Here is a 104,568-nt window from a genome sequence, read left to right as displayed (position 1 = left end):
GAAGAGGATTTGCTGCAAAACATCTGCGAGAACGAGCGGAATTCATCTGTGTTACGACATGGTTGGTGCGTGAATGGGGGGGGGGGAGTACGTGTGTTTGTGTGTAGGGGGTTATGTGTCTGTGTGTGTAGGCATGTGTGTTTGTGTCTGCGTGCTGGCATAAGTGTGTGGGTAGTTGTGTGAATGAATGTGTGTGCGTGGGGGCAGGGTATGTGTATGTGTGTGTAGGCATATGTGTTTGTGTCTGTGTGCAGGCATGAATGTGTGGGTAGTTGTGTGTATGTATGCGTGTGTGTGTATGTGTTTGTGTGTGTAGGTGTATATGTGTGTAGGTGTATGTGTGTTTGTGTGTGTGTATGTGTGCGTGTGCGTGTAGTTGTGTATGTATGCGCGTGTGTGTAGGACATGGATGCAACCTGGAGACGGTTTTCGCTATAGGTGCAGCATCGTGAGGAGCCCGCCTCTCCACGGTGATGGTGCGGAGGGTGGCGGTGGGAAAATAAAATCAAAGGACATCAAAACAGTCAAATGAAAGCAATAAGCAATCGTGATTGCCCAAAAAAAAAAAAAAAAAAAACTAATTTCGTATCATGGCACTCCTTTTCCAAACCAGCGATATAGCTTCAGTCTAGTATTTAATCGTCACAGAAAGGAATATTGTATCTCAACTATTGTCGGTGATACCTACTTTATAATCTAACTTAAAATGAATCGATTATTTCAGAACAGGCATAAGTGCAATGAATTTCCGTAGGACTTACGCCCTTTCTGAAATAATCGATGAAAATGTCATTAGCATGAATTGATCTGTCTATGTCAATGATAAAACAGCCATGCTAATGCTACCCATGTCACAAATTGGTATGAACTTAGCATCTATTTTATGCAAAAAAATTACTTTCAGTTTAATCTTGATACATATCTAGACGTACTACCTCTGATATAAGCATTGTATTTGTAAGAAAATGCACGAAACAGCCTCTCATTGTTAATGTTAGACAATTGTTGATAAAATAAATCAGATTTTTAAAAGGGGGGATTGCAAATATATTTAGCTCTACTGACTGAAAGTAAAGCAAGCCTAAAGGACACTTGACAACAATTCCTTTTTTTTTTTTTTCAAAAACTTAACCAACAATAATGTTTTTAGATTTTTATTTATTTATTTTTTTTTTTTTTTAGAAAAATCTCCTATATTGAGAATTACCCATACAAGAAAGATAAAATATTGATTTTTTGAAATGTAACGTCCACTTGAAGGTGCACGTTTCGAAAAAACATCAACACGAGCACAAAGCACCAATAAATAGCAACTCATTATTTAAAAGATATTTTATTTGGTTTGACACGCATACATATTTTCAAAATCAGGGTTTACAATCATATGCAAGGTGCATAATACAACAACAAGAGTCAACAACATTAATTAAAATCCACAAAAAGTCAGTAACATTATATTTTCAGTCAGAGAAATTGGTATTCACAGAACTGAAAGCAAAAAGACTTAGGTAACAAGCAGTAAGTTACTGTCCTTAAGCCACGGCTGAGTCAGACGACAGCCGGTTATCCCATACGGAGACTGCAGTTTCATCCTTGTTATGGATTCATCAGCCTGGAATAGGCAGTAACCCAGTCGGAGAAAGATGTTCGCTCATAAAAGATGAGATTACCTTTAAACTGGTAGCTAAAAGGAATTTAGCACATCAGCGAGCGTCCACAAGTAACGGTGCAGTTCAGCTCCACATGAAGATGAAAGCTTAGGAAAAGCAGTCAGTTACCAGTGGCGTAGCCAGGATTCTGATTTGGGGGGGGGGGGGGGGGGTACATAGGAAAATAAATTTTGCTCTGATAGAGGGAGAGGGGTATATAACATAACAAGGGTTGTCCCCCAGGCATTTTTTCTGAAATTATTCCATTAAAACACAATTTTAAACTTTTTCACTGAAGTTAGGAGAAAGGAAGGCACAGGGGGCTCAGCAGAAATTTGTAGAAATTGAAGCCTTAAAAATGCAGTTATAGGTCTTACATTTATAGATGTTAGGGCAAGGGATGGAGCTCGGGGCCATCCCCGAGTGATTCTTTCAAAAAACAGATCAAAATCAATTCCTCCTCCCCCCTTTAATTAAAAATTGGGAGGAGGGAGGGCAGGACTCAGTGGGATGCAGAACTGCAGTCGCTGGATGTGATAACCGGGCTGTTGGTATATTACTTGTAGTTCTGTCTACACAAAGAAGTATTAGATTCAAAAATATGGCATTTTGATGATCACCGGGGAAGACTAGAAAGGCAATATCAGAAATTCAATATCTCCAGGCTGCGAGCGTGACCATACACCAGCAACACGAACTAATCAGCATTTCTGAAGTACAAAAATTTTCTTCAGAAAATTGATGCTTCATATTATGATTGTACTGGTTCCTTATGTTTCAATTTATCACAATTAAGGGATCTGAGGACCTTTAACCAGGGTTGGCAAGTTTTTGCCGGGGGTGGAAAAAACCATGGAAAAAACCACGGTTTTTACCGCCCGGCAAAAATAGGTTTTTGCCAGTTTTTGCCAAAGTGGCAAAAATAGATTTTGTGTTAACAACTTACGGACAGTTTTTTTCCTTTTATATAAAAGTAAAAGCATGAAAAGATTTTGATAAAATTTTAATTTAATTTTTATAGTGTAAAAAAATTTAAGGTTTAACTTGCTTTTAAAGTTATAGAGCATTTTTACTTTTAAATTTTTAAACTAACATTAAATTTCAGTTTGTAACATCTTAAACAAATACTTAACTTACAATGAAAATCTAATTAGCTTGTTTATTATAGCATTTTTTACAGAATACTAAATATCTATATAAATTATACTTAATCAAGATGCAACTATAAAATAAAGGAAATAAAAGTAATTAAAAAGCAAAATACACATTTCTTTAGATTGAAATATCATTAGATTGAATTTAATTTAGAATTTTAATTTAGATTGAATTAAATAGCTTAAAAATTTTAGTGAGATAAAAAAAAAGTGATTAATTCAATGTGTATATATATATAATTAGAATTCAAACTTTTTATTAATTTACTAAGCTTAAGTAAACATTCTTTGTTTTAGTATTGAAGGAACTGGCTCATTCTGAAAAAATTGTTTTAGCAAACATTTAAAATCTTAAGTTTTGCAATCCCAACATTTTTTATTTATTTTTCACATTATAAATTAGAAATAACATGGAGAGACATAACTAAAATATTAAAGTGCATTATTTATATTATATTGTCACTACTTCTTGATTAACAATATGATGCTACTTTATTTGCAATTAAGGTTTTTGCCGTTTTGTCCATATTTGCCGGTTTTTTTCATTTTTGCCATGATTTTTTCCACTGTCCCGGCAAAAATACCTTTTTGCCGGCAAAAAACCCAACCCTGCCTTTAACCCTCAAAATTTTCGACTTTCTGGAAAAAAAGTATGTTATGCATCATTTCATTCTGAACAATTTAATACCTTATTTTTTACCATACGCCAAAAACTTTTCAAGTTATCGTAAAAATGCGTAAACTTTCCCCATAGAGATTTATGTTAACAGCAGCTGTTTAAGCCTCTTTTTCCCAGGTGCCGGTTTCTTCGGTTTTCTCGTTTTGCGCGCATGATACCTCAGAAAGTTTCTTATATATTTCCGTAAAACTTTTAATGTATGTTTATCTGGTTTATATTTATGACCTAAACCTAAATTTATTTTATTTTTTTTTAAATTATTTATTTATTTTTTTGAAATTTGGTAAGTTAATATCGAAAATTCCAAAATTTTGGGTAAAAAAAATATTTATTTTTAAATATTAACTTTAATTTTTTAGTTGAAATTTAGGTTCAGATCGTTGAGATGTATCAGACAAACATGCATGAAAAGTTTTACGGAACTATATAAGAAACTTTCTGAGACATTATGCGCGCAAAACGAGAAAACCGAAGAAATCGGCACCTGAGAAAAAGAGGCTTAAACAGCTGCTGTTAAGGGGTCCAAGGACCATTAACCTTCAAAATTTTCGACTTTCTAGAAAAAAATATATGTTATGCATATTTTAATTCTGAACAATTTGATACCTTATTTATTACCATACGCCAAAAACTTTTCAAGTTATCGTAAAAATGCGTAAACTTTCCCCATAGAGATTTATGTTAACAGCAGCTGTTTAAGCCTCTTTTTCTCAGGTGCCGGTTTCTTCGGTTTTCTCGTTTTGCGCGCATGATACCTCAAAAAGTTTCTTATATATTTCCGTAAAACTTTTCATGCATGTTTGTCTGGTTTATTTTTTATGATTTAAACCTAAATTTATTAAATTTTTTTAAATATTTGTTTATTTTATTTTTTTGAAATTTTGTAAGTTAATATCCAAGTTTTCCAAAATTTTGGGCAAAAAAATATATTTTTTTTAATATTACCTTTCATTTTTAGTTAAAATTTAGGTTCAGATCATAAAAATAAACCAGACATATATATGCATGAAAAGATTTACGGAAATATATAAGAAACTTTTTAAGATATCACGCACACAAAACGAGAAATCAGCACCTGAGAAAAAGAGGCCTAACAGCTGCTGTTAACATAAATCTCTAAGGGGAAAGTTTACGCATTTTTACGATAATTTGAAAAGTTTTTTTGCGTATGGTAATAAATAAGGTATCAAATTGTTCAGAATTAAATTATGCATGACATATATTTTTTGTAGAAAATCGAAAATTTTGAAGGTTAAAGGTCCCAAGATCCCGTAAAAGTCAAAGAAAATGTAAAAATCATACTTGTGCAAATTGATTGAGAAATTTGCATTACAGTAAAAGCATATCCATCTGAAATTTTTTGATTCTCTTTCTTTAAGACTATATATTCACTCAAAGAAAGGGAAGAAAAAACAAGTTCACAGTTACAAATTGAACAGTTTTACAACATATAAACTATTATAACAGAATAAGGATGTACTTAAATATTTTAAACAGTTCAGCAGAATGACAGAACACATTGCTTTATCATTTGACGGCCATTCGTCATTCAGAAAAAGGAAGACTTACATTTTTTTTAAACATTTGGTACAAAATAAAGGTAAAACCTTTGCACACATTCATATTTTATTTTCAGATTCAATGTACATCTTCCACATATTTATAAATATATCCATCCAAAATGTGAGTTTCAATAAGAAACATTGAAATTGCAGTAAAAGTGAGATTTTATAGCGGTGTATCAAAATGCTGACTATTCACCAATCATAATTCAAATGTATAGCCGCAAAAAATCACAACACAGCATACCTGCCAACCTCCGAGAAAAAAAATCCGGAAGATTTTTTTATTTTTATCCACAAGATTTTAACGCAAAATAAAATCAAACAGGACCCCTATCCTCTTTTCATTTAACAATATGTTAGTTATGAATTTCATATCAATTGAACTTACTTTCGTTTAGTAAATATTACTTTTATTGCTTTCTTTAAAAGTTTGGAAATAACATTTGTTACTCATCTTAAAAAAAGAACGAAGCAAAAACAGCTCGAATTGAGAGAACGAGAAGATAATTGGCGCCGAAATTGTGCCCCTAGTTGCCAGGCGCGACGCTTGCTTTGATTGGATCCCGATGAAGTCATGCGCTGTATCACTCCGTGACGTCATAATCTTGCCTCACTTCTTCTCGTGCCATTCTCCTACGGCAACCCTTCCTCGGCTACTTGGCCTAAAACGTTCCACAAAAGAATCGTTAGCGCCAAAATTGGCGAGATACAATTTTTTTCCTACAAAACGTGAAAAATCCGGAAGATTTTGCTCATAACCGGAAAAACGGAGAAGGACATAAAAATCCGTAAAACTTCCAGGAAATCCGGAAGGCTTGGCAGGTATGACACAGGGAGTGCACAAGAGATGGGACCCGATAGAAACAAATCATATTTTCGAAACTACTACACATATTACAATAAGTGATAAATGAATGTAAATAAATGTATACAGAGTTATTTTTTCCAGTTGCAAGTGTTCAATGTATAACACAATTCGTCTAATTAGACTTATTGCAAAGTAAACAGAAGTTTCAAAAGCATCATGTTTTGAATTCGGGTTCGTCATTTGTGCCCACCCTGTGTACATCTTACAATATGATTGTCATATGCGATGACAGTCACATGCAGGGCATCACTTGGACCCTCGTCCACCCCGATGTGGTCATCTTCGGAACAAATATTTGAAACCACTTTCCCTACGAAGAACACTGAAGACTTTTTGAAACTTCAGGAATACAACAAAAGGTTTGGAGACCACGAAAAAAAAAAAAAAAAAAAAACATTTTTGGATGAAAAAGGGGAAATATTATAATATTAGAACATTTTAAAATAGAAATATCGGGAAAACTATTGTGTTGTCTCGCATCAATCAATCATCTCATTCATTGTGTCAAGGACACAATTATTTTAAAATAAACAAGAAGCAAGGAAAAATTAATGTGTTTCTTATTAATGTATTTCATTCATTATGCTTTTAGTTAAACATCAATACAAACTTAGAAACAATCATAGTAACTCTGATTAATTTAAAATGTCTTTTTGAAATTACTTTAAATTTCAATTAGAGAGGTAAGTTTATTTTTTGATTCCCTGATTGTATTCAACTCGGTGAGTAACTAAAATATATTTTTTAGGACTACAAATGTTTGATTTGTTTTATTTATTTTTTTCATAAAATTATTCGTAATCAATTACATTTTTAAGAATAACATTGTTGATTAATAAATAAAACGAACTGATGTGTCCATCACATGACTTCTTTTTACACTAATTTGATGTTATTTCCCCATTATTGGCAGTTTTAATGTGATTCAATTGTTAACTCTCTAAATATCACCAACAGTGGCCAAATTGAAACCAGATTTTAAAAAAAAAGCTCGCCAAATTTGTCGCCAAGTTGGCGACAAAACTTGGCGACCAAAAGACTGGCGATATATCGCCAAGTGTCCGATAAATTATAACACCACTTGAGTTTACATCGAAATTAACAATGATTTCCCCCCAAAAAGTTGCAAAAGACCCCTTTAAAAACACCCGAATGAAACAAAAAGGGGAGGTGCACAAGTAGATCCCACTAGGAGTCTACATACCAAATTTCAACTTTCTAGGACATACCATTCTTGAGCTATGCGAGATACACACATAAGTACATACATACGTACATACAGATGTCAAGAGAAAACTCGTTGTAATTAATTCGGGGATCGTCCAAATGGATATTTCGGGTGTCTATATGTTCTTAGGCATATATCCACATGTAGTAAGGTTGAAAAAAAAACTCGACATTCATTTGGGGGTGAGCAAAATGGAAATTAAGTCCTATTTTTTGGTCAAAATTTTCCCCGAATACAATACTTCTTTTACTATGTAAAAGGAAGTCAAATTAAATCATTTATTAATATTAATAATATAAAAAATAGAACTAGAATAGAAAAACAGAATTTTGAATATATGTTTATTGCATTAAACAAAATATATTTTTCTCACCTTATTTTTTTTGTGACATGCAAAAAAGGACCACAAGAGGGTCATTGAAAATCTGGCGAGTTCAAAATTGCAGGATATTTCTTCAGAAACTCGTTTGTAGAAATTTTGTGGGAAAAAGTGGAAAAACTCTCCTTGAAAAACATTTCTAACCTCGACATTGACTTATTCATTGAGATTGTCTCATCACAATTTCAGTCACAGAGGCATTTTGGCATTTCAAAAAAGTAGGAAATTACAAATAACATTAAGTTATTGCATAAAATAACACTATAAAGAGAGAAAACACAACAATATTTCAAACATCTCTTTTCACTAAGTTTCTTTTTAAAAAAAAGCAATCGCACGCAAACAAGAAAATATTAAACTATTTCACCGAGATTTTGTTTAAAAACAAAAGTAATAATAAATGCACAACACCGTCTACTATATAGAGATTAGTAAGACCAGCTTACACACATAAAACCTTGATACATTAAAATTTTAGAGTTGAAAACACGATCAGGGGCCAATCCAGGATTTTTTTCTCGCTACCTATTTTTGTGAAAGTATTGCATCATTCTATTTTTGTGAAAGTTTTTTTTTTCATCAGCATTGTTTTTATGAAGTTTTAGAGGCATCCTAATTTTTGTGAAAGAGAAGTAGAACAAGTGAAATTTTAGTTCGAAAAGTGTAAATGTCATCTAGTATTATTTTCAACAGATTTCGTTTTTTTGGGGAGGGGGAGCTAAAAACCTAAGGAGTACAAAAAATACCATCGTAATTTCAGCTTAATAGGCTAAGTACTGTGTACAATATAGGAAATAATGAGAAACACGGTTTCCCAAAACAGATGTTGAAAGATTGCGATACTATTGCATAAATACACTTTGGTGAGAAACAGCTAAAAATGAGTTAAAATACTACAAAAAGGTTTCTATTTAAGCGATTGTTCATATAAACCTGCTTAGAATTTTATTTTATGAGTAAATTTTGTTTTAAACAGATAAACAAATTTTATGTTTTAAAATGCTAATTTTTGTGAAATTTCCGATGCTTTTGTGAAGTTACCGATTTTATTACTTGATTTTTGTGAAAGTACGTATTTCAAAACAAGATTTTTGTGAAATTTTCGATGTTTTTGTGAAGTTACCGATTTTATTACTTGATTTTTGTGAAAGTACCTATTTCAAAACAAGATTTTTGTGAAGGTACCGAAAAACGGTAGCAAAAATCAGCCTGTATTGGGCCCTGACGATGCATTAAAATCAGGGTCTGATGACATAGTACATATATACACATCCAATATTTACCTTAAAAATATCATGATATATATCTGACATTTTCAATATTTATTTCAAGACTGATACAGTCGGACAATGTTAATGAGAAATTTATGGTACAATGACAACTATTTCACGTCCACCATATTTCATTTTAACGGATAAATTATTCAGTGATTGTTAGCTCACTAAACCAAACAACTATTTCCTGCAAAGCAATATTTCAGGTAAGGCAATTTCGCGTTAAAGTGGTTTGATTGAATTAGTAATATAAAAATTTATTTATTAATTATACAAATAGTCTTCTCCTACTTCTCTGTACAAAAGTATGTTTTTCTTTTTAAATGTATTTATAATGGGTTTAATAGAGCACATGCGTATTTTATTCTTAAAGCACTAAATTATCACATTTCAGAAATGATTGTAAATATCATTCATACATGAATACATTTTGAAATATGCATTTTGTTGCATCAGTTACATATACATCGTCCCCCAGAGTAACAGTAAGACATCAAAGCCTGAGAGTAAATGTAAGACATAATAAAGCTATTCTGAGGCGATAATATATATATATATATATATATATATATATGCAATAATAATAATAAAAGTGAAAAATATTGAAAAGACCACACCAAAAGCCCATAGATGCGCAGTGCAGCAAAACTAAAAAACCAAGTAAATATAAAATATTCTCTACTGTATATTGCATGTATTAAACTCTATATTGCATGTACTGGAGCTTAAACATTCTCTTTTAACATTCTCTTAACATTCTCTTTTAGTTCATAGTTAAAAAATTCTGGTCTTTTGCCCATATTTAATGAATCCTCCACGGCTGATGAGCTCTGGATTCATGCTTTTTCTCTTCCTATTTAATAGCTATTTGCAATTTTCCTTTTTATCATCATTATTTTTATATAATTTGTTTAATATTTGGAATTTGGCTTGTTTACTTTATATATATATATATATATATATATATATATATATATATATATATATATATATATATATATATATAAAATACAGATTAATTATACAGATACAATGAAATTAAGACCAATTTTGAGTCTGTAATATTAATAATAATAATATAGAAGAAAAGGTAGCACTCATTTGAACATGCATTTTTACTATTTTCAGAAATAAGCTAGAGCAGAATAAAAATTGTATATCAAAATATCCAACATATATCAAGGCATAGGATATTTTGTATAGTTTCAAAAATATCATGATATTTTCAAGCCCTGATTAAAGCTTCGTAGTGGCATTTCCAGACCCTTTCATGATGGAAAACACAAAATTCATACTTATCTATATCTATACACAATATATATACACGCACACACAAATAATATTGTATACACTTTTTGTAATATAATCTGTGTATGGCACTTGACTTGCATCTATCTAGCATTAGTATATAATTAGTGAAGCTAGACAAAAAAAAAAATACATTTATAGGCATAGCAAAAATTACATTAAAAAAGGCCTAAGGAGCAAACAAACAAAAAAGAAAAAGTACATGTAACAAAAAATGACTGCTTAACGTAAACTAGACATAAACTTGTTGCTCACATTACACTGAAAAGGAAAACAAACAAACAACTGCTATTTGAGACTGCGTTGAAACATAATAAGCTCATGGGCGCCCATATGCAAAATTTTAAGGGGGGGGGGGGCTCACAAATTTTGGCAATGGTTTAGCATAACATTTTCCCCATGGAAACAGATTTCAGTAGAAATTAGAGATAGTAAAATTTGAAATTTTTAATAACTTATTCATTGATGGATAGAAAAGAAATATTTTTACAATTTTGCAAAAAAAAAAGCAAGGAAGTTCTCATCTCAAAGGGGGGACTGGAGCCCCCCTTTCCCCCCTATATGGGCGCCCTTGAATAAGCTAGTGATCATTTTCATTGGAAAACTACAAAGTTTAAAAGCCAAAAAATAAGACAACAAAATATTGAATTCATATATAATACCATCATTAGCAAATGAACATTTAATGGCTGCCCAACTGTTGATATTTTGTACAATAGTCAGTTCATCCAGAACTAAGGAGCGAGCAAACATTTCAAACAAAGACATCACCACAATCCCTGAGGAATGCTTGGTCAGGATACAGTGCCATAGGGTTGACTTGCACAAAGTTAAAAAAAAAACCCAGATAAATGCAAATATTTACGTACACACCACTACATCAAAAAATGTATCACTTAATAAAAGATACATAACTTAAATACAAAACAAACGGCGTAATCGGTAAAAAATCAATCTACTTAACTTGAATGATTTTTACTGAAGCTGAAAAGATAAGGAATGATAATCATCAGACAAAAAGGATAACTTGAAACTGATTTTACAGTGTTACCGGTTACAACTCAGATTTGAAATAAACTTGAGGGAATTGAAGAACTCCAGAACGGAAACAACGACCTATCTACACACCCCTCAAACCCAGATTTCTTATGAGTTTCTTAGCAACCTTTAGTGAACATAATGATCTCCCCTAACCTTCATTTTCATGAGACAAACAGTCTAATGTGGAAAAAAAAAAATCTACGAATGTCTCGAAAAAATTTTCGATCTATAGAGATTTTTTCGATATATAGAAACAATTTTTCTCTGTAATGAACGTAGAAATTTGCTGGGATTTATATATATAGAAAATTTCGATATGTGGAAGTTCGATATATGGAGGTTCGACTGTACATGCATCATTTTAAACCATTTTAAAGATCAAAACTGATTTTCTACAAAGAAAGACTTTAAAACTAAAGATTCAACAATCTATTTGGATAAGGAATGATACATAATACATTTCTTCCCATCCTTTAAGCTTATCAAAGGAAGGGTAGGTCCTTCACATAAGTTTCTAACTGACTTCACCTTTGTGAAGCAGCTTGGCTTGGAAGAGTTGGATATGCTGATAATTATTACAAGAGAACCCCCTCATTATTTGTCTGTCTCCCAAGAAAGAAAATCTAGCGTGACTTTGTTTAAAATTTAAAATTGTTTAAGGCGATACAGGGGTTTCAGTTTTCTTAAAAGTAATTTTCAATGAATTTCTTTGAAATTTTCAGCATAGTTACATGACGCTAATACCAACTCAAATACAAAATTTCATTAAATTATTTTAAAATTTATTTTTTTTAATTTAAATTTATATTTTATAACACTTTTGTCATATTACTCCTTGCAAACGAAAATTCATCACATTTATAAAATACTAACTAAATATCATACGTAAAACCGAAAGTAGGATATTAGAATTACTTTCTCAAAATTTTGTGGTAATGATAAATAATGAGAAAAAAAAAAGCCAAAAACAAGATATTTTCGATAAAATATGCTCATATTTCAATAAAATATAGCAAATATACTCCACAAAACTAATCTAACAGAAAAATCTTTCACAACAAAATGTTAACAAACCACTTGAATACTTGACATAAAATTTTCAGCAAATTGAAATAATAATTCGTTTGCAAGGAGCAGTTTGAATTTTGTAATTATGTCAAAAATTAGGTTTTGAGGAAATCAACATTTTCTGTTTTACTATTGCAAATTTCGTTATTGAATAAACAATTTAGTTTTTAATAAAAATTCGCCACAAATAAGGTCTTAATGATTCATTAGAAATGGTATTAGTATTAAAAATTTAAATATTTTATGCTTTTTTTTCACTTATGCATTTTATATGCATTTTTTAGTTTAAAAAAAGGGGCGTGGCTCCCACAAAAAGTGTCATAACGTCATGAAAAAAACGTTTGTTTGACCAATTTTTTCTCATCTGAAAGCCCCTTATCGCCATAAATAGTAAAAACATCTCATTTCTCAGAAAAATTCTTCTTTTTAAGTCAAAAAAAAAAAAAAAAAAAAAAAAAAAAAAAAAAAAAAACAGGGACACATTCAATTTTTCAGAATTTGCTACTTTTTAAACTTCAATTCCTCAAATTCTAATTTAACCAAAAAATAGTTGAAATTTTGGCATTTTTTTTCTTAATACTAAGAAAAGAATAAATAAAATAAACACTTGGAAAGCAAACTCTCTTTAGTTGTTTGAATTCAGAATTTTTTCCTACTGAGCGTAAACTGAATCGTCACTTTTAATGACCTGGGCTATAGTCTCGCATTTTATTATATTGCTCAATTGGTTATATCAAACTTTCCATCTCTTACCCAAAAAGTAAATAATATATATATATATAATATAGTTTTACATCAGAGAAAAAAAAATGCATTTTATTTCTCAGAAAAAGCATTTTTCTTTTTTAATCCATGAACAAAACTGCCCTATTTTCCCATACACTTAATACATTGCAGTATAAGCTAAAACTTTAGATTCATATTCCACAATAAAACAATAAAAATATATCAAATTATTATTTTATTTATTTATTTATTTTTTGGTTTCAAACAAAAATTGGTAGACAACTTATCTTTTGTTTTTCATCAAGCAAATTGTCCTAGTTGAGATACATTCATTTTTATGTTAATTAAATCTTGGCTTTTTATGACTTCGGTTACAACGCATTTTCGAATTCATCACGCTTTTTTTGTTGTCGCCCCACAAGCCAGATATAACCAGGGGTTACTACGGTTACTAGGTTTGGCTAATGCTAGTCCATTTTGGCTATTTTTCATCACACTTGACTAGAAAAAGAATCCAAAAGTCCAACTGATCTACATTTCGCTTAACATTTATCATACATCCATGATTAATGCTGAGAAATGTAAAATTTACTGATCAGAAAACCTAAAAAGAATATTAAAATTATTTAAACAATAGATTTAGGAAAATATTAAACCATTTAAATATAGAATTAATATTTCCTGCACATGAAATACAGAAAATGTCTTATTAGATGGCCAGAATTTCCAATGTCTACAGGATGGCTATTTCTATGAAGGGGTTCGGCTATTTTCCCGAAATTATCACGAGGCAACCCCTCAAGGTTACTATACAGTTGAAGTCACTTAAAACGAGCAAGAAGGGACCACAATGTTTACTCGCTATAACCGAGTGCTCGTAAAAAACTGATTTTCGAAAAACATCATAAAAGCTCACACACATTTACTCTGATTGTTTTTTGTTTCAGGAAAAAGTTGATTAATTTGCTTTCAACTAGTCTTTGTGTCCCCTTCTTGCGTTATTGTTTTTTGAGGAAAATGCATAGCAAAAGAAACATCACTTACACTCCTGAGTTCGAAAACCATCGAATTTGTTGAAGGTGGATCAGCTTCAAATTTTATCTACTCGTTGTTATCATTGTCGGGGGTTTTTCTTTTTTTTTCTGCTTTGTCTGTTTTTCACCTGTATTTGCTTTAATTTGAGCATCAGTGTCCTCGAAAGTGATAACATTAGTGTCAAATATAGTCGACTATAGTCAATGTATAGTTCCCAAATGTTTTTGTACAACACAAATTTTGAAAAAATGGACTGTCATCACTCGTTCTCAGGATTTATAACCCATTACTAACTTTAGATTGACTCCAGAATGCTAAAGGACCGTTTTCAAAAATGGATAAGCTGAGCTGGAAGTGAACTGAAATTTTATGAATTGCAAAAATATTGCTCGCTTTAAGCGGGGTTTTCTCGTTAAAAGCGAGCTATGCTCCCACAGATGTAATATCATACCAACACCAACCAAATATTTCTGATTTCCTCGCTAAATCCGGGCTCTCTTTATATCAGGGCTCGTTATAAGCGGGTTTGACTGTATCATGTTGTTTGACGAATCGCACTGGTTTGGACAGGTTTGATGTAAAGAGGGGCTACCTTTTTGTAAAAAATCATTTCTTGTATTTGGGCAACATTCATCCATAAAAGTGGATTCCCACTGTGTTTTAAAAATTCGGTACCACATAAAAATCGAAACAGGCTAAAATCGAAAAACTGCTCAGGGACTGTGTAGGCGTGGTGCGATGGCAGTCCTACAGTACCTCTTGGTGCGAGCAGTGACCACCGCAGAGTGGAACTCTTGGAGGGGGAAGGGGGAACTGATGAGGGATTCGTAGGGGTACTTGTTGGCCGTCGAGGAAAGGAAGTCCATGGCCTTCTGGAGGTGTTCTGCCTTGTAGCTCTGGATGCCTGAAACAGGACAGAGACAGCTTTACTTTCAATGAGCAGGGTTTGAAAAAAAAATCATAATACAGTGAAACCTGTGCAAGTTGACCACTTGCAGTGCAGTACTTTGGTGGTCAACTTAGACAGGTGGTCAACTTATAGAGGGTAGTAATGAAAACATTTTTTTTTTGTCATTTCTTGCCCCATGCATTCATTTTTCCAACTAATTGGAATACTTTAAACTCACTTTCATTGTTTTACATTCCTTTAAAACAATAAGTAAAAATGTTTTCAAATATTTTCAGAGATTATTTACCAGAATGACGTATATCATACAAATTTAAAATTTCTGTAAATCGATCGAAGAAAAAAAAAATTATCATTGCTTATGGAAAACTACTTACTTGACATTAACAATTCCTAAAAATTCATAACAAGTCAAAAGTTACTTAAATTCTTCATTTGATTTTTTCTTGTACATTTGTAACAATGGTAATCTAGTTTTCAACAAAATAACTCCTTAATAAAGTTTGGCGCAATTTTCTAGGACTATCATAAGCCCAATGTTTTTCGATAGAAACATAAATATTCATTGTGTTTTTTATTTATTTTTATTTTTTTTAAATGTCTAGTTGCTTATTTGATGCATAACTGATTAAACTTTTAGTACAATCTAATGCTTTTGCCAAGTGGTCAACTTACAAAGGGTTTTTTACAATACACCAAACCAAAGCTGGTGTATATTAGTGGTCAATATAGACAGGTGGTCAAGATAGAGAGGTGGTCAAGTTACAGAGCTTTTCCTTCATTATATAAGATAGGACTAATTCCGTTCCTGACAAAAGCAGTCAACTTAGACAGGTGGTCAACTTACAAAGGTGGTCAACTTTACAGGTTTTACTGTAATTCCTTAATTAGTAACTGCATGTTTCAATCATTCTTCTTTGGTTTACTACTAGTGGTACCCCCCCCCCTTTTTGGTTTAGGATGAAGCAGGGTTGGCAAAAACCCGGGGTTTTTTTTAAAAAACCCATGGATCCAGTTTTTTTTGGGTTTTTTAAATAAAACCCCAAAAAAACCAACTAAAACTGGGTTTTTTAAAAGAAATTTAGGTGTTTTTGTCTTTTTTTTGAGGAAAAATATGGGGTACTTGTAGCATAGTGTAGCATAAGTATATGGACAAAGCAAATAAATTGTCTTGGGTAAAAAAAGCTGGAAAATTCAGAGTTTTCTGAAGAAAAGTAAAAAAGACGACGAAACCCAAGAATGGTGAAGTTTCAGATTTTTTAGTTTCCATGGTTATTAACAATTAAGGCAAAGTTACTTCTCGAGAGATAAAATCTATTGCTCGTTTGTAATTACTACTTTGTTTTTTTGCATTTTACTTTATTGTATTTCATTTTGTTATGCAAAACTACTGTAGAACCTCGAGTAGTTTAAATCCCTTTTTACTGAATTCCAGCTTAATCAAGACATTTCTTTGAATTTTATGTTGCCTGTTTTTCTATTTCTGTGTACAGATTAAGAAATATTAAACTTTTTCATAAGATAATGAAAATACTGTGCATCCTGTTCTGTTTTCTGTCCGACCATTTGTAAAACCTGTTAATTTCTAAAAAATATACCTTGTTTATTTGAGATTTGTGACGTGTTGGTTTACAGAAAATAATTCACATGAAAGCCTTTTAGCTAGAGTAGTTTCCTCTGTACAATCTACAAATATTGAGAAAATCAGGCTTAACAGGACTTAGTCAAGATAATTTGAGTTATTTATTGACCAGTTAAAGAAAATGTTAAATACATTTATTTAAAATCTCCTTGAAGTATTTTTTTAATGACGTTAAGAGTTAAGAAATACAATTAAAGTTAAAAATTCATTTTTTAAGTCCATTGGCTGTGGTGAAAAACAAATAAAAAAGAAGTGGAAATTGTGAAAGTATTTCAATTAATTATTTTTTTTTAAAATTTCTCGGAAAATTTGAAAAAGCCAAAAGTGGGATAAATAATGGGTTTTTTCAAAAAAACCCAAAAAAAAAAAACCATTGGGTCCAACCCAATTGGGTACAATCTGGCTAACCCTGGGATGAAGGCTTTTTTTTTTGTAGGGAAGAGTTAAAGGTTTTCTTGGCAGGGAAGTTTTTACAACAGGATTGTTTTTGACGAGATATCACATCGTTTTACATTGAAATTATTACTTTGTCTGTATTTTTAGAATTGAGAATTTTGAGTCATAAATATTCAATTGAAACAATGTTGTTTTGTGTTTTTAAGGAACAATAACAGCAAAATTAATTTTATGTCATGTTATTTTCTGACCAGTAAGATTCTATATTCGTTTGGTGAGAATTGGGCCGTTTAAATTTTATTGCAATCCTTGTATCCTCTCTGTTTCAAAGAAAACTGCTTGGATAATAAAATACTATTTTTAAATTATATTGTTTTCAAGTATTTTATAACTTCGCAATAAATTCTATTACAGTTTCTGTCGTGTCAGAAGATGTATGCAACTCTACTCTACGTCAAGTCGTGGATATCACAAATTTGCCACAGCGACTGCGTATGCACGTAAACTCAGCTCATTTCAAACATCATCTAACTATGTTTCTAAAGTACAATAAGGGGGCGAGAAGCCTCAATAGCCGTTTTAGAAAGTTAGACTGAAACATCTCAGCAGGGTTGAAAAAATCATATTATATTCCAAGATATCTCAACAACAATCAACAAAATAAACTCAAGAAAAATTTCAAATTTGTTTCGAGTTTCAAAGCAAAAATTTCCATTTTCCGAATTCCTATATCCAAAAATGAGAGCTGCTCACAAGTTCTACTTGTTCAAGACAGCTTCACTTTTCTTTTTCAGAAAAATAACTCAAAATTTAAATCAATAAAATAGCTTTGCCAAAAATACATTAAGCTTTTTTTTGCAATAGAAAGAGATCTGGATGCCCCCCTTTCCAAATTGATTAACTTCCTAAAACAAAAAGTAGAAAATACTTATGAAGAAGGTGTTATCTGTAGGAGTAAATAGGTCTGGCCATCACATGGTCAGAAATGTACTGAACCAAAACTTTAATATAAATTCACATGCTAAGCATTTATTAAGCACTGTTAAAGCAGAAATGAGGAATATTTTAAAAAGTGGAGTTAATCGATTCGGCAATTGAGGCGTCGATTTAATAGTCTGATATTTGACATGCAGAGCCATCTACTTTTTTTTGGGTCATTCCAAATTTACTCGCAGATTTGATATCAGAAAAAATAAAGAACTTTGATAATAATAAGTGTTTTGACTCAATGGCTTTATTAATTGTTAATAGAACTTATTAGCTCATAAAAAATATATTTTACCCAGATAAAGAATACAGTCGACTCCCGCTACAACGCGATCCGTCGAAACGAATTTTAGAGCTAAAGCGAATTCCTTGCCCTTAACACGAAACTTTTCGGAAACTATACGGCGTGTATGGAGTATGGCATACTTGCCAACCTTCGAAGAAAAAAAAACAGGAGATTCCACTACAGGTATATAGGTGATTCACCAGCGACATATCCTCACAACATAATTATTAAATTGTGCTTTTAAATAACATGAATACTAAATTTAAAGTGAAATGGGGATTTTTCGCAGATGTAAGCTAATTAGTAGCAGCAAGAAAAACCTAATAATAAGTAGTGAACTTGCTTAAAAAGTTCTATACATTCCCCAGTCTCTTCCAGCAAAGTAGCTACCAAAATTTAATTCCTAAAATCCGAAAAAAAGAAAAAGAAATCAATATGTAATGAAAATAATATATATAATAAGTAGGTGTAGGGTAGCACATGATAAAATCACTTCAAACTTTCAAAACAGTTGAAATATTTTCAAGATGCAAAAAGATTGAAATCTGCTGCCATTTTCGGCAGAGCACGTGCTTCGTTGAACATGCAATGTGGAAAGCTTCCAAAGAATTAATTTTTACTAACGGAGTTATTATTTGGAAAAATTCTTATCCCCATCACATTGGTAGACTAGAAAGAGGAGCCATCTACTGAGAAGAAAGCGAAACTTTTTGATGATTGACTGCAAAAACGGGAGAAAATCGTAAAAAACGGGAGATGGAAGCAAAAAACGGGAGTTTCTCATTAAAAACAGTAGAGTTGGCAAGTATGCCTACGGGAACACCACTGATCTAGAGATTTTTCCGTCTCCCCCCCCCCCTCAATGGGACCTTTACATAATTAATGAACGGCCCCTAAGAAGTTTCACTTCAAAAAAGAAAAATAAAAACAGTTGAACATACCTCTGATGGTGATGCACTTCCGGAGCAGAGTGCGTAGGTCCATGGTGGCCCTGGTGGAGTGTGTGCTCCCCACGATCAGGTACATGCCCCTGTGCCTCAGTGAGTGCAGGGCGTAGGACACCACATCCCACTTGCCACACACATCCATCACCACATCGGCCACCCCCTCCGCAACACCACAGCCCTCCTCTGTCCGAAGGGGAAAAGCAATCGTTTCACATCACGTTCAGACAAACACAACATCGTTAGATATAGATCAAAATTCACAGTACCAACACCAGAAAGGGAGGAAGATCACAATAGCATCCAAACAGTTCTCAGATTAAAAAAAAAAAAAATAAATAAATAAAATAAAGTCTTAGCATCCTAGACGGGGTTGGCAAAAACCAGGGTATTTTTAAAAAAGCCCGTGGACCAAGGGTTTTTTAAAATAAAACCCAAAAAAAACCCAACTAAAGTTGGGTTTTTTTCAGTTTAAAAAAAAATAAATACAGTTCTCAGACAATAATACAGTTCTCAGATTTAAAAAAAATAAATAAATAAATAAAATAAAGTCTTAGCATCCTAGACAGGGTTGGCAAAAACTTGGGTTTTTTTAAAAAAGCCCGTGGACCAAGGGTTTTTTAAAATAAAACCCAAAAAAACCCAACTAAAGTTGGGTTTTTTTTCAGTTTAAAAAAAAATAAATACAGTTCTCAGACAATAATACAGTTCTCAGATTTAAAAAAAATAAATAAATAAATAAAATAAAGTCTTAGCATCCTAGACAGGGTTGGCAAAAACCGGGTTTTTTTTAAAAAGCCTGTGGACCAAGGGTTTTTTAAAATAAAACCCAAAAAAACCCAACTAAAGTTGGGTTTTTTTCAGTTAAAAAAAAATAAATACAGTTCTCAGACAATAATACAGTTCTCAGATTTAAAAAAAATAAATAAATAAATAAAATAAAGCCTTAGCATCCTAGACAGGGTTGGCAAAAACCCAGGTTTTTTTAAAAAAGCCCGTGGACCAAGGGTTTTTTAAAATAAAACCCAAAAAAACCCAACTAAAGTTGGGTTTTGGGTTTTAAAAGAAATGTGGGTTTTTTTTGTCTTTTTTTAGGGAAAATGTAGGGTACTTGTAGCATATTGTAGCGAAGTATATGAACAAAGCACAAGAGTTGTGCTTTTGTTTATTAACAAAATATTTACAACTTAGAACAACAAATTTACAAATCGGACTCCATAAATATTCCGTGTTCCATCCATTCTATTTATTTTATTTCGCGCTGGCGTTGATCGTCCGCTACGATGAATGCCCGCTGTTGCTAGGATATCCACCAGTCACATGGTTTGGTTTATGAGCAGCAAAAGGGTTGCCATAGCTCGGTCTACTCTTATTATTAGTCTATGTTAAAAAACATTAATTTTCAATTTGAGTGAAAGATAAAAGCAATTTTGCATGCAAAACAGGATGTCGTGAATTAGCGCAACAACATGGGAGAACCACAGGACACTCACCTAGTACGCTCTCCACCAGGACAGGTCTCCCTCCGAACCTGGGCACCAGCCTGAGTCTCTCCCGACAGATGTCGTGGCAGTAGACTTCTCGAAAACCAGACTCCCTGAGCAGGGCGCAGGCATACAGGCCCATCAGGTTGGCCCCCTGCGGAAGGAACAACAGTCTCTTACTTCATGGCACAGAGGATCGAACATGGAATAGAATTCTCAACAAAAAAGAAAAAAAAAATGCTGTCCTTCACAGTCTACGTCTACTCTTATTACTTAACTAGTGGTACCAGCACGGCTTTGCCCGTAATAGAAAAATTAAAAGGTCTTTTGGTTCGCCTGTATATTTACAAATAATAAGTGGTGAATGTTCTCGCCAGTTGGCTTGTACCCATCTTACGGTTCCACGCTATGATAATTTCGTATCTCGCCCATTGGCTTGTGCCCATGTTAAGGTTCCACGCTATGATAATTTCGTATCTCGCCCATTGGCTTGTGCCCATGTTAAGGTTCCACGCTATGATCATTTCGTATCTCGCCCATTGGCTTGTGCCCATGTTAAGGTTCCACGCTATGATCATTTCGTATCTCGCCCATTGGCTTGTGCCCATGTTAAGGTTCCACGCTATGATAATTTCGTATCTCGCCCATTGGCTTGTGCCCATGTTACAGTTCCACGTTATGATAATTTCGTATCTCGCCCATTGGCTTGTGCCCATGTTAAGGTTCCACGCTATGATCATTTCGTATCTCGCCCATTGGCTTGTGCCCATGTTAAGGTTCCACGCTATGATAATTTCGTATCTCGCCCATTGGCTTGTGCCCATGTTACAGTTCCACGTTATGATAATTTCGTATCTCGCCCATTGGCTTGTGCCCATGTTAAGGTTCCACGCTATGATCATTTCGTATCTCGCCCATTGGCTTGTGCCCATGTTAAGGTTCCACGCTATGATAATTTCGTATCTCGCCCATTGGCTTGTGCCCATGTTACAGTTCCACGTTATGATAATTTCGTATCTCGCCCATTGGCTTGTGCCCATGTTAAGGTTCCACGCTATGATAATTTCGTATCTCGCCCATTGGCTTGTGCCCATGTTACAGTTCCACGTTATGATAATTTCGTATCTCGCCCATTGGCTTGTGCCCATGTTAAGGTTCCACGCTATGATCATTTCGTATCTCGCCCATTGGCTTGTGCCCATGTTAAGGTTCCACGCTATGATAATTTCGTATCTCGCCCATTGGCTTGTGCCCATGTTACAGTTCCACGTTATGATAATTTCGTATCTCGCCCATTGGCTTGTGCCCATGTTAAGGTTCCACGCTATGATCATTTCGTATCTCGCCCATTGGCTTGTGCCCATGTTAAGGTTCCACGCTATGATCATTTCGTATCTCGCCCATTGGCTTGTGCCCATGTTACAGTTCCACGTTATGATAATTTCGTATCTCGCCCATTGGCTTGTGCCCATGTTAAGGTTCCACGCTATGATCATTTCGTATCTCGCCCATTGGCTTGTGCCCATGTTAAGGTTCCACGCTATGATAATTTCGTATCTCGCCCATTGGCTTGTGCCCATGTTACAGTTCCACGTTATGATAATTTCGTATCTCGCCCATTGGCTTGTGCCCATGTTAAGGTTCCACGCTATGATCATTTCGTATCTCGCCCATTGGCTTGTGCCCATGTTAAGGTTCCACGCTATGATAATTTCGTATCTCGCCCATTGGCTTGTGCCCATGTTACAGTTCCACGTTATGATAATTTCGTATCTCGCCCATTGGCTTGTGCCCATGTTAAGGTTCCACGCTATGATAATTTCGTATCTCGCCCATTGGCTTGTGCCCATGTTAAGGTTCCACGCTATGATAATTTCGTATCTCGCCCATTGGCTTGTGCCCATGTTAAGGTTCCACGCTATGATCATTTCGTATCTCGCCCATTGGCTTGTGCCCATGTTAAGGTTCCACGCTATGATAATTTCGTATCTCGCCCATTGGCTTGTGCCCATGTTACAGTTCCACGTTATGATAATTTCGTATCTCGCCCATTGGCTTGTGCCCATGTTAAGGTTCCACGCTATGATCATTTCGTATCTCGCCCATTGGCTTGTGCCCATGTTAAGGTTCCACGCTATGATAATTTCGTATCTCGCCCATTGGCTTGTGCCCATGTTACAGTTCCACGTTATGATAATTTCGTATCTCGCCCATTGGCTTGTGCCCATGTTAAGGTTCCACGCTATGATCATTTCGTATCTCGCCCATTGGCTTGTGCCCATGTTAAGGTTCCACGCTATGATAATTTCGTATCTCGCCCATTGGCTTGTGCCCATGTTACAGTTCCACGTTATGATAATTTCGTATCTCGCCCATTGGCTTGTGCCCATGTTAAGGTTCCACGCTATGATCATTTCGTATCTCGCCCATTGGCTTGTGCCCATGTTAAGGTTCCACGCTATGATAATTTCGTATCTCGCCCATTGGCTTGTGCCCATGTTACAGTTCCACGTTATGATAATTTCGTATCTCGCCCATTGGCTTGTGCCCATGTTAAGGTTCCACGCTATGATAATTTCGTATCTCGCCCATTGGCTTGTGCCCATGTTACAGTTCCACGTTATGATAATTTCGTATCTCGCCCATTGGCTTGTGCCCATGTTAAGGTTCCACGCTATGATCATTTCGTATCTCGCCCATTGGCTTGTGCCCATGTTAAGGTTCCACGCTATGATAATTTCGTATCTCGCCCATTGGCTTGTGCCCATGTTACAGTTCCACGTTATGATAATTTCGTATCTCGCCCATTGGCTTGTGCCCATGTTACAGTTCCACGCTATGATAATTTCGTATCTCGCCCATTGGCTTGTGCCCATGTTAAGGTTCCACGCTATGATAATTTCGTATCTCGCCCATTGGCTTGTGCCCATGTTACAGTTCCACGTTATGATAATTTCGTATCTCGCCCATTGGCTTGTGCCCATGTTAAGGTTCCACGCTATGATCATTTCGTATCTCGCCCATTGGCTTGTGCCCATGTTAAGGTTCCACGCTATGATAATTTCGTATCTCGCCCATTGGCTTGTGCCCATGTTACAGTTCCACGTTATGATAATTTCGTATCTCGCCCATTGGCTTGTGCCCATGTTAAGGTTCCACGCTATGATAATTTCGTATCTCGCCCATTGGCTTGTGCCCATGTTACAGTTCCACGCTATGATAATTTCGTATCTCGCCCATTGGCTTGTGCCCATGTTACAGTTCCACGTTATGATAATTTCGTATCTCGCCCATTGGCTTGTGCCCATGTTAAGGTTCCACGCTATGATAATTTCGTATCTCGCCCATTGGCTTGTGCCCATGTTACAGTTCCACGCTATGATAATTTCGTATCTCGCCCATTGGCTTGTGCCCATGTTACAGTTCCACGTTATGATAATTTCGTATCTCGCCCATTGGCTTGTGCCCATGTTAAGGTTCCACGCTATGATCATTTCGTATCTCGCCCATTGGCTTGTGCCCATGTTAAGGTTCCATGCTATGATAATTTCGTATCTCGCCCATTGGCTTGTGCCCATGTTACAGTTCCACGTTATGATAATTTCGTATCTCGCCCATTGGCTTGTGCCCATGTTAAGGTTCCACGCTATGATAATTTCGTATCTCGCCCATTGGCTTGTGCCCATGTTACAGTTCCACGTTATGATAATTCCGTCATTTACTCGTCCATCTTATGATATTTTTGTTCTTAAAATTGGAATAGAAAAAGAACCACATGGAATTTTCGAAAAATCGCTTCGAGGTGCACACCCCCATGCTACAAACTAACTTTGTGCCAAATTTCATGAAAATCGGCCGAACGGTTTAGGCGCTATGCGCGTCACAGACATCCTACAGACATCCAGACATCCTCCGGACAGAGAGACTTTCAGCTTTATTATTAGTAAAGACAGCACAGAGGATCAAATGGAACAAATGCTATCCTATCACATTCAATGTCCACTCTGTTAATTGCCCAGAAGATTGAACCAGGGGCGCAAACAGAAAATATTTTTAGGGGGGGGGCACAATTTTTTTTCACAACACTCTATCAGCGTTCTCTCTCTCTCTCTCTCTCTCTCTCTCTTTGCATCAATACATATCTATTATTATTATTAATATTATTTAGTAAAAGTCCTTAAAATTGTATAAGTTTTGCAATTTACTCAAAAACTGTTGCAAAAACATTCATTGTTCTAATGCCAGAATTGAAATCACGTTAAGAATAAACTTTAAAGTACATGAAACAGGGAAGAAGATACGGTCTTGTAATCACTGACGTTTCAAATGAGTTCCTAACTACAGAAAAAATAAATGCCGAAAAGGAGAGGGGGGGGGGGAGTTTTAAATGACCTCTCGTCGTCCCTGCTTACTTTGGAACCACTTAGTTTTTTCAAAGCGCGTTCATCTTCCTTCAAATAAAAAAAAAGAGTATTTTTGAAAATTGTTCAAATTAGCGTTTTGGGGGGGGGGGGAGGGCACAGGCCCTGTGGGCCCCCCTCTGGTTGCGCACCTGGATTGAACAGCTTCATTAAAATGAAATAGAGGTTATTCTTTGTTCATTAATCACACAGATTAATCAAGAAAGTTGTATTTATTTAAATAATAAGTCAAGAAATGAACAACAACAAAGTTAACACGTACACACAATACTGCTGAAATTTTCCAAACACTATATAGTTGCCAACTTCATTAACACTAGAAAGACTGGCAGCGGTCACTTTGACCACCATACTTCAAAGATCGGAAATTTCCTCCTTTCGGGATTTTTACCATAGAAAGATTTGTTTCAACATGTCAGAGTTCAATTTAACAATTTAATCATAATATAGTCTGCAAATAAGTCTCAGATAGCTTTTTTTTAATTTTATGTTCGATCAAAAGAAATATACATGCTTTACACAATTGGAATTGAAAAAGAGGAAATTTTCTTAACATGTAATAACTAACAAGTACTATAATCAACCATGCATGTGTTTGGTTTAAAAAATATCTAAATATCGCAAGATACCGTACTATACTATCTTTTACAGTATTTCAAAATACTTATGTTATCATGTCACCTGTATATTATCCATTAACAGTTTTTTTTTTTTTTTTTGCAATCAGAACAAATGCTTGTAGATTTATTTCCGCATAGTTTAATTTCCCACTATTTTAATCTTTCTCTTGAGGTAGATACTTATTTAAACGCAGCAAAATCGATCAGGGGAGGTGACTTGGAGGAAATTGGAGAAATAGGAGTTCTGTTTTTGAAAATTTACCCCTTTTTTCGGCGTCGGACCCTTTTCCCTTTTTTTTTTTTCACTGCTTTTTATATTTTGAGCATCAGTTTTTATTAGCGAGGTTTCTTCTGATTCTAATTCAGAAGAACAATCCTTTTCTGCAAATCTAGGCTCCGAAAAATATTCGCAGCAATCTCATGAAAGCAAATCATTTTCATCTCTAGGAATATATTTCTCTTCAGATAAGAGTCAGAGTGTTAATTCGAACCATAATCTGTTTTAGATAAATCTGCAACAGTTTCATGAATTATTTTTCCTATAAGTTTTGCTTGTCAAGGGTTCTTCTCGACATCATGAAGATAATTATGTGACTGAGCACTTCATTATCACCGAGGAAAATAAACGTCAATGCATCAAGCAAAACACATGTTTTGGTGCGCAAAAGAATTCCAGCAAATATTTTTGAAACTTACCTGTTTATATTTACTTCTTTTTAGACCCAAAGTAATTTCACGTGTCCAGTTACATGCTTTTCAAATTTACCTTTCACCTTTCTCAACTTTGCCCCCTGTGAAACCATGCAACCAGCAGGTGTTTCGCATTCTCCTAACAGTTCAAAGAATTAAACCTGACCAGTAGGTACTACTCAAGCTCAAATCAAATACGATTGTTTCAACTAATAGTTTAACCAGAAATTCCCATTGCTCCACCAAGAAGTAAATTTCTTGTTACGCTACTAGTAGATAGAATTCGATCGACATGAACACGATCGTGCTGAATATTCCTCTGAGACAGAATACGAGAGCTAAACTACTCAATGGCAATGAATATTTTAACGATTAATAGTGCATTTATTCAAACATTCGGAAATTAGAAACTTACAAAATGTAAATACAGCCTCTGGCTATCGTAACCGAGCTGTTGGTAGTACTAAAAGGAATAAATACTGTACCTGTACGATGGCCACAGACTGTGGGAGCTTGGTGCTGGATGTGGCATAACTGACAGCGTGGACTATGGTGGAGAGGGCACAATTGGCAGGGCACGCCACAGCATTGGACACGCCGCTCGGCACCAGTGCCACAGTGGCACCCCTCTCGAGCACCATGTGGGTGGCAAAACAGCCGCTCAGTCCCGAGCCCTCCTTCAGCCCCATGGAACCACACTGGAAGAGAGAAGGGAGAGTTCAAAGAAACGTTACAAGAACAGCTTGCAGCATCAAGAAGGGGTGCCTATCCCCCCGCCCCCCAAGTTCAATGCCGCAAATTCCTCCCTCCCCCCCAAAAAAAGCTTTTCTCAACCCCTTTTTTATTTTATTATTTTTTCAAATATTTTTTATTTTATTATTTCTTTTAAAATATTTTTTATTTAATATTTTTAAATATTTTGTATTTTTTTAATTTTTTGTCATTTTTTAAAACTTATTTTTAATTATTATTGCCATTAATTTATTTTAAAAGTTATGCACATTAGTTTGTGTGTGTGTGTAAGTCCAATGACATACACACACACACAAACTAAATAAATAAATGAAATAAAATATAAACAGAATATAAAATAATTTAAATTAAAAAGAAATCAATAAATGAATTTAAATAAATAAAGTTCAAAAAATTTTTAAAAATCCCCCCCCCCTCCAAAATTTATGTCCCCCCCCCCCTTTGTGGGCACCCCTGGCATCAGGGTTTAACAGATTTTGGGATAAAGGAGTAGGTGTCGATAGCTTTGAAATTCTAACCAAGAAACCATACAACAGTGTCATTAAGAAAAATATAGTTTAAAAAACTAAAAAGACACGCTTTCGTAGCAAAATGAACTAAAAAGTGAAAAATAATCTTTGGGTGATAGTAGTTGACCAATCACTTAATTTTAATGCAATACAAAAAAGCGTGGGGGGGCTTCTTATCAGTTGTCTTGAATTTCTTCCATTTAATGTCCTAGCAAAAATGTAAATAGACAGCACCCCACGCTTTTTTGTATGACATTAAAATTAAGTGATTGGTCAACTACTATCATCCAAAGATTATTTTTCACTTTTTAGTTCATTTTGCTACGAAAGCGTGTTTTTTTAATTTTTTAAACTATTATTTCATTTTTCTGTCTTTTAGTCTTATGTTGGAGAATTATCAGGCAAAGTTTTTTTTTGTGCGATATGTGAAAATTTGAATCAGATTGGGACTTAATTGACGAAATTAATCAGATTTATATTACTTTGGAAATTTGAGATGCATTTGAATAAAAGCTTTCTTCAACAATGGTCTGATCAGCAATGAATTTCCAATTGAAGGCTCACCTAAATTTTGGCATGAAATTAGTTAAAAACAATTGTATTTCATGTTCTAATTACCTTGGAACATTGGAACACATTTTGTCTCATGCAGAGGTTTTTGCAGATATTTTTAAATAATTTTTGCGAGCATTTTTTAATATATATTTTTTAAATTTTCTTTTTTTCACATTGTTGGATTTATGCCAAAATATTGATTAAAATTGGAGGAAACTAACCATTAAAAGAGTTAATTAACTAATTGGATTATAGTATATTGCATTGTCATCGGGTCTGAGGTTGCGTGCCAAATTTCAAAAGAATCCGATCGCAGGAAGTGGGCGAAATTTGAGCTGCAAGATTCCGTTACAAGATACATACATACATACATACATACATACAGGTGAAGCTAATAAAAGCGTGTTAAAAATGATTAAATAACTAGCATTTGAAAGAGCAAAGCAAAGTTTTTGGATGCATAAGTTAATTGCTCTCGTGTTCCCGTTATTAAAATAGGAAGTCCTAAAGTATGCCAAAATGTTAAGAAATGTCGCCAAATGTAGCGAGTTTTGGTGAGTAATGGGAGACATTGTTCAGATGCTTTACAGATGGCTGTCCTGCCACATGTAGATTATGAAATCGTCAGCAAAAAAAATAGTGTCTCAAATTCTTGCCAAGTCTTTAAATTTGGTGCTTATCTTGAAATTTTGCTCGACTTTAAGGCCTTCCATGAGCAACATCTCTCGTAAGCCTTGAGGGGGCTATATGACCATTAATGATAAAAGAAATGCTTTGTATCTCTGATTTTTATTGTTCGTGACAATCACTTTCGAATAGAGACGTACCGAGAACTCGGTAACTACTCGATACTGGGCCGAATTTTGATCAGATACTCAGCTAATACCGAGTAGTTGCAAAAAATTGAATATTATCCAAGACAGGTATAAAAATTTATAAAAACGCTCAAGCATACATAATATTCTGCAATCATTTATTCAAATTTACAAGTCAAATTTAAATTTTGAGAATAATGAAGTTTGTAATGCTTCAATAGAATAAATCTTTATTTTAATGTCCCCAAAGTTAATAAAACTTATTTATTAAAAAGTGTGCAAAAAAGGTAAATATAGAAAATATGGAATTTTTATATTAAAAATGGATTTTTGCTAAAAACAAAAATTAGTTATAAGAAATATAAAAATACGGTTGCTCTTAAAAATAAAAGGAAATAAAACAATGTTAAAAGCACGGTGCAGGAACACTGCAGACACGTGTTTTGGCATTACAAGGAATTCCTTTTCAATGCACAAAATGTGAGCTTGTGAATTTCAAGGCATCTGACAAAAGTCTGATTTTTTTTACATTCATTAGCTCACATTTTATGCCCTGAAAAAGATGTTCCTTATAACGCAGATACACATGTCTGCAGTGTTCCTGCACATTTGTTTTATTTGCTTTTAAAAATTATTTATGTTTGGCGGACTAGAACTATAATAGATTGGTATAATTTGTTTTAATTCAACTTGATTAATCCTACCTTTTATTTATTTTTAATATTAAAAGCAATTTTTTTGTAACATTTTTTGACATAAACAAAGTTTTTAAAATAATGCGTACTTAAATTTCAGCTGTAATTTAGTTTTAAAAACTATTATATGGACAAGGAGGTCTATACCACTATTCCAATAGGTTCAAAATTCATCATATGTGTGTCGGTGGTTCTTCTTAAAACATAATTGGTACTCGGTAACTCGGCTGAGTACTCGGTAACTCGGTACTCGGCCTTTCACTACTTGGAATAGTGAAAGGCCGAGTTTTCGGTACTCGGCCAAAGTGCTACTCGGCACGTCTCTACTTTCGAACAAATCAAAATGATAGTTCAGTAGGAAAAAAATCTAAGCATGGAGGTTTTCATGAAAACTAATTCATGATAAATATGAAAAAAAATGTTTCATTTATGCTATAAACGCAAGGAAATTGAAACATTTTCACATAGGAAGGTTTTTCGATACGGGCAGGTTCGACAACTTTAAAGACAAAAATTCAAATTATTGATTGAAAAAGGCTGATCAAATTAAAAAAAAATAGATCTCAGACTCACCCTGGCACTCCGAGAGCAGCACTCCCCCACGTCAGCTCGGCACATCTGGCACCTCCCCCGCAGTCTCGAGACATCCCGAAGGTCACCCTGTCCCCCGGAACGAAAGGATCCCCGCTCCCTCTTCGAGTGGACCACTTCTCCGATGCCCTCGTGCCCCAGGACGCTGAGGCAAGAGCGAAAGGACACTCAAGACAACCATCACACAAGGTGGAATATAAATGAGACATCTTAAATACAGTACAACCTCGATATCTCGAATCTCTCGGGACGGGGAAAAATTTCGAGATATCGAGTTATCAAAGTTTTAAAAAAATTACACTAGTAACTCTCACATTTACACACACGTACGCTATATGCATTTATATATGTACTATGGGACGACTTCGAATTACGATCGATAAAGTAGTCCTTCAATATTTCACTAGATTTGAAATTTTCTAATTGTCGAAAGTGCACAGGACGAGATTTTGAAATGAACAACAATTTCAACTTGGTTTTTTCACCTAAAGAGTTTAAAAATTCTAATTTTATCTTTAAACCCATAGACTAATAATAAGAGTAGACCGAGCTATGGCAACCCTTTTGCTGCTCATAAACCAAACCATGTGACTGGTGGATATCCTAGCAACAGCGGATAAGCAGAAATAAAATAAATAGAATTTGATGGAACACGGAAGAATGATCTTTTATGGAGTCCGGTTTGAAAATTTGTTATTCTAAGCTGTAAATATTTTGTTAATATAGTGAGTTTTTCGTTTAGATTGTATTGGGCATTTTCTTTAGTCAATTTCAATAACTCTCTAAGCAATGAAAGATGCAAGCGCCCAAAAAGAATCGGCAAAACGGTAAGATTTTTACCTACAATTTCAATTTAAGATACCGATGAGTACATTTCTGCGTTAACGCAAACCGTTTACCGCCATTTCGTTCACAGCCAACGCTGACGTAGCAGTTCCAAATGAAATAAAAGTGACTGAAAACTGCGATCAAAAACTAATGACTAATGTCAAAATAATGCATTACTAAAAGAAAAACAGTTCAATCATCTCTGCACCTTGGGAAAAAATTATAATAAAAACACATTACGTCTTAAAATACATGCCGAGTGCCAAACTATAGATAATCCTGCCAGCTGGCAACCATGCCGCCAAAGTTTTCGCCAAGCCTTCCACCAGTCACATGATGTATCCATGAACCCATTTTTTCATCAGCAAGTCTGGGAAAGCTCGGTCTACTCTTATTATTAGTCTATGCTTTAACCAGTACTTTCACATTCAAAAAGTTTTCAGCAGCCATTTTGTGGAAGTTAAAAAAGCCGAATGATAAAAATGAGGAACGCATTTTCCGTTTTCGCTCGAAAACTGACGGAAGAAAAATCGAACCCCTTTCCTCAAAATGGACACCATGTTCGAGAGAAATGCACAAAGATTCTAAACTCTGGGGAAAACACTGCACCCCCTTCATACCAACACTCCCCTATTATCTTGTCCGAATCCCCTATTCACAAAATTTCCAAGAAAAGGGATGAAAAACGTTAAGCAATTGTCTCTGGAACTGGTTTTGCTGCAAAAATTGCCGAAGCAAAACGACAATTGAAACTTGCTTCTGTGCAAAAAATTTCGACAAATCAAGGGTTTCGAAAAATAACTTTCGAGATAACTATGGAAAAATACATAGGGGTTTTTATAGAAAATGCTGGGGAAAAATTTTTGTTTCGAGACATCAAGGGTTTCGAGATAAGGAGGTTCGAGATATCAAGGTTTGACTGTATACAATCAATATTAAATGCACAAAATAGGGTAAGAATGCCTACGTAGAGAGGTGTTTTCGGTGTTTAGTAAAAAGTCCGCAACAGGCAGTATTTACAAAAAGGTTAAAAATATGCACGAAACTCAAAATTTGAAAATAAAAAATTGCATGCAGAAATCCTTATTTTGGACAAAGGTCCACTTTTTAAGAATAAAATATACATGATTCTGACTAAAAGGGCTGTTTATTCCCCCCCCCCCCAAAAAAAAGGATGAGCTTTAGGTTTACAAGACTTCCATGCAAAAAACAACAAATTGAAAATCAACTAGCTGCCTACCCGCCATTGTACGGGCTACCTAAAAAATGAAAGAGATGTCCAGTTGCTTTTTTTGTAGTACTCTGACGTGAAACTAAAGCATCAAGACTTAACAAATACCCCTATGCATTAATTTAATACCAAATCATCAGATTCTAATTTCGCTTTAGTTAAAATCATTAAGAACAATATTTTTGTTCAACTCCGTTTCCTTTAAAGAAATTTAAACAGTCTTAAGGTACAGATGTGATACCCCCCCCCCCTATTTGTTGACATCTGATTTTTTGCACAAAATAGAAACATTTTTCTCGCCAATGAGGCGATAATTTTTTAAGCATGGCACCCCTGGCGAAACTAACCTGTGTTTGGCAACCTGAAGGCAATCTTAGATCTGTTCTATCTTGTTCACGGTTTCAAGCAGGAGAGATTCTTGTTTTTTCGTGCAATATACCTTACAAGAAAACTTATTTTGTGTCCTATCCTTTGGTACTGAATTTCTGAAAATAAGTTGACTCTAGCATTTTATAAAAATATGAAGGTGTTATTTTATGTAAAATATAATAGGTATTTTGAAAGCATGTCTGGATAGTAAATTAATGTATGGTATTTTTGTATTGTTTATGTTTGGATTGTTCTGGTGAGACATTTCTACTTTTCATACATCGAAATTTGAGTAACTAAGCGTTTTTTTGGCTGAAATAGTTATTGATTTTGGGGATTACCGCTATAAACATCGCAATTTGAATCGCTTTGCTCTTTTTTAGAAGAGTATGAGAAAAGTTTTTGTTGGATGAAATGCATGTTGGAAAATAGCTTTTATTTCTATTGGTACATATTTCATTGGTGAGCTGTTATAGTATTTTGTCAATTTAAGCATTTTAAATACTTTCTAGTCATTTTTCTTTGTGTAAAAAAACTTTCTAGTTTCTGGTATTTTTGAGGCATATAGTCGCGATGTTTTTTGTTGTGGTTTTATGTTGTATTTATATATATATTGTGTTCTGAAGTGCTTTGATCATGTTTTTTATCTGATTTTTTCCTGTTGGCGCTAAAAAAAGCATCGCTAAGAATGATGTATGACATATGTCGTCATACATCGTTTTCTTGGCGCCAACAGGAAAAAGTCGCCAACGGTGGGGTATACGACATTAGTTCCGGATTTATATATCAGAATATAAGAGAAAGTAAGCAGACTTAAAATAAAATTATTAATGGAAACGTTGTTTTAAAATCTGGAAAGCAGCCAAAAAAAATCCCTTTTTAAAACAATTATTAGAATTTTATTATTTGCTCACCCATATGCAAAATGGCAACAGGAAAGAAATAAAAATTCCTGAATAACGTTATGTTAATTAACGTTTTAATTAATATCTCCATTAATTAAAGCCATACAGTTACGAGATTGGTCCTATTGTTTTCCTTGGAAAATTTCAACTTGATCGGTATCTGGTTCGACTTTAATTCGCAGCGATTCTCGAGAAGATCTATCTTCAGACGGACGCGAACATATTTTAATAGTACGGATGCTGGGTTATACAGCCAGAACCAATAACCAAGCATTTTGGCTGCATGACCAGGGTTCTTTGGACTTAGAATTGGGACAAACCTCAACTGGCAACTTCATAATGTTGTGATTAGGATATGTATAAAATTTCACAATGCTGCCAGGTTAGATTTGCCTCAACTATAACTAATATTTTTTTCATTGCTTGTCTAAACATTGTGCAGAAAAAAGTTCTATATTTTAATATTTATGTATGAATGATATTTACAATCATAAGGCCATATCATACAAAATTGGGGTGCTTTTTTTTTTTTTTTTTTTGTATTTTTCAATGTGTCTTCTTTGACTTTTTGAAGCTTCAACAAAACTTCACTACAAAAACTTTTTTTTTTCTTTTTGAAAAATCAAGATTCTTTCATTTTTCATTTGATTGGAATATAAATTTGAGTTCTCCAAGGTTATAACACAATTTTTTAATCTAAACATTTGAAAGCTTTACTTTGCAAAAATAATTACAATAGCAAATAAGATAGATAAATACCTTTGTGCTGAACAGTAAAGTAAGAAAAACAACGTTAAAAAGCAAAAATTTGCCAATTACAGCAGACACGTTACAGGGAACGCCTTTTTCAACCATAAGCTCATTACTGTTTGCATCATAGACTAATAATAAGAGTAGACCGAGCTTTCCCAGACTTGCTGATGAAAAAATTGGTTCATGGATACATCATGTGACTGGTGGGAGGCTTGGCGAAAACTTTGGCAGCATGGTTGCTAGATGGCAACATTATCTATAGTTTGGCACTCGACGTATTTTAAGACGTAATGTGTTTTTGTTATAATTTTTTTCCAGATGCAGAGATTGAACTGTTTTTCTTTTAGCAGGGGCCAATCCAGGATTTTTTTCTCGCTACCTATTTTTGTGAAAGTATTGCATCATTCTATTTTTGTGAAAGTTTTTTTTTATCAGTATTTTTTTGTGAAATTTTAGAGGCATCCTCATTTTTGTAAAAGAGAAGTAGAACAAGTGAAATTTTAGTTCGAAAAGTGTAAATGTCATTTAGTATTATTTTTAACAGATTTCGTTTTTTGTGGAGGGGGGAGCTAAAAACCTAAGAAGTATGAAAAATACCATCGTCATTTCAGCTTAATGGGCTATGTTACTGTGTACAATATAGGAAATGATGAGAAAAAACGGTTTCCCGAAACAGATGTTAAAAGATTGCGATACTATTGCATAAATACACTTTGGTGAAAAACAGCTAAAAATTAGTTAAAATACTACAAAAAGGTTGCTATTTAAGCGATTGTTCATATAAACCTGCTTAGAATTTTATTTTATGAGTAAATTTTGTTTCAAACGGAGAAACAAATTTTATATTTTAAAATGCTAATCTTTGTGAAATTTTCGATGTTTTTGTGAAGCCACTGATTTTATTACTTGATTTTTGTGAAAATACCGATTTCAAAACAGGATTTTTGTGAAGGTTCCAAAAAACGGTAGCAAAATCAGCCTGTATTGGGCCTTGTTTAGTTATGCATTATTTTGACATTAGTAATTAGTTTTTGATCACAGTTTTCAGTCACTTTTATTTCATTCGGAACTACTACGTCAGCGTTGGCGTGAACGTAATGGCGTAAACGATTAGCGTTAACGCAAAAATGCTGTTGCTAGGATATCCACCAGTCACATGGTTTGGTTCATGAGCAGCAAAAGGGTTGCCATAGCTCGGTCCTATTCTTACTATTAGTCTATGGTTTGCATTGAAAAAGGCATTCCCTGTAACGCCGAAACACGTGTGCTGTAATTGGCAAATTTGTGCTTTTTTTTTAATGTTGTTTTTCTTACTTTACAATAGCAAATACTCTTAAAATTTGTGCTTTTTTTTAACGTTGTTCTTCTTATACTTTACAATAGCAAATACTCTTAAAATTTGTGCTTTTTTTAACGTTGTTCTTCTTATACTTTACAATAGCAAATATTCAATACTCTTTTGGGTTGGACCCAATGGGTTTTTTTGAAAAAAACCCATTTAAAAAAACCCATATTTTACCCACTTTTGGGTTTTTTAAATTTTTCTGAGAATTTTTTTAAAAAATTGATTAATTTAAATACTTTCACAATTTAAAACTTATTTTTTAGTTGTTCTTTACCACAGGCAATGTACATAAAAAATGAATTTTGAACTTTAATAGTATTTCTTATAACTCTTGATGGCATTAAAAAAATACTTCAAAGATTTTAAATAAATATATTAAACTTTTTTCTTTAACTGGTCAATAAATAACTCAAATTATCTTGACTTAGTCCTGTCCTGTCTGACTTTCTCAATATTTGTAGGTTGTACAGAGGAAACTACTCTAGCTAAAAGGCTTTCATGTGAATTATTTTCTGCAAACCAACACGTCACAAATCTCGAATAAACAAGGTATATATTTTAGAAATCAACAGGTTTCTCAAATGGTCAGACAGAAAACAGAATAGGATGTACAGTATTTTCATTATCTTACGAAAAAGTTTAATATTTCTTACTCTGTACACAGAAATAGAAAAATAGGCAACATAAAGTTCAAAGAAATGTCTTGATTAAGCTGGAATTCACTAAAAAGGGATTTTAAAACTACTTGAGGTTCTACAGTAGTTTTGCATGACAAAATGAAATAGAATAAAGTAAAATGCAAGAAAAAAAATCATAGTAATTAAAAACGAACAATAGATTTTATCACGCGAGAAGTAACTTTGCCTTAACTGTTGGTAATCATGGAAACTAAAAAATCTGAAACTTCACCATTTTTGGGTTTTGTAGTCTTTTACTTTTCTTAAAAAAACTCTGAATTTTGACTAGTTTTCCAGCTTTTTTACCCCAAGACAATTTTTGCACTTTACCCATATACTTATGCTACAATATGTTTAGAAGTACTCCACATTTTCCCTAAAAAAAGACAAAAAAAAAACCTCATTTCTTTTAAAAAACCCAGCTTTAGTTGGGTTTTTTTGGGTTTTATTTAAAAAAACCCAAAAAACCCTGGGTCCATGGGCTTTTTAAAAAAAACCCGGGTTTTTGCCAACCCTGATAGTAACTGTATCACAATTTTTAAGCCGAATTTTCTTAGGCCGAGAAAAGGCACAGAAATACCTAATTTATCGGCAATTAGGAGGAAAAGAATTTGAAAATATTTCACTGAAAAAAATTACATTGGGACAATAGAATACAGTTTGACTCCATCTCAGGGCAGGCAAAAACCCGTTTTTTTTTTTTTTAAAGCCCATGGACCCAGGGCTTTTTTAAATAAAACCCAACTAAAACTGGGTTTTTTTAAAAGAAATGTGGGTTGTCTTTTTTTAGGGAAAATGTGAAGTAATTGTAGCATATTGTAGCGTAAGTGTATGGACAAAGCGCAAAAATTGTCTTGGGGTAAAAAAAGCTGAAAAATTCAGCGTTTTCTGAAGAAAAGTATAAAAGACGATGAAACCCAAGAATGGTTAAGCTTCAGATTTTTTAGTTTCTTTGATTACCAACAGTTAAGGCAAAGTTACTTCTCAAGTGATAAAATCTTTTGTTCGTTTTTAATTACTCCATTTTTTTTTTTTTTTTTTTTGCATTTTACTTTACTGTATTTCATTTTGTTATGCAAAACTACTGTAGAATCTCAAGTAGTTTCAATTCCTTTTTACTGAATTCCAGCTTAATCAAGACATTTCTTTGAATTTTATGTTGTCTATTTTTCTATTTCTGTGTATAGAGTGAGAAATGTTAAATTTTTTCGTTGTAAGATAATGAAAATACTGTACATCCTATTCTGTAATTTCTAAAAAATATACCTTGTTTATTCGAGATGTGTGACGTGTTGGTTTGCAGAAAATAATTCACATGAAAGCCTTTTAGCTAAAGTAGTTTCCTCTCTACAATCTACAAATATTGAGAAAATCAACGTGACAGAACTTAGTCAAGATAATTTGAGTTATTTATTGAGCAGTTTGATAAAATTTAAAATCTTTGAAGTATTTTTTTTAATGCTGTTAAGAGTTACGAAATACTGTTAAAGTTCAAAATTAATTTTTTATGTCCATTGTCTGTGGTGAAGAACAAATAAAAAAGAAGTTTAAATTGTGAAAATATTTAAATTAATTAATTTTTTTAAAAACTTCTCAGAAAATTTAAAAAACTCAAAAGTGGGCTAAATAATGGGTTTTTTAAATAGGTTTTTCCAAAAAAAAAAACCCATTGCGTCCAATTTGGCCAACTCTGCTCCATCCAGCTGTAAAATGACACAACAATTGCCCGCAGCTCACACTGGAAAGAAACGACAAAACTAGGAAAAACTAAACAAGGAAATTCGCAACCAAAGCACATCGACGCAGCTCCATTGATCCCGTGATTATAGATTTAAAAAAAAACATCATAATTTTAACAAACATCGTACAGAAGGGAATACAAAATAAGGAATTATCGAAAAACACATCAAGTTTTTACCATGGCTTTTTAACGTCTCGTTTTCCATCGATGTCTTCTATGTCGATGGAACAAATGGTGGCGTATAAAATCTTGATTAAAATCTCTCCCTCCCGAAGTTCATCTTTGCTAGGAATGGAGCATGTTTCGACCACGTAACTGGGATGTTTGTGGGCTCCGAAAAATACAACTCGCACACCTGTTGCACCTGCCGCCATTGGAAAACTGCCGAAGTTCCGATTTTCCACTTATTTGTTTACATTCCCTCTTCTCCGTTGCCAATACGTTGGTTTAAATCTCTCTCTGAAGAGAGATGGTCGTGTTCGGGTATAGGGACCGGTGCACTCGTCGAGTGCATTTTTTAAAGAAAGATAAATTAAACTGATACGTTATCCCAGAAGAAATAATACCGTCTAGTTTCTTTGTATAACATTTTCTCCATTTTTTTAATATTTATGAAATCTTTCATTGGTTGTGTTCGACGAGCTCGACCGGTTAGTTCATCACGTAACTGCTATTGATCACGTGCTCCAATCAACCAATCAACTGCTTAGAATGGTAGATCATGGAACGCTTCAGTTTGGGTGCATTCGGAAACGCGGATCGGTCGCCTCGGTGCAACCGCAAGCGTTCGGAAACGCTTGCGGTGGAACCGGTGACGTCACTTAACCGCGTTCGGAAACACTGCGGTTGTTTTCTGGCGGTCGACTTGGTAGCAACCTGTGGCACCGCTGTCTGGAAGCGGTTAGCGAGATCACAAAGTCTGTGTTGGCCAATCCGGTCGTGTTTCATGTTTTGATCGTAACGCACGTGACTTGCCTACTATGAAAGTTACGCGTTGATTGGAGTGTCGTTTGCTGCTGAACTAGAACTACCGCGGTTTAACCACGAGCGTTCGGAAACACAGCTGTTCTACCGGAATTCCTAGAAAAATTCCAAATGCGTCATAACCACACCGGACTAACCACGCGGTGTAACCGGTGGATAGTTTCCGAACGCAGCCTTTATTTACCGGTAGACCGGTGAGTTTCGTCGAACGCAACCATTGAGGAGAGATGGTCGTGTTCGGACAAAGAAACCGGTGTGCATTTTTGAAGAAAGATAAATTAAACTGATACGTTATCCCATAAAGAAATAAAATTCATGACGAAATAATACCGTCCAGTTTCTTTGTATTACATTTTCTCCATTTTTTTAAAAATATTTATGAATGGCGTAAGAGAAGAAGATAACTTGAAATTGTTTATCTTTTCAAACGTCACCACGTGCAACGTGCTCAAAAGGGCGGGACGCCACAAGAGATTTAATCTGTCATCGTTGCAGGGACGGTCCCCTCCAGTCATCCTACAAGTACTCGTAGCTGTTTTTGAGATATGGGTGTCAATAATTTGTCGGTGGTTTTGAAGAAAAAGGACGAAATTGTCTTGGTAAGAACGATGTACGAAAGCACTCGTGTGAGAAAGTTGTCTGAGCCTGTATCTTTGCCGTGCATTCAATCCTTTTTTTTTCTCTAGTCCATTTTAATTTTTGGGTAAATATCTTAACGTGAAAGGTAATTTTTGACATATAAGAAACCCAAATTCGTCATCTTGGTGAATCGCAGAATTTGCTGTATACTTACTTCAATAATATCACAGGAAACTTGAATTTTCAGAAAAAAAATATTTCAATGTTCTCAAATTTAAAAAAATAAACTATTTTAGCTTGAAAATAATGTATGCTACTTGTAACATAAGTAAACTTTTTGGCATTTACACTATATGACCAGAATTATTGGGACAATTTTTAAAAATTCACATTTTTCACTAAAGAATTCATCAGTAAAGAAATATAAGACCAATTTCTTTAAAACTTTTGTCACATAAAAAGCATGCTCCAGCTGTCATTTTGCAATAAAAGTTGTCACCCTTGCGTTTCAAGGGGTCAGTAGCAAATTGAGGGAAGAAAAAATGTTTTTTGGTCATTGTTAATTGCTCAGAATATGCTGCAAATTTCAGAAATTAGTTAGCTTACTATGTACAATTATTTTTCATACTTTTAAGAAGGTATCACTGATATTCACCGAAAATATAAGAATTTCTTTAAAAACTACAAATTTTATTTGTAGGTTTTTGTCTCAACACACAAAGTTTTTCATCAAAGCTTACAAAACTTTCAGAAAACTCTACAGCATACAAGAGAAGCATAACACTAAAATTTGAAATTAAAATGTTGAAAATTTGATAAAATATTGACATTTAAAGCAATTAAATTTTCCATTGCTCATGTGCGAAAGAGCAATTTAAAACTTTCATAATCTGAAACCCAACTAACTTCTTCAACTCACAAAATAATTCCAGTTCAATATTTTAAAAATTCAGAAAGTTATCAGCGATCTAATGAGCCGAATTTCAATAATCCTTGGGTAAGCGAGGGATCGTTCACAAAGTTTCTAACATTTGCTTGCAATCGTTTAGTGTGATTCGTGATAAAAGCAGCTAATTTGTGAACGATCCCTCATGATTTGTAGCCTATCCAAGAGTTATTCAAATTAGGTTCTTTATTTTGCTGATAACTTTCTAAATTTTTGAGATATTGAACTAGAATTTTTGTATGAGTTAAGGAATTTAATTGGGTTTTAGATGATGAACGTTATAAATTGCTATATGTTGCAGATGCACAGTGATAAATTAATTTCTTTAAATGTCCCATATTTTATCAAATTTTAAACATTTTAATTTTTAAGATATTAGTATTATGCTTCTCTTGTATGCTGTCGAGTCTTCTGAAAGTTTCGTAAGCTTTGATGAAAAACCTTCGAATATATATTTTTCGTGAATATGAGGGATACCTTTTCAAAAGTATAAAAAATAATTACTGTACATAGTAAGATAACTAATTTCTGAAATTTACTGCTTATTCTGAGCTATGAATGTTGACCCAAAAAACATTTTTTGCTTTCCTCTATTTGTTACTGACCCACAAAATGCAAGGGTAATACAATTTTTGTTGCAAAATGACAGCTGGAGCATACTTTTTATGTGACAAAAGTTTCAAAGCAATTGGTCTTATATTTCCTGGGAAATCTTTAAAAATGTGAATTTTTGAAAGTGTCCCAATACTTTTGGTCATATAGTGTATATAAAATACCCATTTGAGACACCCGGTATATTCATGTAAAATCCAGGCATTCTATTTAGCAGTAACATAGAAAAAAAAATTCATTTGGGGAAAGGGGGGCAGGTGTCGTATGAAGTTTTTTCGAAACTGAAGGCTGAAAAGCTAGATTATAATCCCTAGCATTGTGTTTTTTTGTTGCTTCATGGGGGAGAGGGCGGGCTATGCCACGGCTATTGATAGCCTAGGAATTCGGCTGCATAGGATAGAACGATGTATTTGATGTTGTGGACCATTCAGAATAATCTTGTAATGTGAATTGCAAGAAAAAAATATGTTTTTATTTTTGGTTGATTGATGAGGACTAATTGCATTCAACAAAAAATTAAGCTAAAAAAATCTTTGTGCTAAAAATGATTTGATAAAAACAGTTGAAGTTATAATTGCATTTGTCGTATGGTTAAAAAAGAAACCTATTTCAATATCTCAGACAGGGTATGGTTTAAAATTGGTTAATCAAAAATGTACCTTGTGTTAATTTTTTGTACTAAAAAATGGTTTATAAAATACAATAAAAATGCCTATTTTCATGTAGGTCTTTAGCAAGGTAGTTTAGAACTAACTAATCTGAAAAACAACTTTAATACTTTATTAAAAGAGATCAGAGATTTTATCATAATACAAATACAATACAAATACAAATGTGACGACCAGCAACAGGCTCTGGGCCCAGCTAGGCTGGTCCTAGTCAATTAATTAGTCCCCAATGAAGATCAATGGCCCTCTTAAAGCTATCCACTCCCTTGCTCATTACCCGCCTCTTCCGGTAAGCTATTCCAAGTACCCACGACCCTGCTAAAGTAGTAGTTTTTCCTGATTTCCAAGTTAGCCTGAGATTTAAATAGCTTAAAACAATGACCCCTTGTCCTGCTTTCCCCCGCAAAAAATTTAATCCATTTACATCTTTCATTTTGATAAATTTAAAAAAAAATTTTGAAAAAAAAAATAGAACCGACTTCAAAATTGCTCTAAAAAGTGAAAAATAATTTTATTCTTTAAACACCATCGATAATGCTTTTAAACATAATTTTTGAAGTTGGCGCAAAAACAAAACTTAAAATCCAGTGTAACCATGCTTCGTTCATATTTTTTTTCAGAAAAAGCATCCTAAGTTACGAAGAAACATTTATATCGCTATTCAAATATGCTGTCATCAATGCATAATGTATGTGATAGTGAAGAAACTGGTCCTGGTTAAATTTATAGTTGTATTTGAGTTATGACTGTGAATGATTTTATCTATCGTTTTTGCGCCAACTTCAAAAATTATGTTTAAAAGCATTATCGATGGTGTTTAAAGAATAAAATTATTTTTCACTTTTTAGAGCAATTTTGAAGTCGGTTCTATTTTTTTTTTCAAAATTTTTTTATTTCATTCTTTTTAGTGTAAATGTAAGTATTTCAGAAATAATAAGAAGTTACCATCACGAAACTTCACATTTTTTTTCTTAAAAATGCTAAATACTAAAAAAAAAAAAAAAAAACTATTGACCACCGCGTTAAATTTTAAGCGATTGGCACTAAAAACTTATATTTATTCCTCTCTGGAAATCATGCGTAGTTAATTTAATTATAACCATTTAAGTATTACGTTTTTTCCTAACTAATTTACATTCCACAGCATCTAAGTTGCTCATGATGCAATCCTGTATTTTCTTACTTAGCCCCGATCATCTGTTATCGGCATAGATGATAACGATAAAAATACTACAGAGTAGTTGAGTCAAACCTAATGGTAGCATTGTGAAGGCTAAGCAGATCCTAATCACTGAATCACCTCGCTTCCAGGTTAGGTTTACCCCTACTATGGAGCAATAGCACTGAAGAAAGGAAGATTTTGATAATTCACATAGGGTTACTATAAATCAGCAGGGTTACTAAAATAAAATTATTTACGCCAAAAATGAGACGACAGCGCCAGATTCCCCATTATCGAAATATCCCTTGAAGAAATTTGATGCTTGCTTCAGAGAAGCCTTCATTAAAAACTATCATTACAATTACTATTAATGTTACTGTTATAGGGCACCAAAGTTTTATAACAATGAGTTTTCATATTGTCGCGTAGATGAAGATAGCGAAGACAATGTGAAAGCCAAATGTAGCGAATGCTCGTTAGTCTCAACTCGAGATCTTTATTCAGAACCACGAATGAACGTTACATCTACTTATATACAACTTGAGAAAGTGCTGGAACTTTCCAGACTTGGAAAGATACAGAAATTAATAGAAGATTCAAGAAAATACGGGAAACAGTAGAAACGAAATTTTAGTAAAATTCACTTTGTCCTAGTCAGGATTTGAACTGGGGTCGCTCGTGTGGGAAGCGAGAATTCTACCACTGAGCCACCGTTATTCACGGATGAAAAGTGTGAACTTCGCTACAAAATCATTTAATAGGGAAATTGCATAAAATTTACTGTTTTTTGCTCATAACTTTTTTTCTAAAGAACAAATATGGTCAAACAAAGTAATGGGACCTAAGTTGAGCCATCCCCTATCCATTAAAGAAAGAATCATCAAAATCGGTTCACTAGGTGAGACGCTATGAGTGGACAAACAAAAAAAAAAAAACATACATACGGTATGAATTGATAACCGCCTCCTTTTTGAAGTCGGTTAATAACTGAATCATGTCCCCTCTGACTCTCCTTTGCTCCAGGCTATACATGTTAAGCCTATTAAGTCTGGTATCATAATCTAAATCTGAGAGTCCCCTTACTAATTTAGTTACCCTTCTTTGAACCCTTTCCAATACAAAAATATCTTTCTTCAGATAAGGTGACCAAAACTGAACAGCATACTCCAAATGAGGTCTTACTAAACTCCTATATAAAGGCAGAAGAACTTTCTTAGATTTGTTTTGAAATAGATTCTATTGATGAACCCAAGCATTTTGTTGGCTTTGTTATTAGCAATACTGCACTGTTGACTAAACTTGAAGTCCTGATTTATAAAGACACCCAGATCCATAACATTTTCTGCCTGATTTATGACTGAACCCTGTAAACGATATCTCATACGCTTATTTCCATGACCTAAGTGTAGCACTTGACATTCCCTACATTAACTTCCATACCCCATTTATCTGCCCACTTAGTAATATGATCTAAATCCTCTTGCAGCTGTTTTACTTGTTCTTCATTTTCGACAATCCCCATAACTTTTACATCGTCAGCAAAACAATTCATGCTTCCAGAAATATTTTCATTGATGTCATTCATAAATATAATAAATAAAAGAGGCCCTAAAACTGATCCCTGAGGAACCCCACTTAAAACATCACTCCAATTAGAATGATTTCCTCTCACAACTACTCTTTGCTTCCTACCAGTAAGCCAATTTCTAACCCAAAGTAAAGTTTTTCCTCCTATTCCAATGTCAGCTAACTTGCTGAGAAGAGCAACATGCGGTACCTTGTCAAAAGCTTTTTGAAAATCAATATAAACAACATCCACACATTTTTTGTTATCTAAAGCTGAGGTAACCTTGTCGTAGAAATGCAATAAATTAGTAGTACAGGATTTACCTTTCCTGAAACCATACTGCACACTAGTCAACAGACTATTAGTCTCTAAGAACATCATGATCTTAATTTTGATCAAAGTTTCAAAAATCTTACAAATCACCGAAGTCAAACTTACAGGTCTATAATTCCCAGCAATACCTTTAGACCCCTTCTTGAAGAGTGGCGTTATGTTAGCCAGCTTCCAGTCCTCTGGCACCGTCCCCGAGTTATAAGAAGCATTGAAAATATTCAAAATAACATCCACTAATTCCTCTGCACATTCAACTAAAATTTTTGGATAAATATTATCTGGTCCCGGAGCTTTAGTTGCTTTAATCTTTTTCAAATGAAATAAAACCTCCTCCCTGGAAAATACAAAATCCTCAAGCTGTATAATAGCTTGTGTCTTGTTAGTGTCAACTGTTGAGATACAGTTATCGTTAAACACGCTGGAAAAAAAGTTATTTAGAACATTTGCAATATCCCTATCGTTTTGGATTAAATTTCCATATTCATCAACCAAAGGCCCAATTTGACTGTTTCGAGCTTTCCCAGAATTAGCGTAAGCAAAAAACCTCTTAGGGTTCCCATCAATGTCATCTGCCAGCCTTTGCTCCAATTCCCTTTTCTGAATCCGTACCAAATACTTAAAATTTCGCCTTGCCTTACCATACTGGAGCCTCTCCGCACTCTGACCAGTTTCTTTAAACTTACGAAAAGTGGCTTGCTTATAATTAAGAGCTTCTTTAGTCTCCCTGGAGAACCACATGGGCCAAATTTTGGTACTAACACCTTTTCTCCTAAATGGAACATAGTCCCCAACGGTTTTAGCAAGTTTATCCTTAAATTCCGTCCACTGCTGATCTACGTCGTTATTTTCCAACCCTGACAAAAAAACCTCTTTCAAGCTCTGCCTAAGTGCAACAAAATCGGTGTTTCTGAAATTGGGCACAAACCTAAAATTATCATCTTTGCACACTTCAAATTTAACCCGGAACCTAATACTGTTATGATCACTATCTCCAATATGCTCCCCTACACTCAACCCCTGAACAAAACTACCTATGTCACAAAAAACAAGATCCAAAATGGCCTCCTCTCGAGTTCCCTGAGTTACAACTTGATCTAAGAAACAGTCACCAATTACTTTTAAAAATTCCTCTTCTTTGCCGTTACCAGGATAAAAATTATTCCAATCAATACCCGGAAAATTGAAATCCCCCATTATGATAACAGATCCCTTACTGGACATGTCACTAATAATACAGTACATCTGTTCATCTTGTCCCTGGTTTGAATTAGGTGGCCTATAAATGTTTCCAAAGCGTAGCTTTTTGCCCTTACTGCTCGTCAACTCCAGCCAAACCATATCAATATCAGTAGGCTTATCATTTATGACCAATTTATTGCAAATAAAATTGTCTCTAACATAAAATTAAACCCCACCACCTCTTTTACCTACTCTATCCTGTCTGAACAAATTATACCCAGCAATATGTAATAACTCTGCATCAGATTCGGTAGCCCATGTCTCTGTAATTCCAATAACATCCAACTTCTCATCCATAACTATGCTTTTCAATTCATCCATCTTGTTCCTAATACTGCGAGCATTGGTATAGAAAACTTTAAGCATGCCTAAGTTGCTTTTATTTAACACCCTGAAATTTCCTAAATTACAATTGTTAACATTACTACTTTTGTTCGTCACTTTATTTCCATTTCTAGCAATACCCAAAAAAAATTCATTTTCTCGATACCTGATGCTTGAACCATGCCCCCCATTCCAACTTAGTTTTTTGACTCCGAAGCCCTTAAAATTAATCCACTAACCATTTTGACCCCTGTAGAGCTCAGATGCAGGCCATCCCTAGCAATCCAATCCCGTTTACAATGACTCCATACATCAATGAACCTGATACTGCGCTTTTCGCAAATTGACTTCAGTAGCAAGTTCATACACCTCGCACGTTGATTTAGCCAGCTCCTATGCACTCCATACCTGGGAAGCAAACCAACCACTTGGACATTCGTCGAAAAGCTGGTTGCTTTATCCAACAGGGATTCCCATTCCCTAGAAAACTCCTCATTTTTACTGTGGCCTACATCATTTGTTCCCACCCACAAAGTAACCATGTCCTCCTTATTCAATACTCCCTTCCTTTCAGCAACCATATTAACGTCTTTTACCCTAGCCCCTGGTAAACAACACCTAGCCACCTTACGCTTTACTCTCCCAACTGTGTTACCCACCTCCCTTACCATAGAGTCCCCCAAAATTACACCCTTAGTTTCCCAATCTAACTCCTCATTTGAAACTTCCCCCTGAATCTCTGAAACATTTATACCCTCTACAACTGGCCTACACCCTAATGCTGACTGGGCTTCCAAAACTAGCATCTTAAGTCTTAAGTCTGAGAGTTCAGCACATTTAGTGCAAATATAATCCTCCTCAAAAACAGACTCATTTTCCCCCTTATACAGGCAGAACATATGACATAAATCACAAGAGATCCACCTGTCCCCCTTCCCACTCTTTACCTCTTTCATAATGCATATAACACCCATTTCTACTCAGTGAATATGTTCCAAAAGGCAAAACAGAAAGATAAAAATGCAAAAAAACACAGAATAAATACTAAATACAGCAGTAAATAAACAGAGTTGCTACACCCAATACAGCACACAAAATAAAAAACCAGGAGATTACCACATGTTAGGCTTAGCTCCAAAAAATGCAAAAACACTTCAAGAATACAATAACAGCAAAAAATGAGCCCCCAAAACACAATAAAACTAAATTACATGATAAAGTGAAGTAAAAAAACCTAAAACTAGACAGTAATAATGAAAAATTATAGTAAAAAAACACTTATCAAATTAGTAGCAATAACACTCCCTGCATCACAGGCGCCCTCTAGTGGCCAAAAAAAAAAAAAAAAAAGATCTTCATCGCATTGTATATACAGTAGAAGACTGTTATAACGCACACCTTGGGACAAGAGCTTTTGCGTTATACAGGTTTTGGCATTATATGGGTCATTTCACAAATTTTGAAACTAATATTCAGAATATACATATATTAGCACTTCAGAATGAGTTCTATCTGCAATGAGTTTTAAAACACTAATTATTCAACTAATCATTCACAAATAAATATGCTTTACAATTAAAAGAAAGTGAATTATCCTGCACTTCTGCCAGCTTCATAGTTTGCATAACAGCTGCATTTTCAAGAGCCATTTGATATTTTCTCTTTACTGTGAATATTAATTTTCATTTAAAAGCTTTGAATTAAGCTGGAAAGATGAAAAGCTGTTTCAAAATTTAATTTTCCTAACAATTATTATGTTAGCCAGGCAAAACAAAGGGATTTTTTCAACTTCAAAACCTATTGTTTACTTCTGAAAAGCTGTGCGGTTTATAGAGAATTGCGTTATATAGGTCGCCGTTATAACGGTCTTCTACTGTAGTTGGTATTAACTAGTACAGTGTATCCAGTAAAATTGATCAAATATTTAATTGCAAAATAGCACCCTTATAAATATTTGAGCTGATATTTTATGTGTTGAGGAGCTAGTCTTTTTTTTCCCCCAAGAATCTCACAGGCTCTCCTAAATTTTGTTTATAATATTTATTGCATCACACTCTTATAAAGAAATTCAACATGTGTTTGGAATATCCAGTAGGCCTAAGAATGATTTTTTTTATGTGTTTTTTTTTTTTTTTCAAAAAAATGTACATTATCTTTCTTTTCTAAAAGCTTCAAATGCTTCCCTCCCCTTATGTAGGTAATGCAACGAAAACTCGATGCTACAGCAGCAATGCATGACAGGCCCGTGCCCAGATTTTCATAAAGGGAGGGGTTTAAATCTTACCTGGGGGGGGGGAGGGGAATTCAACCCCTCACAAACTTTAGTTTTACGACAAATTGTCGGTCCCAATACAACGTTTGTACACCTTGTAAGAACTGCTGTACCCCCCCCCCCCCTTCCTGGGAAGATAATTCTGGCTGCACAAGTGACGAAAGTATTCCTTTATTTTACAGGTTCACTTTGATAAAACCTTTGTTTCTTTTTAATTAAATACGTTTACTGTGCGGTATACTGCAAAAAGTATTAAACACTCTCTACAACTTATTTTAATAATTATAGTATTTTATAATGTAGAATGTATATCAGGTTTTATGCTCTGATATAGTGCTTACTTAACTAAACAAGAGCTTATTGCAGATGAATATTACATAACCTAACACAATCAACTAGTATCTTCATAGCTACAACATATGCTAAATTCATCATAACCTCTTTACAATACGCAATATTAATGCTATGCATTGGTAGATCATTCAGCGGTTCTTCCACCATAGTTCTTCCAAAATATTCAGTTGGTAAAGCTGTAACAGTTGTTAAATTGCAGAAAAACTTCAGATAAAGTAAAAAGAAGAAAAAAAAAAGTTCCACGCCAACTTTCACATTAAAGTTAATTTCAGTCAAATATAGATTTTGTTCATTTGACTTATTTTTTTCCCCAATCGGAGGGGTTTAACCCCTAAAACCCTCCCCTTGGACACTTCTCTGATGCATGTCATCAATGGCCAAAAATGTCATAAAGTAGAGAGTTGGCCTTTTTTTTTTTAATGTGCATTGTTGAGTGATAAGCAACGTTGTTTTAAAATTGAGAACATGTCTTTCAGTGTTAAATCTTAGTGTTACTGCTAACTGAATACTAAGGGAGAAAAAATGTTTTTTGTCGTGATAATGGTTGCTATAGGAATTATCTTAAAATTGTGATAATTATATCAATCTCTTTGTGGAAATTTTTTTATGAAGGTTATAACTCTCTTATCGCACTGGGGGGAAAAATTGATTCTCCATGTTACGTCAAAAGTCGTATTGATAACATTGAATTGCTCAGTTGTCCAAGGAGAATGTTCTTTTTTTTTTTTAAATTAAAATCTTGAGCATGACCAAAAATATTTTTATTTTATTTTAAAAGGAAAAGAATTCTTTTTGTAAAAGTCATCCTTATTATTTTTTATTCCTTTTGTAGGCTGCATACTAGCATGTCATTATTATTTGCAGTGTGAGATAATGTTCTTTTTAAATTTATTAAGTAGAAGCATTTACATTTTTAAAAGGTTTTTATCTAAAAAATGTAACTGAAGATTTTGAAAAGTAAAGAAAGCTCTTTACGGTACAGCAAAAAATAGTTAAATTGTATTTTTTGTTAAAGTGCTGTATTTTTGCAATCTTTTAAAATTGAAATAAATGTTCCAAAATTGCTCTGTAAGGGGATTCTCAGTCAATTTCCCCATTAGTTTCTCTAAATAATTCACTTTATATGTATTTGTAAGTCATACATTCCCAACCCCCCAATCAGGGGTACCCACCTAGAGAGGGTCATGGCCCAGACTTCAACATTGAAATTTTTATTGAATTGAAATTTAATTTATTTGATGAAATTTATTCATTGAAATTTAATTTATTTGATATTTAGGGGTTGTGCCCTTGCTCTTTCTTAGCGGCATTGGGCACCTTGTACCAATAGACAATGATTTTTATTATTATTTTAGGGAGAAAGTGATTCGAAAAACTGAAGGTTGCTATTTTATTTGAAAGGTTTTTTTATTACCTTTTTTTTAAATTTTTCAACTATAATGTGAAAAATAGTGTGAATTAAAGTATTTCAGGTATGAAATTTTCAAAAAAACATTCATGTCTGAATTAGTTAAAAACTTCTAGAATTGTTAACAAATTTTGACATTACAGCTTTTTCTCCTACCAATAACTATTCTAATGACGAAAAACAATTAACAGAAAATGGAATTGTTTAAATTGAAGCTAGTGGTTACAAGCCCAAAAATAGCTATACATTGTAGATACTGGCTGAGAAAATTAAAATTCTAATAATTAAATAACTTTACTTGAAATAAGTCAAAAAAGAAAAAAAACAGTTCAAAGCAACAAATTTAATTTTTTAGTGGCGAAAACTAGAGAATAAATGAGCCCCAGTGAGTCAGCTACCACTTTTTTAATTTATGTGTTATGAAATTTCAAGTTTTTTTTTTCTTATATGAATCTGCACTATTCATTTTCTTCTATACAACTCCCAAAAGGATAAGACGGGGGGGGGGGGGGGGGGGGGGGGATGGCTCAGACTGCGGCATTGAAATTTTTAAGGGGGTGATTTAAGGCATATATTCTTCTTTTTGGGGGGGAGGTCTTTGTGATTCTGGGGGGGGGGGCGCCCTTGCTCTTAGGGGGTGGGCACTCCTGGATAAGGAAAAAAACAAAAGTGGACTTTATACAGAAAATGGTGGAGAAGCTTATGGTTTTTGAAACGAAAATCCCCCCCTCCCATATTTAAAAAAAGTTGGAAGATTAGATTTATGCTGATTGAGTGGGTTGTTGCACTACATTTATTTAGATCTCTAAAAATTTGAAGTAGAGCCATAAAAAGTTTTTCCTTTTTTAAATTTAGCGACAGTTAATCTTTTTTTTTCTTAAATAATTTTATAGGCAGGAACTCTATGTACAGTTTTTGATTTTATGGGTTTCTAGAAATGAAGCATGCTTAAGTCTGATATTGACTTTGGCAAAAAATGGTTTCTCCCGATTCTCATTAAAATGTGTTTTTTTTTTTTTTATCCTGTGCAATTTTATATTATTTGAATTTTTCAGGAAAATCGACCCGTATCAGAACCAGGACCCCATGGTATGTTTTAGTTTTAATGTGTCTGTATATTTTTAAGTATTAAATAAAATCTTTTACGCGCAAAGTAAAAGGTGTATTTTCCGTTTTTTCTTTTGCATTTGTATTTATTTTTAGAAATGAACTTTGAAATTTACTTTTATCTTTCACATTTGCAAAGATTTTCAATGACCCTACGTGCATGTATATCTACACTATTCACTTAGACCGATAGTACATGTAATATATGTTTCAAACATATACAGTATAACTTCGATTTAACGATTTCCTCAATGTGATGACACTGTTAACGGAGTTAACTGCATTAAATATATATGCTCCTTGATTTAACAATAACTTTTTCCAGTCCCTTGACAATCGTTAAATCGAGGTTATACTGTAGTATATGTGTATAATCTTAAGCTGATGCGTCGACTTGTATATATAGGGGCCTTAGCGCAGGGAAAAGAGCCCTTACCCCCTATTTAGACATTACAAATACAGTAGAAACTCTCAATAAGGGACACTAAGGGGACCATACAATTTGTCCCTTAAATAGAGGTGTCCCTTATTCGGAGGTGGATGAATTGATGCATGCTGTGTACTAAGTAGTATAATTTCATAATAAACGTAAACTAATAACATTTAAGATGAATTATTGAAAATGTTTCTTGTATAGATACTAAATAAAATTGAGAATTATTTGAACTGAAAAAAAAAAAGACTTAAAATTGTATCAATAATTTTGTAGTATCGGTTTTGTAACTGATTTTCATTAATTACAGTTTTGAATTAATCTATTACATGGATTTGATTTATGTCAAGTAATTTACAATGCGAAAATTTTTTGATCATATTTCAAGTTATGTATACAAAGCTTCTCATGGGCCGCACATTATCTGTTAGGGTTTAGCCCATTAAAAAAAAATAATGAGAGGGAAAAGCATTAACGTTGGCCTTAGCAAGAATTTTAGAATACTTATTTGTTTATTTTCCTGTAAATGCTAAGACAAACTTTTACCACTTAATTTTTGGACAAAAAAGGCACCTTGAGTTCTAATAATTTCGATATTTCTAATGCATTTATACATATTTTTTTGTGTAATTTTTCTCTGACTGTCCCTTAAATAGTGTCCCTTAATGAGAGGCAAATACATGGAGATCCCTATTCAAAGGGACTGGGACCAGAAAAACTGTCCCTTAAATAGAGGTGTCCCTTATTCGGAGGTGTCCCTTACGGGAGGTTCTACTGTAATTTCATTTTGTTGAAAGTTTTTTTTAGTATATGGGCACTTCTCAAAAGGTGGGAACAAAAAAGTTAACTTTGAGCAATTTCAAAAATTTTCGAATTTGACATCAATTTTGATTTTATTCTATAGTATGCATACCTAGAACACAATATATGAACATGAAAAGACAGCAGGTATTTGTAAAAATTGTTAATTAGCAAATTAAATCAGCAATCTGTAGGTAACAGATTTTGGACATCATCATAATGTAAGTTTCACCATTTTGTTAATCTGATTTTTAACTTTTCCAATGAAAATTTTATTTACTACTTTTTGAATTTTGCAATTTAATGATAAAGAGGATATTAAGGAAGTACTTGAATGGCTATACATACTGCTCTTTACATATAATAAAGTTTTGGAATGATTTTGAAGAAGTTGATGAAAGGTAGAAAAAAACTTCATGGAAATACTTATACAAACTTGTAGTTTGATTTTTTGGGACAAATAAGGAATAAAAATAGAGACAAATAAATACGACATACAGTGGCTCCCAAAAGTGTTCGTACACCTTGAAATTTTGTAGTAAAACCAAAATAACGCAAAACTGAATTCGAATATGAAGTCCAATTTTTTTTCACACCATTCCTATGCCATTCTGAATAAAACCCAGTAGTTTTTTTCAAAATATTACCAGATTTTATTTTTGAAATTTGTCAAAAAACGAAGAGTTAGAGAAAAAATACGCCACAAAAGTCATCGTACACTGAAATATTTTCGAATAAATTCATGATTAAAGTTATCACATGTTGTTTTTTTATTATTTTTGCATTGTGTTGACCCTTTAAGGTTATTTGGCTTTAATTTTTTGTGTATTTATTCCTTAATATTGTGCTTATTACTTTAAAATGGCTGGTATTCGAAAAGAACCACAAACACCATTCGAAAGTTGAATTTTTTCCCCGCAGTAGTGGAAAATTGGTTTGAAATTTCTCTAAATTAGTTAATTTATTCCATTCTATAGTAAAGTGCTTGATAAAATGCTTTAAAGAAAGGAATCGGATCGAAAACAAGGTAAGAAAAGGTCAACTGGCAAAGTTAACAATGCGTGATCGGAAGTTTACGGTTAAAAAAATTATGAAAAATACACATTTGAGTGCTGAAAAAGTTTCTGCAGAATTGAATGTAACATTTTACATTTAATTTTCAACTAAAATTGTTCGCCAAGTTCTCTGATTAGCTAGATTAAATGGGACCTCTTCCCGCAGAAATTTTCATGTTCATCGCGAAAAACAGTAAGCTTACGCTTTCCGTCGTAATATCAATGATAAATAAGCTCAAAATGTTTTGGAACAACGTCTTACTTATAGATGAAAATAAATTCAACACTTTGGGTTAAATTGTTGTATAATTGTAAATAGAAGAAAAAATGAGGAATTTAATCTTAAGAACTTAGTTGGATCAGTTAATCAGGACGGTGAAGGTGTTCTAGTGTGAGGGTGCATTACAGCATCAGGACTTGGAAATTGGGATTTTTTTGATGAAATAATGAATCATTCTGTTTATTTAAATATTTAAAAAAAAAATTTTAAACTATTAGCCCAAAATTTGGTAATCGGAAACAACTTTTTTTTTATCAAGAAGACCAGATAAAGCACACGTTTGCGTTTTGTGCCTCAAAAATTGTCCTTAAGCTTAGAAATATCTCCTCGATCGCCAGATTTAAACTTAATGGAACATGTTTGGAGATATCTGGTAGCTGGATAACGAAAATACACCATTAAAACGAAAAGCGAACTAGAAACAATAGGACTCTAAGTGCGGCTGAACACTTACTCAGAAATTGCACAAAAAAAGAAAGAAAAAACAATGAAATCTATTCCCATACGTTTAAAAGCTGTTGTTGATACTGCATGATATCCTACTAAATAATAACTTTGTAAAATTTTAGATTATTTACTAATTTTTTGACATTTTTTTCAAAGTGTACGAAGACTTTTGTGAGATGAAATTTCCGGCAATTTTTGGTTTTTGATTTTTTAAAAATTATGTTTTAATGTTTTATTAAAAATTTTCATGTAGTTTTGTTAAGAATAGATCATAGATCTTATAATAAAATACCTATTCCGAAATATTAATTTTAACCAATGGATAATGACTTATTTCATTGAAAGTCGTAGGTGTACGAACACTTTTGGGAGCCACTGTATATATTTTTAAAGGAAAAATAAACAAAATATGCTTTAAGAAAGAATGTAAAAAGTGACATCAGTTTTAATAATGAATATTTTTTCTAATGTCATGAGAATTAAAACGATGTCTAAAAAAAATTATTGAAAAAAGAAATTCGTATTTCTATTTGGAGATCGTTAAATTAAGTTTCCAAAAGAAAGAAGAGAAAAAAAATTCTAAAATAATAAAAGCGGCGGGGGAAAAAAATTGCTAGTGGCAGGTGATAAAGTCGCCAAAACTGGTGCAGCTGACGATTAACTACATTTGTCAAACTGGAATCCCCCTCTGGTAACCTTTAGCTTATCGTATACTGTGTTGTCGCTAACGGAGGTTTGCTTGGCAATTTTCGCGCAAAATGGCTTTCGTTCGATCATAACGAGCCATGTTTCTACTGTAATTTATGTATTGTTCAATGTGTAACGTATTAATTATGCAAAATACCAATGGATTAAAGAAGATAACATCATAATAATCTTTTTTATTGATGTTAGAAGACAGTGAATTATAAAAAAATTATAAATAAATTGACGGAATTATCGGCGTCAAGATCGTAACGCGATTTGGACATCTCACATGTATGTTTAAGAAAAATTATTTTTCTTCTAAGATACTGCATAAAAGCTTATGAAAACACTTTTAAACAATTAAAAACTGATTCTGAGGATCGATAAATACCTTTAAAACGAAAAGATCGTAACTTTTGGACATGCATCAAATTTCAAACTTACTTTTTTCTAAAATCGTTTACAAAGTAAATAATCTGTCTTTACTTTTGTTATTTGTGTAAAATATTAACAAAAACTTCAGTGTAAGATTCATGCCTTTAATTTTTTTTTTTTTTGAAACGTATGGAAATAATTTTAAAAAAAAAAAATTTAATGGTACATTTGCTCAGCTAACGTTTTGGTATGTCCAAAATTGTGCCATTTAGCAAAGAAAATATTTTTTAAGGGCATTTATAGAGCTTTTTTTCCATAATTTATGTCAATTCTTGTCTATACAGCATTATAATTTACCTCAAAAATTTTAGAGTTAATTAAAATGAAAGTTATTTGGTGTTGAAGCTTCAAAGTTGAAGTCTGTGTTTGCTCCCACCTTTTGAGAACTACCCATATATTGCTTGTTTTGCTTTTTATTTTAACATCCCCTCCCCTTTGATTTTAGTTATTTGCTATTCAAGTAACCTACATAAGACATTGTGTAGTCTAAGATTGGTGAAAGAGGTAAAACAAATAAATCGAGTAAATTATAACTTGCTTTTGAACGTTGTGGGTGACAGTATATTTTTTTTCTTCACGTCTATGGGGTTGTGTTATTTGTATTATGCATTAACATCAAAATTTGTCTGACCCTAGTGGAGAAATAGAACTTTTTACCTACTTGGCTAATTCCTTAAATCATCACAAAATATTCAAGGTCTAGAACTGCAAATTCAAGTATTGGTAGTTTTAATTTGTCCGATTGATTTGTTGTATTATACATGTTAAAAAGTACTTTTATTGTATTTTAAACCATCCTGATGATTTATATATCTATCTATTTGCTCATTCTTATGCAGTCGAACTTGCTTATAACAAGCCCTGGTTTGATGAGACCCCGAATTTAGCGAGAAAATCAGAAATATTTGGTTGGTACGCTGTTAAATCTAGGCGAGCATAACCTGCTTTCATTGAGCAAATCCTGCTTAAACGAGCAATATTTTTGTAATTCATAAAAGGCTATGACAACCCTTCTTTTGAGTTTATGGAGTAGAGAACCTTTTGAAAATTATATAAAAGTTGACAACGATTTTATCATTTCTGGGAAATAAACTTCCGTTAATAGTGTAGCTCAAATTCAAGCTGACACAGGCAATAAAAAACAATGAAAACAAAGACGATAACCACAAACTATAAGAAGAAGTTGAAGTTATAGACAATCTTCAACATATTTGATGGTTTTTGTGGGGACAGAAAAAATTCGAACCTTCTAAATGCCAGGGATGGAGATGAAGATGTTTTTAGGACCGTGAGTTTTCATTGAAAACAAACGACAGCTCAGTACATATTAACTATTTTGGTACTGTACAAAAATAAAAACACATAGCAAGTGAATTTTGACAAGTTTTTTTCACAACCTTGTTTTTATGAGCACTCGATTTTCAGTTGTAACAAGCAGATATAGTGGTTCCTTTGCCCTCATAAGTGAGCAGGGTTGGAAAACATCATGTTTTGATATATATCAGATATTTTCAATACGCACAAACTAAAGTCTTCAAAATAGTAAATGCAGCCTCAAATCACTCTTTAATTATTATTATAATACGTAAACTTAAAACTAAGGTTTCTTTCATTATTTATATCTAATATTTTTCATTTTATATTTTTATCAATTTTAATGGAGTTCATTTAGCATTAGCAATTTTCCTCATTTTTTCTTCTGTTAGCTACTTTTACGAATCAGAAATAAATAATATGCATTTGTCGTGCAGTCATAAGACATTTTATCTTTTTTCTGAACAATGTTTAATGCACTTAATTGGGCACTTTCAATATGAATTAAAATTGTTACTAATAATTTTATGAATATAAAATACAAGTAAAAAAGGAATATTACTTTTTTTTATTAATGATGCATCATAAAAATATAGTACTTAATGTTTTGGTTATTTTTGATAATAAATGAACAGTATTACTATGATTAATATGCTTTTTATATTGAAAATATCATGATATATATAGACGGATAAATATCGGCAAACCCTGTAAGTGAGTTTGATTGTGTAAAATAATTTTTTAATTTGTATGAAGTTTAGCTTTTTCGAAACACTTTTAGATAAAATGGAAAGCTTTCTGCGAACACAAACCCTAACTGGAAAATTTTCTGCAAATAATTATTTTGCCTAACTCACCCTTGAATAAAGAATTAAATTTATGTTCAAATATGAAAGAGACAAAAAAAAAGTGCTTTAAATCATTTAATTTTTTTTTACAATAACATATAGTTTGCTTATTTTTCACCAACTGAAGAAAACTGCCAAAACCATTATTTTTTTACGCATGTGCTTTAAAAGACTTTTGGACAAAGGCTTTAACAGAAATAAGCTCTGGGATTTTCTTAAATTCCCTTAAAAAAAAAAAAAAAATTTTTTTTAAATCAACGTTAGCAGTTTGAAAAAAATTCCTGCAGAGCCAAAAATTTTCTACGAACGCTGTTGTCTATATTATGCAAGACTGCACTTTCGTACCTTTCAATTCACCATGGCATAAATGTCTTCCATGCTGCCTTTTTTTACTTCCTTTTACAAAAAAGGAAGTATTGTATTCACAAAAAAATTTTCACTCAAAAATCGGCCTTCATTTCCAGTTTTGCTCACCCCTGAATGAATGTCGAGTTTATTTTTCAACCCGAACACACGTGGATAAGTACCTAAGAACGTATAGACACGCGAAATATCCATTTTGAAAGTCTCCGAGTTAATTACAACGAGTTTTCTCGTGACGTCTGTATGAACGTGCATATGTGTGTATGTAAATCGCATAACTCAAGAACGGAATGTCCTAGAAAATTGAAATTTGGTACTTAGATTCCTAGTGGGGTCTAGCTGTGCACCTCCCTTTTTGGTTGCATTCGGATGCTCCAAAGGGGGTCTTTTACACCTTTTTGGGGGAGGGGGGAAGTCATTGTTAATTTCGATGTAAACTCAAGTGGTGTTATAATTTGGCTGACACTTGATGATATATCGCCAGTCTTTTGATCGCCAACTTGGCGACAAATTTGGCGATTAAAATTTTTTTTTTTTTTAAATCTGGTTTCAATTTGGCCACTGTTGGTAATATTTAGGGAGTAAACTATTGAATCACATTAAAACTGCCAATGATGGGAAAATGACATTAAATTGGAGTAAAAGGAAGTCATGTGATGCACACATCAGCTCGTTTATTTATTCATTACTGTTTTTCCCCCTTCTCACAGAGGTTTTGATTGGCATCGACACCGTGGGCATCTGTGGCTCTGACGTCCACTACTGGAAGAATGGACGCATCGGCAATTTCATCGTCCGAGAGCCGATGGTCCTCGGACACGAATCCAGCGGAACTGTGGTCAGGGTGGGAAGCAAAGTGACACACCTCAAGCCCGGTAATGTATTCTTATTAGTTTTTTTTTTTTTTTTAATTTCTCAATTCTGATTAAAGTGAGAGAATTTAAGTGTTGGCAGGACAATTTGATATCATTGATGAATGATATCACCTATTAACTTTAATACTTCTTGCAGAGTTAGTGAAAGAACTAACATTTCATCTACTTTCTGTGAATAACTGATGAAGAGACTTCTTTAAAATAATTAAAATTTATTAACACGTGAGAAAAAGTAAATATAATTGTATAAACATAACTGAAGCCAAAGGTAAAAAAGATTAATTAAATATGACTAGCAAGTTAAGCTCATCCTAATACCGCTACGAGCTTCACCCTAGCTACCTTTTACAGGACAGACATCACCGAACGAGTCTTAAAAAAGAGAGAGCGAATCTCAACTCTGTTCGCTGTTAAATAGTCTGTCATCATCAGTATTCACATCAATGCCCTCACGTCCATGCAACCAATGAGGATGCACCAAGTGGCAGAGGCGCCTCCCTGCTTAGCCAATGGCGGTGTCCGTGACAGGGTTTAAGCTGGGTTCAAAAGTTCTTTAGCATAAAAGCTAAAATTAAGGGAAAAATGTTAGCAAAATGCTAAAATGTTACACATTCTCATGTGTTTATATATGCCTCAGTGTGTTTATCTCCAGTTGAAAATAAAATTCATATTTCATCTGTGACATCTTTGAAGAAATAAGTACAACAGCTATTTTTTTAAAACATAAAATAAAAAAAGAAAACATGATTGATGTTTAGAGCTTTGCGGTCCCCTCCTCCTAATAAAGCAGTTTTTGGGGGGACATAATGCTGGATAAGACTAATAGTTATTGAACTTAATTGTAGTTTAAACATCTTAGCTAAGATTTAAAAAAGATTTAAGTTGATTATTGCCATGCATGCTTCCTCTCTAGGATCATAACATTTCTTCTTTTTTTTTTAAATTTATTTTTTATTTGAGCAAAAAAGCGAAAATGCATTGCTTTATTTTCGCAATTCGGATAGTGTTTTCGCATTATGCGAAAAATGCGACCGTAGCGGAAACCCTGGTCCGTGACGTCACGCTTATCCCACAGCTCACTTCCGATTCACTCGGATCGTTAGTCGAACGAGCATCAGTTGACTATCGTGAAGTTCAGTTACCTGGGCAAAAGTAAGTGTAGAGATGTTTGTAGAAATTCAATTTCTAACACAATTTGGTTAATTTACGGCTGGGACTTGCTCCCCGCCATGTTGCCCACAGAAGAATAACAGATGGTCTGCAAGCTATACTAATAATATAAAGCTGAAGGGTTTGAGAGAAGCTGAAGAGAGTTCATTTATTGAGGAAGGCTGTAGGCTATATAACATCACATGAAATACACCGCCAGCTCAGTAAATACAAGTCGAGGACTGCAGTTTCGTGCTTATTAGCATTCATCAGCTTGGCTTAGGAAGGGGCTGAGCTGGAGGTGGAAAACCTCTTAAAGAAGCCAAGAGTGCTTAACAAACTGGTAGCTATTTTGTAGTAAGTTACCGCCATAAAGCCAGGGCTAAGGCAGAAATACTTAAAATACACCGCCAGCTCAGTTATTCCATCCGAGGACTGCAGTTTCGTGCTTTTTAGCACTCCTCAGCTAAATGAGCACTCAATTTAGCACTCGTCAGATTATAAAAATAATCTGATGAGTGCTAAAAGCATGAAACTGCAGTCCTCGGATGGAATAACTGAGCTGGCGGTGTATTTTAAGTATAAACTGGTTGCTAATACTATAGAATTAGCGCTGACCAGACGAGTGACCGAAGCAATGGTTCGGTTCAACTCGAAGATTGAAGGCAAGGCATGGTATATTCTGACTGACTGGCTTTGACTGAGCTGGCGGTATATTTCATGTATTTCTGCCTTAGCCCTGGCTGTAGAGTGGTAACTTACTGAATATATAACATCACGCTATGACTAATAGGAATAGATCAGCAATGAGTTGAAATTAAATCCATAACAATCATGATGTATTTTTTGTTTTTATAATGTTTGCCTTTGCCAAAGCCCAAATGGCTCGGTTCGTAAAGCGCTGGGCCATCAACCCGAGGGTCTATGGTTTAACCCGGCTGCGGGCGGGAAGATTTTCAGCATTTATTACCCGGCTCATTTAAAAATTAATTTTATTAATCAAGGATTTTCGGTTTTTTTTTATTGAATTTGTTGTTTTTTTTTTCGGTTTACTTATTTAACGGAAAACATCGTTAAATAAGTAAACAGAAAACATCGATGTGGATAAGGGTTGTGTATTTTTTTACTATTGTTTGTGATACAACTTCATACTTTCTTTCAATGATGACAGTTCTTGAGAAAAACACTGGAGATTTATTTACAACTATGCACTAGAAATATCGTTAACAACTGCTAAATTAACCATAGCAATTAGGCAAATATCGATCAAAACGTATACTCAACGGTCAACCATGTATTTACATCAGAATATGCCAAAACACAGCACAAGGTTAAAACGTACTTTCCAAAGCAAGAACTAAAACAAGACTAACTCATCCCGCAGTCGGCTGTAACTATTTATAAATGCTAAAGAAGTTCCCACAAAATTCAAAATTCTTCTCAATGTTTTCTTTTTATTCCGTTCACAAATCTTAGCCTGCAGAAATGAAGTGACCGTATACTTCATTCGAATGTAAGGGGGTTGCATATTCATTACAAGAAACTATTTACAGGTTACTACAATAATTTTTAGTTGAAGAATAATGGAATAAACACCAAATTTAGCCAGATTACAACAAATTAATCATTAAAAAAAAATTTTTTTACAGAATTTATAACATCATATATATGTCATAGTGTGAAGTACTTAGAATAATTTTTTACATATTGTTGTCTTATTGATGCGGGTGAGAACGCAGCATTAAAAATATATAAAGGAAAGTTTTAATTGTTTCTTCTTATTATTATTGACCCAGGCAACGCTGGGTATATTTGCTAGTGCATTATGTGGCCTTTAAAACCTAGGGGTCAGATTTTGGACCAGCAATGAGTTTTCAGTCTTATGATGAATTTCGGTCTCTTTAAAAGATTTTGACGTTGAGTGAGACAAGTTAAAAATTAATAAATGATCAGTGAATGAGTTAAATCTGGGCGGTTTTTTTCTTTTTAATTTAATGTAATTTGTATTTGGTGACCATATTTATGAGAAAACTGCTACTCATTATCTACTGATGAAAAAAGAATTATTCTTAAATTTAATTGAAAAAATTTCTTGTGTTTTCAAAAAAAATCTTAAGTTTTTATTATGTTTGTTAATATTCTATTTTTGAACACTTAATATCAAAAAAAAAAAATCTTTCTTTAAAGTTAAAAGTTTTGTATTCGTTCTTTTTACTCATTTATGCTTTAAAAATTTTCGTCTAGAAAATTTTTGCAATTTATAATCATGTTTTGTACATTTGAAACTGGAAGTATGTTAAAGCTAAAGGATCTAATCTATTCTCATTTGCTTCAATATTAGTAATGCATAAATATAAATTCAGTTGTAGTTAATGAGCATTTGATAAAAATTTTCTTGGAAATGTTCATTCTTAAAAATATTTTCTGTAAAAAAATTTTCAAACCCGATTGCATAAAAATGTCCGTTTCTAAAATTCGATAGCGTAATGAAAAGTTTACAATACCACTAAGAAACTTAATTTCAGTTCCATTTATAACTCAGAGGCTATTGTGCAATATTAAGAAGTAAAACAAGCTTGATTTTTTAAACATTGTTTCTGCATACCGCATTATCAGTCATGCCGCAAAATTCGGGGGTCACTAGACTTTCAATAACACTTGCCTGGTCCTTACCAGCATGCCGGAAAAATCTAGGTTAGGAAAAAAAATACTATAAAGAAATATATGTTCAGATTAAAAATGAATATAAGTTCTATAAATATCATATTAGGAAAAAAAAAAACATTTTAATTTTGTAAAAATATTTACTAACAATATCATTTGTGCTTTTAACAAAAATATTATTTAACGAATAATTTTATAAAATTTGAATTAAAACTATGTAAGCAAGCATTTACGCAGTAATTTACTGCCCGCTAAAGAATTTACCATAGCTATTCAATAACTAAAAAATAAACTTGCCTCTCTAAAAGGAACCTAAAATAATTTATTGAAATAAATTATAAACAAATTGCAGTGACGATGATTGCTTCTAAATTGATTACTTTATTGGCATATAACCAAATCCATTCATAAGGACCTACCATAATTAACCAGCACATATTGTAGGCAATACATTTGTTTTTCTTTGAAAGAGGGTTACTTTCGGGATTTATTTATTTCTTTCCTTGCAGTGCTTTGCTTTCTGATTGGAGCTGAATGGGGAAATTTACTTTTGTTTTGTTGCAAAATGAACCTCAAATTATCCGGCACGCCAGAAAATTCGAATTTTCTTCATGCTGGTGAACCTCGCTTTTTTCCGGCATGCCAGATAATAATGGGTAATACCGTAATATTTTTCACGATGTTTAAACAAAAACTCATTTAAATGGTAGCTTGAAGAATAATAAATAGATAAAATCTTAATACTATGTTTTAAAACTGGTGACCAATTTCTTTTTTAATTTATATTTTTAATGTAATACATTCTCTAACTATATCATTTTGCGTGGTGTTTAACCCCTTTACGATTGGCCAGTCCCAAAATCCCATGTTAAATGGAAAACATATCTTGTCAAGAACTACAAGGTGGTTAAGTTTAGCAAGATCGCACAAACGCTTTATCGTGGTTCATTCAGCTGGAGTTCAAGATGGCTGTTAGATTACGATCATTTATTGTGTCGTTGAGATAGGAGACAAAAATGTATATGTTTGACAAAATAAAAAGCAATTGCTTGGCATACTTTTAGTTACGTTTGTCCTATTATACTTATAAATTATTATGTGTGAAGCTAACTTTATTTGGAAAATCTACTTGGGCCAGATAAGTGAGGTTCTACCTTATTAAACATACTATATGACCAAAAGTATTGGGACACTTCAAAAATTCACATTTTTAAGGATTTCTCAAGAAATAAAAGATCAATTGCTTTTTAACTTTTCTCGCATAAAAGGTATGCTCCAGCTGTCATTTTTTAATAAAAGTTATACAGTCGACGCTCGATATAACGACCATCTCCGTCCCAGAGAAAAAGGTCTTTATAACGAGTGGTCGTTATAAGAGGTATAATTTAAAAAAATATACACGGTCATCATGCATGCCCCGCTGTTCCGAAAAAAATGGTACTTTTTTAAACATTCCAGATAAATGCCCAAATTATTTTTATCATAGGATTATTTTAGAAAAATCGTGTGCAAAATATTATGACAGAATATTAAACAAATTTTAAAGTAGAAAATATAGGGAGGAAAATGTTACACACTTACAAATCTGCTACTACTACCACAACATTTTTTGAAGATAAAACCAGACAGATGTTTGCCTTCTTGACAGAAGTGATTTTTGCAAAATATTATTTTCTGTTTCAGATATAGGTGATAAATTGTGTTTTTCTTGCTTTTCAAAGAAACATTTAAAAGTCCCTCGAGAACCCCAAATTTTAAAAACCACCAGATTCAAACCCCAAACTACCAACACATCTGTCAACTCCCTTTTCTTAGGAATCTGGAAATTTCTCGATTTTTTCCTCCCATTATTTTTTCTGTGCTAGCAGTGGTGAATGGTAATCTCTCCAACACTCTCAAAGTTGTATTTGACATTGAAAACTTCAGACAGATATCCGTAAACAATAATCAAGGTCATTTCAAGCTACAAATTTGTTTATTGGAAAAAACACCAGAAATAGCGTCTGCTGAATTCGGTCGCTGTATTGGATTCGACGATACAAAAAGGTCGTTATAATGAAAGCAAATTAACATAGAGTTCATAGGAACAAAGTTGGGACTTTTACCACTGGTCGTTATAATGGGATGGTCTTTATAATGTGTGGTCGTTATAATGAGCGTCGACTGTATTACCCTTGCGTTAATGGGATCAGTAACAAATTGAGGAAAGCAAAAATGGTTTTTGATCACCATTCATCGTAAAGAGCTGAGAATAAATTGTAAATTTCAGAAATTAATTACCTTACTGTGTACAATTATTTTACATATTTCTGAGCAAGTATCACTGACATACAAGGTTTGAAAATATCATATTTTTATAAATATCCGATATTTTGATACATATCCAATATTTTCAATCAAACCGAACTAAAGTCTTCAAAAAAGTAAATACATCCTCAAATCACTTTCTTTTCTCATATTATTATTACAATATGTAGACTTAAAATTATTTCCCTAATTCTATCTAATATTTCATTTAAAATTTTTATTGGTTTTAATGGAATTAATTTAGCATTTAGCTGTTACACTCATTTTTTTTTCTGTTAGCTACTTTTAAACAGTTATGTAATTCAGGAATAAAACGTATGCATTAGTCAGTGCAGTCATTAGACATTTTCTTTTTTTTTCTAACCAATATTTAATTAGGAACTTTTAATATGACTTAAAATTATTATACAGGGTGCGGCAAAAAGTATGCGCTCATTTTGGAGAGCAATAAATAAAATGCTATTAAATGTAGAGGATTGGATTTATTTTATTACCTTTGGTACTTCAAACAGTTTTTTTACATTAACATTTAAAAACAATATCCCCCATACCCTACGAGAACTGAAAAGAAGTATCACCAAAGAGGTGAACTCCATTCCGATTCAGATGTGCCAAAACGCAGCCAGAAGCTTCCAAAATCGTCTATATCGGTGCATTGCTACTGGAGGCCGCCATCTTGCAGGTATCGTTTTTAAACGTTGATGTAAAAAAACTGTTTGAAGTGCCAAAGGTATTAAAAAAAATTCCAATCCTCTATATTTAATAGTATTTTATTTATTGCTCTTTAAAATGAGGCCATACCTTTTGCTGCACCTTGTATTACTAACAATTTTATGCACATGAAACAATTATATTACTTTGTTGTTTGTTATATTAATGATATATTAATATAACATAAAAGTATAGTACATACCTTTCTGGTTATTTTTAATAATGAATAATATTATTATGATTAATATAATTTTTATGTTTGAAATACCATAGTTGAAAAATAAATGTCGAAAATATCAAAATATCATGATATTTTCAAAATAAGTATCGGATATATATCATGATATATGGATGGCTCAATTGTCATATTGACTAACTCCACTTTTTGAAAAAAAATCCTCATTTCTGTTTTAATAGTGATTTGTCAATGCTTAGCATGTGAATTTATATTAAACTTTTAATTCACAGTACATTTCTGATCCTGTGATGGCAGAAAACGTAACACGAGGGCCCATTCACTACTATGGACAATCTTCGTCACTTTTCTCGACTTTTTGTTTTATGGAGTTCATCGATTTGGCAATTGAAGCATCCATATATCGACTGATATATTTCGGCGAACCCTGCTGATATACACAAAGATATGAGCATTTCTTTCAAAACAATAAATTTTATTTGAATGTTTTTGGCTCACAACATGCCAAGTTTTCTCATCAAAGCTTACCAAACTTTCAGAAAACTTGACAGCATACAAGAGAAGCGTAATACTAAAATGTGAAGTTAAAATGTTGAAAATTTGATAAAATATGGACATTTAAAGCAATTAATTTTTCATTGCGCGAAAGATAGCAATTTATAACTTTCACAATCTAAAACCCAACTAGATTCTTCAACAAGTAGTAAAATTCCAGTTCAATATCTTGAAAATTCAAAAAGTTATCAGCGATCTGTTGAGCCAAATTGCAACAACTCTTCAATAGGCGTCGAGTCGTTCAAAAGTTTGTAATATTTGCTTGCAATTGTTCAGCGTGATTCATGATAAAAACAGATTATTTGCGAACGACTAAGTCATATAGTTGATATTAAGAGACATTGTTCTTCTGTTCCAGGGGACAGGGTGGCCATTGAGCCTGGGGTTCCATGCAGGATGTGCGAGTTCTGCAAGTCTGGGCGGTACAACCTGTGCCGCGAAGTAAAGTTCTGTGCCACCCCTCCAGTGGACGGATCTCTCTGCCAGTACTACACTCATGCCGCTGACTTTTGCTTCAAGTAAGGTTTTTTCAAAATACAGTAAAATATCTATATAAGGCAATTCTCTATAAGCCGCACAACTTTTCAGAAGCAAACTCGAGGTTTTGAAGTTTAAAAAATCCCTCAGTTTTGCTTTACAAATGTAAAGATTGTTAGACAAATTAAATTTTGAAAGTTTTTTTATGTTTTGATCTTAGTTCAAAGCTTTTAAATGAAAATTAGTTAGCACAGCTAACAGAAAATACCAGATGACTCTTGGAAAATGCAGCTGTTTTACAAACCATGAAGCTAGCAGAAATGCAGGATACAGTAGACCCTCGTTTTAGGCGGGGGTTACATTCCACAGAAATGTCGCATAAATCAAAACCACGTAAATTGAGACTTAATAGTAGTGTTAAAATTAGTGATGTTCCGGATATCCGTATCCCTATCCGCTTATATTCGAGGGAAAATAAAGATCTGTGTCCGTATTCGTTACTTTTTTGACGGATCTTAAACAGATCTTTTCTATTCTAAAAATTCATAAATATTTAAATAAAAGACTCTTAAATTCCGTTTAAATTAGGTTATATTCCCTATTTAAATTATAAGGTATTATTTCAGATGCCAACGGCCCTCTGAGACATGTTTTTTTTTTTTTTAGTTTAATGTTAGTATTTGTTATTGATTCGAGGTTTCTGTTAATTCTTCATTTTGGTTTTTCTCCGCATCCTTCAAAAGAGTGAGACAAAATTCTCCGTTTACTGTTTGTAAAGGTGTTCCCGGCTCTGTTATTCCGTCGGTCGGAGTAATCTGGGTGGAATGGATCAGCGCTGCATTTATGCTGAAATAAAATGCGAAAAGTTATTGCTAGCCAATCCAGTAGCAGCTTTACACTCTTGCTCTTGTATCCCACATCTACCGAGCAAGCTAGAAATAATTTTTCACATTCTGTCTAAGCATTAATGCAGCGCTGACCTGTTCCTTCCAACTCTCCCTCAATTTTAACGCAGATTTCTTTAAAGAGTCAGTTTCATAGTCTTTATTATATTTTCGGCGTAGATGGCATTTTTTGAAGAAACAGTGTTATTATTATGATGGGAATACCTTCCGTAATAAATTTTAAACTTGGATAGTTGAATTGGGCAAAAAAAAAATTGAGATCCGTGTCCGTATCCGCGGATCTTGACACTAATGATCCGGGTCCGTATCCATGTCCGCGGATCTACTTTTTTAACGATCCGGCACATCACTAGTTAAAATAGAGGTTAGGTTCTGTAGATAAAAAAAACTACTTCATTTTAGTAATGACTAATTGTATAAGAAGTTTAATGTGTACTTATATCAATTTTTATGCACAACATGCATAAAGAAAACATAAATTAATTTTATGTCCTGTTTATAAAGAGGAGCTGACTGTGATAGTCTTTTGGCAGTCATTAAGAATTTTTCTCTGTCATTCTTTGCAGAGCATTAACATAAATGAGCACTTGCATCATTTCCACGATAGAATCTTGGAACGTAACAAATCAGAAAGATCATTTCTATTGTCTAGGAATGGCTCAAAATTTTCAATGTCAACGTTTTCGGTTGTGTGTCGCCGATGTCGGTATCCTCGTTGGTTTTTGTCTCCTTTGTCACTCCTAAAAGTTCTTCTTCCAGCGAGTTCTGAACTGCGTGAGTTTAGTAACTTTATTTCTGGAAAGAGCTCTTTAACCCATTGCATAAAATGTCTCCAATGGCCCAAGCTCGATGATTAGCACGCCAAAATGCTGTTGATTCTGCATAATCTGAGATCTTTAGGGGTTTGGGTATTGCATACCTGCCAAGCCTTCTGGATTTTTATTTCCTTTTCCGTTTTTCCGGTTATGAGCAAAATCTTCCGGATTTTTCACGTTTTGTAGGAAAAAAATTGTATCTCGCCAATTTTGGCGCTAACGATTCTTTTGTGGAACGTTTTAGGCCAAGTAGCCAAGGAAAGGTTGCCGTAGGAGAATGGCACGAGCAGAAGCGAGGCAAGATTCTGACATCACTGAGTGATACAGCGCATGACTTCATCGGGATCCAATCAAAGCAGGCGTCGCGGCGGGCAACTAGGGGCTCAATTTCGGCGCCGATTATCTTCTCGTTCTCTCAGTTCGAGCTGTTTGTGCTTTGTTCTTTTTTTAAGATGAGTACCAAATGTTATTTCCAAACTTTTAAAGAAAGCAATAAAAGTAATATTTACTAAACGAAAGTAAGTTCAATTGATATGAAATTCATAACTAATATATTGTTAAATAAAAAGAGGATAGGGGTTCTGTTTGATTTTATTTTGCCTTAAAATCATGTGGATAAAAATAAAAAAAATCTTCCGGATTTTTTTTCTCGGAGGTTGGCAGGTATGGTATTGAAAGAGGGGAAAATTTTAATCTGTTTGCATCTGCGTAAAACCGAAACTCATCTGCGCAAAATAAAGGTGTCAAATCTTAAACCAATTAAAACGGGGGTCTACTGTAATTCACTTTTTTTTAATTGTGAAACATATTTATTTGTGAATGACTAATTGTAATATTAGTGCTTTAATACTCATTGCAGATAAAACTCATTCTGAAGTGCTAATATATAGATATATTCTGAATATTAGTTTCAAAATTTGTGAAAGGATCTATATAATGCAAAAACCTGAATAACACAAAAGCTCTGGTCCCAAGGTGTGCATTATAACAGTCTACTGCTATAGACAATTGAGAATTTCAGAGCGAGCAAAAATCTGTAAGTTGTACCATATTTTCCTGCATATAATCCGCGGATTATCTGCTAAAAAAGTCAAAGTTTATGAGGTGCGGATTATCTGTGATTTTTTTTTTTCCCCTTAACACCATTGCATTGAACCTCAATATTTTTACAGTAGGATTCACCGATCAAGACTGTACGCCGACCGAATGTCGTTTATTTTACGAAGCATGCATGTTCTTCTTAACTGCATGCCTGTATGTTTGTTATTTTACGTTGCTTGAATATTCCTTTCGGCGATTCAGGTCATGTAAAATGAGCAAGATTACAGTGAAATAGGTAGCCATTTGCACAAGATTAGACCGTTTGCTCCTTTGTCTTGACTAGTAATTAGCGTACTATAATCAAGATTTCAAGAAGAAATCATTATATTTTAGATAATATTTCAGATTAATTTTGATTATGCCTTCAAAGTAATTACTTTTTCACGTTTTTAGTTTAGTTGCTCAAATGGTATGTTAAATTGAAACTTTATCTTTTTACATCGTATTATCCGCGAATTATACGCCGCCGCGGATTATACAGAGCTTTTTTTTTTCTTCAGGCCGAGTTTAGGACCTGCGGATTATAGGCCGCCCGTGGATAATACGCAGGAAAATACTAAGCACCAAAAAGTGTACTGCACATACTTGCTTATAAGTTGATATGACCAGCCCCGTCATTTGAAGTTTTCACATTGGTCAAACCAGATTCACCCATGAATACCTCTTAGGCTGTGAGCCAGCTCCAACAAGCATTACATGTGATGTAAATCAGACGGTGTTACATATTTTAAGTAACTGATCAAATGTTAATCAAGTATGCTTTAAATAATTTAATGATTTCAATCCATCTTCGGGAGTGTTGCTGGGACTGTTCCCCCTTCCCAAGTTGTTCTCCTTCCTACAGGAGATTTGTTTCTCCTTTTTAATCTAGTGTTTGTGTCGTCATTATGCGATTTTGTCCTTTTCTTATTTTTCAAAGTTTATTGTCAAGATATTTTCATCCATTTTTTCATAATTTATACTTTGTTTAAATGTTTTTATAGTTTGCATGTTTTTAACGACTTTTTATTTTAAATTACTTGAAGTTTTATGGCTTTTATTGCAAACTACGTTTGTTTTTACCATTTCCAGACTGAATGAAAAGATGTATAAAATAAAGAATCGTTTGGCACAGTATAGCCCTGGGCTCTTGAGCTATTAAAATCAAATAAACCAACCAACGAATCATTTTAAGTTTTTCCAAGAACGGGGGGGAGAGGGAACTAAGGGTGAATTCCCAATGCAAATTTTATCAGGAAACAACGAAAACCACTCCCACTAAAAACACTCAAAGTAAAAATATCAATTGACCTTCCTAAATGACACACCTGGATGTTGAATATAAGTGCCCTCCCCCTCTTCAGTGAGAAATCAGGAAAGAAATTGAGAACCAAGGTATCAGTTGAGTTCCTGCTTTCTGAAAAAAATTGGAAATGTCAAATTTCCCACCAGAAAGGCTGACGATTGGTAAATACCAGCAGGAATAGAAGTCTTAATTGGATGTTAACGTTTTCTTCCCCTTTTATTCAAATGTGCAAGTTTTAATCAATGTTTTGTCCTAATGGTGGTTCCATTCACTTCCCATTTAAATACGTAAAAAAACATATATATGTAAAAAAAATGTTAGTGTCATTTCTTTATTTTTTGTTTATGATTTTGAATTTTTATCGAGAAATTCATTGTGATTACGCTGCTGCTGTAATTGTATCTGAATAACTAAGATCAGATAATAATAGTATTTCTCTTTGCTGTCTATCTATCTATCAAGAAGCAAAAACAACTTTTGAAGCATCATTCAAAATCAAATTCGAGTTTTTGTTGAAAGGAGAATTTAAAATTATGGAAATTATTAAATTATTATAAAGAAATATCTAGTTGATACTTAAAATACACCACCAGCTCTGTCATTCCATCCAAGGACTGCAGTTTCGTGCGTTTTAGCACCCATCAGCCTGGAATAGGAATCACATGAGCTGGAGGCGAAAAACCTCTTAAGGGAGCCAAACAAACTGGTCGCTAATGCAGAATTAGCAAACCAGATGAGCGACCGCAGCAATGGTGTGGTTCAACTCGAAGATTGATGGCAAAGCTAAGGTATTTTGTAGTAAGTTACCGCCCTTCTCAATCTTTGAGTTGAACCACTCCATTGCTGCGGTCGCTCATTTGGTTTGCTAATTCTGCATTAGCTACCAGTTTGTTTGGCTCTCTTGGCTCCTGTAAGATATCTAGTTGATGTTTTAATTTATATCTCAGTTGTATTATATACAAAAGGGGCAAGGGGGGGGGCTAGTGCCCCCCCCCCTTTGAAACGAGAAATTCCTTGCTTTTAGTGCTTTTTTCTTTGCAAAAATGGTTAAAAAATCTCTTTTCCAGTCAGTTAATAAAAACATCAAATTTTAATATGTCTAATCTGTACTGAAATCGGCTTCCATAGATAAAATGTTCTGCTAAACCACGAGGAAAATTTTTCAGCCCCCCCCCTTAAAATTTTGCATATGAGCGCCCTTGTGTATAGTTTTTTTAATCTAGCCAGTTATTTAATTGAAAAAGAGGGGGAATCTCCCCTCTCTGTGCCATTGGTTAGATGTTGTTCAAAACAGTGTTCTCCTGCTTTAAAAATTTCTACAACATTCTAACAGAGTTAGAGCTGGAAAGCTGTAATAACTTTTGTGGACATTTTTTGAAAACAAGTCAATTTTTTTTTCTCTTAAATGTAAGGAATTGAGGCACTTCCAACGATAGCAAGATGTTCTAAAAATGTTTTGAGTTACTTTTGTTTTAGAAGTTAAATCTTTTGCAGAAAATAATGTTTACTAATGGTACCCTGCCAAAAATTTAAAATTCCAGAATGTTGTTACGATCAACTGAAAACCAGATCGATTGATTCATCATGATCAACGGGTTGCCTACCGCTGGTTCAAACTGTAGCTAAAAACGATAATAATAGTGCTTCTAAAGAATGTATGTAAAGGCGAAACAAAAGTTGAACTTTTTACAAAACCTGATGCCAACTAATCGTGCCAACAGATTAACTGAAGCAGATTGAGCTAGGTCGCACCATAAAAATTTAGTGGGGGAGGGAGAGTTTTTCCAAATAAAACTGATCTGGTCACTTGTTTATGTGCAGACTTAAAAATCAGGTTTCAACTTATAGTGTATTTTTGAAAAGCTCTAAGTAGGTAGATTTAAAAATTCGGTTTTGGTGACCGGAGGTTTTGAGAGGTTTGATGCATCAAAGTCATGGTTAGAAATATCAAAATTAATTTTTCATTTGCCAAGTAAAATGGTTGTATTTTAGTTAATTATTGGCAAATAAAGAATTTTTTTTCTGAAAGTGTTAAGAGACTGTAGATGATCAAAACTTTACTGTATCATAATATTTTTGAACTCTGAATGGAATTCCAGTTAGTTGTATCTAACAACTTTGTAGTATATGTACAGGGGTGTCTCTTGTATAACACAGTTAGTTCGTTCCGTGTAGTTTCGAAACCGTGTTATACGAGACTGTTTTAAAAGTAGCATTTTTACTCATTTTTGATACTAATTATGTATGCGCATGATTAAAATAAGGTTATAAGATGTATCTTGTTGTATCGAAACAGTGTTCCGTGTTCTATCGAAACAGTGTTATACCAGACTTAGAAATAATGTAAATCAAGGGATGTGTACCATGTTATATCGAAACTAAGTTTCGTAAAAACTTATTGGAGTTATCAACCGTTAACGGAATGTATTAAACAAAAATGAAATTCCGTTTTTTATAATAAAGGGTGTCCCAAAATTAACGCAAGATTTGAATTTGCCGCCATTTTTGCAATAAATGGTTGGCAGCCATGAAAAAAGAACAATTTGACAGCTGAGAGTTTAGGGCAATCAGAAATGGAGCGTCATACGATACAATAACGTGCTTTCATTATTGAACAATTGTTTCAAAAATATTGAAAGTTGAGGCTGGTCAGGCAGTTACTGTTATTGGTATCGCAACACGGTAATGCACAGGTGGTTGTGGGCTTGTCGACATAGACCTTTGAATTCAAATAACCCCATAAGAAGACATTTAAATCACACGATCTAGGGTGCCAGTTTTGACAGGGGCCAATCCAGGATTTTTTTCTCGCTACCTATTTTTGTGAAAGTATTGCATCATTCTATTTTTGTGAAAGTTTTTTTTATCAGCATTGGTTTTTTTTTTTTTTTTTTTTGAAATTTTAGAGGCATGCTAATTTTTGTAAATGAGAAGCATAACAAGTGAAATTTTAGTTCGAAATGTGTAAATATCATCTAGTATTATTTTTAACAGGTTTCGTTTTTTGGGGAGGGGGAGCTAAAAATCTAAGAAGTACGAAAAATATCATCGTAATTTCATCTTAATGGGCTATGTACTGGGTACAATATACGAAATTATGAGAAAAACGGTTTCCCAAAACAGATGTTGAAAGATTGCGATAATATCGCATAAATACACTTTGGTGAGAAACAGCTAAAAATGAGTTAAAATACCACAAAAAGTTTTCTATTTAAGCGATTGTTCATATAAACCTGCTTATAATTTTATTTTATGAGTAAATTTTGTTTTAAACAGAAGCAAATTTTATATTTTAAAGTGCGAATTTTTGTGAAATTTTTGATGTTTTCGTGAAGTCACTGATTTTATAACTTGATTTTTGTGAAAGTACCGATTTCAAAACAAGATTTTTTGAAGGTACCGAAAAACGGTAGCAAAATCAGTCTGTATTGGGCCCTGTTTGATCACCGAAATGAGATATTATTTGACTAGGAAATGCCAGTCATTGAAATGTTTCACTCTCTCTAGCTGTATGGTACAATAACACCCCATTTTTACTAACCCTAAATTCTCAGCTGTCAAATTGTTCTTTTTTCATGGCTGCCAACCATTTATGGAAAAAAATGGTGGCAAATTCAAATCTTGCGTTAATTTTGGGACACCCTTTATAACATTCGAGTTATATCAAAACCATGAAGTATTAAATTCAAGTTTCGTGTCGTATCGAAACCGTGTTATAATACAAATTTGGTACCGTGTTATACGAGAGATGCCTGTATATGTCTGTAAATATTTTGTCAGTTTTTTTGAGCTGGATCTTCCATATTTGCAGGCTTCCGGAACACGTGAGCCTGGAAGAAGGAGCCCTGTTAGAACCCTTGTCTGTGGCCGTGCATGCCTGTGAAAGAGCCAGAGTCACTGCGGGGAAAACAGTCCTGGTCACTGGGGCTGGTGAGTTACATTCTTTTGTTTTGCATTCTCATTTTTTCAACGTCATTAGGCGAGGGTGGATCTGGAAATTTTTCATCGAGCGGACAATTTATACTTTTACTTCTTACTGCAAGTCTGGTTTACACATGCTAGGGGGGGGGGACTGTATCATTTTTTGATAGTTAAAATATAGAGATTTAGCCATGGTGGGCAGGCCATGGCTGCTTATCCCGAGCCTATTCGTTTCCCTCTCTGTTACCAAAGTTATTCTAAAATTACGTTTTTTAGAACTTCATTTTAGTAATACTTCTGGGGGAATATTTCAAAGCACCTTGCCTTGAGCATCTTTGAGGGCTGTTTAAAATATTTTTTGGGACTTCAGTTTCGAAAAATTATTGGAAAAATTTCTTTAAAAATTACCTGAACCCTCATTCCTTCCCCTAACACAACCCTGAGATTGTCTACAATCACTTCTTACAAATTTTGCAAAATTGCTTGGGGAATGACCTCCAAACTTCTCTTCCTTCCAATGTCACTCACCAAAGATCAACTAAAAGTTTGCCTTTTGAAACTTAAAAAGTTTCAGAGAGAGCTTTGAACCCTATTCTTTTCCCGTAATGTTGCATTTTGAGAACTTAAATTCGAAAATATTATGGTGCAGAGTCCCTCGTGATAGGTGTGATCTTTCAGGTACGTCTGACTATTCAACTTTGCATTTGTAGGCAGTAGGCAGTAACAGGACTCGGGGTTGTCCTGGAATTCCTGATTTTTTTTTTCCGTGTCTGGAATGTCCTTGAATTTTACACAATGTCCTGAATTCCTGAAATTTCAAGCCTATTTTTTTTCCAAAGAATTAAAAGTAAGTTTTCCCTTTAAAAAAAAGTTTGCAAGAGAATGTTTGTATTTTCTCATTACCACACTGTCATTCACTTTTAAACCCTACGATTAACCAGTCTCCTCCGCTGATCATGTGGTTCACCAAGGTTTATCATGTTTTGTAGAATTCCTTCTGCCTGTTGATCAAAAGAGTTTCTGGCATAGAGTTTCTGAACGGTAGATCGCATTAAAAGTTGCGCTCACTGATCGGATGGTCCGAAGGCAGGGACGTGCTTGGGTGGGGGGGGGGGAGACACCTGTTGGCCCAGGCCTGGGCCTGAAGGGGGCCCCGAGATTTTAAAATGAGGGGTAAAATATATGTAGGGACGTTGGGGGTAAACAATATGGAGAGTGCCCATAAAAGTCATTTGTGGCCATAAAAGTGATCAATAGTGATGGGCTATAATTCTCCAGCATAAAGCAAGAAGGAGAATAGCCCAAGTTTTGCAAAGAATAATGATAATTCAAAGCTATTAAATTAGCAAAGTGTAATACGCGATTGGAGTAGTCGAACTATTAAATAGAAATTTATCTTCTGCTGCATGAAGAATCTTATATTAAGTGACAAAAATCATTCTTTAAAATGTCAACGATTTATTAAACAATTAACAATTGTAAAAGAGAAAATGAGAAAAAGTAACTTGAAGAATCAATAACTCAAAGCCATACGCAAAATTAAAGTATAATCATGAACTTTGTAGACCTATTATATCTATTTACTAATTCTATTAAGTATTACCGAATATTCCATTGAAGAGGTTTTCATGATCTCTATTCATAGATCTCTAATACTAACATTTCAATAATGCATCGCGAACACTAAGTTCGGCGAGTTCTAGTAGAATCTATTAGATCACATCTAACTACCAATCAGAAAACTAACTTCCTATTAATCCATTCCAAAAACTGTGAATGGCTATCTCGATGGCTGAAAAGTCAAGAGCCGAAAACCCCAACTGCAAACTGCAAGTTGGCAAACTAAAACATCTATCGTAGATGCGAGGAGTGAAAAAGAGAAAGAGTCATATCACACGAGCGTATAAATACTGCTTTCCCAATTAGCATAACGCGTCATCTCAAGTTCGACATGTGCGGAAAAGACGTGTGCAAAAAGCTTCTAGAATGCCTGAGAACAAGTGACGTCATCTGACCTTCAATAAGAATCGCTTGTCAAAGCGAAAAGAATATTACAACGCGAACAACGCTAACATGCATAGTAAGTTTACAATTAAATAGCTTTAGTTTGTAAATGATGAGATACATATAATTAAATAATAACATTGTACTTAGGATAAACTTAGTGTTTATCAAATAGCCAGCGTTATACCTCCAACATAAAAAAATATTAGTTAAGAGGGTTGCCCCCCCCCCTTTTTGCCAAGGAGGATAAAGCACCACCTTACGTTCTATGTGCTAGGGAGCTGCCCCACCCCTCCGAAATTGGATCAAAACCCTTTCAAATTAACCCTCCTTCCATCACCTAAATTTTTCAATGATGCAACCTGCTCCACGGATCATATTCCCTCAAATCTTCATCAAAAGTCATATTTCTTTCTGCAAACAAGTTCAGCGCATTACCGTATAAGCTTTGAATATATTGTTCTTTTTGAAAATGAACAAAAAGTTCAAAATAATGATATCCCAGTGAACATAGTCGATCCTTTGAATTGTGACGCGCTGAATTCATGCCACAGGGGGTTGTGAAGGTTTTGCAGGAAGAATTCAATCTTCATTTAGTTAGACGTTGGGAGAAATATTAGAAATCACATGGGCAGTGATTAATTAATCTGTTCAATGCTAGTTACCACATAAATTTAACAGTTTTCCATCAAAAATGAAAATAAAGTGTTTCCTTCCAAGAGGAGACCCACAGTAAAACTCATTCTGTCCCAATTCAAAGCTCCATTTTTATTTTTATGAAACAATTACATGAAAAAATATAAAATACGCTATTAAGTCAATTCTTCATTCTTTAAAAATGCATTTCGACAGTTATACATGTATACTGTAGGTTTCACATGTGCTCCGAAAGCCGTCCGTAAAGATAAGAATACTGTCCTGGAATTTTTAAATTTGAACTCTGATCCCTACAATAAATCTTCAACAGTTTACTAATTTAAGTTGTCCTGGACAAATATATTTTTTTTTTTAATCCAAAAGTAAACAGTAAACTCCCAATTATGCATGTGGCCTTTTACATGCTTTGTGGTTTATCTGTGGTCTTTTCACATTGAAAGATTTATTTTTAGTGCAGAATCTATTTTAAGAAAGTCTTCATGTTTTTACTTGTACAATAACGTTTTTCATTAACTGTTGTATTCAATGTTCGGAAGGTAAATGATTTTACTTTGCAGAATATCGCAAAGTATTTTGCTTTGGGATACATTGCTCTATCAATGTTTTCGTTCTTAATGAGAAAGAAGGTTTTTCATTACATTTTCTTCACATCAAGTATCAGTGACATATTAATCTACTTCAAGTGTTGTTCAAAGTTGTATTTTTCTGAGGCTGAAATGAGGTTCTTTGGTGAATCCTCGAGGCTCTGTCTGTATTTTTCATTGTGCCAGTACTGGTTTTGGGAATTGAGTACATTTTGCCTTTTCATTTTTCTAGGACCCATCGGTCTCTGCAATCTCCTGACAGCCAAAGCTCTGGGTGCTACGAGAATTCTAGTCACAGGTAAGATCCATCAGAATACTTCGCTGTAGCTTTTCACTGTCAAAGGGAACAGTCATACCAAAGCAATATGAAACAGGGTGGTAACACAACCAGGAAATCAGGGAATTCTCAAGGAGATTTTTAATTTCTGGAAAAAATCGGGGTATTTTAAAAATTTCTCTAAAATACAAAGCTTGTTTTTAAAGTAAGGTCCGTTTAGAAATAAAATAAGAACGAGTATAGATAGAGCAAAGACATTTATTGCACAAAAATCTACCACCCTTACGCTATATTTTGACATTGCTCCAGTGATTTTCCAAGCATTTGTCATAGCGTGGTACAGGTTTTTGTATACCTATTCGTACAAATTTGCCGCCTGTGTAGACGACCATAGAACTCTCACAGGGCTTTGCCTGGGACGTTTTTTAACATCCTCTGGTCTTCCCCCCACCTCGCTCGCAGCAACTTTCATTTGTATCGGCCTCTAAAGTCATTCCTAGGTGGTCTGTGGCACAACAGCAATAATGATCTCAGAGAAGACCCCATAAGTAGACCCCATGGTTGACTACACAGGCGGCAATTTTCTACGAATAGGTATACAAAAACCTGTACCACGCTATGACAAATGCTTGGAAAATCACGGGAGCAGTTTCGAAATGTAGCGTAAGGGTGGTAGATTTTTTTTGCAATAAATGTCTTTGCTTTATCTGTTCTCGTTCTTTTTTTTTATTTCAAAACGGACCTTACTTTAAAAATGTCCCTCGTACATTGACAGGAAAGGTTTTTTTTTTTTTTTGCCAAACGAAAAACATTCTTAAATTATTTTTAACTGCCACAAACCAGCAAAGCCAAAGCCTCGAGATCAAACCAAGAAAAAAAAAATTGTGAAACTACCTCAAATCAGATATGCTTCTTTTCATTATTTTTTTATTTACTCAAAAGTTCTGATGATCGTGTCGGTAGTTATTAATACTATTTTAATATTTTGTTTCATACAGCTGATGATCTCAACATTTTAGCATCTGTGTTTGGAATTGTATTTTGTTACTTCCTTTTACAAAAAAGGAAGTATTGTGTTCATGAAAAAAATTTCACTCAAAAATTGACCTTAATTTCCATTTTGTTCACCCCTGAATGAATGTTAAGTTTTTTTTTAATTCGACCACATGTGCATATGTACCTAAGAACATATAGACGCCGCAAATATCCATTTTAACGATTCCCGAATTAATTACAACAAGTTTTCTCGTGACGTCTATACACGTATGTATGTGCGTATGTATGCATAACTGAAGAACGGTATGTCCTAGAAAGTTGAAATTTGGTATGTAGACTCCTAGTGGGGTCTTGTTGTGCACCTTCAGGGCCCAATACAGGGTGATTTTACTACCGTTTTTCGGTACCCTTCACAAAAATCTTATTTTAAAATCGGTACTTTCACAAAAATCAAGGTATAAAGTCAGCAGCTTCACAAAACTAACTTTGAAAATCGGCACATTCTAGAAACAATATTAAAAAATTCGAAAATTTTACAAAAATCTGTATTCTAAAATAGAAAACTTGTTTTTCTGTTTAAAGCACAGTTTACTCATAAAACGAAATGCTAAGATGATTTATATGAACAATCGCTTAGGTAACAACTTTTTCATAGTAATAAACTCATTTTTAGCTGTTTTTCGCTAAATTGCATTTACGCAACGTAGCATCAGTTTTGGGGGATGATAATTTCCTGAATTGTACACAGTACAAAGCCTATTGAGCTGATGCACAATGGTAATTTCCCTACCTCTTAGCCCCCCCCCCCTAAAGAAAAAAAACGTTAGAAATAATAGTAAACGACATTTGAACCTTTCTAACTACCATTTAAATTGCTCTAATTTTCTTAACAAAAAGCAGAATGTGCCTTTGAAAGATCCCAAACACAATGTTAATAAAAAAAAAAAAACTTTCACAAAAATAGGTAGTGAAAAAAAAATCCTGGATTTGACCCTGACCTCCCCTTTTGGTTTCATTCGGGTGTTTTTAAAGGGGTCTTTTGCATCTTTTTGGGGGCATATCATTGTTAATTTCAATGCAAACTGAAGAGGTGTTATAATTTGCTGGACACTTGGTGATATATCGCCAGTCTTTTGGTCGCCAAGTTGGCGACAAGTTTGGCGATTTTCTTTTTATTTAATCTGGTTTCAATTTGGCCGCTGTTGGTGATACTTTGAGAGTAAACTATTGAATCCCATTAAAATTGCCAATAATGGGGAAATGACATTAAATTGGAGTAAAAGGAAGTCACGTGATGCACACAGCAGCACGTTTTATTTACTCAAAAGTTCTGATGATCGTGTCGGTAATTGTTAATACTATTTTAATATTTTGTTTCATACAGCTGATCTCAACATTTTTGCATCTGTGTTTGGAATTGTATTTTGTTTTTTGATTATTATTAAGCTTCGTTAGAAGGCTTGTAAATAAAATCAGTTTGTTTTCATTCAAACCTTAATCCAGAAATATTTAATTAAAATCATCTAATCATTTTTTGAGTGCGAGTTTTCAAATGCCGCAGGTTAAATATTGAGCCAGACAAAATTTAATTAAACGAGCTGATGTGTGCATCACGTGACTTCCTTTTACTCCAATTTAATGTCATTTCCCCATTATTGGCAATTTTAATGCAATTCAATTGTTTACTCTCTAAACATCACCAACAGTGGCCAAATTGAAACCAGATTTTTAAAAAAAAAAGTCGCCAAATTTGTCGCCAAGCTGGCGACAAAACTTGGTGTGAGCATTAAGTGTAGTGAATTAGACTTACTACACCGCTAGTAGAAGTGAACTTGCAAAACATGTCCACAGCCTGAAGTTGAAGAAAAGGAAAACACGTGGAGCATTTTTCCTCAAGGAAAATCTGTATTTATTATCTTCAGAGATTGCTTAAGTTGTAGAACAACATCTTCATTGATATTTAAAAAACATTTTGAAAAATAAATATATCAGCCGCTATGATACAACGAAACAAAGTTCAATTTACGAACATGCTGGTTCCATGGAATATAAAGCATTACCGTAACACACAAAATAGGCCTAAAGGCATTTTAGAACTTTAAAATTGACATCACGTTGTATTACGACCTGCCAGGAGTAAAGAGCACTGGCAGACATCACGAAGTCACGATAAATTACTACATGACGGCTATGAGAGGTGAGAGAGAGCGAAAAAGATCGCTCAAAGTATTTAAAGTCTTCACATGGCTTTCAAATCAAGAACATGCAAAACACAAGATGTGTTGCCAATGCAAGAAAGTTAAAGATGTGTTGCCAATCAAAAAGTAACTCAATCTAAAAAAAAAAACTCTCGCGGTTATAAGATTCAATGAACTGGTGACTCGGTTCACCCAAAAGTTCATTCATTTGACCGAGTTATCGCGACCGATCGCACGAATGATGTCACGACGTGATGCAATGTTTACGTCGAAAAAGGATTGATTCTGCATGATGCAAAAACGTATTTTTAATGATCCTTTTTCTTATTTATCAAATTAAGTGATTCTTTCACTTTTTGTGAAAATTTAAATTAAAAATCTAACAGTTGGGATGAAACCCATTTCTAATAACTTCTTAAAAAGCTTTAAAAAAACAGCTGCACTATTTATACGAGTTGCCGGGATAAAATGAATATCACCGGTAAGAATCATTTTCCTATTATTCAATAGACTAACTCTATGAAACTAACTTCTAACACAATCCCTTGTGAGGGAAAAAAAGAGTGAAGTCTTCCGACTACACAAACATTGTGTATTAGATTGCAGAGTGCAAGCGGCGGAGAGACAAAGATCAGATTCTCTTTTATCTTCCACCTAATTACCATATCATTCACTAAAGACCAGATGCCAACGCCCACTACACGTGTCTAATGCGATTGGCTCGAGTCGGCAATGACGAGATAAGCCCCTCCTTCTTCAGCGTCACACTCGTGCCACTCCCCTTCAATGACCTTCACGCTTGCGGACGAAAAGAGAGCAAGATGACATCCGATAAATTTCCGATTAAGAAATCGGTGAAAAATACGATGCAGGAAAGTACTGATACTAGATTAATATAATGCAGATTGAATAGGTAAGAAGTGAGGAACATAATCTACCGTATTTTCCTGCATATGATCCGCGGATTATCTGCAAAAAAAGGGCAAAGTTTATGAGGTGCGGATTATGCGCAGCCGCGGATTATCTGTGATTCCCCCCCCCCCCCCCAAAACACCAACGCATTGAACCTCAATATCTTTACAGTAGGATTCACCGATCGAGACCGTACGCCGACCGAATGTTGTTTATTTTACGAAGCATGCATGTTCTTCTTCTTCGCTGCCTGCCCGTATGTTGGTTTTTTTACGTTGCTCGAATTTTCCTCTTGGTGATTCAGGTCATGTAAAATAAGCAAGATTACAGTGAAATAGGTAGCCATTTGCACAAGATTAGACCGTTTGCTCCTTTGTCTTGACTTTTGTTTTTCAAGTAATTAGAGTACTATAATCAAGATTTCAAGAAGAAATCATTATGTTTTAAATTATATTATGCCTTCAAAGTAATTACTTTTTCACGTTTTTAGTTTAGTTGCTCAAATGGTATGTTAAATTCAAACTTGATCTTTTTACGTCGTATTATACGAAGCTTTTTTTTTTCTTCAGGCCGATTTTCGAACCCGCGGATTATAGGCCGCCCGCGGACAATACGCAGGAAAATACGGTAGCATTTTTATCTAACAGTGAGTATCCTCGCGAATGACTGTGTGTGTGTTCCTTTTTCCAGACATCAGCGAGAGTCGCCTGGAAGTGGCCAAGAAGCTGGGGGCCAGTCATGTGGTGTGCGTGGGGGGGAAGGATGCCGGAGCCTCTGCGGAAGAGATCAGGTCCTCCCTCGGAGCTCCCCCGGACATCACCGTGGAATGTTCCGGAGCAGAGAGCAGCGTCAGACTGGCCATCCTGGTGGGTGCTTTGCTCCTTCGATGTGTCTATGACAGGGTTTCCGCTACGGTCGCATTTTTCGCGAAATGCGATTAAAACACTCTCTCGATTGCGCAAACAAAGTAAAGCATTTTCGCTTTTTGCTCAAACAGAAAATAAATTGCAGTAGGAGACCGTTATAACGCACACCTCGGGACCAGAGCTTTTGCGTTATACAGGTTTTTGCATTATATAGATCATTTCACAAGTTTTGAAACTAATATTCGGAATATATCTATATATTAGCACTTCAGAATGAGTTTTATCTGCAATGAGTATTAAAGCACCAATATTACACTTAGTCATTCACAAATAAATATGTTGCACAATCAAAATCCTGTACTTTTGCTAGCTTTAATGGTTTGCACAACAGCTGCATTTTCAAGAGCCAGCTGGTATTTTCTGTTTACTATGAGTACTCATTTTCAATTTAAAAGCTTTGAAATAAGATGGAAAGATGAAAAAATGTTTCAAAATTTAATTTGCCTAGCAATTTTTATTTTTGCAAAGCAAAACAGAGGGATTTTTTAAACTTTAAAACCTTTTGTTTACTTCTGAAAAGTTGTGCGTTTTATAGAGAATTGCGTTATATAGGTCAGCGTTGTAACAGTCTTCTACTGTATTTAAAAAAAGAGAGAGAAACAATGTATAATCCAAGAGAGGAAGCAGCATGACGATAGTCAACTTAATCTTTTTTAATTTTAAAATTACTATGAAGTCACCAACACTGAGTCTTCCGGCATTATGTCCTTCTCGATAGCATAGATAACTAGCTCTCAATAACTGCATTATTAGGAGGAAGAGAGTGCAAGGTTCTAAAAACCAAATATATGTAGTTTTTTTTTTTTTTTTAATTTTACGTTTAAAAAAAAATAGCCGCTGTACTTATTTCTTTAAGTATGCCATAGAGATTAAATAAGAATTTTATTTTGAACTGGAGATGGAAACACTGAGACATTTAGAAAGATATGCGAATGTGTAACACTTTAGCATTTTGCTAAAATTTTTCCCACAATTTTAGCTTTTATGCTGAAGAAGTTTTGAACCCAACTTTAACCCTGGTCTATGATAATGTGCATTTAATATGGCTCCGAAGCTGTCCTAGACAGCCTTTGCAACTTCGACAGCCTTATCTGTATAGAGTAGGTCCACTGGGTCTTCTAAGACGATGTTAAAAAGTTTGGCCTGAATTGCTAGTAGAGGTGCGACATTGATGCAAAACATCGATGTTTAAAAATATCGATATTAGAAATTAAAACATCGATGGTATTGATACCAGGGTTGGGTTTTTTGCCGGCAAAAAGGTATTTTTGCCGGGACAGTGGGAAAAACCGGCAAAAATGGAAAAAACGGCAAAAACCTAATTGCAAATAAAGTAGCATTATAGTGTTAATCAAGAAATAGTGACAATATAATATAAATAATGCACTTTAATATTTAAGTTATGTCTCCCCATGTTACTTCTAATTTATAAGGTGAAAAATAAATAAAAAACAAATGATGGGATTGCAAAACTTAAGATTTTAAATGTTTGCTAAAACAATTTTTTCAGAATCAGCCAACTTTTATTTCTTTTATTTTATAGTTGCACCTTGATTAAGTATACTTTATATAGATATTTAGCATTCTGTAAAAAATGCTATAGTAAACAAGCTAATTACATTTTCACTGTAAGTAAATTATTTGTCTTAGATGTTACAAACTGAAATTTTATGTTAATGTTTAAAAATTTAAAAGTAAAAATGCTCCATAACTTTAAAAGTAAGTTAAACCTTAAATTTTTTTTAACTATAAAAGTAATTAAATTAAAATTTTATCAAAACCTTTTCATGCTATTACTTTTATATAAAAAGGAAAAAAAAACTGTCCGTACTTTTTTACCACAAAATCTATTTTTGCCACTTTGGCAAAAACCTATTTTTGCCGAGCGGTAAAAACCGTGGTTTTTTCCGCCCCCGGCAAAAACTTGCCAACCCTGATTGATACATCGACCAAAAAACATTGATGTTTCCAAACATTGATGTTTTAAAACGTCGATCTTTTTATCAATGTATAACATACATATTTGAATATACTACACTAACTTAAGCAATACAAAAAAAATACGTACCCAACGAATATATTGGAAATACTGAACATCAAATCATGAGTATAATTTAATAAGAATAATTTCGCAACATCATCTACGGTAGGACAAAAATTGATAATAAGACAAGCACCGGTTAGTACAAACTAGTTATAGTAATAAGGAAATATTCTCAAACTGAATGAAACTAAAAGTAAATTTACGTCAAAAAAGAATCTAAGAAAAAATGTATCATAGCACTTACCATCAGTTGAAGGATGAGAAAAAGTTGTGCTAATTATTTTAAAAATACAAAATTAACTCTAACAATTATTTTTAAGAGCAAGAAATATGTGTTGTACTGTTAGTTAATAATTAAACACAAATTTCAAATAAGAGAGGGACCACTTGTTGGGGGAAATGGATAAGTAACCCCGAATATTGGTGTTGACAGTTTGGAGGAAACGAAGTTCGCTTACTTCGTCCCCCACAAGCGAATTTCTCCTTTCGCAGACTATCCCACCAGTTGGAGAAACATATCTTTCCGATGGAACAGAAATTGCCATCACTATCAAATACTTTAAAGCAGCTTTTACCTGCTCTGAAATTTTAAAGTTATAATTTTCACCGTAGTAACGTATAGGATTTTCCTTTAGTTTAAGAACTGGAGCCTTGAAATAGACTGCAAGTTCTGGCACCAGACTACCAGCGTTAGGTTCTTCCAATAGCTCTGACCTCTTCCTCACTCTCTAGTTAATCTTCCACTATCTTGTAGTGATCTTTCCAAAAATTATCCTCCACACAGAAAAATTGTTCTTATAAAACGGGTGCAAAAAAATGATTTTTTTTTTGGCAACTCCATAAGTAAACTTAATTACCTAGCGAGAAAATTGGAGCAAATTTTATGATAATGTTCAATTAAAATGCAAAAACATCTACATCGAAAAAACATCCAAACCAAAACATCATTGGTCCAATAAACATCGAAAGTAAAACATCGACATCGATGTCGCACCCTTAGTTGCTAAGCAGCTGAAGATGTGTTGACGAGACAGCAGGATGTCATCTGGGCAATGAGGATAAAAGTTGATGTAACTACGCTGTCCGTCCACAGAAATCCTCATCCCCTTTAAGTGATTTGTCCTAAGTCTGGTTATAGTCAGGGCCGGATGTAAGGGAGGGCAGGCGGGGCTACCACCCCGGGGCCTCCACAACAATGGGGCCCCCACAGTAAAATTTTTACAAAATATCCTAACTTTCACGGGTTAAAAAAATTTTACGTTTTTTCTCCTAGTCTTTTTTTTTTTTTGTATTTCTACAAAGAATGCTCGCACAAAAATAATAATATTATCGATATATCAGAAAGCCCCGATTGCAAGTATCCATTTACTATCAATTTTTTATTTGATCGAGCATTTCAATGGCTTTTTTTTTTTTAAATTCATTTAATTTCTAATTTGCACCTATGAGTTAAAGAGAAATAAAGTAAGTAAAAAAAAAAATCAGAAAAAGGGTTAACTTTGCAGGTTGTCCTTACAACTGCTCGCTTCTTGAGCTCAAAAATGTAAAAATTATTTGACGAAATGACTTGAATGGAAATTTTTTAAATCGAAAATATCGGATATATACGTATATATGAAAATATTCGGATATACAGTAAACTCCCGATTATCGGCGGTCGGATTATCCGCAGTTTGGATTATCCGCGGGACTTTTAACAATTTTTTTTTTTCTTCAACGGTGGTGACTTGGATTATGTTATTGCATGTTTTTAGCTTTTTCATATATTTTTTATAATCAGTGTTATTGTTTTTCCAATAATTTTTCTGTATGTGTGAGTTTTATTCCTATTTTTTAGCTATTGTATACACCAGTATCGTTTTTTACTTATAATTCGGATTATCCGCGGTTTCGCTTATCTGCGGTTACATTGCCACCCTAATCTGCGGATAATCGGGAGTTTACTGTATATCAAAGTATCGGATATTTTCAAAAATAGGATGGTCTTTTCGAACCCTGATTAGGGGCCTCCACACTTCCAAATCCGGCCCTGGTTATAGTAGTCAATATGACTCTGTCACAGTTCAAATCCGGAATGGAGTTTCTTTTCGCTTGTTGACCGATTAGTCTTCGGCCAGCAACAGCGTTGACGTCAACGAGGGTCAGGGAGTTGGATGGCTGAGGAGAATTACGGGATGCCTTTGCTGGAAATTCGATATCTTGACCGAATATGATTATCCGGTCATTGTTCGGTTGCAGAAGAAAGTCATTAAAAATTCATGTACGAGGGTCGATCCAAAAATAATATTCTCATCCATTTTACGAATATATACAGCACTGTCCATTCTCATTGAAATTTACATTGTTCGAAAGAAGAAACCCTTCTCTAAGTTTATACATAACTAGTGGTACCCGCACGGCTTTGCCCGTAATAGAAAATTAAAAGGTCTTTTGGTTCGCCTGTATATTTACATATAATGTATGGTGAATTCTCTCGCCGATTGGCTTGGTTACGGTTTCACGTAATGATAATTTCGTTTTTTTCTCGTCCATCTTATGATAATTTTGTTCTTAAAATTGGAATGGAAAAAGAACCACATCGAATTTTCGGAAAATCGCTTCGAGGTGCACAGCCCCATGCTACACACTGACTTTGTGCCGAATTTCATGAAAATCGGCCGAACGGTCTAGGCGCTATGCGCGTCACAGAGATCCTGACAGACTTTCAGCTTTATTATTAGTAAAGATCACAATCTTTTTCTGTGTGTTATTGGCGATGGTGCCCTAACTTCTGTATCAAGTGTCACAAAATTCCACCGCCAGAGTGGGACATGACAGTCAACAGAGCACTCCCTTCTCGAGTGCAGTCCGGAGCTCGAGTCTAGCGATTACCACTTGTTTCCTAAGTTTAGGGAACGCTTCGATGGCCGACGTTTCCGATCAACGACTAAGTCGAAAAAGGGGTGAAACGCTTCCTCAAAGTGTTGCCAGTGGAATTCTGTGATACTCAATACAGATGTTAAAGCACCGTCGACAATAATGCGCAGGAAAAGATTGCGATTATGTGTAAATGTAGAGGAACGTTTTTTCTTTCAAACAATGTAAATTTCATTGAGAATAGACTGCTGTATATTTGTAAAATGGATGGGAACCTTACTTTTGGATCGACCCTCGTATTTCAAGTCTAGCTACCTAATCAGTAATCATTACCAATTGATAGAAAAACTGCCAAGCCTAAAGCTTGATTTAAGATCTGCATTAACCAAAACTACACCAAATACTAAACAAATTAAAGAATTGCTGAAAAGCAGGTGTTTTCTTTGAATGATTAAAAGTAATGAAAAGTATTATTCTGTTTGGTATTTTAAAGGGAAGAAATGCTTTAGCTAACTTGTTTTCAGACAAAACACTTTCTGAGCAACAGCCTCAAAAAAGTTTAAAAGAACTGTTAGACCCTCCACAGACTCACTGTTTACCCTTTTCCACAAATTGTTTTATAACTTTCAGCTCATAAGGAATGTGTTGCTGAAATTGCTATTGCCATTTCTTTTCTAAAATATTCTTAGAAGTTAAATTTCAATAATGCACAATAATGCGGTTCTCGTTAGAGGAAGTTATTTTGTTTTATTCTTAAAAAAGTCTCATTTTATTGTTTTAAAAATCATTTTATAGTTGAAAACAAATGTTTTTCTTTAAAAAAAATTGTTTTTTTTTTTAATTTTTGTTTTTAATGAAAAAATCACAACTTTTTAAATTTACATTCATGGATTTTTTAAAATCATTATTTTGTTTAAAAACCAGTTTTTTTTTATTCAACTTTTTGTTATTTTATTTTCAAAGCCCTCACTTTAATTTCCTATGTTAAAAAAAATGAGAAAAAAATTACATAATTTAAAATTTTTTCAATTTTACTATTTTTTTTATCGCAAAAACCATTTATTTAATTTTGGAAAACCACACTTTTTTACTTAAAAGAATCATTTTTTAACTTAACTAAAAAAACCATAATTTTTTGAATTTACATTCATAGATTTTTTTTGTCATTTTTTGTTTAAAAACTAGTTTTTTTTTTTAAATTAAACTTATTTTGTTTTTAAAATCCTCACTTTTAATTTTTTTATACTAAAAAATGGAAATATATAATACATATATATATTTCAACTTAGTTGTTTTTTTGTTGCAAAATCAATTATTTAATTTGTAAAAAAATCACTTTTTCAATTAAAAGAATCATTTTTTTCAAATTCAACCAAAAAAAAATCACTCTTTTTTTTCTCCCACCTGCAGGTGACCAAGTCTGGCGGCACTGTGGTCCTGGTGGGCATGGGGCCCCCCGAGATCACCCTCCCCATCGTGGATGCGGCCATCCGGGAGGTGGACGTCCGGGGGGTGTTCCGCTACGCCAACTGCTACCCCACCGCCCTGGAGCTGGTGGCCAGCGGGAGGGTGGACGTCAAGCCCCTCATCACCCACAGATTCAGACTCGAGGAAGCAGTTCGGGCCTTCGAGACGGCCAGGTCCGGGGAAGGGGGGGCCATCAAGGTCCTCATCCAGAACAAGTAGTTCCCGGGAACACATTCCCGAAGTTCAGTGCCTTCTCTCCCGAACTCTCAGATAATGTATATTTGTTGTCATCAAAACAACGAAATTCCCTTTAAAAAGTGATTTTCCAGTGATTCAAATTTCAAGAAAAATCCCTGCAGTGATTGTGATTGCAAAGACAAAGCCTTTTTATATAGGGTGTCCCGAAACAACCGCATAAACTCTGCACAGCTCGATTCCTTGTTGACTGTACATAAAAACTGCTCCAAGAAGCGTTCCTGTACAATCATTAATTTATGGAAAAAATACGAAGAACAAAGTATGATGTCACAGCTGGTCCAAGGGAAAAACACCTTATTGGACATATCAACAGGGCTCATTGTCCTCCTATATTTCCTTACCAACTCCTTTTTTTTTTTGTCGGATGTTAAATGCTGCCCAAAAATGCAAAAACCTTTGATTCTTTTTTTTTTCTTTGTCCCCTTCACTGTGCACTCTTACATTGTTAATGTTGGCATATGTACTAAACTTCTGTTTATTAATCCTCCTCATAGTGGACGTGGCCATCAGGGAGGTGGACGTCCGGGGGGTGTTCCGCTACGCCAACTGCTACCCCACCGCCCTGGAGCTGGTGGCCAGCGGGAGGGTGGACGTCAAGCCCCTCATCACCCACCGATTCGGACTCCAGGAAGCAGTCCGGGCCTTCGAGACGGCGAGGTCCGGGGAAGGGGGGGCCATCAAGGTGCTCATCCAGAACAAGTAGCTCCTAGCCACATAGCTGCCAACTCTACCAATTTCCTAACTCCCAGATAATGTGAATGTGTCATGAATTTTCATCAGAACAACAAAATTCCCTGAAAAGGGGATTTTTCGGTAATTCAAATTTCGAGAAAAATCCCTGCGATGATTGTGTTTGCGAAAACAAAGCCTTTTTATATAGGGTGACCCAAAACGACCACTTAAACTCTGCACAGCTCGATTCCTCGATGGCTGTATATAAAAACTGCCCAGAGAAGCATGTACGATCCGTAGTTTACGAAAAACCAAGTATGATGTCACAGCCTGTGCAAGGAAAAAACACCTTATTGGACATATCAACAGGGCTCATAGTCCTATTGATGAATATATTTAACTTTTTATACAAAAAAATACAAGAAAAATTTAACCTTTTTTGCAAGGTGATTGAATATACTTAACTTTTTATACAAGAAAAATTAAAAAAAAAAAAAAAAAAAGCTTTTCTGTGACCATTCCTTATATTGACCAAAAAAGATAAAGGTAAAAGTTAAGCAGAATAATGAATATTGACAATTAATGCTCTCTATAGATAAAATTATCATAAGATTCAAGATGCATGTCAAATAAAACAATAAATAATTTTTGCTTTTATGATAGACATTTTAATATTTCCTATACTTTCACAATTTGTCAGATATTCTCATATCTTTTCTCACCAACTCCTATATTTTTTTGTCGAATGTTAAATGCTACCCAAAAGTGCAAAAACCTTTGATCCATTTTTTTCTTCTTTCTCCCCTGCACTGTGCACTCTTACATCTTTAAAGTTGGCATATGTACTAAACTTCTGTTTGATTATTAACCCTCCTCATAGTGGACTTGGCCATCAGGGAGGTGGACGTCCGGGGGGTGTTCCGCTACGCCAACTGCTACTCCACCGTCCTGGAATTGGTGTCCGCGGAAGGGTGGACGTCAAGCTCCTCGTCACCCACAGATTTGAGCTCAAGGAAGCAGTCCTGGTGTTTGAGGCGGGGAAGGGGGGGGGCATCAAGGTGCTCATCCAGAACAAATAGTTCCTTGCCACATAGCTGCCAACTCTACCAATTCCCTAAATCCCAGATAATGTGAATGTGCCATGAATTTTCATCAGAACAACAAAATTCCCTGAAAAGGGGATTTTTCGGTGATTCAAATTTCGAGAAAAATCCCTGCGATGATTGTGTTTGCGAAAACAAAGCCTTTTTATGTAGGGTGTCCCGAAATGACCACATAAACTCTGCACAGCTCGATTCCTCGTAGGCTGTACATAAAAACTGCCCCGAGAAGCGTTCCTGTATGATCCATAGTTTACGAAAAAAATACAGAAAACAAAGTATGATTTCACAGTTCGTGCAAGGAAAAAACACCTTATTGGACATATCAACAGGGATCATAGTCCTATATTTTCACAATTTGTCAAGTATTTTCCTATATTTTCTTACCAACTCCTATATATATAATTTTTTTTTGTCAGATGTTAAATGCTACCGAAAAATGCAAAAACCTTTGATCCATTTTTTACTTCCTTTTACAAAAAAGGAAGTATTGTATTGGCGAAAAAATTTTCACTCAAAAATCGCCCTTCATTTCCATTTTGCTCACCCCCAAATGAATGTTGAGTTTTTTTTTCGATTCGACCCCATGCGGAAAAGTGCCTAAGAATGTATAGACACGCGAAATATCCATTTTGACCATCACCGAGGTAATTACAACGACTTTTCTCGTGACGTCTGTATGTATGTGTGTATGTGCGTATGTATCTCGCATAACTAGAAAATGGTATGTCCTAGAAAGTTGAAATTTGGTACATAGACTCGTAGGGGGGTCTAGTTGTGCACCTCCTATTTTGGTTGCATTCGGGTGTTTCTAAAGGGGTCTTTTGCACCTTTTTGGGGGGAAATCATTGTTAATTTCGATGCAAACTCAAGTGGTGTTATAATTTGGCGGTCACTTGGCGATATATCGCCAGTCTTTTGGTTGCCAAGTTTTGTCGCCAACTTGGCGAAAAATTTGGCGATTTTTTTTTTTTTTTTTTAATCTGCTTTCAATGTGGCCATTGCTAGTGATATTTAAAGAGTTAGAGAGAGAATCCCATTAAAATTGCAATAATAGGGAAATAGCATTAAATTGGTGTAAAAGGAAGTCATGTGATGCACACATCAGCTCGTTTCATCTTTCTCTTCACTCTTACATCTTTAATGTTGGCATATGTACTAATCTTCTGTTTGATTATTAACCCTCGCCATAGTAGACACGGCCATCAGGGATGTGGACATCCGGAGATTGTTCCGCTACGCCAACTGCTACTCCACCGCCCTGGAATTGGTGTCCAGCGGAAATGTGGACGTCACGCCCCCTCATCACCCACCAATTCAAGCTCAAAGAAACAGTCCGAGCAAGGGGGGGGGGGCATCAAGGTGCTCATCCAGAACAAGTAGTTCCCGAGCACACAGCTCGACCCGTTCCCGAATTTCAATCCCGAACTCCCAGATAATGTGAATGTGTTGCGTATTTTCAACAGAACAACGAAATTCCCCCAAAAAAGGAATTCTCAGTGATTTGAATTTTGTGAAAAATCCCTGCAGTGATTGTTTTTGCAAAAACAAACCCTTTTTATATGTCTATGAAAATTGAAAATCTCCTATCAGTCATGAAACGTGTGAATTTCAATGTCCTTGTTTTCAAAATTTTCAAAAAATTAATAATAGTTGTTTAATTTTCTGAATTTCGATGCCTTTACCCGAGCTCCCCGATGAAGTAAATGTGCCCAATTTTTCCTCAAATCAATGAATTCTTCAAAAAAAGGGATTTTTTTCAGTTATTGAACAGTGGAACTCAATAGTTCCCCTGTCAGCCCTCGCAAGGGGAGACCCTTAATTTTCAACGAATTCTACCGAACTCCCCAATGAAATAAGAGTCCCAAATTTTCATCTGAACCTTTGTCCGGAAAAAGGGATTTTTCCAGTGATTGGAATTTTGAGGAAAATCCCTGCAGTGAAACGATCGCGAAAACAAAACCTTTTCATACACCATATATGAGGCAGTGAGAAGCAAAGGGATGTAAGTGGCAAAATTAAAAATTTGGAGATAACCAGTACACATGGTAGGTGAACCTCTCCTGGGGCAAGAGAGGGTACTAGTAGCCCTAGTAGTTGCTGCTGTATAGCATGATTCAGAAAAAAAAAATTCAATGAAAGTCTACCGAGAATGTTATCTCTACACTTGTTTTGCTCAAACTTTGAACATGTCCACTTACATCCCTTTGTTCTCACTGCCTGATTGAAAATTGTACATCTCTGATCAGTCATGAAACATGTAGATTTCAATACAGTAGAAGACCGTTATAACGCCGACCTATATAACGCAATTCTCTATAAACCGCACAACTTTTCAGAAGTAAACAATCGGTTTTGAAGTCTAAGAAATCCCTCTGTTTTGCTTTGCAAACATAAAAATTGTAAGGCAAATCAAATTTTTCCATCTTAATTCAAAGATTTTAAATTTAAAATGAGTAATCATAATAAACAGAGAATACCAGATGGCTCTTGAAAATGCAGCTGTTATGCAAACCATGAAGCTAGCAGAACTACACGATCTTGATTATGAAACATATTTATTTGTGAATAACTAATTGTAATATTGGTGCTTTAATAATATTGCAGATAAAACTCATTCTGAAGTGCTAATATATAGACATATTCTGAATGTTAGTTTCAAAATTTGTTAAATGATCTATATAACGCAAAAGCTGTGGCCCCAAGGTGTGCGTTATAACGGTCTTCCACTGTATCCTTGTTTTCAAAATCTTTATTCCCCGAAAAATGCAGTAAAACATGTTTCCTATTTTTCTCAGGGCTTCCTTAATTTTTACCTTGTGTGAGAAATGTTTATTATCACTCATAAGGAAAAGCAAACTTATGCCCATTTAAGAAAAATTTCCTGCTCTCTTAAAAGTTGTAGTTTTTCAATTTCTAAAAAGTAACAATCGTTATTAAATTTCTGATTTTCGAACCTTTACCCAAACTCCCCGATGAAGTAAATGTGACCCAAATTTCAAAAGGATGACATTCCCCTAAAAAGGGATTTTTTTCATTGATTTGAATTTGGGAAAAAAATCCCTAGGATGATGAGCTCACAAAACTGAAACTTTCTCTTAGCTGAGTATGAAAGTTGTAGACGTCTAATCGGTTATGAAGCATGTTAATTTCAATATCCTTGTTTTTAAAATTTCTACATCTCAAAAAATGTGTAGAAACGTTCCCAGTTGTTTTCTGGACTTTCTCAATTTTTAGATGCAGCAAGAATATTTATTATCACTTGTCGGAGAAAAGAACTTATGCCTATTTTAGAAAATTTTTAGTTAAAAGTTTTTGTTTTTCAACTTTTAAAAAGTAATAAGTCATTTCGATTTCCGAATTTCGGGCCCCATATAGACGGGCTTAGTTATAAAAATCCCCTTCATACTCGAATTTTCCTTATTCAATTTATAATGACTCCGTGATTTTCGGCTTTCGATGTTCGTAGTGAGATGAACTATTTCTTGGGCAGAAAGTGCCGACCATTCAAATTTGTGATCATCATTTGAAGTGCCAAAAGTGCCAAAAATTGTGCTAAAATTCACATATTGAATTCTGATTATTTACCGGAAAAGTGGCCATTTTCTGTGCATGTGAAGGCTAATATATTCCATTAGCAGCAACAAATATAGATGCTCAAAAAATCAGAAATGTGTATGTGCGAAAAAATTCCATTATTACCTATTGAAAATATTTGTTGGAAATATATTAGCTCTTACATGCAAACAAAATGGGTTGTCATGTAAAATGGTTCATTTACAGAAATTTGTTCAAATCTTTGTGAGACAAATTTTTGAAAGTTTTAAGTCAAGTGTAAGAGGAATCATTAGATAATTTCAATCGCTACATGTTTTACCTGTGCAGTAGAAGACCGTTATAACGCACACCTTGGGACCAGAGCTTTTGCGTTATACAGGTTTTGGCGTTATATAGGTCATTTCACACATTTTGAAACTAACATTCAGAATATATATATATATTAGCACTTCAGAATGAGTTCTATCTGCAATGAGTATTAAAATACTAATTATACAACTAATCATTCACAAATAAATATGCTTTACAATTAAAAGAAAGTGAATTATCCTGCACTTCTGCTAGCTTCATAGTTTTGCATAACAGCTGCATTTTCAAGAAGCATCTGATATTTTCTGTTCACTGTGAATATTAATTTTCATTTAAAAGTTTTGAATTAAGCTGGAAAGATCAAAAACTGTTTCAAAATTTAATTTTCCTAACAATTTTTATGTTAGCAAGGCAAAACAAAGGATTTTTTTAAACTTAAAAACCTATTGTTTACTTCTGAAAAGTTGTGCGGTGTATAGAGAATTGCGTTATATAGGTCGGCGTTATAAAGGTATTCTACTGTAATTATGAATGGTGTATGTTTTAAACTTGATTACCTGAAGAATGAAATGAACTGATGGGAGGCCCATTTTTATTGGACCTGTGTTAAGTGTCCTTAGTTCCTGATGATCCTGTGCCTAGTTTATGGTTGTGATGTTTATTAAAGTTGATCTTTATAGAAACGTCTGTTTTTCATTTTTCTCTGCCTCCTGAAAAATTGAGAGGACTCTTCGCTCATAACTTCAATAATTATAAAATACTAGCTGTACCCGACGCGCGTTGCTATGCCAACAAAAAAATACATCATTATACTGTTTTTCATGACAATCGGTTGAACGGGGCAGAAGTTGCTACTCTGCAGTGCCACCTGGTGGCGAGTGGCTTCAATGAGCATATTATGCACCTTCTCCGTGGAAAAATACATATATATAGCCATTTTCATAATAATCGGTCCAGGTATCCAGTGAAGCCGTGACTCTACTCAAATTTTGTACTCACGCAGTTTGCAAGATCAATCCATCGCTAAAAATATCAAGTTTTAAATCCCCCCGTTGCATGAAAAGCCATAAAACAATAAAGAAAGAATTTATTTGTCCAAACTCAAGAAAAATGGCAACTTCTTATCAATGAGATCTTTCACGCGAATTAATTTCTTTTTATTCGTATTTATCCAATGGATTGTGACTTAAATTGGAATAAAAAAGGAACTATCGATTGGATTTTTTTCCAACTGGTCTATAAACATTCCCAGTACCAAAAATAACAAACGGTGAAAGTTTCAGCCAAATCTGCCGGGTAGTTTTTGAGTTCATGGATGACATACAGACAAACATTCATTTTTATATATATGGATTTGGGAAGGTTTGCAACTGAAGGTCTGTGGAGTCGGTTCATATGCAACATACGATGCTTCAAGATGTATATATATATTTTTAATTTGTATTTATTTTATTTATTTGCATGTTTTTTTTCATTATTTGCATGTTTTTTTTTTTTTTCAACGTGCACATTTTTTCGGACATGGAACTCATGGAAATGAAGCCGATATTTCGATTTTACATCGAGAAGTACAATCGAAAGCAAATTGTGGAAAAAAGAAAAGAAAAGAAAGATCGTTTTGATGATTTTTTAAAATATATTTTGGTATTTTAGGTACCACTTTGAGGGTCCCTCCTTGTGACAGATGTTCATGTTTTTGACTTTTATTTTCTCTAGTCCCTCAGAAGAATGTTAACATAATGCCCTCTCCCGCTCCAAATAAAAATAACGGCTTTAAAACAGCCCAAAACAGAAGCAATTTGAAGGGGGGGGGGGGAATAGAGTGTCTTATAATACACTTTTTAATAAAGTTTTGAATTTCTTATGGGGCACCCCTTTAATTGATTCCTTTTGATGAAAAAATACACACATAAAAGTTTCATAGAACTTGAACATAATTTACGGGGTGCTACCAGCGATTAAAATTACATTCATTGTGAAAAAAATGGTGTAAAAATCAACTCTTGACATATTTTTAATCAACATGAAATTGCGTTGGTTGGGTTTAACAACACAAATTCCTATTTCAAATATATATTGAGGGTGCCTCATGGAAAAATAACACCTTTAAAAATAAGACGCACCCAAGGGAGGAAGTGGCACTATCTCCAACACTCTAAAATGGGATGGTAGGTGGTCATATTTGGATTCAGGGGGTCATTTTATATAACGACATTTTATACAACATTTTACAGAACAGACTAATACGATTGACATTGATAGTGTTGTTACAGATTTTCCGTTGATGAAAAGTAGAAAATTAATAGTTTAGGTTAAGAAGGAAAAATCTTTTCAAGTATAAGTACAGTGGCTCCCAAAAGTGTTTGTACACTTTGAAATTTTTTAGTAAAATCGAAATACCACAAAACTGAATTCGAATATGAAGCTCGATATTTTTTCACATCATTCCTATGTCATTCTAAATAAAACCCTGTAGTTTTTTCAAAATATTGACGGATCTTCTTTTTGAAAAGGGTCAAAAAATGAAGAGACAGAATAATAATACGCCAGAAAAGTCTTCGTACACCCAAATATTTTCAAATAAATTCGTGATTAAAATTATCATATGTCGTTTTTTTATTATTTTTGCATAGTGTTGACCCTTAAAAGTCATTTGGCTTTAATTTTTTTTTATTTATTCCTTAATATTGTGCTTATTACTTTAAAATGGCTGGTGTTCGTAAAAAACCACAAACACCATTCGAAATTTGATTTTTTTCCCTCACGGTAGCGGTAAATTGGTTTCAAATGTCTCTAACTTAGTTAACTTATTCCATTCTATAGTAAAGTGCTTGATAAAATGCTTTAAAGAAAAGAATCGGACCGAAAACAAGGTAAGAAAAGGTTAACCGGCGAAGTTGACAAAGCGTGATTGAAGATTTACAGTTAAATTTATGAAAAATACACATTTGAGTGCTGTAAAAGTTTCTGCAGAGTTAAATGAAAATTTTTACATTCAATTTTCACCTAAAATTGCTCGCCAAATTCTCTGATTAGCTGGATTAAGTGGGACCTCTTCCCGCAGAAATTTTCTTGGCCCAACGAAAAAAAGAAAGCTTTCGCTTTTCGTCGCAAAATCAATGATAAATAAGCTCAAAACGTTTTAGAATTACATCTTACTTACAGATAGAAATGAAGTCAAGATTTTTGGTTAAATTGTTGCATAATTGTAAATAGAAGAAAAAATTAGGAACTTAATCTGAAGAACTTAGTTGGAGCAGTTAACCAGGACGGTGAAGGTGTTCTTGTGTGAGGGTGCATATCAGCACCAAGACTTAAAAGTTTGGAAATTTTTGATGAAATAATGAATCATGCTGTTCATTTAAATATTTTAAAAACGAATTTTAAACTCTTAGCCGACAATTTGGTTATCGCAAACAACTTTGTCTTTTTATCGATATAACGACAATAAGCACACGGTTTCCAACGTTTGCGTCTAGTGCCTCAAAAATTGTCCTAAAGTTTAGAAAATACCCCTTCAATCTCCAGATTTGAACTTAATGTAACATATTTAGAGATATCTGGAGGTTATATTACGAAAATACGGCTTTGAAACGAAAATAGAGCTAGAAACAGTAAGACTCGAAGTGTGGTTAAACACTTACTCAGAAATTACGCAAAAAAAAAAAAAAAAAAAGAAAGAAAGAAAAAAGAATGAAATCTCTTCCCAGACGTTTAAAAGGTGTTGTTGATACTGCATGATATTCTACTAAATAATAACTTAATAAAAAGTTAGATTATTCAATAATATATAGACATTTTTTAAAGTGTACGAAGACTTTTGTGACATAAAATTTCTGATACTTTTTGGTTTTTGATTTTTAAAAAAATAAGTTTTAATATATTTTTTAAAAATTTCATGTAGTTCTGTTGAAAATTGATCATAAATGTTATAATTAAATACCTGTTCCGAAATATTAATTCTAACCAATGGATAGAGTTCTATTTCATTGAAAGTCGTAGGTGTATGAACACTTTTGGGAGCCACTGTATATATATCCATCACGTCATTTGTAATCATATTTTTGTTTCTTCTTCTTTCCAGTAAAAGGTTTAAGAATTACTACCAGTATACAGATTTTGATCACGTTTAAAATGCTTTGATTTAGGAAAAATACTATCTCCCATAATTCAATAATTTTTGAAAAATATGTCGATCAACAATATTTCCTGTTGGCGTAAGATTATATTAAAATGTAAAACTTTTTTTGAATAATAAAATCCTGTTTTCGTTCTGTAAAATACTAAAAATGTTGTTTTTTAGGGGGTGGGCATTTAGCAGGAGAGTGTAAGAGGGGTGGCAAATTTTTACGCCGCTGTTGAAAAGTGCATTTGCCAGTTTTCCCCTAAATCGTAAACAAATCACTAACATGATTTTTTTTTTTTTTTTTTGTGACACTATTACTTCAGTGTTTTTTGAATGGACTTTAATGCTTTAATGTAGCAAGAAGGATTCGTTCATTTGATTCTTTGGAATTAATAATTTGAATTATGAGAAATAATATTTAATATAATTAATTTTATATAATTTTTAATAATTATATAAAATATTGTCTCTCATAATTCAAATATTTTATTTAATTTTATATAATTTTTAGAATTCTTTTTAGAAATTTTTAGATTTCTTTTTAGAGATAAGGATTCGTTCATTTGATTGTTTGGAATTTAATAATTATATTAAATATTATCTCTCATAATTCAAATTAATTTTATATAATTTTTAATAATTATATAAAATAATATCTCTCATAATTCAAATATTTTATTAAATTTTATATAATTTTTAATAATTATATAAAATATTCTCTCATAATTCAAATATTTTTGAAAAATATGTCGATCAACAATATTTCCTGTTGGCGTAAGATTATATTAAAATGTAAAACTTTTTTTGGATAATAAAATCCTGTTTTCGTTCTGTAAAATACTAAAAATGTTGTTTTTTAGGGGGGGGGGGCATTTAGCAGGAGAGTGTAAGAGGGGTGGCAAATTTTTACGCCGCTGTTGAAAAGTGCCTTTGCCAGTTTTCCCCTAAATCGTAAACAAATCACTAACATGAATTTTTTTTTTTTTTTTGTGACACTATTACTCCAGTGTTTTTTGAATGGACTATTTTTAATGTAGCAAGAAGGATTCGCTCATTTGATTGTTTGAAATTTAATACAGTATACTCCCGATTATCCGTGCTAATCACCGGGCGGCATAGCACGGATAATCGAAAAACACGGATAATCCGAAAAAGCATTTAAGGAATATGCAGGGTAACTATTTAAGGAGAAATCAGAAAAAACTAAATAATATATATATGTATACTCACACAAACCAGCAACTTTTCTTCGGAATTAATTGCTTAAAAAAAATCGGTGATACATTTTTTTTCTTTGTTTGTTTAAATTGTTGTGTATGTCCGTACGAATTTTTCTCACTGCAATTATTTCTCCGTAATCGTAACTTCTTTCAGTCATGTAGTCCAATAAATGTTCCACAGATTGTAGAGCAGTAGAATGTGAAAATGTATTTTCTTCATATTCTTCGTTTTCGGTATCATCACTTGCGTTTGATTCAGTAACAAGTTCAATGATATTTTCGTCAGTTAGACATTGAAATCTTGATTCACATTCGTCGCTTTTAAACCACTCTTCGACATTTTCAGCGTCAACGGCTTCGAAACCTTCCATTTCTTTAACTTCCTCAATGATGTTATCGATATTATCGATAACATCATCGAAACGTTAGAAAAGTGCGATTCCGAAATGATGCTCGGATAATCCGCAAACCGGATCATCCGCACACGGATAATCGAGAGCATACTGTAATTCTAACGGCAGAGGTCGAGGAAACTTACTCAAATAACATTAAACTTTTTGAAAGAAGTATTGTTCATGCAGAAGTTTAACGTATAATCTGAGTTTTGCAGGATCATTTCATTCGGGAAGGTTTCGATAGTTGAGAAATTGGCGCTCTTTATCTATTGGCATCAAATTTTTGGCGCCAATTGCAGCGCGAGAAATGTTTTTTCTTTGCATACGTAAACAAAGAGTAGGGAAATATGTATTCGATTACCACATAAGCTTACCACAAAGCAGGGGCTGTCCACGAATGAAATCCCGCTTTAAGGTGGGATTCACGAAATAGTAGCAGGGTTGGCAAAAACCCGGGTTTTTTTAAAAAAGCCCACAGACCCATGGTTTTTTTGGGTTTTTTTAAATAAAACCCCCCAAAAAAACCCAACTAAAGCTGGGTTTCAAAAAGAAATGTGGGTTTTTTTTGTCTTTTTTTAGGGAAAATGTGGGGTACTTGTATATTGTAGCGTAAGTATACGGACAAAGCACAAAAATTGTCTTGGGGTAAAAAAAGCTGGAAAAATCAGCGTTTTCTGAAGAAAAGTATAAAAGACTACGAAACCCAAGAATGGTGAAGTTTCAGATTTTTTAGTTTCCATGATTACCAACAATTAAGGCAAAGTTACTTCTCGAGTCATAAAATCTATTTTGCGTTTGTTCGTTTTTAATTACTACATTTTTTTTATTATTATTATTTTTTTTTGTTTTTTGTTTTTTTTTTTTGTTTTTGCATTTTACTTTATTGTATTTCATTTTGTTATGCAAAACTACTATAGAACCTCAAGTAGTTTAAATCCCTTTTTACTGAATTCCAGCTTCATCAAGACATTTCTTTGAATTTTATGTTGCCTGTTTTTCTATTTCTGTGTATGAAAATACTGTACATCCTATTCTGTTTTTTGTCTGACCGTTTGTAAAACCTGTTAATTTCTAAAAAATATACCTTGTTTATTCGAGATTTGCGACCTGTTGGTTAGCAGAAAATAATTCACATGAAAGCCTTTTAGCTAGAGTAGTTTCCTCTATACAATCCACAAATATTAAGAAAATCAGACTGACAGGATCAGTCAAGATAATTTGTTTATTGACCAGTTAAAGAAAAAAATTTCAAAGATTTTAAATAAATATATTTAAGTATTTTTTAAATTTAGTTAAGAAATATACTATTAAAGTTCGAAGTTCATTTTTTATGTCCATTGTCTGTGGTAAAAAACAAATAAAAAAGAAGTTTAAATGGTGAAAGTATTTAAATTAACTATTTTTTTTTTAAACTTCTCAAAAAATTTTTAAAATAACCCAAAAGTGGGCTAAATAATGGGTGTTTTTTGAATGGGTTTTTTCAAAAAAAAAAAAAAAAAAACCATTGGGTCCAATCCGGCCAACCCTGAATAGTAGGGGTTTGTTACAAGGGAGAGGAAATACATGACAGAGGGGCATACAATGGGGAGAACGTAACAAGCCTTTTTTTTAATAGAAATGCTTATGGAAAATAGCGTGACGTGACAAAGGGGAAATGGTGAAGTGCGAGACTTTGTGACAAAGGGGAGAGAGGGTCGAAAATGGTGAAAAGTGTGACATCAGTTATGCACCGCCCTTGGAACTACTTTGATATACCCCCCCCCCCCCAAATCGGAAATTTGGCGACTTTTTTTGTTTTTGTTGACACAAAACTTTGTTGCCACAAAAATTGTTGCCGCAAAACTTTAAAAAAAACTCAAAAAATGGTACAAAATACAAGAAAATACTAAATTTGGCAACAGCTAAAAGCTGAAAAAACCTAAATTGCCAACACCAAAATAAGAAACAGCAACCCTAAAAAGTCCGTAGGAAATGCCAGATTTGGCGCGTAATTTTTGGGGTTGTATATCAAAGTTATACCCCGCCCTTAACCATAACCAAATCACAAAGTCGACTATTTTTAAAAATCGTACTATTATTACGACGCCCAGTGTTTTTGAATGGACAGTCATATGTTGCCACAAGTTCATTTATTTAATACTTGGAAATTTATATTTCTAATAACAAAGAAGCAACTTAATCAGTAATAGTAGACGTTTTATTAGTAATATTGTTCACACAGAAATTTTACGTATAAATTGAGTTTTGATGCTTCTTTTCATACGGCAAGATTTCGAAAATTGGATTATTGGCGATTTTTATCTATTGGCGTCAATTTTTTTTTTTGTTTCCAATGCCAGCACGAAAAATGTTTTTCCTTTGCATATGTAAACAAAAAGTAGGGAAATATTTATTTGCATAGGATTAGCACAAAGTAACATAGTATCCAAAATAAAGTTATTCAAGCCAGCAATTTGACGACCACTGTAATTTCTCAATGGGTTTGTTTCCTTCAATCAAAAGTACAACTTTTAGTCACTGAAATAGATAGAATAAGAATTATATATATATATATATATATATATATATATATATATATATATATATATATATATATATATATATGTTGAGCTAGAAGTTTTTTATATATTTTCTCAACAGTTGTTTTTTTTTTAACTTTTTTGAATGTCCGATTTTGGAAATAAGGCATGGTCTTTATGACGTTATAAGTGA

General features: G+C 33.8%; 2 protein-coding genes across 2 annotated transcripts; one reads left to right on the top strand and one right to left on the bottom strand.

The window, feature by feature from the left end:
- Window positions 1-14,687: 14,687 nt before the first annotated feature.
- On the bottom strand, window positions 14,688-38,492 carry LOC129233773 (L-threonine 3-dehydrogenase-like). Its single transcript, XM_054867752.1, has 6 exons — window positions 38,296-38,492; window positions 30,252-30,414; window positions 26,837-27,049; window positions 20,637-20,774; window positions 19,134-19,299; window positions 14,688-14,878 (listed from the first exon to the last, which is right to left on the bottom strand). Exons 1-6 carry the CDS (start codon window positions 38,490-38,492, stop codon window positions 14,688-14,690), a joined length of 1,068 nt encoding a protein of 355 aa, XP_054723727.1.
- A 1,155-nt stretch (window positions 38,493-39,647) lies between these two features.
- Window positions 39,648-90,863, top strand: LOC129233772 (sorbitol dehydrogenase-like). Its single transcript, XM_054867751.1, has 8 exons — window positions 39,648-39,701; window positions 51,622-51,655; window positions 59,047-59,211; window positions 67,152-67,311; window positions 75,188-75,306; window positions 78,775-78,840; window positions 83,616-83,791; window positions 90,162-90,863. The coding sequence occupies exons 1-8, from the start codon at window positions 39,648-39,650 to the stop codon at window positions 90,435-90,437; spliced, it is 1,050 nt and encodes a 349-aa protein (XP_054723726.1). The 3' UTR covers window positions 90,438-90,863.
- The last annotated feature ends 13,705 nt before the right edge of the window (window positions 90,864-104,568 follow it).

Source organism: Uloborus diversus, unplaced genomic scaffold (genome assembly GCF_026930045.1).
Source record: "Uloborus diversus isolate 005 unplaced genomic scaffold, Udiv.v.3.1 scaffold_710, whole genome shotgun sequence".
Classification (NCBI taxonomy): domain Eukaryota; kingdom Metazoa; phylum Arthropoda; class Arachnida; order Araneae; family Uloboridae; genus Uloborus; species Uloborus diversus.
The sequence above is the reverse complement of the archived record's forward strand: the minus strand, read 5'-3'. Positions and strand labels throughout refer to the sequence as shown.

What these genes read in the sequence shown, in the direction of transcription:
- LOC129233772 (XM_054867751.1), top strand. Translation starts at nt 39,648, where the DNA reads ATGGGTGTCAATAATTTGTCGGTGGTTTTGAAGAAAAAGGACGAAATT. An exon ending in AGTGACACACCTCAAGCCCG is followed by an intron (nt 59,212 to 67,151) that starts GTAATGTATTCT and finishes CTTCTGTTCCAG; the next exon opens with GGGACAGGGTGGCCATTGAG. An exon ending in AGTCCTGGTCACTGGGGCTG is followed by an intron (nt 75,307 to 78,774) that starts GTGAGTTACATT and finishes TCATTTTTCTAG; the next exon opens with GACCCATCGGTCTCTGCAAT.
- LOC129233773 (XM_054867752.1), bottom strand. Translation starts at nt 38,492, where the DNA reads ATGGCGGCAGGTGCAACAGGTGTGCGAGTTGTATTTTTCGGAGCCCAC. An exon ending in GACCTGTCCTGGTGGAGAGC is followed by an intron (nt 19,300 to 20,636) that starts GTACTAGGTGAG and finishes GGTGTTGCGGAG; the next exon opens with GGGGTGGCCGATGTGGTGAT. An exon ending in GAAGTGCATCACCATCAGAG is followed by an intron (nt 14,879 to 19,133) that starts GTATGTTCAACT and finishes GTCCTGTTTCAG; the next exon opens with GCATCCAGAGCTACAAGGCA.